Source organism: Nyctereutes procyonoides, unplaced genomic scaffold (assembly GCF_905146905.1).
Source record: "Nyctereutes procyonoides isolate TBG_1078 unplaced genomic scaffold, NYPRO_anot_genome, whole genome shotgun sequence".
Lineage (NCBI taxonomy): Eukaryota > Metazoa > Chordata > Mammalia > Carnivora > Canidae > Nyctereutes > Nyctereutes procyonoides.
The window spans coordinates 64,292,360-64,436,538 of record NW_026575146.1 but is presented as its reverse complement, the minus strand read 5'-3'; the positions used below and the strand labels follow the sequence as shown (position 1 = coordinate 64,436,538).

Below are 144,179 nucleotides of genomic sequence, written 5' to 3'. Positions count from 1 at the left end.
TTTCTTAGGCCTTTCCAAAGGTCTAAGATTTAAGTATTCTGAGGCAGTTGACAATTTCGCAACTTGTTAAGTGTTACTTTTACTTTTCTAGCAATATTTTAAGATATTTTAGATAATCTGTTTTAAAGTGACAGGATATTAAGGGTGAATATGACTTGGGAGCATTTTGTTGTTAGGTAACCATCATTTTTTGCTTCATGTCATTCATTATCAGGAAATTACGCCAGCTTTCTTGTCACTTGGGAGGTGTTTTTATTTGATCAATTACTTGATAGCTTAATGTATAGGAGGGAGCATTTTTCTTAGAATTCACTTATACAATGTGTAGACTATGAGTTGTCTACCTAGAATACAGGTAATTAGTAAACTGGAATGTAGATTTAAAAAGCACAAGCCTACCTTTTCTTGGCTTTTGGGGATGTGTAGATGATACAGTGATTTTTCAATCTAGGAATATCACTATAATGAAAGATAGGAAGAGAGATTTAAGGATTGAGAAATGGTGTGTATGAGGACTATTAAGCAGAACAAGTCACCCAAGTGGAACACTCTGCCTCACCTGTAATATTTGCATGCATTGTACTATTAGTAGCAGAATTTTCTTAGTTACACAGGGGTGGCATAAAATACACTTGTGGTAGCAGGGAGATTGGCCCCAAATTAACGTGCAGCATTGGAAAATTTAGAAAGGAATACCAGGAATTGGCGGTAGTTACCTTTTTAAAAAATTTCAGTTGGATAATCTTACCAAGAGCATCTCAAGGTGCCTGGGTGGCTCAGTCAGTTAAGCATATGACTCTTGAGGTCTGTTCAGGTTTTGATGTTAGGGTCGTGAGTCCGAGCCCCTTCATGCTGGCTGTGGAGCCTAGTTTTTTAAAAATTGCATCTATGTACCTGCTGTATGTTTAAGTGAATGAAAGTAAATTGTCCTTTTGGAAAATATGACCTAGTGCTTTGCTATTTAAAATTTGACATGGATCCTCAGTGCAATGTTTGGTGGGATAAAAAATTGAGATCTTATATTAAAATTAAGTCAACTTTCATTAGCAAACCTTATATCTAAAAACATTATTTTGTCAGTTTCACATGTCACCTTAGTTAGGTTGATGGAGTTGACCCATTGCTTAAAATATTGCCATATGCTCTGTCAAAGGAATGAAAATAATGTTTTACTATTCAGCCAACAAATAAAGGATTTCATTAATACTCAGCTGAATATTTGTGAATGAAGGAAATCTTCATAAAGTAGCCAGTATTCTATTTGATTATCAGCAAGTAAAACAATGATAGGACTGAAGGAAATGGTTACTTTATTTATATGGAAGTTTGGCAAAAATGAAATTTATACAGCCTTAGAATGGCATATGAATAAAGGTTTTTAAAAATAAGCTTTCTGAGGTACTTTGTTAGTAGTTGGTAAATTAATATAAAATCTAGGAAACTAGACTTCTAGAAAATCATTATTTTAGCCCAGAAGTTCAGACTCTTAATAAGTATGAAGTGTATGGAAGGTGGTAAAGTATGCCTGCTACTGGACTAAGTTGAGTATATTTTTAAGAATTTAGAGCTAGTTTGTTTAAAATACTATCTTATGGGATCCCTGGGTGGCTCAGCGGTTTAGCGCCTGCCTTTGGCCCAGGGTGTGATCCTGGAGTCCCGGGATCGAGTCCCACATCGGGCTCCCTGCATGGAGCCTGCTTCTCCCTCTGCCTGTGTCTCTGCCTCTGCCTCTGCCTCTCTCTGTGTCTCTCATGAATAAATAAATAAAATCTTTTTTTAAAAATTAAAAAATAAAATACTATCTTAGTAAAATTGTCAGATGTAAAGGTGAAAATTAGTTTTTACTTCATTAACATGTAGCCTTCAGAATGTATATTCAGATGTTTTTGAATCATGATACTTAGACTTTTTGTCATAGACTTTCTTACAAATGTGATGAAAGCTATAGATTACTGCAGAAAAAATCTTATATACAATTTCTGGGGGTACTGTAGCCCTTTGTGAAGCCTGCTATGAATGTAAGTTAGGAACCCTAAGTTTGACTATAGAAGTAGTATGTTAAATGTTATATAATGTTACACTATTACTTGCTAAAATATAAGTGGATTTTAAAATGTGTTAAGCAGTGAATGTTTTAGTTCTAGAACCTTAATATAAGTACAGATATAGACAAGCTTATTGATAATTAATAACTAGCCTCTTCACAGCACATTTTAAATTGACAGCAAGTTTTACATTGAACATAAGTATTTCTATCACAGGTATTTCTGGGAAAGGAAAATTGCTGTCTGAGGCAGTTTCTCAAGTTGATTTAATTTAGTGAGAAGAATAATTCTCATTTGTTGAGTACTTCTGGATCATTAAGATGCTTTGCACATGTTCCCAGTTCTTAAAACGACCCCATTAGGTGTGCATGTTAGTTCCCTAATCTGAGATGAGAGAACTAAATCTCAGGGAAGTTATGTAATTTGCCCAAGAACACAGCCACTGAGCACCTGCTCAGCCCCAAAGCCATTGGTCTGAGCTTCTTTCCTGTATTGCTATGTTGTGCTGAAATCAGTTTCTTAGGATACATTTTGTTCAAGTTCAGTTGTTAACTTTTAATCACTATAATTTTTAATGGGTGAGGAGTAGTTCAAGCTGCAGATTGAGGTAGTATGTGAATAAGCACTGAAAGTGGTATAAAAGTGTGTTACTTTCTAAAAAATTTACTTCAAAGATCAAATTCAGATAGTTTTAGCTAATAGCATCTTGTCTAAGAGGTGGGTTTTTTTTTTTTTTAATTTTATTTATTTGAGACAGCACTAGCAGAGGGGAAACGGGGGAAGGACAAGCAGATTCCCCACTGAGCAGGGAGCCCACAGTGGTGCTCAGGTGCCCAGGACTCTAAGATCATGACCTGAGCCAGAGGCAGACACTCAACTGACTGCGCCCCCCAGGTGCCCCTTTTCTAAGAGTGTTTTAGTTAATTTAGTTAACAGTCTAGTAATTGATGGTTGCAGCTGCCAGATATGGAGCATCCACTATGCACCCAGCATTGTACTTGGTGCTTTTTGTATTTTTCTAATCTTTCTTAACAGCCCTGTAAAATTTGTTAGATATTTTTTTTAAGATTCTATTTATTTATTCATGAGAGAGACAGAGAGAGAGAGAGAGAAGCAAAGACACAGGCAGAGGGAGAAGCAGACTCCATGTATTGGAGCCCGACGTGGGACTCGATCCCGGGTCTCCAGGATCACACCCTGGGGCAAAGGCAGGCGCTAAACACCTGAGCTACCCAGGCTGCCCCTGTCAGAGTTTTATAAGTAAAAATAACAAAGGCCCAGAGATTACCTAATGTAAATATGTATGTGGTAAATAAAAAGCCAGGATTCAAATCAGATCTCTATGAAAGGAAAAAATCTCAAGAACTAAAAATATGCTAGCAACTTAATGCTTCTCCTTTCTCTTTCCCAGTAGCCAAGTATTGTATAGTTGTGATTATGTACATGGTAGGGTTTTTACTAACCATTACCTTCTTTCAGCTGTCAAATTTTCATTTCCAAAATTTGCTCTTGTCAGTGCTTTCTAGAAAACAGGCTGAGAACCAGCAGTGGATCATAAAACCAATTTACTGTGTATAACAAAATAGAAAATGTAAGAGTAAGGGATAGTGTTGATTTGTGAATGTTAATATTTTATTGTACTAGTATTAACTATTGATAGACATGTACGAATATGGTTTAGAAGTATGAAATGTTTTTTCTACTGTGGATTGTGGAAAGGTGGAAACCACTGCTCTAATCAGTAGTCATGTTATATAATAGATATTTGTTTCCTCTGCCCCTTGTTCTTAAACATCTTAACTTTGGAGTTATATTTATGTTTCTCCTAAAATTGAGGAGCATTTTAATAGCCCTTGATCTATAAATTGCCAAATTGCTTTTTACCAGTATGGTACTTAAATTGCTGGATCAAGAAAAATAGTACAAGGCAATAAGCATGCCAACTTGCCAAGATTGAAAAATGAATACATTTTAGAGTGTACATTTATTTCATTTTAGATACTTATGTTTGGTGAGGATTCAAACATGTTTTAAGTGAGAAAATTGGCTCTCTTAAAAGAACCATGCTGGTGCTGAGGAAAGAATTTGGCTTAAAAGAGCTTGACTTTTTAGGGACAGTCATCTGCATGTTCATGAGCATCTGGCCTTGTAGAATGGGAATGAACTCCTATATAGTAGTGTAAGTTTGGAGATCTAGTACCATCTTCTGTAATTTGAGGCAAGTTCTTAAACTTCACACGAGTTCCCACCCATAGGGATAGAAAAGATGACTATTAAATAAGATGGCACACATGACAGGGCTCACGTGGGGCCCCTCTGTATATTGGATGCATGGTAAATCTTTCCCCTTATTCTTACAGATCATTCAGCCCAATGTACTGATATAACAGTGAGTGAGCAGGGCCAGGATTTGAATCTTGGTTTTTGATGAATGAGTAATCCTGCTGTGAAACATTCCTTTACAATTTGTTTGTTTAATTTTCTTGGGGGTATATCTAGGAGTTGGAATTGGTCATGTGGTAACTATGTAACTTTCTAGTGAACTGCTAAACTTTTCCAAAACACCTGGCACCATTTCACATTCCCACCAGCAGTATATAAGGGTCCTATAAGTTTAGTTTCTCTACATTCTCACCATCGCTTGCCTTTTTTATCATAACCATCTTAGTGGATCTGAAAGTGGCATCCCATTGTGGCTTTGGTTTAGATGTCCCTAATGTCTAATTAAGATGTTAAGCATCTTCTTACGTATTTGGCCATTTTTGCTTGTTAATCATTAGAGAAATGTCTGCTTAAATCCTTTGTTCTTCTTTAAAATAGGTTATTTGTTTTAATTTCTATATGGTGTGAGGTAGGGGGTCTAAATCCATTCTTCCACATGTGGATATTCAGTTGTTCCAGCACTGTTTGTTGAAAAATCTATTCTTTCCCTACTGAATTGTCTTGGCACTGTTGTTGAAAGTCAATAACTAAAGTGATCTACAAAGGTGTTAAGTATCTTGGTCTCTACCTTTGACACCCTCATTGTACCTTTCTAGCTGAAAGAAGGATCTTGGTTCCAAGTCAGATACAGTTAATTTTCTTTTAAAAAGACCACTTCATGTTTGTTGTCATGAAATTACATGCATCAGGGATCCCTGGGTGGCGCAGCAGTTTGGCGCCTGCCTTTGGCCCAGGGTGCGATCCTGGACACCCGGGATCGAATCCCACGTCGGGCTCCCGGTGCATGGAGCCTGCTTCTCCCTCTGCCTGTGTCTCTGCCTCTCTCTCTCTCTCTCTCTCTCTCTCTCTCTCTCTCTCTGTGTGTGTGTGACTATCATAAATAAATAAAAATTAAAAAAAAAAAGAAATTACATGCATCAGGTTAATTTTAAAATCAGGTTCTCAAGGTGCTTGAGTGCCTCACTTGGTTAGGTGTCCAACTCTTGATCTCAGCTCAGGTCTTGATCTCAGGATCATGAGTTTGATCCCTGTGTTGGGCTCCATGCTGTTGTGGAGCCTACTTAATAAATACTTAAATAAAAATAAGGTTCTTTTTGCATATTTTTAAAAATATCATTCTCTATTTAATCATGAATTATGCACAAGAGAAACAGCACTTCTGGGTTTTGAGGGCATTAGATTTTGTTATTGGTTCTTGTTTTCCTTTATAATGGGTTTTTTTTAGTTTCTCATGGAAAGATATGTGATTTTATGAATTTTCATTTCTATCAACTGTAAAAAAAAAGTCCGAAATTGATGATAGGTAAGATACTGGAAGAAAGTGCTTTCTGGATCTTATAAATACATAGCATTGGGAGTAGATTTAAAATAATATTAACCAAATAATAGGAAATGAAAGGACTGCATAGATCTTTATGATAGCTAGAACTTAAAATGCTGGTTTTAGAAGGTTCAGTTAAACTTATGTTCAAGTTGAGTGAATGAAATTGTTCTAATACTGTGTTTTCTGCTTTCCTCACACAGGAGACCCAGGATTACTGAGGAGAAAACATTCCTGTGGTGCCGTTCAGCATTACCCTGGACCTTCTCTTCACTGTGGGATGAGGTAGTAGGTTGTATAGTTTTAGGGTCACACCCACCACTGGGAGATAACTATACAATCTACTGTCTTTCCTAACGTGATAGAAAAATCTGCATCCCAGCGGCCTCATAGAAAGTTGATATCTAGTTTTACAATGTTTTTAAAGTAACATGTAAAAATGCTATAGTGCAGCATTTCTTTATGTTGTGAGGTTGCTTGTTTAATGATTAAAATTTTTAACAAGTAGATCAGATGGTAGTGGGGATACTTTCTGTTTCTCTTTTCTGTATATAAGAATAAGTGTATATTTTCATTTGATGCTGATAATTTTGTTGTATTTTTCTTTTGAAAAAGATTACGTTCTCCATTCCAGAAGAAAAGATTGCTCTATCAGAGTGAGGTAGTAGATTGTATAGTTGTGGGGTAGTGATTTTACCCTGTTCAGGAGATAACTATACAATCTATTGCCTTCCCTGAGGAGTAGACTTGCTGCATTTTATCTTTATCTAGATATTAAAACTCAGAAGTTAATTTTGACATTGTTTTGTACTTTGTTTATATCAGTTGCTAATTTTTTCTGTTGAAGGATAGTGTACCTACAGTAGATACGATGATCTAATATTTCTTATGTTTCACATATGGTTTCAGAAATTTAAAATTAAACAAAAACTTCTGTGTGGAGAGTAAATATTAATAGGGAACTGAGCCCCTCTGGAATGAAGAATAGGTGCATTGCTCTGCGTCCCGCTGCACGTGTCTGGGGTAGGGTCCTGGGAGGCCGCGGTAAAAACAGATGGGAGAGGCACTGTGTGAGCTGAACTGCAGTCAAGTGTGGGGTTTGGGGTTGCCTTTGACAATGTTGTAAGCTCTGTTTCACTGGTACGTTGATTTGGACAGCTTCACCTCCAGCCTGGGAAATGAGAGGTGGGTTCTGGGTCCTACCTTTGCTCCTGGTAAGTCATGAAGACCTCAGCTATGCCCCCAAAACCTGTTGGAGCCTGACCTTCACACAGGGAACTGCTCTGAAGCTGTCAGAGGGGGAAATCCATAGTCCATTGTTTTAAAGGAAAACATGAGGATCTTATTAGAAAGGGCTACTTGAGTTTTAACACTTTGGTGGCCAAACCGTATCCTACATTGGGCCTTTATAATCAAGCAGCACTAAAAGCTCCCTGTAGAAACAACTTGCTGTTTATTTTGTTTTGGGAGAAAAAGAGGCAATGTATGGAGGTGAGGAAGAGGTCACCTCTCCCAAATGTTTCCTCCACCTGTCCCGAATCTTACTAGGATAATTCCAGTGCATTGCCATTGGCAGTAGGAACTTTGCATGAGAGAAAACATCCAATTCTCACGTGATTGCTCTAGGCTGAGTTTATGTTTTTTATTTCATCCCTGGGGTATGGGTGGACACCTGCATGGTCCAGAGTTGGTCTTTGTTATAAACTGGACATAGCAGGGGGAAGACCTTTTATATTCATTGTCTTTTGCTGTGCCAAAGAAAAGTGGGAATTTTCAAGAAATTCTCTTGGACTTAATTTTTGTGAAGCTGATATGTTGGATGATTATCTTCATTGTGTGGCTAGTGGAGTCATGGGGTTTTGTGATTTTGTGACATGTGCTGCTCCCGGTGTGGACATCCTGACCACTCTGCAGTTGGAAAGACTAAGGTGTGGAGAAACGCGAATCTGTATCTTTCATTAGTTACACAAGGACCCACTCGTATCCTTACTAGCCAAGCCCAGTTAAGTGAATCAAATTGTGGAGAGCTGCTCCGTTCTGTGAAAACACTTAGGAGTGGGAGCTGGCCATAACTAGGAAACAACTGGTGTCCCAGGGGAACTTGGTCATGTGCTCCAGTGAAAGGTGGCAAGCAGCATTTACACATAGTGTCCCCTCATTTCCCAGTGTTGCAAAAGAGGCTGGAGATTTTTGTGAGGTTAGATATTTAAATTTTGGTGATACTTTGTTTTGTTTTTAAGTCTTTGGCTCCAACAATATATGGTGGGTTGGGAGGTATTAGGCTTCTAAGATTTCCATCTTCTGATAAAATTGCATTTTTGTTCCTTATTGACAATAGGTTTGATTTTAAGGAAATGCATTTGTGAATTTTACCAAGGTCATGGCCAGTAACTTTTACTGAAAAGCCTCAGTGAAGAAATTCTAATTCATTCAAATTTGAAATAAAACCCAAAGAATATGCCTGATTGAACAGGTTAATTTGAAGTGCATCTGCCAAGTAGAAGACCAGCATGGGAAAGAAATGGGTTCCTAGGAAGAGGTAGTAGGTTGCATAGTTTTAGGGCAGGGATTTTGCCCACAAGGAGGTAACTATACGACCTGCTGCCTTTCTTAGGGCCTTATTACTCCACGGTAACCTGCTCTTTTCACCTTGTTTTGGTGTAAGCATGGTTCTTTCTGCAAGTTTCCTTAGAAATGAAAACATTGCAGGAATACCAGAGGAAGCAATGCTCACATTAATGATTTACAGACAGCAGCATGGCACCAGCATTGGTTACTACAGGTCAGCTAATGAGAATTTAGGACTCGAGAATACCTAGTTGCTTATGTGTCACACTTTGAGGTCCCTGGAAAGTTTTGGAAAACAGGTTTTTCGGTTTTGGTCAAGTTCTGGTTTCTGATGTAGAACCTGCCAGCTGTTTCTCCCTTTGTAGCAGCTGTTAAACTTGAATGAAGGCATTGAACAAGGCTGAGATGCCTGTTCTTCCTTCACTGGATTTGTGAATATTTCTCTTGCAAAGGTCTGAGTCTGGACTTAAAGCTTGGGGCTGCTCTGGGAGTGCTGTTTCATATTGTGGGAGTCCATCATCACACTGAGCACCAATGTGGTTTGTAACCCTCTGATTGAATCCTAAATGTGTATAAGGGCATTAAGTATCTTTTCAATAAAATACTACTTTAAAACTTGTGGTTTTAAACTCATTCTTTCTGGGTATTTTTTTGTTTGTTTTTAAAGATTTCATTCATCCATTCATGAGAGACAAAGGCAGAGGGAGAAGTAGGCTCCATGCAGGGAGCCTGTTGTGGGACTTGATCCCAGGACCCAGGATCACAATGAGTTGGAAGGCAGATGCTTAACCGCTGAGCCACGCAAGCATCCCTCATTCTTAACTTTCATCTCCATCCTTGCCAAACTAGATGCATTTCTGTATAAGAATTTAGACTTGTTTTAAGATCTGTTAAAGTTCTTAATTTCACCGTTTTATTCACAAGAACTTGCTGATCATACTATGCACAGATGTACATTAATGAAACTAATGTGAGCCATATCTGACATTTCCATTTTTACAAGTGCTTGTATCTTCGCAGTTAATTACATGGGCTCAAGATGCCCCCACTTTCTAGGTGTAATTTTTTTGCATCTATTCAAGCAGACACCACCTTGTAAAAAATCTCTGTCCCTCCTCGATTCCCCAGTCTGGTTCAAACATCTGTTGAGCTTGGGATGTCTGCATTAGTATCCCAGCACTAGATTTAATTTATTCCAAACTACTTTGAATAATAATTAAAAGGTTCCTGGGTGGAAGGTTGAAGGGGCTCTCTGGAGTTTTTTATCCTGCCCCACTTAGAGGATGTTCAGGGGAGGAAAGGTCAGGAGGTGGATTCTAGGCCTAGTCTACACCTCTGACTGGAGCTTTAAACTTCCTGTGTAAATGGAGATAGGTGGACGTGGCTTCTAAGATACATTGTCCTTTAAAGTCCAAGATTTTAAAGATTTCAATTAAAAGGCAAAATGACAAATTTTGTGTACGCTGAAAAATGCATAGGGAAAGAGTGGAAATGATAGATGGGTGATTTTTTTTTTAATCATTTCAAGATTTTTCTGGTTTTGCTTACAAAAGTTCTAAATTACTTCTAACTGTCCTCATTGGAACATGCAGGCCATACCACATAGACCTCATTTTTTTTCTTCCATTCTACTGAACTAACTTTTCCAGGTATTCTTGCTCCCCCCATTTTGTGTTTGCTAGTTTGCCTTCCACTGTTGGGGTCTTGGCGGGAGGGGAGCCAGAGGCCCATGAGCACTGGATAGCAGTCTTTTCAGCAATGTTGGGTAATGCAATGGCCTACCCAAGGAAAGCGTCTGCTGGACGCAGGTGCTGGACTCCGACCTCTTGTTTGAGCTATTTTTCCTTGTGTGGGGGTAAAGTAATTGCTGTGAACTGCTGTTAATACCAGAAGAGCGTAGGTTAGAGAAGTAGGTGTGGCTACTACCCCCAGCCTGTAGGAAGCATCCTGGCCAGCATCCTCAGTTGGAACATCTGGGCCATCTCTGACCCATGGTCTCCGTCCTCAAGATGTCCCCTCTGTCATGAAGGCTGCTGTGAGCTGGCCACCAGCCTTTTGAAGAGCTTGGCAGTGACCCCTCTATGGGCAGGCCTATTGCCAAGCAGCAGTTGGTTTCCCCAGAAAGGAGAAGGGAGGAGGAGGCTCCCATCCGCCCCTGCTGTTAACACCTGTACAGTAGGTTCCCCAGAGGCAGGAGGTCCAGGGGGAAAGGCTGTGGGGCCCACCTCTCCAGGGAGCAGCCGAGCTGCCCAGGAGGCCTGTGGGACTACAGGGCACGTTCCCTCCGCCTGGTACAAACCTGGAGCTAATCAGGCCTTCCTCCCCTTAAATTAACATACTTTGTTTAGAACAGTTTCGGTTCACAGCAATTGGAGCAGAAAGTACAGGGTTCACATACACCCTGTGCTGGCTGCCTAAGCCTCCGCCACATGACCCTGGTGGGACATCTTTCTTTCTCTCTTAGCTGGAAGTGCTCCCAGCCCTGGAATTAGGCCCAGAAGCTTAGCTTGTTGCCCCATGGAAGCAGACACAGCAATGACCAGGGGACGAGTCCTTGGCTCTTGAGTGCCAATGTCAGCCACGAAATAAGTGGCAAAAGCAGGTACTTGAAGTGGTCTTTTGACATTTTGTATAAACGTGTGGAGAGGTAAAGCTGGAGGACAGAGGGTAGTGAGTCGCATTGTAGCCACAGAGCAGTGGGAAGGGTGATGAGCTTCTCCAACAGAAAGGAAATCTAACAGTGAGCAGTGAGGTAGGTGGGGATGGGACTGGTGGGTACTGGGGAGGAGCCCCTGCGCTTAGCTCCCTGGGACAGGCCTGGCGGGAGCCCAGGGGCAGCGGGTGGCAGGTTTGCTGCCCATCCCCAGGGCAGGGCCTGGCAAGAACACAACGGCTTCTGGGGAGCCTGGGTGCAGGGGGGCATTTCAGCCTGGTGCCCACAGAGAGGGGCCATCGCTCTTGGTCTCGGGAGGGGTTGTGCCTGGATCCCGCCAGTGAGTGTAAGGACTGTGGAGGGGATGAGGGATCCTTCAGAAGAAGGTTGTCGGAGAAACAGTACCCTGCTGCTTACCTTTGAACACGGTTGTGTGGGACTACAAGAGGGAGGGAGGCCACGCCAACCTAGAGTTCTGATGGCCCTGAGCTTTAGGGATGGAGCCAGTGCTTGCCCACCTCCACACTTGAATTCAGGTGAGGAGAATGAGCCAGGCCACAGTGAGTGGGTGTGCTCCCTCCCTGGATCCCACCTAGCTCAGGGACATTCAAGGCAAGCCCCCAGATGTGCTTCCCTGTCGGGAGGAGTGAAGGTGCTGAGGCCATCAGCGAGGAAGGATGCCCGAAGTAATCTCTGGCATCTGGAGGCTGCGGTAGGACCTGAATGTGAACACGACTCACGGCGGGGATTGACAATTACATACGAGGTGTACAGTTGGTGGGTGGGAGCATACTTCATGTAATGATGCCACATACCCACCTCCTAGACCCACCATTTGTGTGCTTGTGGAAAACTCTTAAGGTCTACTCTCAGCAAATTTCAAGTATATAAAACATTATCAACTATAGTCACCATGTACAGTGGATTTCTAGAACATACTCATTCTATAACTGAAAGTTTAAAGTTAACTGTATGGCTAGTATTTCCCCATTTCCCACAAGTCCCAGCCCCTGGCAACCATCATTCTATATTGTAGTTCTCTGAGTTCAACTTTTTAAAATTCCACATATAAGTGATATCATGCAATATTTGTTTTCCTGCATCTAGCTTATTTCATTTAGCATAGTGTCCTCCAAATTTATTACATTATCCTAAGTGGCAGGATTTCCTCCTTTCATATGCCTGTAATAGTTGGTGACACATACATACCACATTGTATCCATTCATCTGTCAGTGGGCACAGGTGGTTTCGATAACTGTGGCTACCGTGAGTATTGCTGCAGTGAGCATAGAACAGAAAGCTCTTCAAGATACTGATCTTGTTTCTTTAGGATAGATAACCCGGAAGTGGGATTGATGGATCATATGGTAGCTTTATTTTAATTTTTTGAGGAACCCTCGTACTGTTTTCATGGTGACTCCACCAGTTTATATCCCTACCAACAGTGCAAAGGGTTCTCTTTTCACCACATCCTTGCCAACAGTTTTTATCTATTGCCATTTAATGATGGCCATCCTAACAGGTGTAGGATATTTCATTGTGACTTTCATTTGCATTTCCCTGATAATTAGTGATTAATGTACGTGTTGGCCATTTGTATGCCATCTTTACGGAATATCTATTGAATTCCTTTGTCCATTTTCTTAAAATTCTAATTCCAGCATAGTTAACATACAGTGTTATATTAGTTTCAGATATGCAATATGGTGATTCAACAATTCTACACATGATAGTTCATGTTCATCATAAGTGTCCTCTTAATCCCTTTCACCTAGTTTACCCCTCCCTGCACCCACCTCCCCATCAATTCTCTATCGATAAGTGTTCTTTGATTTATCCTTTTTTTCTATTTGTCTATTTTGTTTCTTAAATTCCACATATGAGTGAAATCAGATGGTGTTTGTCTTTCTCTGACTTATTTCACTTAGCATTATACCCTCTAGATCCCTTCCTGTTGCAAATGTCAAGATTTTCATTTTTTATGGCTGAATAATATTCTATTGTATAAAAATACCACATCTTCTTTTATCCATTTCATCTATTAGTGGACACCTAGGTTGCTTCCATATCTTGGCTGCTGTAAATAATGCTGCAACAAACAGATGCATGTATCTCTTCAGACTAGAGCTTTTTTTTAAAAAAAAGATTTTATTTATTCATGAGAGACACACAGAGACAAAGAGGAAGAGGCAGAGACATAGGCAGAGAGAGAAGCAGGCTCCATGCAGGGAGCCCAGTGTAGGACTCAATACCGGAACTCCAGGAGCATGCTCTGGGCTGAAGGCAGGCGCTAAACCACTGAGCCACCCAGGGATCCCCTGAAATTAGTGCTTTTGTGTTCTTTGGATAAATACCCAGTAGTGATATTACTGTATCATATGGTAATTCTATTGTTTAACTTTTTTTTTGTTGTTTAACTTTCTGAGGAACCTCCACACTGTTCTCCAGAGTGGCGGCACCAGTTTGCATTCCCACCCACAGTGTAAGAGGGCTCCCCTTTCTCCACATCCTCACCAACATTTGTTTCTTGTGGTTTCAATTTTAGCCATCCTGACAGGTGTGAGGTGATACTGTAGTTTTGATTTGCATTTCCCTGATGATCAGTGATGTTGAGCATCTTTTCATGTGTCTGTTGGCCATCTGGATGTCTTTCTGTGGAGAGATGTTCATGTCTTCTGCCCATTTTTAAATTGGATTATTTGGTTTTTGGGTGTTGAGTTATAGAAGTTCTTTTTATATTTTGGATACTAACCATTTATCAGATATGTCATTTGCACACATCTTTCATTTTGTAAGTTGTCTTTTAGTTTTGTTTATTGTTTCCTTTGCTGTGCAGAAGCTTTTTATTTTGATGTAGTCCTAATGTTTATTTTTGGTGCAGTTGTAAATGGGATTGTTTTCTTAATTTCTCTCTCTACTTTTCATTATTAGTGTATAAAATGTAAATGATTTCTGTATATTGATTTTGTATTCTGCAACCTTGCCGAATTCAAGTAGTTTGTGTGTGTGTGTGTGTGTGTGTGTGTGTGTGTATAGTCTTTTGGGTTTTCTATATATAGTATCATGTCATCTGCAAATAGTGACAGTTTTACTTCTTCATTACCAATTTGAATACCTTTTATTTATTTTTCTTTTTGTTATCTGATTGCTAGGGCTATGACTCCTAGTAGTATACTGAATAAAAGTGGTGAGAGTGGACACATTCCTATCTTGTTCCTGACCTTAGGGGAAGAGCTCTGTTTTTTTGTTTTTTGTTTTTTGTTTTTTACCATTGAAGATGATATTAAGTGTGGGACCTTTATTTTATTTTTTTTAATAAATTAATTTTTATTGGTGTTCAATTTACCAACATATAGAATAACACCCAGTGCTCATCCCATCAAGTGTCCCCCTCAGTGCCCGTCACCCATTCACCCCCACCCCCCACCCTCCTCCCCTTCCACCACCCCTAGTTCATTTCCCAGAGTTAGGAGTCTTTATGTTCTGTCTCCCTTTCTGTTATTTCCCACACATTTCTTCTCCCTTCCCTTATATTCCCTTTCACTATTATTCATATTCCCCAAATGAATGAGAACATACACTGTTTGTCCTTCTCCGATTGACTTACTTCACTCAGCATAATACCCTCCAGTTCCATCCACGTTGAAGCAAATGGTGGGTATTTGTCGTTTCTAATGGCTGAGTAATGTTCCATTGTATACATAAACCACATCTTCTTTATCCATTCATCTTTCGATGGACACCGAGGCTCCTTCAGTGTGGGACCTTTAAACCTACTTTGTTGAGGGTTTCTATCATGAAAGGATGTTGAACTTTGTCAAATGCTTTCTCTGAATCTAAAATGAAATGATAATGTCTTTTTTAACCTTCTTCTTCTTGATGTGATGTATTGATTGATTTGCAAATATTGAACCACACTTGCATCCCAGGAATAAATCCCACTTGATTGTGGTGAATGACTTTTTTTAATGTATTGTTGGATTTAGTTTGCTAATATTTTGTTGAGGATTTTTTTGCATCGGTGTTCTTTGGAGATATTGGTGGATAGTTCTCTCTCTTTTTTGTAGTCTCTTTTATCTAGTCTTCATTTTGGTATCAGGGTAATCTTGGCCTCAGAATAAATTTGGAAACTCTTTGTCGTCATCGTCGTCGTCGTCGTCGTCCTCCTCCTCCTCCTCCTCCTCCTCCTCCTCCTCCTCTTCTTCTTCTTTCTTCTTCTTCTTCTGTAGAATGTTTGGTAGAATTTACCTGTGCATCTGCCTGATCCTGGATTTTTGTTTGTTGGGAGTCTTTTTTTTTCTTTTTTTTATTACTGATTCGATTTCATTGTTGGTAATTGGTCTGTTCAAATTTTCAATTTCTTTCTGATTCAGTCTTCAGAGGTTATATGTTTCTAGATATGTATACATTTATTCTAGGTTGTTTAATTTGTTGACTTTAATTTTTCATAATATTCTTTTATAATCCTTTGTATTTCTGTGGTGTTAGTTTTTTCTCCTCTTTCATTTATCATATTGTTTGAGTGCTCGCTCTCTCTCCCTTTTGATGAGTCTGGCTAAAGGTTTATCAGTTTTGATCTTTTCAAGGTATAGGATGCTGATTTCATTAACCTGTTCTATTGTTTTGTTTGTTTTTTAGTTTCAACATCATTTATTTCGTCTCTACTCTTTATTTTTATTTTTTTTAAGATTTTATTTATTCATGAGAGACACAGAGAGAGAGAGAGAGAGAGAGAGAGAGGCAGAGACACAGGCAGAGGGAGAAGCAGGCTCCCTACTGGGAGCCCGATGCAAGACTCGATCCGGGGTCTCCAGGATCACACCCTGGCCAAAGGTGGCACTAAATCACCCAGCCTGCTGGCTGTACTCTATTATTTCCCTTCTTCTGCTGGGTTTAAGCTTTGTTGTTGTTTTTCTAGCCCCTTGGTTATAAGGGTAAGGTTAGGTTGCTAGATGTAAGGTTAGGTTGTTTATTTGAGATTCTTCTTGCCCCTTGAAGTAGTCTTGTATTGCTATATACGTCCCTCTTGGGACCACTTTTGCCACATCCCAAAGTTTTGGACCATTGTATTTTTATTTTCACTTATTTCCATTTTTTAAAATTTCTTCTTTGATCTTCTGGTTGACCCATTCACTGTTTAGTAGCTTGTTATTTAACCTCTATGCATTTGTAGTCTTTCCAGATTTTTTTCTTGTGGTTGATTTCTAGTTTCATAGCATTGTGGTGAGAAAAGGTGCATGGTATAACTTTGAGCTTCTTAAATTTGCTGAGACTTGTGGCCTAATATGTGATCTATTCTGGAGAATGTTTCATGTGCACTTGAATGTGTGTTCTGCTATGTTAGGATAGAACATTCTGAACATGTCTGTTAGATCCATCTGGTCCAGTGTGTACTTCAAAGCCACTGTTTTCTTGTTGATTTTCTGTTTGGATGATCTGCCCATTGATGTAAGTGGAGTGTTAAGTTCTCTATTATTGTATGAGTATTGATTAATTTCTTTATATTTGTTATTAGCTTCTTTATGTATTTGGGTGCTCCCATGTTAAATGCATAAATAGTTACAATTGTTATATCTTCTTGTTTGATTTTTCCCTTTGTGATTATGTAGTGTCCTTCTTTCTCTCTTATTCCAAGTATATTTGTTTTAAAGTCTATTTTGTCCAATATAAGTATTGCTTCTCCAGCTTTCTTTTGGCATTCATTTGCATAATAAGTATTTCTCCATCCCCTCACTTTCAATCTGCAGATGTCTTTAGGTCTGAAATGAGTCTTTTGTAGGACAGCATATGGGTCTCATTTTGTTTGTTTTTTTAACCCACTCTATAAACTTGTGTCTTTTGATGGGAGTATTTAGTCCATTTACATTCAAAGTAACATTTTAAAAAAATTCCAGTATAGTTAGCATACAGTATTATATTAGTTTTAAAATGCTGAAAGGGAAAAATCTACAGAAAAGTCATTATTGATAGGTATGTATTTATTGCTATTTTATTACTTGTTATAGTTGTTTTGAAGTTCTCTGTTCCTTTCTTCTCACTCTCTTTTTTCTTTGGATATCCATTGCTAGTTTTTTTTTTATTTGTGGTTACCATTAGGTTTATATGTAACATCTTCTGCATATAGCAATCTATATTAAGTTGATCATTTAAGTGTGAACATTCTTTACTCATACCTTACATCCCTTTGTTTTGTGACTCTTTTGATTGATTTTCACAGAGATACTTATTTTCAATGCTTTTGTGTCACCTACTTTTCTTACTCCTACTTATGGTCTTTCTTTTCCACTCAGAGACCCCTTTAACATATTTCGTAGGGCTGGTTTAGTAGTCTCTAATTCCTTTAACTTTTATTTGTCTGGGAAGTCTTTATTTGTCCTTCTATTGTGAATGATAGTCTTGCTGGATAGGGTATCCTTGGCTGCATGTTTTTTCCTTCAATACTTTGAATATATCATACTACTATTTTCTGGCCTGCAAAGTCCTGCTGAAAAATCAGCTGATGGTCTAATGTCCTTTCCCTTGTATGTAACTGTTTTCTCTCTTGCTGCTTTTAAATTTTCTTTATTGCCACTTTTTTTCCCCCCATTTTAGTTCCTTGCTGTGGACTTCCTTGGGTTGATTTTGTTGGGGGCGCTCTGTGGCTCCTGAATCTGGATTTCTGTTTTCTTACCCAGATTTGGGAAGTTTTAAGTTATTATTTCTTCAAGTAAAATTTCTGCCCCCTTTTCTTTCTCTCCTCCTTCTGAGATTCCTATAATACAAATGTTTCTACTCTTGATGATGTCATTGAATCTGTTTTCATTTTTTATTATTATTTTTTCTCTCTCCTGTTCAGCATGATTGCTTTCCATTTCTCTGCCCTCCAGGTCAATGATCCTTTCTTCTGCTTCCTCTAGTCTAATATTTATTCCATTGGGTGTATTTTTAATTTCAGTTATTCAGTTCTTTATTTCTGGTTTGTTCTTTTTTTATGTTTTCTCTTTGTTTAGGGTCTCACTGAGGTCTTCTGCGCTTCTCAATCGAACATACTACTTATCACTATTTATTTTATCTCTCTTGCTATGATTTTGTTCTGTTTTTTTTTTTTCCATTTGAGATATATCCTTCTCTCTCCTTATTTTGTTTAACTCCCTGTGTCTGTTTCTCTGTGTTAGGAAATTCAGCTGTGTTTCCTGCTCTTGAAAGTTATGGTCTTATGAAGAAGAGAAGGGCCCTCTTGTAGAGCCCTGCAGTGTAGTGTCCTCTGCTCACTGAATCTGGTGCTTCAGAAGTATGTCCTATGTGTGTTGTGCATGCCCTACTGTTGTGGCTGAGCTGTGCTTGTCTTTAGACCAGTCACCTGCAGTGGCTCTCTTTGCCATTGTTGAAGGCAAGGTTTGGTCCCTTGTTAGTGGGTCAGCCTCGGGCTCCCTTGCAGTTGAATTGAGTCAGACTAGGCCTTTGCCAGAGATTCAGTAGCACAAAACTGCAGGGCCTGCAGTCAGAGCCGGTGTCTGATCCTACCTTACTGCCAGGACCTCAGTTGGACTGCTGTGTGTGGTTTTCTTCCCCTCTCTCTAGGGCAGGAGTCACTTCGGAGTGGTGCTGGCCCCTATTGGGGCTGCTTGCACACTGCTAGGTTTGTGGCATCACTTTGGATGGGCTTGGCCAAAAGGTGTATTTAAGAATGCAGGTCCACAGGAGAACATGAGGGTAGGACCCAGTGCTAGCAAGGTCCACTGGTCTGCTGTGAGAGGATACCTGGAACTGAGGCCTGGCTATGGAGGGCAGGTCCACAGGAGAATATAGGGCAGTGCATGCAGTGTTAACAAAGTTTGTGCTCGTCTGCTGTGGGAATGAGGTCAGCTGGAGGAGCTGTGTCCCCTGGGGATCACAGGGGCATACTGTTAGCAGGTTAGGGGGAGCATGTTGGTGCTTCACTGGTTCCCAGAGGTGTCTGTGTGTCAAGGCCTGGGGGGGCAGGTTTGGGAGGGAAATGGCACTTGCCAGCTCTTTTTTTCTTGGAGAAGTCTCCCAATGATCCCTGTCCCCTCAGCACATGCCCTGAGAGGAGTAAACAAATGTCCATCCTGTATACCCCAAGTGTTTCTCAAACTGCTACTTTTTTTTTACTCTATCTCCACCGGGCTGTAGGTTGTGCTATCTTTTTAAGGCCAGGGACTCAGTTTTCCATCACCCTCTAGCTCTTCCAGAGCTGAGACTATGATTTTTAAAGTCCCAGGTGCTCGGGATCCCTGGGTGGTGCAGCGGTTTGGCGCCTGCCTTTGGCCCAGGGCGCGATCCTGGGGACCCGGGATCGAGTCCCGCATCGGGCTCCCGGTGCATGGAGCCTGCTTGTGTCTCTGCCTCTCTCTCTCTCTCTCTCTCTCTCTCTCAGTGACTATCATAAATACAAAAAAAAAATTTAAAGTCCCAGGTGCTAAAATCCACAGATTGTAAAAACTCATGAAATTCAGCCCCTCTGGTTTTCAAAGCCAACTATTACGGGATTCATCTTCCTCCTGTGGGTTCCCTGTGCCTGGATACCTGGTGTCAGGTCTGTTCCTCTCCTTTCTCTGCACCCACACCATCTCTCCCTTCTAAGGACAGTCCTGTGTGTCTGCCTTTCCTACCCTGCTCCATGTGGCCTCTTTTCTACATTTAGCTGTGGAGAGTCTCTTCTACCAGGCTTCAGGTCATTTTCTGGATTATTTACACTCATTTGGGTGTAATCTAGTCATATCCATGGAATAGGGTGAGCGTAGAGTCCCACTTTGCCATCTTCCCTAAAAATCTCCTCTGCCTATTTTTTAATCAGAATATTTTGCAATTGAGTTCCTTCTGTATGTTGGATATTGACCTTTTTCAGATAGATGGTTTGTAAATATTTTCTCCCATTCTGTAGGTTTCCTTTTCATTTTGTTGATTGTTTCTTTTGCTGTGCAGAAGATTTTAATTTGGTGTGGTCCCATTTGTTGATTTTGGCTTCTGTTACTTGTGCTTTCATGTCATCCAGAAAAACACAGCCAAGACCAATGTTAGGTAATACTCAAATTTGTATGGAACCACAAAAGACTGAATAACAACCAAAGCAGTCTCGAAAAGAAGAACAAAGCTGGAGGTGTCACAATCTCAGGTTTCAAGATATACTATAAAGGCACAGTAATCAAGACAGTATGATATTGGCACATTGATAGATCAATGGAACAGAATAGAGAGCCCAGAAAGAAACCATACTTATGTGGCCAATTAATCTATGTAAGAATATACGATGGGAAAAGACAGTCTCTTCAACAGATGGTGCTGGGAAAACTAGACAGCTACATGCAAAAGAATGAAACTGAACCACTCTTACACCATGCACAAAAATAAACTCAAAATGGACTAAAGACCTAAATGTGAGACCTGAAACCATAAAACTCCTAAAATAAAACATAGGCAGTAACTTCTTTGACATCAGCCATAGCAATGTTTTTCTAGATAGTTCTCCCGAGGCAAGGGAAACAAAAACAAAAATGAACTTGGGACTACATCAAAATAAAAAGGGTTTGCTTAGTGAAGGAAATGTAGAAAAAGGCAACCTACTGAATGGGAAAAACATTTGCAAATGATACATCCTATAAGGGGTTAATACATAAAAATATAGGGGCACCTGGGTGGCAGAGTTGATTGACTCTTGGTTTTGGCTCAGGTCCTGATCTCAGTGTCCTGAGATTAAGTGCTGCATCAGTCTCTAAGCTCAGCATGGAGTCTGCTGAAGATTCTCCCTCTCCGTCTGCCCCTCCCTCTTGTGCTCTCTCTCTCTCAACTAACTAAATCTTAAAAATCTTAAATCTTAAAAATATATATATATATATATTACACAACTCAACACCAAAAAACAACAACAAATAATTCAGTTAAAATGGACAGAAGACCTGAAGACACATTTTCTCCAAAGAAAACATCCAGATGGCCAACAGACACATGAAAAGTTAGTTGCTCAACATCACTGATCATCATCAGGGAAATAAAAATCAAAACTGCAGTGAAATACCACCTCACATCTGTCAGAATGACTAAAGTCAAAGATAAGAAACAAGTGTTAGCAAGGATGTGGAGAAAAAGGAACCCTTGTGCACTGCTGGTGGGGATGTAAATTGGTGCAGCCACTGTGGGAGACAGTATGGAGGTTTCTCAAAAATTTAAAAATAGAAATACCATATGATTCAGTAATTCCACTACTGGGTATAAGGAAAACAAAAACACTAGTTTGAAAAGGTATATGCACTCCTGTGTTTATTGTCTACTGTTATATATCTCACATAATATATATATATATATCACATAATGGATATATGGAGCCATAAAAAATGATAACATTTTGCTATTTCTGACAACACAGATGGACCCAGAGGATGTCATACTAAGTGTAATAAGTCAGACTGAAAAAGATAAATACAGTATGATTTTACTTATATGTAGAATCTAAAACACAAATTAATACATACACAAAAAGCAGAAACAGATCCATAAATACAGAGCAAATTCGTGGTTGCCAGAAGGGAGGAGGATGGAGGGATGGGCAAAATGGGTGAAGGAGGTACAGGCTTCTAGTTACAGAATGAATAATTTGGGCACCTGGGTGACTCAGTGGTTGAGCATCTGCCTTCGGCTCAGGGTGTGATCTCAGGGTCCTGGGATCCAGTCCAACATTGGGCTCCCCACAGGAAGCCTACTTCTCACTCTGCCTGTGTCTGCCTCTTTCTGTGTGTGTCATGAATAAGTAAAATCAATCTTAAAAATAAAAAAAGAATATTCTCGGAGGTGAAAGGTACAGGGAATAGTCAGTGGTGTGTGATAGTGTTATATGGTGACAGATGGTAGCTATACTTGTGGTGAGTATAGCTATAACGTCTGGAGTTGTTGGATCACTATGTTGTGCCCTTGAAACATAACATTGTGTGTCAACAATAGGAAAATAAAGTGACTCTTGTCAATGATCTGTGTCCCTCTGTTTCCTCTAGGAGTTTCACAGGGTCAGGTCTGTTGTCCTTCTGTTTCAACTTGAAGGACTTTGAATGTTTCTCGTGGGCAGATCTAGTAGTAATGACCTCCCTCAGCTTGTTTGGGAATTCCTTAATTTCTTTCTTATTTTTTTTTTTAATATTTTTATGTTATTTATTTTTTTTTTAAAGTAAACTTTTTTTTTTAAAGATTTTATTTATTTATTCATGAGAATACACAGAGAGGAGAGAGAGAGAGAGAGGTAGAGACACAGGCAGAGGGAGAAGCAGGCTCCATGCAGGGAGCCCGACGTGGGACTCGATCCCGGGTCTCCAGGATCACACCTTGAGCTGCAGGCAGTGCTAAACCGCTGAGCCACCGGGGCTGCCCTTCTTTCTTATTTTTAAGGAACAGTTCTGCAAGACAAAATTCTCAGTTGAAAATTTTTTTTTCTTTTAAAATATATATAAATCGCATTATATATATATATATATATATATATATATATATATATATATATATATATATATATATCATCGCATTGCCTTCTGTCCTGAGAAGTTTCTGCTGAGAAATCCACTAATTTTCTTACTTGGGATCTCTTGTAAATGCTGAATACCTCTGCTGTTGCAGCTTTTGAGATTCTCTTTTTGTGTTTGACTCTTCACTGTGCATTTATAATGTGTCTTGGTGTTTGTCTCTGGATTTATCCTACTCAAGATTACTGAGATGCTTAGATTTGTAGAGCTTTATTTTTCCTCATATTTTAGAAATTTTCTTCAAATAATCTTTGCCCCTTTCTCTCTCATCTTCTGGGACACCTATAGTGTTTATATTGATCCTCCTGATGGTGTCCTGTAAGGCCCTCATATTCTAGTCACTTTTTCTTCATTTTTTTCTTTTTGTCCTCAGACTCAGTAATTTCAAATGACTTGCCTCAAGTTCACTGATTCTTCTGTCCAAGTCTGCTGATGAACCTGTCTAGTGAATTTTTTGGCTCATTGTATTTTCAGCACTGGAATTACTTTTTGGCTCCTTTCTATTACTATTTCTTTGTTCAGTATTATTTTGCTCATATGTTATTTTCTTGATTTCCTTTAGTCTTTGTCCAATTTTTCCTTTAATTCTGAGCACATTTAAGACACTTGTTTTAAGGAGCATCTGGGTGACTCAGTGGTTGAGCATCTGCCTTTGGCTCAGGGCATGATCCTGGGGTCCTGAGACTGAGCCCCCTATCGGGCTCCCAGCACGGAGCCCTCCTTCTCCCTCTGTCTCTGCCTCTCTCTGTGTGTCTCTCATAAATGAATGAATGAATGAATGAATGAATGAATGAATGAAATCTTTTAAAAAGCCACTTGTTTTAAAGACATCATCTAGTAAGTCCAGAACCTGTGTTTCTTCAAGGATGGCTTCTGGAGATTTTATTTTGTTGTTTTGAACATGTCCTTAGTTTCTGTGTATGCTTTGTGATCTTTTGTTGGAAATTGGGTGGAAGGGAAAACAGCCACCTCTCCTTGTCTTTGCAGACAAACCTGGAAGAATTTGGTAATTAGCAAAGCATGTCCTTAGCCTTGAGATCTGTCCGACATGAAACTAATACATTCTCGAGGTTTTTTTCTGACATGCATATTGCTTCAGCCATATGTGTGCAAATTTTCCCTCCAATTTCTCCAGAATAAATGACTGCTCTTAAATATGTTAACTTCCCAAAGGGTCTCACCAAAGCCTCTTAGGGCCTTAGACGTTCTTTTGCCCATAATTCTTGCTGCAGTGTCCATGGTTCTGCATTTTCATGTGTTATTGTGTCCTCCACTACCTTCAGTGACTTCTGCAAATTCTGAGCTATGCTGTTCCCTCTCTGCGCTCTGACTCAGGCATGACAAACCAGTCAGTCAGGTAGCCCACAGGCTAGTCCTTCTGGCTTGAGGGAGGGAATAGAGGATTGGTTTACTTCCTCTAAAACAGGCTATGCACCTGGGAGAAGATGGGGTGAGAATGAGTTTAAAATGCCACAACATTTCCTACCATTTCAGTGTGTTTTTTTCTTCACTGGGCATTTGCTTGGTTGTGGTAGTTCAGTTTCCAGAGCTCCTATAAAATTACATTAATCGGTCTCTAATTGTATTTTTAATGTTTCCTTGGGAAGATGAGGGCCTGGAGCTTCCTAGTCTGCCATCTTGTTAACACTGATTTATGTCAGCCATTCTAGTTGGTATAGTTATATTTTCTTGTAATTTTAATTTGTATTTCTATAATTAATAATGTTGAACATGTTTTCATGTGCTTATGTATCATCATCATTTCCTAGTTAATGAAATCTCTATTCATATATTTTGCCCATTTTCTAGTTGGCTTGTTTTTCTAATTTCAGAATTTTAAAATATATTGTAGATAGGAATCTTTTATTGAGTACATCATTACTAAGTATATTTTCCCATCGGTAGCTTGTCTTCTCTTCCTTTAACAGGGTCTTTCACTAAAGCAAACTTTCTTATTTTGATAAACTCTAATTTATCATTTTTTAAATTATTTTTATCAACATATTTAAGAATTATTTGCCTAGCCCTAGATCTCAAAGATTTTATCCTATATTTTGATGGATATAAAATCCAATATAAAACTATGAAATGTTACAAACATTTCATAGTTTTATATTTTACATTTTAGTCCATTATCCACTTTGAGTTAATTTTTATGGAAAGTGTGAGGTTTGGGTTGATTTTATTTTTGTATTTTGCCATTCCTTTACTTTTCTACATAGTCTATAATGAGTTTGTCTAAGTCTTCAAAACATACATCTGGGATTTTGATAGGGATTGTATAGATCATTTCGGAAAGAATTGATATCTTCACTATTTTGTGTAACCAGAACATTTAAAAAATCTTATTTATTTCTCTTAGCAGAATACTCTCTAGCTCCATCCATGTCATTGCAAATGGCAAGATTTCATTCTTTTATGGCTGAATATATTCCATTGTTTATGTATACCCCACATCTTCCTTATCCATTCATCAGTCAATGGACATTTGGGCTGTTTCCATAATTTGGCTATTGTAGATGATGCTGCTATAAATATTAGGGTTATTGTATCCCTCTGAATTAGTATTTTTCTAACCTTTCAGTAAATGCCTAGTGGCACAATTGCTGGATTGTAGGGTAGTTCTATTTTAATTTTTGAGGACGCCCTCCACACTGTTTTCCAGAGAGTCTGCACCGGTTTGCATTCCCACCAACACTGCAAGGGATTTTCCTTTTTTCCTCATCTTTGCCAACACGTTTTGTTTCTTGTGTTGTTGACTTTAGCCATTCTGACAGGTGTGAAGTGGTATCTCATTGGAATTTTTTTCCATTGGAGTTTTTTTTTTAAGATTTTATTTATTTATTCACGAGAAACACAGAGAGAGGCAGAGACACAGGTAGAGGGAGAAGCAGGCTCCATGTATGGAGCTCGACATGGGACTTGATCCTGGGTCTCCAGGATCTGAAAGCAGCGATAAACCGCTGAGCCACTGGGGCTGCCCTCTGTTGGGAGTTTTGACTTGTATTTACCTGATGATGAGTGATGTTAAGCATTTTTTTCATGTGTCTGTTGGATATCTTTTTTTTTTTTAAAGATTTTATTTTATTGATAGAGAGAGTGGGGGTGGCAAGGGACAGAGGGTGAGGGAGAGGGAGTCCCAAGCAGGCTCCACACTCCACACAGAGTCTGATGAGGTGTTCAATCTCATGACCCTGAGATCGTGACCTGGACCAAAATCAAGAGTCAGATGTTTAACCTACTGAGCCACCCAAGCACCTCCATCTGGATGTCTTCTTTGGAGAAATGTCTGTTCATGTGTTCTGCCCATTTTCTATTGGAATATTTGTTTTGTGGATGTTGAGTTTTGTAAGTTCTTTATATATTTTGGATACTAACCCTTTGTTGAATAGATCTCTTGCCAATATATATCCCCATTCAGTAGACTGCCTTTTAGTTTTGTTGATTGTTTCCTTCACTGTCCAGAAGATTTTGTTTTTATGAAGTCCTAATAGTTTATTTTTGTTTTTATTTCCCTTGCCTCAGGAGACATATGTATAAAGAAGTTGCTACAGCCAGTGTCAAAGAAGTTACTGCTTCTATTCTCCTCTAGGATTTTTATGGTTTCAAGCCTCTCATTTTGGTCTTTAATCCATTTTGAGTTTATTTTTGTGTATGGTATAAGAACGTGGTACAGTTTAATTCTTTGCTGCCCAGTTTTCTCAACATCATTTTTTTTTCTAGCATCATTTGTTGAAGGGACTGTCTTTCCCATTGGAAATTCTTTCCTGCTTTGCCAAAGATTAGTTGACCATATAGTTGTGGGTCCATTTCTGGGTTTTCTCTTCTGTTCTGCTGATCTACGTGTTTATTTTTGTGCCAGTGCCATGCTGTCTTTTTTTTTTTTTTGAAGATTTATTTATCTATTTGAGAGAGAGAGAGCGCACACACATGAGTGGGAGGAGGGACAGAGGGAGAAGGAAAGAGAGAATTCCCAAGTAGACTCTCCACTGAGCACAGAGCCTGACATGGGGCTCAATCCCATGACCTGAGATCATGATTTGAACTGAAATTACAAGTCAGACACTTTTTTTATTATTTTTTTAATAAATTAATTTTTATTGGTGTTCAGTTTACCAACATACAGAATAACACCCAGTGCTCATCCCGTCAAGTGTCCCCCTCAGTGCCCGTCACCCATTCACCCCCACCCCCCGCCCTCCTCCCCCTCCACCACCCCTAGTTCATTTCCCAAAGTTAGAAGTCTTTATGCTCTGTCTCCCTTTCTGATATTTCCCACACATTTCTTCTCCCTTCCCTTATATTCCCTTTCACTATTATCCATATTCCCCAAATGAATGAGAACATACACTGTTTGTCCTTCTCCGATTGACAAGTCAGACACTTAACAAACTGAGCCACCCAGGCAACCTAATAGCACTCTGTCTTGATTACTAAAGCTTTGTAATATAACTTGAAGTGTGGAGCCATGATTCCTCCAGATTTGCTTTTCATTTTCAATGTTGCTTTGGCTATTTGTGGTCTTTTGTGGTTCCATATAAAATTTAGGGGATGCCTGGATGGCTCAGCAGTTGGGCATCTGCCTTTGGATCTGGGATCGAGTCCTACATTGGGCTCCCTGCAAGGAGCCTGCTTCTCCCTCTGCTTATGTCTCTGCCTCTGTGCATCTCTCATAAATAAATAAACAAATCTTAAAATAAAATAAAGATGAAATAAAATTTAGGATTGTTTATTCTAGTTCTGTAAAAAATGCTGCAGGTCTTTCGGTAGAGATTGCATTAACTCTGTAGATTGTTGTGGGTAGTATAGACATTTTAACAATATTTTTCTTCCAATCCATGAGCATGGAATGGCTGTCCTTTTTTTTTTTTAAGATGCATTTATTTTAGAGAGAGAGAGAGAATGTGAGTGGGGGGGGAAGGGGGAGAAGGAGAGGGGGTAGAGAGAGAGAATCTTCAGCAGGCTCCATGCCCAGCATTGAGTCCAACATAGGGCTTGATCTCACAACCCTGAGATCATGACCTGAGCTGAAATCAAGAATCAGATGCTTACAAAATCTTAACACTATTTTTTCACTCTTTACCTTTTGTGTTTTGATTTGAATATTTTCTGTTGATTTGCATTGAGTTTTCTATTCTTTCCTCTGCTTGTATAATGCTGGTACGTCCGTTGAAAGATTTTTTTTTCTTCTCTGATGTATATTTTATTTCTAGTGTTTCTTTTTGGCTCTTTTTGAGGAAAAGAAGTTTTCAACTGTATGCTAAAATTCCCCACTGTTCCTGTTGTCCTCTCTTTCCACTAGATTCCTTAAAATAGTCGTCGTAGTTATTTTAGTTCCTGTTTGTTCTACTATTGGGGCCAAGAATCTTTCCTGTGTTGAACTTGACAGCTGTAGAGGCCACTGCCTCCCATTTCTTGTAAGACCCTGAGTGTCTCAGAGCCCCTTCAGCCCTCCCACTGTGCCCAGACTTCAGCAAACGCTGCCTGCCCCCTTGGCCAATTTTCTTGGCTCCCTGACCTAACCCCCACTCTGTGGGCCACCACTGCCCCATACCCAGTGTGATGGTCAGAGTTCCTGTGGAGTTCTTCTGGTTTGTTTGTTTGTTTGTTTTTTTAGGAGTCTGTGAGTGTCTGTGCCTCAGAGGGAGTCTCGTTTGGTTCTGTTGCTCGCCCCCAATCTTTCTCAGGAGTACTCAGTGAAAGCCTATTGAAAACAGCTGTGTGATGGCTGTAGGCTCCCTTTATATCTGGGCTGCTGAAGATTCTGAACTGTCAAACCAGCCCCATTTGGCCTTTGGAAAGTCTTCCTACCCATGCTTATGGCACCCTTCTCCTCTTCTTGCTGCTCTTCCAATAATAAAATAACTGGAATGCCTTTTCTTTGAAGAGGACTCTGTCACTTTTTGTATTTTAGCTTTAGGTTTCTTGGTGACCTCAGCTTTCTGATGAGCTAAGCCACCATTTTGTTGTTGTTATTGTTTCAATTTTTTGCTTAAATTCTGGTTACTTAACATATAGTGTAATATTGGTTTCAGGAGTAGAATTTAGTGATGCATCACTTACATACAACACCCAGTGCTCTTTACATCACATGCCCTCCTTAATGCCCATCCTCCAATTACCCCATCCCCCCATGCACCTCCCTCTGTCACTCCTTAGTTTGCTCTCTATGGTTCAGAGTCTCTTACGGTTTGCTTCCCCTCTCACTTTTTTTCCTTCCCATCATTTTTTTTAACCTATAATTTTGTAGAGTATCTGGATTTTGTTGTTATTGATCTTAAGGGTAGGAGGGATGGTTCTCCATGACTTTATGTCCTAAGCAGGAGTGGGCGCTCCTGATGTCTCCCGAGTCTAAGTCCCAGTTGATGCTGAAGTCCAGGCGCTACTGCCACCCTATCATCCTGCCATCTTTCCCTTTAGCGTAAACTGAGGAGGGTCTGGTTGACCTCACTACAACCCTATGAGCCCTAAGAACAGTGGGAAAGCACTATGGAAGGCTGTGGAGGAGTGGCACTGCACTCCACCACAAATACCTCTGCTTCTCTTCTTGCAAAGCAGGGAATTTAAATTCTGCTTACAGATCTCTTGGGAGATTCTTCTGAAATATAGATGTGAATGAGCTCTATAAAATTTACAGTCCACATATATATGTTACTGATAATGCTAGAGTGCTTTTTTTTTTCTGCTGCTGCTTCACTATCCTTGGAGTCCTGGTCTCCTCTCCACTGGTACTTCCATGTTTTGGTTCAGGGCCATCATTTCTCACTTGAAGTTTAGTATCTGATAGATGCCCTGGATGAGCACATTAGGCATCTGTGCTATTCTTATTACGGATGTGGTCTATGGATTCCCGCTACCACCTCTTACCAGCTGTGTGGTGTTAGAGAAATAGTGCAACATCCAAAAGCCCTGATTTCTTTATTTGTAAACTGGGAATAAAAAGTAGCATATAATCCCACAGAATAATTGTAAGAATTAAATACTGTGTTTGCCACACATGTCTGTCACATTGGAAGTGACCTGCCCAAGGCCATGTGGTCAGTTTGCATCAGGACTAGGCTGGAGTCCACATCTGGGAAGCCTACAGCATCATTTGGAATCACTGAGTTCTGTGGTCTCTGATCGGCTTCCCTGGGCTCTCTGCCCCACCTTTGCCTCGTGTTCCAAAAGACCATGCTTTTTAGGTCTTTCTCCTGCCCCCAAACCTTTGCTGGTTCTTCAATGCAGGAGTCTCTCTGGCTTAATTATCTTAGCTTTCAAGTCCCCTGACAGTCCTGCACAAAACTTACCTGTCCGTTAAGCATGCTTTGTTGTTAGGGTTAGTCCACGCATGCTCTGGCTGTGTCTCGAACAGTCCGCAAGCTAAGGTCAGGCAAAGACAGAGAAGCCTGTCATGGGTTGTGTGGGAGAGAGCATTTCTAGGGGAGAAATAATGGGAGCAGAGGCCAGGAGGCAGGTAAGCAAGGGGGCGTGTGTGGGAAGCAGGGAGTAGGCTGCGGGGGTGCATGAAAGATGTGTGTCATGGAAGGTGAGGCTAGAGTATCACCCTCAGCTGGACTGTTTGGACCATAAGTGCAGGTCTAGGATACCCAGCTTTTAATAGTAGGTGAAGAGGGCGTGGTCTGAAAGGAAGATACGTGGCCCTCTGTATTCTCCAGGTTTTGCACCAACCTTCTCAGAGGTCACTCAGCCAGAGTAGATTCTAGATGTCCCCCTCCTCCTTTGTTCATATCGTGGGCTCTGTGAGGCCCAGCCTCACCCACCATCAGAAAGATAATGTCTGTACACTCACATTGCTGAGACACTGTGACCTGAAGACCGAAGAATGGCACAGACTATGACCAGAAGGTCTCAGCTTCTCCTGCCTGTCCACATAGATCTCTCTATGCCTCAGTTGTAAATTGGGGCTAGCAGCACCTGCTTTGGAGGGGCCCTATGTGGATTAAATGAGATAATGTAAGAAAAACGCACAGCATAGGGTCTGGCATGGAGCCAGCTTCCAGGAAAGTCTTCTGCTCTGGGCTTCCCATGGCCAGTCTCCCCTCCAGCATGTCCCACTCACAGTGTAGCTCGAGTGCATGAACCAGCTGCTCTCCCCATGTTCAGTGTGTGGGCATTGCCTGACAGGGAAGCTACTCCATTCCTGCCTTCAAGAAATCACACGTGACCCATGCGCAGAGCAGAACTGAGATGACTGGCTCTCCAGGTTTCTAGCTCAATTGGGAGCATGTAGAGCCTTCCTTCCTCTGCGGTCTCGATAGATTTGCTAGAATGGCAGTGTGACACAAAGGAAGGCCCAGTCTGCATCTAGTGACTTCTGTGACAGCTCTGTGAGTCACTGCTGGGGAACTTGGGCAGATCTCTCCACTTCTCCTATTTCTTCACTGAAGTTGGGTTGATGTCAGGGCTCAGTGAGGGAATACAGGAAAAGTGCTGCATGTTGGCTGGCCCAGCATCCAGTGGGGCGGCCTTCTCCCAGGCAGATTCCCCGTGAGCCCGGACTGCGTCAGAGAGGGGTGGTCAGGATGGTCAGAGGCTCTGTGGTGATCTGGGGTCTTGCTGTGACCTGGACCTCTGTGATGGGGAAGGGGTTCTGTGACTTCCAGGTGCTATGTGGCTGCCCATTTGGGGCAGAGGCAGGGGAACGGGCTCCTTGGCTCTGTGTGAGGAAGGTTCTACAGGGCATCTAGCACAGCACTGTCCAGTAGAAACAAAATGTGAACCACATGTGTAAGTTCACATTTTCTAGTAATCACATTAAAAAGAGTAGTAAGAAAAAGGTGGAAATTTTAATGTATTTTATTTATACCAGTGTATCTAGAATATTGTTTTAATATGTAACCAATGTAAAAATATTATTAATGAGGTATTTTATGCTCTTTTTTTCATATTCAGTCCAAAATCCCATGAGTGTTTTCCATGTAAATCTTAATTAGGCCTAGCCACATTCCAGTGCTCAATAACCATCACGTGGCTATTGGCTACCATATTGGACAGATCCAGCCTTGAGATCTGGCCTCGGGAACAGAGCCATGCTGCCATCTGGTGGTTACACTATCAAATAGCTTTCAGTGCTCCTGGATAAATACAGAGGAGTGGAATTGCTGGGTCATGTAGTAAGTGAATGTTTAACTTTATACAAGAAACTGGTATACTGTTTTCTAAACTACTTGTATCATTTGGCATGGCCACTAGCAGTGAGAGCTCCAGTTGCACTACATCCTTTCCAACAGTTGGTACAGATGGTCTTTTTAATTTAATTTCAGCTATTCTAGTAGTATCTCATTGTGGTCTGGACTGCCCTTCAACTGATGCTGCACACTGTCCATGTGCTTCTTTGCTGTTTGTATACATTCTTAGGGGAAGTACATTTCCAAATCTTCTGTCCATTTTTTAATGGAGCTTCTTGTCTTCTTGGGTGATATCTTTGTATGTTCTTAGATACAATCCTTATATATCCTTTGCGAGCATTTTGTGTCTGTGGTCTATTCATAATCTTTTAAGATTTTGCTTATTCATGAGAGATACAGAGGCAGAGACACAGGCAGAGGGAGAAGCAGTTTCCCTGCGGGGAGCCCAGTGCGGGACTCGATCCCAGAACCCAGGATCACGACCTGAGCTGAAGGCAGATGCTCAACCACTGAGCCACCCAGGAGTCCCTGTCTATTCATAATTTTATCAGTGTCTTTTGATGAACAAATATTTTCAATTTTGATGGAGTGATTTTCTGGTTTTCCTCTCTGTTGTCCTTGGGTTGCGTCATCACTCTGGGGCAAGAAAACCTTTGTTCTGGTTCTCACTGTGTTGGGTGGAATGCTTCTGCATTGGTTCTGGGCTGCAGCTGTTGTCTGAGGCCATGGTTTCCATTAACTCCTCCTTCTCAGAGTCCTCTGTTTTCAGAGTTGTCACCTTTTTTGGTCAAGAGATAATATTCTCTTTTTTTCAGGTTTCATGTTATAATTTTTAAAATTGATAGTCATTGCCCCAAAACCATCAGGAACACACCTGAGTCAGAGTCATATTTGTTACTCTGCAAAAGTGGAGAACAGAGATCATATGGAACTGCATGGGGCATCTCAGGCTGGGGCAGGGTGTGGGCTGGGAGGGGAGGCCTGGGGGCTGGAGTTGGTCATAGATGGTATTGGCAGGGATTATTCAGAACTTATAAATTAGAGACTTGACTATAACAAATAGTGTTCTATTTTTTAGAATGCACAAGTCTCTAGGTCACTCTTGGGCTCATTCATCTGTGGTTCTATCTTAGAATACATGTGGGGTCAGAACAAACTGGTGTTACAGAGTTGCAGAGTTAGTAATGGACATCGTAGTTTGGGTTTGGTAGTTTCTTTTGTGAGTCAGAGTGTGTTTTGCAAGCTGTGCTTTCTTCATTTTTATCTATTATGGAATTCCTGTGGAGTTTTTTTAAAAGATTTTATTTATTTATTTGAGAGGGAGCGAGAGAGAGCACATGTGAGCAGAGGGAGCAGCAGAGGGAGAGGGAGAAGCAGACTCCTCACTGAGCAGGGAACCTGATGCTCCTTGGACCCTGAGATCATGACCTGAGCTGAGGACAGATGCTTCACTGACTGAGCCACCCAGGCGCCCCTCCTGTGGAGTTTTGGTTACTGAAGTGCAGGGCTCAGGAATATAAGATTAAGAAAACAAAAATAAGTGGTAAAGACCCAGAGGTTGGTAGAGGCTACTGGGGCAAGTGGATGGCTATTTGGAAAAAAATATATTCACATCTCTACTATCTGTATTCATGATTCACCCCATATATAATGGATTATAAGTAAAGTATCTAAATGAATTAGAAGAAAATATGGGAGAATATTTTTAATGTCAATGTGAGGAAGGTATGTCTAATAGTCACAAAAGCTAGGATACATTTATACAACAAAAGATTAGAAATAGTAATATATTAAAATATATAAAAATATATAAATATATGTGTGTATATATTTCTTGTTGCTAGTGCTTTTGGAATCATACTCATGAAATTGTGGCTAAAACCAATGTCATGAAACTTTCCCCAACATTTTCTTCTAAAAGTTATACCTTTTTAGTTGTTATGTTTAGATAGCTGATCTACTTGAGTTAATATTTGTATGTGGTATGAGGTAAGGATACAATTTCATTCTTTTGAATGTGGATATTTAGTTTTTCCAGCACCATTTGGAGAAAATATTATCCTTTCTTCATTGAATGGTCTTGGCACCCCTGTCAAAAATCAATTGATTATATATGTGAAGGTCTATCTCTGGACTCTACTCTGTTCCATTCCAGTAATCTCCACCTGTCCTTCTGCCAGTACCAAATGATTTAGTTACTGTAGCTTTGTAGCAAATTTTGAAGTTGAAGTTGAGAAGTATGCATCCTTCAACTTTATTCTTATTTATTTTAAAGACAATTCATGAGAGACAGAGAGAGAGAGAGGCAGAGACACAGGCAGAGAGAAAAGCAGGCTCCCCATGGGACCCTGGGATCATGCCCCAAGCCGAAGGCACATAGATGCTCAACCACTCAGGTGTCCATCCCCTTCCTTTTCAAAGGTCAGTTTTTATGGGTATAGAATTATTGGTTAACAGTTTTTTCTTTTAGCACTTTGAATTTTCGACCCACTGCCTTCTGCCTTCCAATGTTTCTGATGAAAAATTGATTTATAATCTTACCAGGAATTTCTCATATGTGATGAGTTGCTTCCCTTTGTTCTTTCATAATTATTTGTCTTTTTCTTTTGACAGTTTAATTATAATGTATCTTATGTGGGTCTTTTTGTGTTTATCCCACTTAGAGTCCATTAAGCTTTATATTTTCTCTTTTATTGATATTTTCATTTTGTTCATACCTTGTTTTCCTGTCCTTGTTCATGTTTTCCTTTAGCTCTTTGAATATCTATCTTCAAGACAATTTTTAACAAGTATTTGTCTAGTGAGTTTGATGCCTGTGTTTCTTCAGGGCCACTTTCTGTTGATTAATGTTGTTCTCTAAAATGGGCATATTTTCTTTTTCTTTATGTGTCTTGTGATTTGTTGTTGAAAATCAGACATTTGGATCTTATAATATGGTAACTCTGAAAATCATATCCTCTTTCTTCCCTAGAGTTTGCTCAAGAAAACCCTGTTCTGCTAGTCAAAGGACTGAAAAAAATATGGCTTGAGAGGATAGCAAAACAGTTTTAACAATATATACCTTACCCCAGCCAAACACCATTAAGACTCTCCTCCACCATGGAGTTAGTGGTCTGAGCAAGAAGTTGATCTTCCATTCCATGTAGCAGGAGGTGGCATTCTTATCTCACTATTTATCCTTTATTTTTGAAGGATAAATTCACAAGGTAAAGAATTATAGTTTAGTATTTTATTTCTATCAACACTTTATATATTTCTTTTTCTTTTTAAGATTTTATTTATTTATTCGTGAGAGACAGAGAGAGAGAGAGAGAGAGAGAGAGAGAGGCAGAGACACAGGCAGAGGGAGAAGCAGGCTCCATGCAGGCAGCCTGATGTGGGACTTGATCCCGGGACTCTAGGATCATACCCCAGGCCAAAGTCAGGCTCTAAACCACTGAGCCAACCAGGGATCCCCAACACTTTATATATTTCAAGTCACTTTCTTCTTGCTTACATGGTTCCTTGAAGAGAAGTCATATGTAATTCTTGTCTTTTTCCCTCTGGCCTCTTTCAGAATTTTTTTCTTCATCTTTGATTTTCTTTAATTTTAATTACAGTACCTCATGCTTCCACAGGGCAGAGGATGAAATATTAGCTCCTTACTTGGTCACCCTGACACCACCGACAAAAATTTAAAGCAGCAACATAAAAATGCTTCATTAAGAAATTACAAATTCTCTTAAGGCAAATTAAAAAAAAAAAAACAGAAAATCTCAGCAGAAAAATTCAGAATCACAAAAAAAAAAAAAACCCAAGAAATTATTGAACTGAAATACAATAACTGAAATTAACAACTCATTGATGGGCAGAACAGTCTGCATGTTAGAAGGAAGAATTAATGAAGTCAATGAAAGATAAATAGGAATTACACAGTCTGAACAACACAGAGAAAATAGAAATGAAAATATAAATAGAAAAGAATGAGCAAGGTCTCAATTCTTTGGGATAATAACAAAAAACCTTGGTGGTAAGCAATTAAGAGGAAGCGGATAGCCATATAAAAGCAAGAAGCTAATTATAGGCCAGATAGTTTACTAGAGAAAACCAGAGGGAAAACCAGCTCTGAAGAAGCTTTCAGGGGTTAGAGCAAATTGCAAATACTGGCCCCAAAAAATAACTCTTCCTGAATTTAATTATATCTGCTGTGCAGCAGTTTTTCCCGCAGGAATTTGTTGAAAACAATAGAGTGACAAATAGCAATTAGTGGAGTTTAATGGATGGGTGTAATGCCAGTCAAGGGGAACAGCATAACAAAGAGATTGGCAAAGCTTTTCCTTTTCAGCAGTTAACTTCCTAAAACTTTTGTTATCCCAGGGTAACTGTGTGAATGCCCAGGACAATACCCTCTGAGGAGTGACATCAGAGTCTTCAAAGTTCAGAAGCAATAGAATAATCTACTCATTAAATTTATCTAGCCAAATCACTAAACAAATAAACAAGTAAACAACAACAAAAGCCATAGAGAGGAGGTAGGGTAATTAACATTCACTTATTACAATATATTACCTAAAGTGTTCAGTTTTAAACAAAAAAAATTATAAAACTTGTAAAAAATATTACTATGACCCATACACAGAAAAAAATAGCAAGGAAAAAACTGAGAGAAACTAGATGTCAGATTTAGCAAAGACTTCAAAGCAGTCATTATAAATATGTTCAAAGAACTAAAGAAAAAAACTATGCTTAAAGGAAACTATGATGGCAATGTCATCAAATAGAAAATATCTATAAAGAGAAAGAAATTATTAAAAATGACCACATAGAAATTCTGGAGTTGAAAAGTCCAATAGGGAGAATGTAAAATTTATTAGAAGGACTCGACAATACATTTCAACTGGCAGAAGAATCAGCAAACTCAGAAATATATTTATAGGGGTTATGCAATCTGAGTAGCAGAGAGAGAAAAGGATGAAGAAAAGTGAACAAAGCCTTAGAGAAACATTGAACACCATTAAGTACACAAAAATATGCATAGTACAAGTACCAGAAGAGAAGTGAGACAGAAAGAAGCAGAAAACAATTAGGAGAAATGGCTGAAAACTTTCCAAGTTCGATGAAGAACATGTATTCACATAACCAAGAGGCTTAACGAACTCCTAGTAGGAGATTCTTACCAACTACAAAATAGCCAAAATCTTGAATGACAAAGACAAAAATTAGAAAGCAGCAGCCCCCTACCCCAACTCATTACGTGTAAAGGAACAGCAATAAGATCTAACTAGGGGACTTATCAGTAGTAATACTGGAGGTCAGAACAATTTAACACATTCAAAGAAAGTGTCAAAGGAAAAAAACCTGTGGCCAAGGTGAAAGAGGTTGCTGCCTGGGTTCTCCTCTAGGATTCTGATGGATTCCTGTCTCATATTTAGGTCTTTCATTGATTTTTACTTTTGTGTATGGTATAAGAAAGCAGTCCAGTTTCACTCTTCTACATGTGCCTGTTCAGTTTTCCCAACACTATTTATTGAAGAGACTGCCTTTTTTCCAGTGGATATTCTTCCCTATTTTGTTGAAGATGAGTTGACCACATCACTGAGGGGCAGTTTCTGGGTTCCCTATTCTGTTCCATTGATCTGTGTGTCTTTGTGGCAGTACCATACTGTCTTGATCACTATAACTTTGTAATATAACTTAAAATCTGGAACTGTGATACCTCCATATTTGGTTTTCTTTTTTAATATTATTTTGTCTATTTGGGGTCTTTTCTGGTCCCATACAAATTTTAGGATTGTGTGTTCCAGCTCTGTGAAAATGTTCATGGTGTTTTGATAGGGATTGCATTGAATGTGTAGATTGCTCTGGGTAGCATAGACATTATAACAATATTTATTTCCCAATCCATGAACATGGAATGGTTTTTTTTTTTTGAACATGGAATGTTTTTCCATTTCTTTGAAGGCTTTCTTTTATATGGAATGTACAGAATTGGTTAATCCATAGATTAGCTAATAGTCTAATAGCTAATAGACTATCCATAGAGATAGAAAGTAGGCTAACATAGGCCCAGCAGCAGTAAATTTTATTTGTGAATCTGAATGAGCCTCAAGGTGCCTGAATATTTTGTAAAATATTATTTTGAGTGTTTCTGCAAGGGTGTTTTTGAATGAGATTAATGTTTTCCTTGGAAGAGTAAAGAAGATTGCCGTTCATAATGTGGGTGGGCCTCATCCAGTCAGTTGGAGGCTTACACAGAAACAAAATCCTGATCTTCACCAAGTAGGAGGGAATTCTATGGCAGATTGCCTTCACATTCCATCTACATTACCAGCAATTCTGTCTACTGGACTTCAGACTGGAACTATACCACCGACTCTCCTGGGACTTGAGCCTTCTGGTACCCACTGCATAGTTTGAACTTTCCAGCCTCCATAATTATGTGAATCAATTTCTTCTGTGCAATGTGTGGGTGTGTATACATAAACGTACATATACATACATATCCTATTCTAGAGAGCTCTAATAATGATTTCTGTAATGATAATGGTTCTGGAGAAATAGAATATTTTTCTTCCTTTTTAAATTGAGTTAAAATATGCATAAAAATTTACCACCTCCACAGTTTTTAAGTGTACAGTTCAGTGTATTAAATATACTCACAGTTTTCTTTAAAGATTTTATTTATTTATTCATGAGAGACACACACAGAGAGAGAGGCAGAGACACAGGCAGAAGGAGAAGCAGGCTTCATGTAGGGAGCCTGACGTGGGACTCGATCCCGGGACTCCAGGATCACGCCCTGGGCTGAAGGCAGGTGCTAAACCGCTGAGCCATCTAGGGATCCCCACTCACATTGTTTTACAGCTGTCACCACCATCCAAACCTATGACTTTTATAAATGAGACTCTGTACGTGTAAAACAATGACCCCCCCCAAAAAAAACAATGACCCTCTTCTCCTCTCCCCCTAGCCTTTGAAAACCACCATTACGCCTTCTGTCTTTATGATTTTTGACTATTCTAAGTACCTCATATAGGTAGAATCATATAGTATTTGTCTTTCTGTGAATAGCTTATTTCACTTAGCACAATGTCCTCAAGTTTCATCCCTGTTGCAGCACATTGCAGAATTTTCTTCCTTTTTAAAGCTGAATAATGTTCCATTGTATGTATGGATCATGTTTTGCTTATCAGTTCATCAGTTGATGGAATCTTGGGTTGCTTCCGTGTTTTGGCTATTGTGAATGTTGTTGCTATAAAAATTGGTATGCAAATATCTCTCCAAGACCCTGCTTTCATTTCTTTTGGTTAGGTACTTAGAATGGAATTTCTGGGTAATGTGGTAATTCTATTTTTAGTTTTTTGAGGAACTTCCATACCGTTTTCCATAGTGGCTGCACCACATTGCAGTGGGGTGCCAGGGTTTCAATTTACCCATATGCTTGACAATACTTGTCATTTTCTGTTAGGTTTTTGTTTGTTTGTTCTGTTTTGTTTTTTTTTTTAGTAGGCATCCTAAGGATGCAGGGTGGCATTGCATTGTAGTTTTGATTAGCATTTCCCGAATGATTAGAGATATTGAGTATCTTTTCACGTGCTTATTGGTCATTTGTATATCTTCCTTCGAGAAGTGTTTATTCAAGTTCTCCACCAAGTTTTGAGTTGAGATTTGTTGTTGCTGCTGAGTTTTAGGGGTGTATATTGTGAATATTAATCTTTAGGCAGATATATGACTTGCAAATATTTCCTCCCACTAGGCAGCATTTTTACTGTGTAGATAGTGTTTCTTGAAGCACACAATTAAAAAATTTTCATGAAGCTCAGTTTGTCTATTTTTTCTTTTATTGCCTACACCAAGAAATCATTGCTAAATCTAATCTGGGTTTTTTTTTTCTTTATTATTTTAGATTCTTAGGTCCTTTTTGAGCTATTTCCCTGATCTATTTTGATTTACTCTTGTATATGGTGTTAGGTAAATGTGCATATGGATATCCAGTTTTCGCAGCACTATTTGTTGAAAAGACTGTTCTTTTCCCATTCACTGGTTTTTGCACCCATGTCAAAAATCATCTGATAATATATGAAGGAGTTTATTTTAGGCTTTTACTTTATTTTATTCCAACATAGTTAAAGACAGTGTTAGTTTCAGGTGTAAAATATAGTGATTCAACATTTCCATACAATATGTGGTGCTCATCACAAAAAGTGCATTCCTTAATCCGCATCTTCTATTTTTCCCTAGCCCCCCACCCACTTCCCTTCTGCTAACCAACACTGTGTTCTCTGTAGTTAAGAGTCTGTTTCTTGGGCAGCCCTGGGTGGCTTAGCCGTTTAGTGCCACCTTCAGCCCAGGGCCTGATCTTGGAGACCCGGGATTGAGTCCCACATCGGGCTCCCTTCATGGAGCCTGCTTCTCCCTCTGCCTGTGTCTCTGCCTCTGTGTGTGTGTGTGTGTGTGTGTGTGTGTGTCTCATGAATAAATAAATAAAATCTTTAAAAAAAAAGTCTGTTTCTTGTTTTATCTCTCTCTTTTTTCCTTGCTTATGTGTTTTGTTTATTAAATTCCACATATGAATGAGATCATATCGTATTTGTCTTTCTCTGACTGGCTAATTTCACTTAGCATAATACCCTCTAGCCGAATCCAAGAGGTTGCAAATGGCAAGATTTCATTCTTTTTATGGCTAAATAATATGCCATTATATTCTTTATTCATTCATCTATTGATGGGCACTTGGGCTGTTTCCATAATTTAGCTATTGCAAATAATGCTGCTATAAACATAGTGCATATACTCCTTTGAATTAGCGATTTTTAAAAAATTGGGGGGGGGGGTAAATACCCAGTAGCATGATTACTGGATCATAGAGTAGTTCTCATTTTAACTTTTTTGAGGAAACTCTATACTGTTTTCCAGAGTGGCTGCACCAGTTTGCATTCCCACCAACAGTGCAAGAGGGTTGGTTTCTTTTTCTCTACATCCTCACCAACACTTGATGTTTCTTGTGTTTTTGATTTTAGCCATTCTGACAGGTGCAAGGTGATATCTCCTTGCAGTCTTTATTTGCATTTCCCTGATGCTCAGTGATGTTGAGTAACTTTTCATGTGTCTATTGGTTATCTGTATGTCTTCTTTGAAAAAAAATGTCTATTCATGACTTCTGCCCATTTTATAACTGGGTTATTTGTTTTTTGAGTGTTGAGTTTCATAAGTTCTTTATATATTTTGGATACTAACCCTTTATCAGATACGTCATTTACAAATATCTTCTCCCATTCAGTACAGATTGTCTTTCAGTTTTGTTGATTGTTTCCTTCACTGTGTAGAAGCTTTTTATTTGGATGTGGTCCCATTGGTTTATTTTTGCTTTTATTTCCCTTGCTTCAGGAGACATATCTAGAAAAATGTTGCTGCAGCTCATGTCGGAGACCTTATTACCTGTGCTGTCTTCTAGGATTTTTATAGTTATGGGTCTCATATTTAGGTCTTTCATCCATTTGTGAATTTCTTTATGTGTATATAAGAGAATGGTCCAGTTTCATTCTTTTGCATGTTACTTTCTAGTTTTCCGAACACCATTTGTTAAAGGGACAGTCTTTTTCCCACTGCATATTTTTTTCTTCCTTTGTTGATGATTAACTGACCACATAATTGTGGGTTTATATCTAGGTTCTCTATTCTGTTTCATTGATTGCTTTGGCTATTTGGGGTCTCCTGTGGTTCCCTATAAGTTTTAGGGTTTTTGTTCCAGCTCTGTGAAAAATTCTGTTGGTATTGTCAATTTTGTTGATCCTTTCAAAGAATGATATATTGGTTTCATTGATTATCTCTATTGTTTTCTCTATTCTCTATTTTATTTATCTCTGCTCTAATCATTATTATTTCTTCCCTTCTACTAGCTTGGAGTTTGGTTTGTTCTTTTTCTAGTTCCTTAAGTTGTAAGGTTAGGTTGATGATTTCAGATTTTTCTTTCTTGTTTGTTTTTAATGGCATGGAAGCGCTTATAGCACTTCTAATCTCTCCTTCAATTCTGCTGTTGCTGTGTCCCATAGATTTTGGTTATGTTGTGTTTTTGTTTTTGTTTATCTCCATGTTCTAATTTCCCTTGTGATTTTTTTTGATCCATTGGTTGTTTCAAAGTTTATGGTTTAATTTCTACAGTGTCATGAATTTTTCAACTTTCTTTATGTTATTGATTTCTAATTTATCCTCTTGTGGTTAGAGAAGATACTTTATGCAATATGTATCTTTTAAAATATAATAGATTAAATTGTAGCCTAATGTATGCTCTATCCTGGAAAATGTTCCAGGGGCACTTGAGAAGAATGTGGGCGCTGTTGTTGGTTGAGTGTTCCTTACGTGTCTGTTAGATCTATTTGGTATGATATGTTAAGTCCTCCATTTTCTTATCTTCTAATTTTTGTGCCCATTATTATAATTGGGGGATTGAAGACTCCAATTGTTATTGAAGAACTGTCTATTTCTCCCTTTGATTCTGTCAGTTTTTGCTTCATATATTTTGATGGTCTGTCATTAGGTGTGTAAATGTTTATAATTGTTATATTTTCTTACTGTTTTGAGGCTTTTACTAATATATAATGTCCTTCATTGTCTCTTGTAAACTTTTTAAAAGTAATTCAGGGTAGTTAACATATGGTGTATTATTAGTTTCAGGGTAGAGTTTAGTGATTCATTAGTTGCATACAACACCCAGTGCTCATTACATCAAGTGCCCTCCTTAATGCCTATCACCTAGTTACCCTATCCCGCTCCATCTCCCATATAGCAACCCTGAGTTTGTTTCCTATTGTTAAGTGTCTCTTAAGTTAACCCTCTGTCAGGACACTTGGGTGTTTCAGTGGTTGAGCATCTGCTTTTGGCTCAGGTCATGATCCTGGGTCCTGGGATTGAGTCCCACGTTGGGCTCCCTGCAAGGAGTCTGCTTTTCCCTCTGTCTATGTCTCTGCCTCTCTCATGAATAAAATAAATAAAATCTCTTTAAAAAGTTAACCCCCTCTCTGTGTTTCTAACTTTATTTTTTCCTTTCCTTCCCTTATGTTTATTTGTCTTGTTTCTTAAATTCCATGTATGAGTAAAATCATATGGTATTTGTCTTCCTCTGACTGACTTATTTTGCTTAGCATAATATCCCCTAGTTCCATCCACATCATTGTAAATGGCAAGATTTCATTCTTTTTCATGGCTGATGAATACTATATATATATATCATACCATATACCTACCTATATATATATATATATACTCCATATATATATATATCATACCATATACCTACCATATACACATGTATATATACCACATACATATGTATATACCATATACCTACCATATACATATGTATATATCATACCATATACCTTACCTATGTGTATATATATATATATACACTCCATATATATATATATATAACCATATACCTACCATATACATACGTATATATATACCACATCTTCTTTATCCATTCATCCATCATTGGACATCTGGGATCTTTCCATATTTTGGGCTATTGCGGACATTGCTGCTATAAACTTTGGGGCGCAGGTGTCCCTTTGAGTCACTATTTGTGTGTCCTTTGGATAAATACTTGTAGTATTTATAAATACTTTATAAATATAAATTTTTATATTTATAAATTTATATAAATATAAATTTAATAAATATAAATTTATATAAATTTAATAAATATAAATTTATATAAATTTAATAAATATAAATTTATATAAATTTAATAAATATAAATTTATATAAATATAAATAGTGCAATTGTGGTGTCATAAGGTAGTTCTATTGTTAACTTTTTGAGGAACCTCAGTAAATAATCAACAAAACTAAAAGTCAACCTATGGAATGGAAGAAGATATTTGCAAATGACATTTCAGATAAAGGGCTAGTATCAAAAATATATAAAGAACTTATCAAACTCAATACCCAAAACCCCAAAATCCAATGAAGAAATAAGCAGAAGATATTTCTCCAAGACGACATACAAATAGCTAACAGACACATGAAAAGATGCTCAACATCACTCAGCATCAGGGAAATACAAATCAAAACCACAATGATATATCAACTCCACTGGTCAAAATGGCTAAAATTAATAACTCAGGAAACAACAGATGTTGGTGAGGATGCAGAGAAAATGGAACCCTCCTACATTGTTGGTGGGAATGTAAACCTTTTTTTTTTTTAATTTAAAATCTATTTTGTCTGATATCAGTATAACCACTTCTTTCTTTTGGGTATTTTTTGCATGAAATATCTTTTCCCACCCTTTCACTTTCAACCTGTTTGTGCTTTTGTTTTTTATTTTTATTTTTAATTTTTTTTTAATTTTTTTATTTAGTTATGATAGTCACAGAGAGAGAGAGAGGCAGAGACACAGGCAGAGGGAGAAGCAGGCTCCATGCACCGGAAACTCGACGTGGGATTCGATCCCGGGTCTCCAGGATCGCGCCCTGGGCCAAAGGCAGGCGCCAAACCGCTGCGCCACCCAGGGATCCCCTGTTTGTGCTTTTGGATCTCAAGTGAGTCTCTTATAGGCAGTATATGTGTTTTTATCCATTTTGCCAATCTCTGGCTTTTGATTTGAGTTCAATTCATATTTAAAACAATTACTGATAAGGAGGGATTTATTTCTGTTATTGTGTTGTTTTCTATATGCCAGATAGTTTTCTTGTTTCTCATTTCCTACATCCCTGTCTTCTTTTGTGTTTAGCTGATTTTTTTTATTGTCGTGAACTGTTTAAATTCCTTCTTAATTTCCTTTTGTGTATATTCTGTTGCTATTTTATTTGTGGTTACCATGGGGATTACATTTAATATCCTTAAGTTAAAACATTCTAATCTGAATTTATGGCAGCTTAACTTCAATAAGACAAAAAACTCTGTTCTTTTACAATTCTGTCCCCATCCTGATGTCACAAAATTACATCTTTATATAAGATGTGTGTCTGAAACCCTGAACTAATAATTCCTTTAAGTGTATTAGTCTCCTAAATTATGTAAGAAACAAGATTTGGAGTTATAAATTACGGTTATAGTAATACCAGCTTTACATTTATAATTGTTTTTTCTTTAAATGCATTAATCTCAAATCATGAAGAAAACAAAAAAATATAGTTACAAGTCATTGTTACAATAACATTAGCTTATATAACTGTATATGTGCTTACCTTTATGGAAATCCTAATTTCTCCATATGCCTTTGAGTGAGTCTAGTACCCTTTTGTTTATCTTCCAGTACTCCCTTGAGTATTTCTTGCAAGGCAGGTCTAATGTCATAAATTCCCTCAATTTTTTGTTTATCTGGGAATGTCTTGATTTCTCCCTTGTTTTCATGGACATTGGATTCTTAGTTGACAGGTATTCCTTTTAGCACTCTGAATATATTGACCCACTATCTTCTGGCCTCCAAAGCTTCTGATGAGAAATCTGCAAATGTTCTTACAGAGTATTCCTTGTATGTAATGATTCGCTTCCCTTTTACTGTTTCAAGATTCATTCTTTGTCTTTGGGGTGCCTGGGTGGTTCAGTCAAGTTAAGCGTCTGACTCTCGGTTTCAGCTCAGGTCATGATCTCAGGATTGTGGGATTGAGCTGGTGTGAGGTGGCATCTCATTGTGGTTTTGACTTGTGTTTCCATGATGATGACAGATGGTAAGATAAAGAGAACACTGATAGTCTATTATGTGATTTGACAACAGAGCTATATAAAATATTATCACTGGATACTTCTTATTTTATCTTTTAAAATTCCAGCATACATACATACAGTGTTATATTAATTTCAGGCGTACAATATAGTGATTCAATAATTCTATACATTAGTCAGTGCTCATCATGATACATGTAGTCTTAATCCCCTTCACCCAGTTCTCTTAGCCCCCTTCACTCGTCCACACACTCACTCACCGGGAGCCCGACGTGGGATTCAATCCCGGGTCTCCAGGATCGCGCCCTGGGCCAAAGGCAGGTGCTAAACCGCTGCGCCACCCAGGGATCCCCGATTGTGGTGTCTTTAGAAGTGAAATAGACTGGAAGCCTACTCCATTCTTAGTTGGTCTGTATAAGTGAGAGAAGTTCTAGATCAAGTGAACAAAACTTGAACATGAATCATAAAAACAGAGAATCACAGTCCCTGAATCCACTTCTAGACTGGAGCCAGATCCAGAACTCCTTGAATGAAGGGGGGAGGATGGGTTCCCTTGAGGAAGGACATGGATATACTGCCAGAATTTGTTAGTTGTTCTCCCAGCCTTCCCAAAGGAACCTGTAGTGTTTACCAGGGTGACTGCATTGGGGAAAAGGGAATAATAAGGTATTTTGAGGACTACTGGGCACTGGCTCTGAGCTGACACCAATTCTGGGAGACTCAATGTCACTCGTGTCCACCAGTCAAAATAGGGGGCTTATGGAGGTTATATGATAAATGGAGTTTTAGCTCACACCCTTCCTGCAGTGGGCCAGTGGGTCCTCAAAACCATCCTGTGGTTATTTCCCCAGTTCCAGAATGCATAATTGGAATAGATAAACTCAGCAACTGGGGAATTCCCACATTGATTCCCTGACCTGTGGAGTAAGGGCTACTATGGTGGGAAACAAATCAGAAGCCACTAGAACCACCTCTACTTAGAAAAATAATAAAATAAAAGTAGCATTGCATTCCTGGAGGGATTGCAGAGATTAGTGCTAGCATCAAGGACTGGGAAGATGCAGGGATGGTGATTCACACCTCATTTCTACTCAGGTGGCAATATCCTTCAGGAATGAGACAAGATTCTTCCGAAGGCTGAATATACTCTGAATCGGTATTCAATATATGGTGCTATTACTCCCATAGCCAGGATTCACAGGTCTGGGGATCAAGGGGTAGAATTGGGAGTGATACCACTCACAACTACTCCTAGTAATGTGCTAACAATAGTTTTGCTTCCTGTACCCATAGTCTTGTGCTCTGCTGGCCTAGAGGTCTTAGTTCCAAAGGCAGGAATGCTTCCACTAGGAGACACAGCAATGAGTGTATCAAACTGAGAGTTAAGACTGTCATCTGGCTATTTTGGACTCCTCATGCCTCTGAATCAACAGGCAGAGAAAGGAATTGCTATGCTGGCTGGGCTGATTGATTTTGATGACCTAGAGAAGCTGAACCACTACTCCACCGTGGAGATAAGAAAGAGTATGTCTGGAACAGAGGAGATTCCTTGGGGTGTCTTAGCATTGCTATGCTCTGTGATTAAGGTCAATGGAAAAATACAACAATGCAAGATAGGCAGGACTGCTGCTGGCTCAAGCCCTTCAGGAATGAAGGTTTGGATCACCCCACCGGGCAAAGAACCATGACCAGCTAAGATGTTCGCTGAGGGCAAAGGGAATATGGAATCAGTAGTGGACAGAGGTAGTTAGCAATACCAGCTACAACCATGTGAGCAATTACAGAAATGAGGACTATAATTACCATGAATATTTCTCCCTTATTTTGTCATGAACACGTGTGTGTTCTGTGCGTGTATATACATAATACAGCATACTTTGCTTTATCACTCTCTTACCCTTTTATCATGTAATGTAAGCTGCATTGACTTTACATTATAGCATTTAAATATTGTTTTGTTTACACTATAGTATTTAAGTTATAGGATATAGCATATATATATATATATATACACACATATATATTTAAGTTAAGGAGAAGAGTGAACATTATTTAAGGTCTTTGCATCATCTTCTTGAAAAAGTGTTAGTGTCTTCATTTGTATGCAGGATAATTGTATATTTGGGGGAAGTATGGCCATATCATTCCATACTTATGCATGCCTGAGATATAAATTTTCTAAATATTGTCATTTTGATAACGCAAAGCTGTTTTGCTACCTCTGGGCTCTTGTCCTCTCCAAGTTATACAGTGAAACCCATCGAAAATAGGAAGAAATTCAGTATTTGTTCCTCCCTCACAATCCTCACTTCCTCCATTCCTCCTGAACTATAGTTCTCTTCACCATATGGCCTGCCTATGTTCCTACTATCACCAAAATGTCCACTCTTCCTTGGACCATAGTTATAAGGCTTCTAGTTATAATAACCAAAATCATTGTAATTTCCACTGCATAATTTCTTCCTACATCATCGAAACCACATCCTGGTTCCCACAGCCTATATCTCTACCACCATATCCTCATTTTTCTCTTTCATAACCATGCTGCCTCCAAAAATGCCACCTCCAAATCCTCTTCCATACCCATTATAGCCATCCCCAAGTCCACATCTTCTTCCATGCCCATCAAAACCTCCCCCAAACTCACCTCCTGATCCACTGCTTCTGCATTAATCCTTTAAGGCAAAATACCTTCATCTGCCACTCCTAGAACTTTTGACTTCCTGCATTTCTTGTCTGCACAAAGCCTTTCTTATTTCTGACTACAGATGGTATGGTATTATCACAGTACAATTTTATCCACAGGGTCATGATCATCAAAAGTAATAAAACCAATGCCTCTCTTCTTTCCAGACTGCCTACCAGTAATGATCTCAAGTGGTATCAACCTTTCTATACACATTGCATAATCTCTAAGGTGGTGTTCCTTAATATCTTCTTTAATTCCACCACAAGTAGCTTCCTTGTAGTTACATGAGTGCCAGGTCTTCCAGATTCTCTTGCTACAGTACACTTTGACTCAACTGCTCTCCCATCAACTGAATGACATCTTGCAGCCATGACAGCACCAACCTCTGCCGTGTATGAAAGTTACAAAATGCAATACTCTAGCTCTTGCTTGCAGGATTCCTTATTGTCACAGAGTCTGTAAATTTTCCCCATGGCTTGTAGTAGTTCTTCAAACTTTCTTCTGTGGTTTCAATACTTAAGTTCCAGAATGTCCCTTCTCTTTCCCCATAACAGACTCAGTCACTTCAGCTGGACTTCAGCCCAGAGCAATGAGAGAGAACTCTGCCCATGAGCACGCTTGTCCGGGTGCTACTGTATTGTAGCCTCCTCCTTTTCTTGTCTCTACTTTGGTGTAATTCATACAAAAACCTTCCATACTACAAGGTAGTTTTCAAAATCATTTATACTCCATCATATAGTATCTTTGATTTCTCTTTTTACCTTTGTTTTGTGATCTAGCTTAACTTCCCACAAACAACTATTTTCTCAAGCATTTCAAACCGATTTGAAATCATTCTCACTTTTCTTCTCTCTTTCTACTTCTCCCTTCCTAATTGCTTTACTGACTTTCCCTTTAGTTCCGTTCAGCAGATTTGCACCATCATCACACTGATTATTATAGTTTTATACTGAAATGCTACTAATACAGGAAGTTAAGCTTTATTGTTTATCACCATTGTATTTGTAAATATAGTAATCCAGATAAATATTAGAATTACTTTGTGGGGTTGAAAAGTATGCAAATGTTATTTTAATTGGATCTTATTAAACGTACAGCTCACTTTGTGGAGACCATGAATTTAGGCTTCTTTAAAATTTTATTTTTATTTATGTGTAATTTTGCATACATAATTCATGCAAAAATGAAAGCGACTTTTAGGATCCCTGGGTGGCTCAGTTGGTTTAAGCGTCTGCCTTCAGTTCAGGTCATGATCCTGGAGTCCAGGGATCAAGCCCCATGTTGGGCTCCCTGCTCAGTGGGGAGTCTGATTCTCTCTTTCCCTCTGTCCCTCCCCTTCCTTATTCTCTCTCTCTCTCAAATAAATAAAATCTTTTAAAAAAATGAAAGCAACTTTTAAGATTTCTGAGACATATGTTTTCTCTCCCCAAATTTAATATAACAATTATCTCTATCAAGCATTCAAGCCTAATTTTGCCCCACTATTGAGGCAAAATCCTTTTGAGTACTTTCCTCCATGCCCATGTGAATTATGAAGGTTTTTCAGTCTGGGGGGAACAGGCACTATTCCTGGACTATGTGAGCTCACAGTATTTCCTCCTAATCCTGTCCAGGGGTTCTTTCCTAAGTGTTGCACAAGTGTGACTTGCTCAGCACTCAGCTGATACTTGAAGAGGGAGAGCCTCCACTTGGGTTTCCCTTCTCTGGCTTATGGCCTGAAATTTCTCTCCATCCAGGGAAGTTCAAGTGCTTATGTGATTTATTACTTATTCATTTCTCAAGGTCACTGCTCTTCATTGTCTTATATCAACCATCTTCAAACCTATCTCCTCATATATTTTGTCCTTTTAAAATTTATTATAGGCAGGAGGCTAAATCTGGTTCCTATTACTTCATTTTGATCCAAAGTTAATAGGAAGTAATTTGAAAACATTTGTCAAACTCCTAGAAAAAGAATGTGTGTTTCTTTATAAACACCTTGATATTTCTGAGCTCTCTGTTCTGTTACAACTAATCAATGATTTTTGTATAAAAATAAAGGGACGCCTGGTGGCTTAGCAGTTGAGCATCTGCCTTTGGCTCAGGGCTTGATCCCAGGGTCTGGGATCAAGTCTCACATCGGACTCCCTGCAGGGAGCCTGCTTCTCCCTCTGCCTGTGTCTCTGCCTCTCTCTCTCTCTCTCTCTCTCTCTCTGTTTCTCATGAATAAATAAATAAAATCTTTTTAAAAATAATTTTAATTATTATAGCTTTAAGTGTTTTCACATTTACTTTGTAAAAATTGAATAAAAGGAAACCTGGTTTAGAATAGAGTCAGAAGGACAGCAGGGAGCACTCTCACACCCTCCCACATTACCACTCATGGTCGTTGGCAGACCCAACAGGAAGAGATGTATCTTGTAAATGGACTCCTTTACTAATCCAGCAGGAGGAAGGAAGGTTTCTTCTTTCTCTGCCACAGCTCAGCCAATGAGAAGTCAGTACACTGCCAGCTCCCTATTTATTCCAATGGACTTTTAGTTTACAACAATCCCTCCCAAATTCTCCTTTCCTCTATAAAAGGACCTTTCTCTCCTTTGATTTCTGGATTCACTGATGGTTTGCCACAGCTTGCGTGTCCTGGGTTGCAATCCTTTGCTATTCCCAAATAAACCTATATTTTGCTGGTAAAATAACTGACAGTTTTATTTCTAAGTTTAACATTACTTTTGATCAAAGGTGAGATTCAGCAATGACCCTCAATCACTCCAAGGCTAGTGAGCAAACAGGTGCTGGTGCCCACACAGCCAACTGGGCTCACTGGGTCCTGCTGACCATTTAGTTTGAGTTTAAATTTTTTCCTGGGTTTTGAGCTCTGCTCTGTGCTCTAGCTCTCTGGGCTTTATTCAGGCTCAGTTGTAAGGTTTTGTTGTACCTATTTAGCCTCCAGTCTGATCCCTTTTTGGAACTGGGCTGTCCTTACTGGAACCATGCTGGCCTTTGGTCTGATTCCTTTTGGAGCCAGACTGTTCCTGTTGAAACTGTGTGGTTTCAGGATTTTTCTTTATACTCTAGATAAAAACCTCTAAGAAATGGGATCTCAGTACTTTGAGGGTACCCACTCACCCCCACAAACATTGGGACTCCAGCTGCTTTTATTTTTAAAAAGACTATGATCCTTCCTCATGTGCACCAACTTAACCCAAAAGTAATTTATTTTACCTTTTTTATTTGAGGATAGCTGACACACTCTGTTATATTGGTTTCAGGTGTACAACATAGTGATTTGAAAAGTTTATACAAAAAAAGAGAGAAAAGTTTATACATTATGCTATATTCACCTTAAGTGTAGCTACCATCTGTCACCATACATCACTATCACAATATTATTGACTATATTCCTTATGCTGTGTCTTTTATTCCCATGATTTATTCATTCCATAAATGGAAGTCTATATGTCCCACTCTCCTTCACCCATTTTGCCCATCACTTCACCTTCTTCCTTTCTGGCAACCAACAATTTCTTCTCTGTATTTATAGTTCTGATCCTGCTTTTTGTTTATTCATTTGTTTTTTTTTTTAAAGATTCCACATATGAATGAAATCATATGGTATTTGTCTTTCTCGGTCTAATTTATTTCACTTAGCATAATACTCTTTAGATCCATCCATGTAGTTGTGAATGGCATGATCTTATTTCTGGCTGTGTAATATTCCATTGTATGTATGTATGTACCATATCTTCCTCATCCATTTGTCTATTGATGGACTCTTAGGTTGCTTCCATAACTTGGCTATTGCTGATAATGCTGCAATAAATATAGAGGTGGATGTATCTTTTCAAGTTAGTGTTTTAATTTTCATTGGGTAAATACCCAATAGTGGAATTATTGGATCTTATAGTATTTCTATTTTTATTTTTTTTGTGGAACTTCTATACTGTTTTCCACTGTGGCTGTACCAGGTTATACTCCCACCGAGAGTGGATGAAGGCTCCTTTTTCTCCACATCCTCGCCAACGCTTGTTATTTCTTGTCATTTTGGTTTCAGCCATTCTGACAGATGTGAAGTGATATCTCATTATGGTTTTGACTGACATTTCCCTTATGATTAGTGATGTTGAGCATCTTTTTGTGTGTCTTTTGGCTACATTTATATTTCTTTGGAAAAATATCTATTCAGGACATTTATTTGTTTATTAATATTTATTAAATTGGATTGTTTGGTTTTTTGGTGTTGAATCATACAAGCATTTTTTTTACATATTTTGGATATTAACTCATTATTGGATATATCATTTGCAAATATCTTCTCCCATTCAGTAGGTTACCTTTTTGTTTTGTTAATGGCTTCCATCACTAGACAAAACCTTTTTATTTTGATATAACCCCAATAGTTTATTTTGGCTTTTGTTTTCCTTGCCTTGGGAGACATGTCTAGAAAGTACAGATTTCCCAGAATGGAAGCAGACGGCACCTGACCACATAGATTTCCCACGATGTCTGGACCAGGCCAGGATACCTTCTTCTCACTGTTGTTTCTTCTCTCTTTTGTAGGAAGACAATGCCCCTTTCTGCTTTATCCAGTCCTTGTGAAAGAGGGAAACCTCTTCTTTGTGTCTTTTTAAAACGGCCTCATTATGATCCCAGGACAAGTTAATTTTAACTTGCTTTCTTCAAAGGGTTAGAAGATTCAGAATTCACAAAAGCCTTCTTTCTTCTGAACTGTTAACTGACTTTGGATTCTTATCCAAATTCATGGTCTCTGAATTGGCAGGCTTATAAGCTGTATCATCAATAGCAGATTTGATTCCAAACAGTTCTTTTGAGATAACAACACTGTTTTAGAATGTCTTTGAGTTGTGCTGGTTTTGCAAAAAGTTCATCAGCTGTTGTTTCATATTTATATCTGCATGGTATCTTCCCAAATGTACTTGGTTAATTCTTTCCGTTTGCTCCTGCGCTATCCATGAATCAACTTTTGTGGTTGCTTCTGGCAGAAACTTCCAGGAGGTATACATGACCCCACATTTGCCTTTGTGAGAACCACTCTTCTCTAAGTTGGCATAAATGCCGATAGATATATCAGTTGGCTATTTTTAGACCTAGATTCCTGGTTTAGAACCATTATGAATTGTTATCTTACTTCTGTTGTGTATAATTAAGTTTCATATCTTGTTGCCTGTGAAACCTAAAACAAACAAACAAACAAACTTGATGTACTCAAAAAAGCAATGCAGGCTCAACCCTTCAAGGTGAGCTTCAACACTTATGATCTTGAGAAGATATGGACTTCAGGTTAGAGTACCTGAGAGTTCTCCCTCCTAAGCTTTCTTGTTACTCAAATGTGGCCTTAAGTGGTCTTCAACTGCTATGCATTTTCCCTCTGATGGAAACATTTTTCCTGGCAGAAAGGGACAAAACCACTAAACACAAAAAACCTGACTCTTGATCAGCAGTGCTTTTGAAGAAAGATCTTGATAGAAAGAGGGAAAGGTGGGGCACCTGGGTGGCTCAGGAGTTGAGAAGCTCCCTGTGGCTCAGGGCGTGATCCTGAGGTTCTGAGATCGAGTCCCGCACCTGGCTTCCAGTAGGGAGCCTGTGGCTCTCTCTGCCTATGTCTCTGCCTCTGTTTCTCATGGATCTTTAAAATCTTTAAAAGAGGGGGGAACGTGAAAATAAAAGGAAATCTCATTTAGAATAGAGAAAAAAAAAAAAAAGAATGGAGCCAAGAGGCTGGCAGGGGGAGCTCTCAGTTCTTAGCTCTCATGGACAATTGGAGATCCAATAGGAAGAGATAAACATTGAGATACTTCTTTACTACTCCAGGAGTTAGTTTTCCTCCCCTCCCTTGCCCCATGTAGCATCTCTGCCAGTAAGAGATGATCACAGCTCAGCCAATGAGAGAAGGTGACAGCCCAGCCAATGAGAAGCCGCTACACTTTCGGCACCTGATTTTCTCCAATGGACTTTTACTTTACAACAGCCCCTCCCAGCTTCCTCTCTCCCATAAAAGAACTTCCTCTACTTTGCTCCTGGACTTGATGATTTTCCCAAAACCTGCTTGTCTGGGATTGCAATTCTCTATTTCTCAGTGAACCCGTTTTTGCTGGCAAAATAGCAGTTTTATTTAGTTTTATTTATGGGCTTGAGCCCATTGTGGGACTTGAACTCACAAGCCAAGATCAAGATCTGAGCTGAAGTCAAGAGTCTTACTTAACCGAGACACCCAAATGCCTCTGGCAGTTTTATTCTTTTTTTTTTTTTAAGGAATGAATTTATTCATTTATTTTAATTAATTAATTAAATTTGAGAGAGCACGCACGGGTACGCAGGAGCCAGGGGTAGGGGCAGCGGGAGAGGGAGAGGCAGACCCCGTACGCAACTTGGGGCTCCATCCCAGGACCTCAGGATCATGACCTGAACTGAAGGCAGATGCTTAACCGCCCCTGGCAGTTTTATTTCTAAAGTTAGACTTTTTATTTCATTTTTGTTCTAATTACTATTTTTTATGATCCAGTATCTTCTTTGAAAGAGAACAATGCCAGTATCATTGGCATTTGTTAGAAGTGCTTTCATTTTTCCTGTAATTTAAATGTAAACACAGGGGTGAATCTCTGCGGGATGGACACGTACACAGTCATGTAACTATTTTATTATTCAGCAAAAAATACAAGGGCCCTATAAATCAATAAGATTTTCCAGTCACGTGAACCACCCTTCTCTTGTAGGGGAAAGTCAGGTTGACTTGACCTGCCCGATAACTTCCCCACGTCTGCAAAAGCCTAGGAGACTAAGCGAGTCCCGGAGTGGAGGGGTCCAGGCGAGTGCTGCCCGCAGCCACCGCCTGGGGTCGCCCGCGGCGCGGTGCAGTCGGGAGGCGACGGCGCAGGCGCGCTGCGCACTGAGGCACTGTGGGTAATGAAGACCCGGCCCCCGGGCGCTGCGGGTAGCGCCGCCCCCCGGCCGCCGGCGTCGCTAGTCCCGGGGAGCGCGGCGGGGCCCTGAGGGTGAGCTCGTCGGCCGCGGCCGCGGCCGCGGCCCGGGGCAGGCTGGGGAGCTCGGGGTTCTCGGCGGGGTCGGCGCGGTCCGCCTGGGAGGGGCGGTGGGCGACCTCCCCGCGGGCGGGGGTGGGGGGGCTGCCCGGGGCGGGTGACCTGCTCGGGGGCGCGGGGGAAGGTCGGCCCGGGGCAGCCTGGAGACGCTCGGGTCCGTGTGGCCTCGGGCCGGCGGGGTCCTTCGTCGCGGCCCCCGGGATCACCCGGCGCGGGGGCAGCGGAGGCTAAGGCCTCGCACCGAGGTCATTTTTGAATTTCGTTTGAAAGTGAAAGGCCGGCGTAGGCGCGTGGAGGGTGCCCGCCCGCGCGCCGTCCTGGAGCGCGGGGGAGGCGGCGGCAGGCTTGCCCAGCGCGTCCCGCGGGAGCTCCGGGCCGCACCCCGTCCGGCGGCCGCGCTGCGGCGGGCTCCGCTGTGCGTGGGCGCGGAGCCGCAGGGTAGGCCGGCTTCATTCGCGAGCTCTCCAGCGTCTCGTAGGTGCCCTCCGCCGTATTCGCAGGGCTTGGGCAGCGAGGGCAGCACCGATGCGGGATCAGTGCTCTTGTGTTGGCCGTGTTGGGATTTCCTCGGCCGTCCTGGGTCTTGGGTGGTAGAATGCATCGCGGAGAGCGGTGGTAAATGGTGCGGTAAGGACTGCATGGGCTCTACCTTGGGGCTAGCGGTTCACCTCCAGAGTTGATAAAAAGAATTTAAAAGATTATCTATTTTAAAAGATTATCTATGCTCTATTTTAAAAGATTATCTCATACATTGAATGCTGATTTAAACATTGATTTTCTCCTGATCCTTGGTCGCCTCCCCTAATGTTACTAACACGAACCAGGCCGTCCAGTGTTTGCAGTCTGCATATCCCGCCCTTTATTTATTCATTTTTTTAAGAAGATGCTCCCTTATCTTTTTTTTTTTTTTTGAAGATTTAATTTATTTATTCATGAGCGACACAGAGAAAGGCAGAGGGAGAAGCAGGCTCCATGCAGGGAGCCCGACGTGGGACTCCATCCCCCGTCCCCAGGATCAGGCCCCGGGCTGCTTTTGGGGGATGTGGAGGGAGATGGGGTTATTACATTTAAAATTTATTGTGAAAATTTTACAAACACAGCCCAAAGTAGCAAGAATATTGAAAGATCGTGTCTCTACCCCTCACTCAGCTTCAGCATTTGTCAACGTTCTCTTTTTTTTCCCCTTTTGGTTTTCTCTGCTCAAGTATTTTGCAGCAAATCCCGCACATCATTTTACCTGTGAATACTTCAGTATGCATCTCTTATGAATAAGGAATTTTTAAAAATGTTTATTAAAATTTGTATTAAAGTATAATAAACATAGAATGTTATATTTGTGTACAGCATATTGACTCAGCAATTTTCTACATGACCAGATGCTTACCATGATAAGTATAGTTACTGTCACTATACAATGTTACTGCAGTATTATTGGCTATATTCCGTATGCTGTACTTTTCATCTCTGTGACTTATTTTATAACTGGAAGTTTGCACCTCTTAATCCCCTTTATCTATTTTGCCCATACCCCCACCCCCACCATTTTGTTCTCTGTATCTTTGAGTCTGTTTTATGTTTGTTCATTTGTTTTGTTTGTACATCCGTTCGTCTATCAGTGGACCCTCAGGTTGCTTCCATATCTTGGCTGCTGTAGATAATGCTGTAATAAACAGGAGTGCGTGTATCTTTTTGAATTAGCATTTTCATTTTCTTTGGGTAAATACCCAGTAGTGAAATTACTGGATCATATGGTAGTTCTATTTTTAAGTTCTCTAGGAAGTTCTTTTATTTTTATTTTTTTTATTTATTTATGATAGTCACAGAGAGAGAGAGAGGGAGGCAGAGACATAGGCAGGGGGAGAAGCAGGCTCCATGTAGGGAGCCCGAAGTTGGACTCCATCTCGGGTCTCCAGGATCATGCCCTGGACCAAAGGCAGGTGCCAAACCGCTGCGCCACCCAGGGATCCCCACTAGGAAGTTCTTTTTTTCACGTAGACAAGTCTTTTTAATACTAGCCATTCTGACAGGTGTGAGGTGGTATCTCATTGTAGCTTTGATTTGCATTTCCTTGAGTGATGTTGAGCATCTTTTCAAGTGTCTGTTGGCCCTCTGGATGCTGTTTTTGGAAAAACATCTATTCAGATCCTCTGCCAATTGGAAATTTTTTTTTTTTTTTTTGGTGTTGAGTTGTGTAAGTTCTTATGTATTTTGGATTATTAACCACTTATTAGATATATCATTTGCAAATATCATCTCCCATTTAATAGAGGTTGTCTTTGTTTTGCTGATCGTTTTTTACTATACAAAAGCTTTTTTATGTTGATGTGGTCAGAATAGTTTACCATTACTTTTGTTTTTCTTGCCTGAAGAGGCATATTTAGTAAAATGTTGCAACAGCTGATGTCAGAGAAATTACTGCCTCTGTTTTCTTGTAGGAATTGTATAATTTCAGGTTTCACATTTAGGTATTTATTTATTTTTAAAGATTTTATGTATTTATTCATGAAAGAAACAGAAAGAGGCAGAGACAGAGGGAGAAGCAGGCTCTTCACAGTGAGCCTGATGACATTTAGGTGTTTAATCCATTTTGAGGGTTTTTCTCTTTTTAAAATTCCAAGACAGTTAACATCAGTGTTACATTAGTTTCAGATGTACAATATAGTGATTCAGTAATTCTATACATTACTTAGAGCTCATCAGGATAAGTGTATAATGAATCATTTTCACCTATTTCACCCATCTTCCCCTCCCCTTCTTCTCTAGTAATCATCACTTTGTCCTCTATGGTTGAGTCTGTTTTTTTGTCTTTTTCCTCCCTTTGTTCACTTGTTTCTTAAATTCCTAAATTCCACATATGAGTGAAATCATCTTGTATTTGTTTTTTTCTTACTGGCTTATTTCACTTAGCATTATACCCTCTAGATCCATTCATGTTGTTATGAGATTTCATTCTTTTTTTTTTTAATATCTGATAATTCCATTTTTTCTGTGTGTGTGTATCAAATCTTCTTTATCCATTCTTGTATCATTGGATGATTAGTTTGCTTCCATATTTCTGCTATTGTAAATAATGCTGCAGTAAACAGGGGTACATGTATCAGTTCAAATTAATGTTTTCATATTCTTTGGGTAAATACCTAGTAGTGAAATTACTGCATCATGTGGTAGTTCTATTTTTTTTTTTTTTTGAGGGACCTCCACACTGTTCCACCATTTGCATTCCCACCAACAGTGGAACCCTGCTTGAGGGTTCATTTTTCACCACATCCTTTTCAACACTTGTTTCCTGTATTTTTTATTTTAGCCATTCTGACAGGTGTAAGGTGGTATTTTGTTGTGGTTTTGATTTACATTTCCCTGATGATTAATGATGTTGAACATCTTTTCATGCATCTCTTGGCCATCTGTCTTCTTTGGAGAAATGTGTTCTGCCTATTTGTAATTGGTTTATTTGGGGGCTTTCTGGTGTTGAATTGTACAAGTTCTTCATATATTTTGGATATTAACCCTTTATTGCCTGTATCACTTGCCAATATACCCATCCAGGATGTGTTTTAGGTTTGTTGATTGTTTCCTTTGCTGTGCAGAAGCTTTTTATTTTGATGTAGTCCTAATAGTTTATTTTTGCTTTTGTTTCTCTTGCCTTAAGAGATATATCTAGAAAAACGTTGCTGTGGCTGATATCAGAGAAATTACTACATGTGCTCTTACCGGATTTTTCGGTTTCAAGTCCCACAGTTAGATTCTTAATCAATTTTGAGTTTATTTTTGTGTATGATGTAAGAAAGAGATCCTGTTACATTCTTCCACATGGAGCTGCCCACTTTTCCCAACACCATTTGTTAAAGAGACTTTTTCCCATTGCATATTCTTTCCTGCTTTGTTGAAGATTAATTGACCTTCTAATCATGGGTTTATTTCTGGGTGTTCTTTTCTGTTCTACTGACCTATGTATGTGTCTACTTTTTGTGCCAGTACAATGCTGTTTTGATTACTACAGCTTTGTAATATATCTTGAAATCTAGAATTGTGATACCTCCATTTTTGTTCTTTCCTAAGATTGCTTTAGCTATTTGTAGCTTTTTTGTGGTTCCATACAAATTTTAGGATTTCTTGTTCTAGATCTGTGAAAAAGGCTAATGATGTTTTCATAGGGATTGTATTTAATGTGTAGATTGCTTTGGTAGTATGGAGATTTTAACAATAATTATTCTGATCCATGAGCATGGGATATCTTTCCATTTATGTCATTTTCAATTTCTTTCATCAGTGTTTTATAGTTTTCAGAGTATAGGTTTTTTACCTCCTTGGTTTAGTTTTTTCCTGATTTTATTATTTTTCAGGCAATCATAAATAGGATTGTTTTCTTACTTTCTCTTTCTGCTACTTTGTTATTAGTGTGTAGAAATGCAACAGATTTCTGTATATTTACTTTATTTCCTGTGACCATACTGGACTCATTTATCAGTACTAGTAGTTTGTGTATGTGTGTGTGTAGTTTGGCTTTTGTTTTGTGGTTTTTGTGTGTGTGTGTGTGTGTGTGTGTGTGTGTGTGGAGTCTTTAGGGTTTTCTGTATATAAGTTTCATGTCATCTGCAAGCAGTGCAAGTTTTACATCTTTTTTACCAGTTAGGATGCCTGTTATTTCTTGTCTAATTGGATTGCTATGGCTAGGACTTCCAGTATCATATTGAATAAAAGTGGTGAGAATGGATATCCTTGTCTTGTTTTTGATCTTAGGGGAAAAGCTTTTAGATTTTCACCATAAGTATGATGTTGGCTGTGGCCTTATTATGCTGATGTATGTTCCTTCTAAACCTGCATTGGTGAAGGTTTTTATCATGAATGGATGTCGTTCTTTGTCAAATGTTTTTTTCCTTTTTGCATCTGCTGAAATGATTATATGGTTTTTGTGCTTTCTCTCATTGATGTGATATATTACATTGGTTGGTTTGTGAATACTGAACCACCCTTGCAGCCCAGGAATAAATCCCACTTAATTGTTGTAAATGATTTTTGTAATGTATTGTTGGGTTTGGTTTACTAATATTTTTTGAGAATTTTTGCATCTGTGTTCATTAGAGATGCTGGTCTGTATTTCTTTTTTCTTTTTTTTCCTTTTTTTTTTTCTTCTTTCTTTTTGTGGTGTCTTTATCTGTTTTTGGTATCAGGGTAGTGTTGGCCTCGTAAATGAATTTAGAAGCTTCCTTCTTCTATTTTTTGGAATAGTTTGAGAAGAGTATTTACTCTCTTTTAAATGTTTGGTAGAATTCACTTGTAAAGCTGTCTGGTCCTGGACTTTGGTTGGTTGGGAGATTTACCAGTGATTCAGTTTCACTGCTGGTTAAAGGAATAAGATGGTTTCATTGATCTGTTCTATTGGATTTTGTAACTTCTATTCCATTTACTTCTGCTCTAATCTTTATTATTTCTTTCCTTCTACTGGCTTTGTTTTTTTTTTTTTTTTTTTTTTTTTTAGCTTCTTTAGGTGTAAGGTTAGGTTGTTTGAGATTTTTCCTGCTTCTTAGAGGTAGGCCTGTATTGCTATATACTTCTCTTTTGGAAGAGCTTTTGGTGCATCTCAGAGATGTTGGACTGTTATGTTTTCATTTTTATTTGTCGCCATGTACTTTATTTTTTTCTTAAATTTTTTTAAAGCCTATTTTTAAAAAAAGATTTTATTTATTTATTCATGAGAGACTCAGAGAGAGAGGCAGATACACAGGCAGAGAGAGAAGCAGCCTCCATGCAGGAAGCCCGGTGCAATATTTGATCCCAGGACTCCGGGATCATGTCCTAAGCCAAAAGCAGACACTCAACTGCTGAGCCACCCAGGTGTCCCATCGCCATGTACTTTTTGATTTCTTCTTTGATTTCTTAGTTCACCCATTCATTAGTAGCATGTTATTTAACTTCCATGTATTTGTGCTCTTTCCAGATTTTTTTCTTGTGATTGATTTCTGTTTTCTTAGTGTGTGGTCAGAAAAGATGCATGGTATGATTTTGATCTTATTGAATTTGAGACTTGTTTTGTTTCCTAACATGTGATCTCTTCTGGAGACTGTTCCATATGCACTTGAAAAGAATGCATATTTTGTTTTAGGATGGAATGTTGTGGATAATTCTGTTAGATCCATCTGGCCCAATATGTCAGTCAAAGCTAATGATTCCTTGTTGACTTTCTGTTTGGACAATCTATTAATGTAAGTGGGGTGTTAAGTTCCCTTACTATTATTTTATTACTATTAATTTTCTCCTTTATGTTTATTAGTAGCTGTTTTTTTGTATTTGGGTCTTCCCATGTTGGGTCACAAATATTTACAATTGTTACATCTTTTGTTGGATTGTTCCCTTTATGATTATGTAGTGTCCTTCTTTCTATCTTGATTTTGTCTGTTTTATAGTCTGTTTTGTCCTATATATATATTGCCACCTTGGCTCTCTTATCACTTCCATTTGTGTGATAAGTGCTTCTCCATCCCCCCTTTTTTTTTTTAAGATTTTATTTATTTGACAGAGAAAAGGAGAGGGAAGCAGGGAGGGAGGCAGGCATAAGCAGGGGGAACAGCAGGCAAAGGGAGATGAAGAAGCAGGCTTTCTGCTGAATAGGGAGCCCAAGGCAGGGCTCCATCCTAGGACCCTGAGATCATCATCTGAGTCAAAGGCCAACACTTAACCAACTGAGCCACCCAGGCGCCCCTCCATCCCTTAACTTTCAATCTGTGTGTGTGTCATTAGGTCTGAAATGAAGCTCTTGTGGACAACATGTAGATGGGTCTTGCTTTTTTATCCATAATGCCATCGTGTGTCTTTTGATTGCTGTATTAGTCGATTTACATTCAAGGTGATCATTGTCAGGTATGTATTTATTGCCATTTTGTTACTTCTTTCATGGTTGTTTTTGTGGTTCTTGTCTGTTCCTTTTTTCTTTTTGTCTCTTAGTTTGCTGGCTTTCTTTAGCAACATACTTCACTTTCTCTTTGTTTTTTGCTTATCTGTTACTGGCTTTTGATTTGTTATTATTAGATTTATAGATCTCATGTATATAGCAGTTTATGTTAAGTTGATGGTCGCTTAAGTTTGAACCTGTTCTTTATTCCTCTCCCTACCATGTTTTAGGAATATGTATAATACTTTACACTCCTTTATTTTGTGAATCCTTTGACCAATGTTTTTTAAAGATTATATTTTTATTTATTTGAAAGTGAGAGTATGCAAGTTGGGAGAGAAGTAGAGGGAGAGGGGCAGACAAACTCTGTACTATGTGCAGAGTCTCACATGGGGCCTGATGTCTTGACCCTGAGATCAGGACCTGAGCTGAAATCAACAGTTGGACACTCAACTGACTGAGCCACCCAGGAGCTCCTCCCTTGACTGATTTTTATAAATATACCTAGTTTTACTGCTTTTGTGCCTCCTACTTTTTTTACTCCTTCTTATGGTCTTTTGTTTCCACTGATAAAGTCCCGTTTAATGTTTCTTGGAGGGCTGTTTAGTGGTCATGAATTCTCTGTAACTTATTTGTCTGTTAAACTCTTTATTGGTCTTTCTATTCTGAATGATAGCCTTCCCAGACAGAGTATTCTCTGTTGCAGATTTTTTCCTTTTAGCACTTTGAATATTTTATGCCACATTCTCTGGCCTGCAGAGTTTCTGCTGAAAAATCAGCTGATGGCCTTATGGGGTTTCCTTATTTGTAACTGTTTTCTTTTCTCTTGATGCTTTTAAATTTCTCTCACTGCCTTTTGCCATTTTAATTACTATAGGTCTTGGTGTGGACCTCCTTGGGTTTATTTTGTGGGAGACTATGCCTCCTGCATCTGGATTTCTCTTTCCTCCCCTAGATACAGTAAGTTCTCAGCCACTTTTTTCTTCAAATAAATTTTCTGCCTCCTATTCTCTCTCTCCTTCTGGGATCCCTATAATACAAATGTTACTACTCTTGATAGTGTCTCTTTGTTTCCTAAGTCTGTTTTCATTTTTTGTTATTGTTTTTTCTCTTTCTTGTTCAGCTTGATTACTTTCCATTTCTGTCCTCCAGGTCACTGATCCATTCTTTTGCTTCCTCTAGTCTACTGTTTATTCCCTCTGATGTATTTTTTATTTCAGTTATTAAGTTTTTCATCTATGATTAGTTCTCTTTTATGTTTTTTATCTCTTTGTCAGGGGGTCTCATTGAGGTCCTCTACTCTTTTCTCAAGTCCAGTGAGTATCCTTATGACCATTGTTTTAAATTCTCTACCAGGCATATTATCGCCATTTCATTTAGCTCTTTTGCTGTGATTTTGTTCTGCTCTTTCATGTGGGACATATTTCTCTCATTTTGTCTAACTGTCTATTTTTGTGTGTTAGGAAAGTCAGCTATGTCTCCTACTCTTGAAAGTCATGGCCTTTTTTAAAAAAAAAATTTTTATTAGAGAGCACAGGATGGTGGGGAAGGGCCAGGAGGAGGAGAACCAGACTGCCCACTGAGCAAGGAGCCTGCTTTGGGACTCGATTCCAGGACCCCAAGATCATGACCTGAGCTGAAGGCAGACGCTTAATGGACTGAGCCACCCAGAGGCCCCTGAAAGTCATGGCCTTATGGAGAATAGGTTTAGTGGTGTCCTGCTGTGTCTCCTGTTTACCAGAACCTGGCACTTCAGGGCTCTCCTGTGTGTTGCATGCACCCTGCTACCGTGGCAGAGCCGCTCTTACCTTTAGATTAGTCATCTGCGGTGGCTCTCTTTGCCTGTTGAAGGCAGGGTTTGGTCCCTGTGTTGTTGGTCAGCCAGTCTGGGCTGCCTTGGGCTTAGTTGAGTCAGACCAGGTGTGTGCCAGAGCTGTGGTAGCACCAAACTGCAGGGTGCCTCTCTGTGTTGTCCCCTGAGAAGCTTTTGTTGGTGGATGGGCCCTGCAATGTGACCAGTTGTCTTACTCCAGCCCTCTGTTGGGGCCACAGTGGGACTTGTGTGTGTGGTTATCTTTCTTTCTCTCTGGGGCAGGAGTCACTGTGGAGGGGAAGCTTGCCCAGTGCCGGGCTTGTGGCACCAGTTTGGATGGGCTCTGCCAAGAGTGTATTGGAGGGGACAAATTCGCAGGGGAATGTGGATATAGGCCCTAAGGTCTCAGCAAGGATTGTGCAGGTCCATTGAGGGAAGGGACCTGGAGCTGCTTTAGAAGACTGCTGCCTCACTGCGGGGAGCATGGTGCACAGGGCCAGCAGGAGGGACCAGCATCCCCTGGGCCTGAGGTCAATTGGGTTGGAGGGGATGGATCCTCAGAAGAGTACAGGGTCAGGCATGGACTGTTAGCAGGGGTTGTGTGGGGCGGTTCTGGGAGAGCTGCAGCAAGGCACGGCCTGGGGGCAGGGGTGGACAGGTCTGCAGGAGAACACGGTGGGATGGTGCTTTTAGCACATTAGGTGGCTCGTGTTCATGCTGTGCTGGTTCCTGCAGATGCTCATGTGCCTAGGCTGGGGGGTGAGGAAAGAAATGGTTCTAGCAAGCTCCTTTTTCCTGGAGAAGCCCCCAGAGATCCCTGCCCCTCCAGCACCTGCATGAGATTAGTAAACAGATGTCCCTCCCTTATCTCAGGCATTTCTCATAAAGGTGTTTCCATGCTGTATCTCCAAAGGGCCATTTGTTGTGCTATCTCTTTAAGGACAGGGACTCAGTTTCCTATCACCCTCGGCTCTTCCAGAGCTGAGCCCACAGTTTTTAAAGTTCCAGGTATTAAGCTCCACAGGTTGATTGTAAGAACTTGAGAAATTAGGCTCCTCTGGCTTTCAAAGCCCAATGTTACTGGGACTGGTTTTCCCCAGAGGGTCCCCCGTGCTTGGGGTGCAGAGTGTGGGGCTCTGTTTTCCTCTCCTGTGTATATGTGTCCCTCCCTCCCACAGACCGTCCCGCCGGTCTATTTAGTGCCTGACTGTGCCTCCAGCCTTCCTACGCTGTTGGATGTGGCCCGTTCTCTACATGTATTTGTTCTGCCGGTCCTTGGATCCTTTTCTGGGTTATTTGCACTGATGTAGGTGTTATCTAGTTGTGTCTGTGGTACGAATGGAGCTTAGGACCCTCCTATTCCTCCATCTTCCCCAGAACTCTTGACTATTACATTTCCCTTTTGCCAACACTGTGCTCTTTTTCATCACTGCAGCTTTATAGTTAGTTGTGGAATCTGGTCACGTTAGGCTCCGGACTTTGTTCTTCAGTATTGTGTTGGCTCTTTGGGGTCTTCGGCTTCTCATATAAACTTTAGAACGGGTTTGTTGATACCTCAAGATAATTTGCTAGGATTCTGATGGAGATTGCACTGGATATATGGAGCAAGTTGGCCTGTCAACAACATCCTATCTCCCTATCCATAACATGGACCATCTCTCCATTTATTTAGGTATTCTTTGATTTCTTTCAGAAATTTTGTGGTTTTCCTCATAGAGATTTTATACAAATTTGTTTTAGATCTAAGTATTTTATTTTCTGGGTGCTAATATAAATGTTATAGTGTTTTGAATTTAAAATCCCGTTTTTTCTTGGCTGGAATGTAGGAAAGCAATCAATTTTTGTATAATAACCTTGTATCCTGAAGCCTTGCTACACTCACTTGTTAGTAGTGCCAGAAATTTCTTGTTAATTCTTTGGTATTTTCTAAATAGTCAATCAAATCATCTGCAGACAAAGATATTATTGTGTTTCTTCTTTCCCATCTGTGAATCTTTTCTTATTTTATATTGACTCGTACTTGCAGTGTGATGCTCATAGGAGAGGCGAGAGGGAACATCCTTGCTTTGTTCTTGACCTTCAGGGACAGCAGCTACTTTCTCAGCACTCAGCAGGGTATGAGTGGTGGCTTTTCCACACTTTCTTTAAACACAACCACAGTTATCTGCAGAGGCTGTCAGCACAGCCTGTTCTTAACTTGAGCCTGACAAAATTAGTATCACTTCTTTACTGTTCTCTAACATCTAGCCAGTGTTCATATTTCCTGGATTGCTCAAAACTGCTAACATGGTCTCTACATGTTGCATTTGGTTGCTGGGTCTCTAAAGTCCCCTTTTATTCCATCAGAGTTCTCTCTTTTCATGTTATTAACTTGTTGAAAGCTTCACATTTTAAAAAGATTACACGTATGTCAATTCGCCCCTCAGTATTTCAGCACCATTTCTTAGTAACAGCTTGTTTTTCCCATGTGCAGAGTATCATGATCACAGCTCCCAGTGTTCACAGTGGTTCTCTAATACCCGGTTCATCCTGAACTATCCTATGTAACCCCCCAAATGCTTTCTAGTTCATTTGTGCAAACTAGGACCTGGCCAAAGCAAATAATCATAACCGAAGAATGGTTATCTAATCTCTGCATTCAGGAAAGTCTCTCCTCTTAATAATTTCTTCATGACACTGGCTTGTTGAAGCCCTGGGCCATGTGCTGACTTCTTAAATTTCTTAAATTTCAAATCACATTTAAAATCCTGGGAACTCAATCTTGGATATATAAATGGGGGTGGAGGGGCAGCCAGATGCTGGCACCAACCCTTCTTCATGTCCCTGTCCTGGCCGCCGCCCCCCTTCCCCCCAATCTGCATTCTTTGGAGACCTGTAGCACTCTTTCTGGTTGGGTTTCCTGCGACTTGCCCTTTGGCTTTAGGGCAGATGTGGGTGGAGAATTTCTTTTTTCCCTCTGATGGGTGACTGTCTCTCACCATGAGTGCTCTCCTGTGCCTACTCTGAGGCCCTGTCCTTAATAGAGTCCCCACAGTGAGAAAAGTCTCATCTACCTGCAGGGGTCTGGGCTTTAATTCCTAACTTGAGATTGGGACTGAGTTTACTGCTGATCTGACTCTGGGGGCCCTTTTTAAAAATAGGACACTGGTTACAAATGGGCAGCTCTGATGCCCCCTGCAACCTGCCTGCCTTATCTGTGCTCCACCACTGAGCTGGGAGGCTAGTGGAAGGGTACTTCTCCAGAGCGCCCCTTCACCTCTGTTCTTTTCCTCAGCTCTGCCATCTAGGAACAGCGCTCAGCTGACCAGGAATATGGCCCCAGGGCTCCTGACAACCAGGGATGAGGTGAGTCCTGAAATTTTTTCTTAGTTCTTGCAGGATGGACTGATTGCCTTTCTCGGTCCTGGGGCTGTCCTGATGGTGTTAGGTCCTATCTAGCCGTGATTTTGGGGGTGTGGCCCATCTTGCCTGGAACCTTTTCTTAGACTCCTCTGCCCTATTCATGACTCAGGCATTCACCGAGTAGCAAACCGTAATCACAGTTAAGATACAGATACTTACTGGGCACGTAAGCATGGTCATACATGCTTACATGCCCAGTGATTCCCAAGGCCTAAAAAAGTGAAGGAAGACTGTTAGGAGACAGCTCTCTTCCGAGCTGTCTAAGCTGCCCCTGATGGACTTGGGAGGTTGAAGAACTTCCAGTGGGAGTATGACAGGAAGTCTACTGTGTCTCAGAAACCGGGTGACTGGCAGGCCGTCCCTCTTCATTTAGAAAGCTTTGAGCAGCCAGTGGCCTTTAGTCACATTAGTTTTCTGTGAGGTGGTGAGGGTGCTGACCTGTTGTCTGTCTGCTTGTGACTCAGGATACATTTAGTTTGGCCAGTCTTGCGTTTTATTTATATATATATATATATATATATATATATATATATATATATATATATATATATATACATATACATATACATAAATTGTGTGTGTGTGTGTGTGTGTATTTTTTTAAGATTTTATTTTACTCGAGAGAGAGAGAGAGAACAAGAGAGAACACAGAGGGAAAGGAAGAAGCAAACTCCCCCTTGAGCAGGGAGCCCAATGCGGGGCTCAATCCCAGGACCTGAGATCTTGATCTAAGCCAAAGGTGGACACTTAAGTGACTGAGCAACCGAGGCGCCCCCTGTAATTTATATTAAATGAGTTTTCCACACTTAAAAATTGGAAGATTATGTCTGAAAGTGTAGATTGCCAACTTCTCTGAGAATAGGTCGTTCATTCACCACTCTCCAGAGTCCACTCTCTTGGCAGATGACAAATAGCTGAAGCCAGTGTCTCCACAGTGTGGTTGTACTCACTTTCAGTCCCAGACCCCAAGGCTAAGGAGACTGCTTCACTCATTCCTTCCCTGTCCCTTGAACGCTTTGCCTTCACCTGCTCTGAGCCTGGACAGCCAAATCGCCAGAATCTGGAAAGCTAGGCTGAGGATTGTGGGCCTGAACTTGGAGCAAGCTGGATTTTGAAGGATTTTGAGGATTTTGCCATGTCAAAATCAAGGATTAGGAAATAAATAGTATAGTTGATCCTTGAACAATACGGGTTTGAACTGTGTGGGTCCATTTATATGTGGATTTTTTTCAGTACATACAGGACAGCACTTTAAGTGTATTTTCTCTTATGAATTTCTTAATAATACTTTTTTCTCTAGTTTATTGTAAAAATACAGTATATAATACACATAACATAAAATATATGTTTATTCATTGTATCAGTGAGGCTTCTGGTTAATCATAGGCTATTGGTTAAGTTTTTGGGGAGTCAAAAATTATAGGCAGATTTGTGACTGTATGGTGGATCAGCACCCCTGTAGCCCCGTGTTACAGATCATCTGTAACTGAGTGAATATATGTCCTAAAGGAAAGATTTTTCTAACCTGTAAGATTAGGCAACAGGTGAACTTGACATAATTGGATAAAATTAACATTTACTAATCACCTAAATAGAGAGCAGGTGGGCTATCTTGTGTTGATTATATCAGTTACACAGAAATAGTGTCAGTTGGATTCAGTTTTTCATTGCCTGTCATATCAAATACAGAATTTTTTTGCAAGAAGATTTGAACTTGATCTTAGTCATGGGTTCGTATGGTGGATATTTGTATGTTACTGTACAAATTAAAATTGGTTATCAGAATCATTGAGAGCTGTGTGTCCCTCAGTTGTCAAATATTTTATACCTTTGAGGGAAAATATTTATGTAGTGTATTTAATTCAGCGTGTTACTTAAAGTAAGAGAAAACTTTTGTATGTTTTACTTTACCATTTATGATGTTAATAGAGAAGCATTCTTGGCCAAAATGGAATGAATGTGTCACTGGCTCAATTTTTCTGTCCCTACTGTGCCACTTCCTGTGGGATCCTTAGCACACCCTGAATCTTATCATCCTGTTATCCAAGTGGGGAGGGGTTGAGGAGTGGGCAAATAGGTGAAGGGGATTAAGAGGTACAAATTTCTAGTTATAAAATAAGTCATGGGGATGCATTGTATAGCAGGGGAAATATAGTCATAATACTATAGTATCTTTGGTGACAGATGGTAACTAGATATTGTGGGGATATATTTGTAATGTATAAAAATATTAAATCACTATGAAGTACAATTGAAACTAAGAGGATATTGTGTGTCAATTATATTTCAATTTAAAAGGAAAAGTTACAAAAGATTAAGAAGGGGGGGCAGCTGGGTGGCTCAGTGGTTGAGTGTCTGCCTTTGGCTTTGAGTGATCTCAGCATCCTGGGATCAAGTCCTGCATCAGTCTCCCCACAGGGAGCCTGCTTCTTCTCTGCCTATGTCTCTGCTTCTCTGTGTGTGTCTCTCATGAATAAATAAATAAAATCTTCTTTTAAAAAAACAACAACAAAAAAAATAAAAAAAAATAAAACAACAACAACAAAAAAAACCCACGAAAGACTAAGAAGAATATCATATGTTGATAAAAAGTTCATGGAGAGAAGATATAACAATTATAAATACGTACATACCTAGCAGTATAGTCTCAACATATATGGAGTAAAAATGGGCAGAATTAAAGGGAAAAAATGGTTCTACAATAATGGGTGTAGACTTCAATACCCGCCTTTCTATAATGAATAGAACAGCCAGATGGGAGAGCAAAGGAAATACACAATTTGAACTACACTATATATCAGTTGCAACTAAGACGCAAACCACACACACCAGCACCACCCAATAACAGCAAAGTAAATATTTCACTCAAGTGCACCTAAAACATTTTCCAGGATAGACATCTATTGGGCCACAAGGTAGGTGAATTTGAATTTGAAATGATTGAAATCACACAAAGTAACTTCTGATCGCAGTAGGATGAAACTAGAAATGATCAGCAGAAAGAACTCTGGAGGGCACCCCCGGTGGCGCAGCAGTTTAGCGCCGCCTGCGGCCCCGGGTCTGATCCTGGAGAACCAGGATCGAGTCCCGCTTCTCCCTCTGCCTGTGTCTCTGCCTCTCAGTCTCTCTCTCTGAATAAATAAATTAAAAAAAAAAAAACTTATTAAAAAAAAAAAGAAAGAACTCTGGAAAATTCACAAATATGTGGAAATTAAGTAGCACACTCAAGCAACCATTCTACCCAAGAAGAAAAATCAAGAGAGGGTAGAAAATACACTGAGACAAATAGACATGAAAACTCAACATTCTAAAACTTATGGGATACAGCAAAAATGATGCTTAGAGGGAATTTTATAGCTATAGATGCATAATGTAAAAAGAAGAAAGATCTAAAATCAGCAACCTAATTTTACAATTTAAGAGCAAACTAAACCCAAGCTAGAAGCAGGAAGGAAATAATAAAGATTAAAGATGAGATAAAATAGAAAACAGAAACATGATAGAGAAATCAACAAAATTTAAAGCTGGTTCCTTAAAAAGATCAACAAAATTGACAAACCTTTATCTAGATTGACTAACAACAAAATAAGTAAAATAAAAAATGAACTTGGAGACATTACTGTCAATTTTTTTTAAGTAAGAAGGGTTATAAGGGAATACTTACATAAGAGAACAGCTGTATGGCAACAACTTGGCTACCCAAGGTGAAATGGATAAATTTTTAGAAATGCACAATCTATCCAAACTGACTCAGGAAAGAATAGAAATTCTGAATAGACCTAGAAATAGTGAAGATATTAACTCAATAATAAAAACCCTCCCAACAGAGAAAACCTCACAACCTGGTGGCTTTGTTAATTCTACCAAACATATAAAAAAAAAAGTTAACAGAATCTTTCTCCAACTATTCCAAAAGATTTAAGAAGACACTTCCTAATTCATTCTATGAGGACAGCATTACTTTGATACCAGGTCTCAAACAGAGACACTACAAGAAGACTATAGGCTAATATCCCTTATGAACACAGATGGAAAAATCTTCACCAAAATATGTCCAAAGCTAATTCAGCAGCATATTAAGAGTTGTACTTCTTGAGCAAATGAGGTTTACTCTCAATGCAAGAATGTTTCAACATGTTAAAATTAATTCTATAATATACCACATTAGGAGACAGCAGGGTAAAAATCACTCATCATCTCTTAGTTGAAAAATCATATGACAGGGACACCTGGGTGGCTCAGCTGTTGAACATCTGCCTTCGGCTCAGGGCGTGATCCTGGGGTCCTGGGGATTGAGTCCCACATCAGGCTCCCTGCGAGGAGCCTGCTTCTCCCTCTATTTCTCTGCCTCAGTCTATCATGAATGAATGAATTTTTTTTTTTAAATCATGTGACACAACTAAACACCTTTCATGAAAAAACATTCAGCAAACTAGGAATAGAAGGGAACTTTCTCAATGTGATCAAGGCCATATATGAAAAATCCACACTAACACTGTTAGTGGTGAAACACTGAATGCTTTTTTCTGAAGAACACAAACGAAATAAGGATGCCAGCTTTTGCCACTTCTGTTCAACACAGTATGGCAGTTCTAGCCAGAATAATTGGTGAGAAAAAGAAAACAGGGCAGCCCGGGTGGCACAGTGGTTTAGCGCCACCTGCAGCCCAGGGCGTGATCCTGGAGACCCTGGATCGAGTCCCACGTCGGGCTCTCTGCATGGGGCCTGCTTCTCCCTCTGCCTGTGTCTCTGCCTCTCATTCTCTCTCTGTGTTTCTATGAATAAATAAATAAAATCTTTAAAAAAAAAAGAAAAAGAAAACATCCACATCAGAAAAGAAGTAAAGTGATCTCTTCACTGAAGACATTCTCATATTCATAAAGCCTTAAAATCCACACAGGTTAAAAAAAAAGTCAGAGCTAATAAATAGATTTAGCAAAGTGGTGGGATGCAAAATCAACATCGAAAAAGCCAGTTTTATTTCTGTATGTTTTCAACAAACTATCCAAATAGAAAATACATATATTTTTAAGTTCCAATAAAATAAATTCCAAAGAGTAGATTGCAGTAAAGTTTCAAATTACAATAGCATCTAAAAGAATCAAATACTCAACAATAAATTTAACCAAGGTGGCAAAAGACTTGTTTACTGACAACTACAAAATAGCGTGGAAATTAAAGAAGACCTAGGTATATGGAAACACTTCCCTGCTTATGGACTGGAAGACTTAGTATTGCTAAAATGACAGTACTACCCAAAGTAATCCATAGATTCAGAACAGTACCCATCAAAATTCTATTCATGATTTAAAAAAAAAACATAAATAGAAGAAGCTATCCTAAAATTCATTTGGAATATCACAGGATCTTGATTCTTGCAGAAACAAGTCTGGAGGAGTCAACTGCCTGATTTCAGTACTTAGTACCAAGAATACAAACAGTGGCAAAATAGGTTCTCACTGACTTAAGGATAAATATATAGAACAATGGAATACAACTGAGAGCCTGAGCGGGGGAAAAAAAACAACCTTCACATATATGGTCAATTGATTTTTGACAAGAGTGCCAAGATCATTCAATTGGAAAGGGATGGTCCATACAAATAGTGCTTAGACAACCGGGGATCCACACTAAAACACACGTGATTAATGAAAAATTAGCCTCTGAAGAAATAGAGATACAATGAATAAACATGGAGATTTCAGAACGAAAAATACATACTTGAAAGATAAAGCTCAATAGATTGGCTTACCAGATTAGAGGTTACAGAGAAATCCGTGAACTAGAAGATAGAACAATGGAAATTACCCAATCTGCACAACAGGGAGAAAATATGCTGGGAAAAAATAATGAACAGAGCCTCAAAAACTGGGAACATAACAATATCTAATATTTGTGTCATTGTAGTTCTAGAAAAAGGAATGAAAGTAGGCTGGGCTGAAAAGGCATTAGAAGAATTAGTGGCTGAAAACTTCCCAAATTTGGCAACCTGTAAACCTACAGATTCAGAAAGTTTGAACATATGCCAAACATGACAAACTCACTGAAATCCATGCCAAGATACTTTATAATGAATCTTCTAAAGCCTAAAAATGAAGAAAACATCTTGAAAGCAGCCAAGGAGAAACAACACATTTCTCATAAAGGAAAAGCTATTGGAATAGTAGTAGATGTCTCATTAGAAACCAAAGAAGTTGGGTGGAAGAGGTGTGATGTTCTTTAGGTGCTGAAAGAAAAGAATTACCAACCCCAAATCCTGTGCCAAATGAAAATACCTTTCAGGAATGAAGGGGAAATCGGATATTCTTAAAAAAAAAAACAAAAAACAAAAAACAAAAACCTGAGAATTTGTCTCCAGGAGTGTGGATAGAGGCGATTTTATAGACAAAAAGGAAACCATAAAAGAGGGAATCTTGGAACATCTGTGTGTGGGAAAGTGTTAACATAACAGGCTATTAGGAAATCCTGCTTGCAAGATTATCCGTTGGCTGGCATTGGGATCTTGCATTTCTGGAGGGTTAGCATCGTTCCCAGAACTGATAAGGATGTCTCACCATGCCTAAAACTATGCAAACTGTAGGGTTTATGCTGAAAGTGCCTGTGTGACCAGACCCCACTAAAAAAGTTGGACACTGAGCCTCTAATGAGCATCCTTGTTAGACAATATTTAACACGTCACAAGTCCTTGGTGGAGGAGTTAAGTGGGTCATGTGTTATTCTACTGGGAGGGGATTCTTGGAAGTTTGTTCCTGGTTGCCTTTGGACTTTGTCTCTTGTGCAATTTCTCTTTGCTGATTTTGCTTTGTATCCCTTTGTTGTAGCCATGGGTAAAACTGTGGATGAATCTTGCATATCCTAGTAAATATCAAACCAGGGATTGGTCTTGGGGACCCCGACACAATCAGAAAGAAAGAAAACATGGAGAAAATATGGGTATATATAGGAAACACTCCTTTACACATGAATTTTCTTTTTTTAAGATTTTATTTATTTATTCATGGGAGACAGAGAGAGAAAGAGAGAGAGAGAGGGAGAGGAGAGGAGAGGAGAGGAGAGGAGAGGAGAGGAGAGGGGAGAGGAGAGAGGAGAGGAGAGACACAGGCAGAGGGAGAAGCAGGCTCCATGCAGGGAGCCCGACGTGAGACTCAATCCTGGGACCCCTGGATCATGTCCCAAGCGAAAGGCAGACACTCAACCACTGAGCCACCCAGGCATCCCTATACATGAATTTTCTAAACTAATTTTGATGGTTGAAGCAAAAATTATTACAGTCTGATGTGATTCTAAATAAATAAAGAGGAAATACTTAGAATTATTGGAAGGGCAGAGGATGTAATGGGAGGTAAAGTTTCTATATACTTCATTCAAACTGGAAAATGAAGATACCAGTAGACTGATTAGTTATGTGTACATAAGGTAGCTACTAGAGTAACCACTAAAAAAACCTATACAAACAAATATACAGAAAGCACTGGATAAATAAAAACAATTCTAAAGGAAAAGTCCAAGTAACCCAAAAGAAGTCAATAAAAAGAAAACAAACCAAAAAGAACAAAATTATCTAATATACCAACCAAAAGAGATGGGTAGAATAAGAAAAAAAAGCCACAACAAACCATACATGCTATCTAATGAAACTTCAAATATAGCATAGGCCAGTTAAAAGGATAAAAAGAAACATCATGCAAATATTAAACGAAAGCAGGAGTAGCTATATTAAATCAGGAGTAGCTATATTAAATCAAGTAAGGTAGACTTCAGCACAAGGAGAGTCATCAGACACAGAAGGTGATAAATGGTCAATTTCCAGGAAGATAGTGACCTAATATGTATGCATCACATAACAATTTCACCGTATGTGAAGAGGAAAATGCAAAGAAGAAATAGACAAATCAACAATTGGAGACTTCGACACCCTTCTCTCAATGATGGAAAAACTAGACTCCAAATCAGTAAGAGTTTGTTAGCATCATCAACCAATGAAATCTAATCTTTATAGAATAAGAGCAGGATACATATTCTTTTTAGATACCCATGAAACATACACCAAGATAGACGTATCCTGGGCCATAAAACAACACATAAAACATAAGAATTTGTCTTAACAAATGTAAAGAATTGATACCATACAAGGTGTTTCACACAATGGAAATGAATGAAACAATTCATGGTTGAAACCACAATGGAATGAAACCTGAAGTCAATTGAGAGAGAGTTGACAGAAATGTCTATAAACACTTAGAAAATAAACTACATGCTTCTAAGTAATCCATGCATCAAAAATGAAGTTTCAAAGGAAATAAAAACATACATGAAAGAATGGAGAAGAAAATACAATATATCAAAGGATGTGGAATACAGCTAAAGCAGTCCTCAGAGGAAAGCCTGTAGCACTGAATATGTATGAAAAAAAAGTCTCAAGTCAATAAGCTTGACTCAGGAACCTAGAAAAATAAGACCAAAATAAACTCAGAGGAAACAAATAGAAGGAAATAATAGTGATAAAGGCAGAAATCAGTGAAATTGAAAATAAAACTAGAGAAAATCAGTTAAAGAGCTGCTCTTCTGAAAATAACATTGAAACAACCTCTAGTAAGACTAAGAAAAAGAGTAGACACAAGTGACCATATCAAGAATGAAACAATATCTCTACACACTCTGAAGCCATCAAAAGAATATCCACCCATAACTCTCACAGCTTAGATGAAATGACTGCTTCCTTAAAAAGCCCAAACTACCAAAACCTACCCAATATGGAGTAATTTGAACAGCTCTGTAATTCTCCAGTCCAATTTACAATCTAAAAATTCCTACAGAAGAAATCTGTCAGCCCAGATGTTTCTACTGTGGAATTCTCCCAAATCTTTAAAGAAGATGTGACACCAGTGCTATGTGGTTTCTTGCAGAAAATAGACAAGGAGGAAACACTTCCCAGCTCACTCTGGAGCAGGTGTTAGGTTGATAGGAAATAATCATATGTGGGCAGCCCGGGTGGCTCAGCAGTTTGGCGCCGCCTTTCACCCAGGGCATGATCCTGGAGACCCGGGATTGAGTCCCACGTCGCGCTCCCTGCGTGGAGCCTGCTTCTGCCTCTGCCTGTGTCTCTGCCTCCCTCTTTCTGTGTCTTTCATGAATAAATAAATAAAATATTTAAGATACTTCATCTTAAAAAAAGAGAAAGAAAATAATCCTATGCTATTACCAAGTACAGTTTACTTTAGAAACGCAATTAGTTCCATACTTGAAATTTAGTGTAATCCACCATATTAACAGACTAAAACACCACATGATTGTATCAGCTGATGCAGTAAAAGCATTTATTTGACAGAAATCAAGAACCACAGTGGGAACAAAAGGCCTGAGAACAAAAGGTAGGTAGGGGAACTCCTCTACTTGCATACGGATGTCTACAAAGATATCTATATCTTTTTTTTTCCCCTCAGCAAGGCCTTTCCTGATTACTTACCTAACATTTCTTTTTCTTTTTTTTTTTGCTGACATATACATAACATAAAATTTACTGTTTTTAACTATAAGTGTACAGTACAGTTCAATAAGTACATTAGTTCATTAAGTACACTCGCACTGTTGTGAAACCGACCCCCTTCTCCATCTCCAGCACTGTTTCATCTTCCCCGACAGAAACTCTGTCCGTTAAACACTGACTCATCATTCCCCACTCCTCTCAGCTCTTGGTAGCCTCTATTTTACTTTGTCTCTAAGGTTTGCCCATTCTGCATACCTGCTGTACACTTTTTGGCCTGTTATTGGCATATTTCAGTTAGCGTGTTTTCAAGGCTAATCCTTGATGTCAAATGTATCAGTTTCCTTGCTTTTTTAAGGCTAAATATATGCCAGTGTATGCATATACCACATATTCTTTATTTATCTATTGATAGGTATTCGAGCTGTTGTTGGATAATGCCATTAGCAACTTTGGCGTACAAGTATAGAGAGGTAGATAGATAGGAATGGAATTGCTGGGTCATAGGGTCATTTGTACGTTTAATGTTAAAGGACTCTTCCACAGAAACCACACCAGTTTACATTTCCCACCAGAAATGCACAGAGGTTCCAGTGTTTTCTCACTCTGCCAGAATCTCTTCTTTCCCTTTTCTTTGGTAATAGCTATCCCAGTGGGTATGGCATGGCATCTCACCATGGAGTAGTATTCTTAATGCTGTGAGACATAACGCTTTCCTCCTTATGTGAAAAATAAAGCAAAGATGTCTGCTTTTACCACTCATTCTTTATTATGCTAGAAGTTCTGTAATAAAGCAAGAAGAATAGAATGCATACAGATTGTAAGGGAAGAAGTAAATCTGTCCCTATATGCAGATGCCATGCTTGTCAATGTAGAAAATCTCAAGAAATCTAGGAGGAGGAAAAAAAAGTCATAGAACTGAGTTCAGCCAGGCTGCAGGATTTAAAATAAACACAGAAACAGTTGTATTTCTGTATCGTAGCAATGAACATAGTGTCACTGAAATTAAAAATATAATACCATTAAATTCACTTAAAGAAGTTCTTAGGCAGTCACCTGGGTGGCTCAGTGGTTGAGCATCTGTCTTTGGCCCAGGTTGTGATCTTGGGGTCCTGGGATTGAGTCCTGCATCGGGCTCTTTGCAGGGCATCTGCTTCTTCCTCTGCCTGTGTCTCTGCCTCTCTGTCTCTGTGTCTCTCATGAATATATAAATAAAATCTTAAAAAAAAAGTTCTTAGGCATCAGTCTAATAAAACATGGATTTGTCTGCTATAAACCACAAAATGCTGATGAAAGAAATGAACGTCTCAATAAATGGAGAGGCACATCGTGTTCATGGATTTGAAGAGTCAAAAGTAAAAATGTTAGGTCTCCACAAATATAAAGGTTTAAATACATTGTCAAAATTCCAACAAGGTTTTTTGGTAGATACAGATTAAGATTATAAAATTTATATGGAAAGGACATGTCTTAGACTAGCTAAAATAACCTTTAAGATTAAGAATAAGCAGGAGAAATCAGTCTCCCTGATTTCAAGACTTAGCGATATAGCTAATCAAAACTGCGTTTCTGACAGCATCACAGACATCCAAGAGAAGAGAGGAGGGGACCCTTAACTAGACCCATGAGCAATGTGAGAAGGGGATTAACAGTCTTGAACACATGGCACTAGAGTTTGAGTTAAAAGCAGGATCTGTGAATCTCCCCCGGGGTTCCCCACACAGGCATTCTTCCTGCCTTGGCCCTGGGTAGTGGTTTGGGTTTGGCTGACTAGTGCATGTGGCTGGCTTCTGGGTGAGCAGGAATGTGTTTATGTTACAGGCAGTAATGGCCTTCAGGGATGTGGCTGTGGCCTTCACCCAGAAGGAGTGGAAGCTACTGAGTTCTGCTCAGAGGACCCTGTATCGGGATGTAATGCTGGAGAACTACAGCCACTTGGTGTCGCTGGGTAAGGATGGCTTGTCTCAGATCTCAGACTCCCTGTGAGCACCTTAGGGTTTTATGTAGCAGCTGCCATGCTTTTGGCTCAGAAAGAAAAGCAGTATTTTCCCTATACCCCCAGAGAACGTCTGGATTCTGTAGAGTTGAAACAGTAAAGGTGTTTGGGGAGGTGTGGTCTGACCCTGGATTGCTATGCCTCTTCCAAGGCTGGGCCTCTGTCCAAAGTGATCTTTCCTCAAATTTGGGAATACTGGTATTCACTTACCCACAGAGGAGAGTTAGTGTACTGCCTTTAGATCGGGATCCCCACCCCCCTTAGTCATCCTTTCTCGGCACTCTGGCAAGCCTTTGCACATCGTCCTGCTGCCCGGCCCCCTTCTGGGTTTTTGCCTTCGCCTGCTGACCGAGTTCTGCCATTGCCTCTTAAGCCACTAACCCAGGGTCACCTTGGTTTCTTTCCCTGTGAGCAGGAATTGCCTTTTCCAAACCCAAACTCATCACACAACTGGAGCAAGGTGATGAGCCCTGGAGAGAGGAGAACGAATGTTTTCTGGACCTTTGTCCAGGTGAGTGGGAAGCAGTGGGCCAGAGTAGGAGACCGGGCAGTGAGGCACTTAGCAGATGAGGAAGGAGAGCCCATGAGCTCCTGGGGAGGGCTCTTCTGCTGGCCTCCCTTCCATGCCTTCTCCACTCACACAGAGAGTGCATCCCTGGCAGCCTCCCCTCTCCCCGCAGCCTCATCCCACTCATGTGGTATCTCTTTTCCAGCACCTTTTCTAGTTCTCTCATCTCCCCATTCTTGGGCTTTTATTGGTTGGCCTGATACTCTGCATAGCGTTTGCCCTCTGAGACCGAGTCTGCTGCCCCTGGGAGACACTGTCCAATTTCTCTTCTTAACCTGGTAGCATCTTAGTGCATCAGTTCTACCCCACACATCCCCATAACCTTGTTTCTTTTATGTTGGATTATTTAAGATTACAACAGGGTGTGTAGAATTATACGATGCCTGTGTGCCTTCCCTGCGGCCTAGAAACAGACATGAAAGACCAGAAAACAGTACCTGCACCTTCTTTCCAGGTGTGTCCTGCTCCTCTGCACTAGCATTCTCATGTGCCTTTCTTTCCCCACTTGATGAGTCTTTCAGCCACATAGTGTCATTTTGCATGTTTATAAACTTCTCTGCACATAGTAATGTAATATATACATCCTTCTGGAACACGCTTTTTTTTAAATTTTTTTTACCACCTTAATGTGAGAATCATGTGAAAATGAGTAGATTTATACTTTTAAAAACTGTTATATTGATTTCATTGTGAATATTTCAATTCAGTGCAGTTGAATTATCAGTTCCCTTCTTTTGGATATTTCCAATTTTTGGCTTTTAAATAATGCTGCTATATATTCTTGTTATTTCCGTGGATATAAGGGTAAGAGTTTGTCCAGGATGCAGCACAAAATTTGGTAAGTTTTGACATATGAAGCACAGCTGTGAAACCATTGCCACAATCCAAATACCAAGCATATCTATCACCCCAAAGTTTTCTTGTGTGTTATTATAATCCCTGTCTCCTGTCCCTCCCTGTCTTACTCCTTCTCCTCCCTCTCCCCAATACCCAGGTAACCACTGATCTACTTTGTATCATTACAGACCAGTTCACATTTTCCAGAATTAATATCAAATAATACAGAATATATACCAGATTCTTTCACTCAACATAATTATTTTTAATTCCATCCATAATGTGTGTATTATAGTTCACTTCTTTTTACTACTGAACAGTATTCCATTATATATACTGCAACTTATTTAACCATTCACCTATTGAAAGACATTTAAATAGGCTTCAGTTTTTTTGTTTTTTTATTTTTTAATTTATTTATTCATGAGAGACACACAGAGAGAGAGGGGCAGAGACACAGGCAAGAGAGAAGCAGGCTCCACGCAGGGAACCCAACACGGGACTCGATCCTGGGACTCCAGGATCACGCCCTGGGCCGAAGGCGCTTAGGCGCTAGGGTGTTAAACCGCTGAGCCACCCAGGGATCCCTCCAGTTTTTTTTTTTTTTTAATTTTTTAAAAATTAAAAAAAATTTTTTTTTAATATTTTTAATTGGAGTTCATTTTGCCAACATTTAGCATAACACCCAGTGCTCATCCCGCCAAGTGCCCCCCTCAGTGAAATAGGCTCCAGTTTTGATGAATACAAGTAAAATAAGTGTGAACCTTCATGACAAGTTTTTTATTTCTTTTGGATAAATATCTGGGACTGGAAAGGCTAGGTTATAAGAGGCTTTTCATGGAACTCAAAAACTGTTTTCCAAAGAAGCTATACCTACCATTCACATTCTCACCAGCAGAGTGTGAGGGTTCAGATGCTCCACATCTTTGTCAAAATTTGGTATTGTTATTTTAATTTTAGGCATTCACATAGCTGTAGAGTGGCATCTGTGTTTTGTTTGACATTTACCTAGTGACTGATGTTGAGAATCTTTTCATGTGCTTATTTGCCATCTGTATGTCTTTACATCTGTATGTATGTTTTTGGTGAAATGTCTTCTCAAATCTTTTGCCCACTTAACTGGTTTCTTATATTTTTGCTATTGAGTTCTGAAAATTCTTCATATGTTCTGTATAGTAGGTCATTATCAGACGTTTGATTTACAGATATTTTCCCTATGGCTTTCTTTTCATTCTTTTAATAGTGTCTTTCAAAGAAATTCTCAATTTTGGTGAAGTCTAATATTTAGTTTTTTATCTCATGAATTTCACTTTTGGTAGTGTATTTAAGAAAACTTTGCCTGATCTAAGGTGAACAAATTTTCATATATTTTTTCTTCTAAAAGTGTTATAATTTTTATTTTATATTTAGCTCCATATTTTGAGTAAATTTTTATACTTAGTACCAGCTCTGGATTTAAGTACATTTGTTTGTTTTGCATACAAATACCCAGATTTTCCAGCACCATTTACTGTAAAGGCAAGCTGTTCTTTTTTTTTTTTATTTTTTTTAAAGATTTTATTTATTTATTGAGACAGAGAGAGGCAGAGGGAGAAGCAGGCTCCATGCAGGGAGCCCCATGTGGGACTCGATCCCAGGTCCCCAGGATCACACCCCAGGCTGCAGGCGGCACCAAACCGCTGCGCCACCAGGGCTGCCCAAGCTGTTCTTTATTGATTTGCTTATTTACCCTTGTGGTAAACTAGTTGACCAAATGTATAAGGGGTCTATATTTGGACTCTTTTTTTTTTTTTAAGTTGGCTCCATGCCCAGTGTGGAGCCCAGCACAGGGCTTGAATTCATGACCCTGAGATCAAGACCTGAGCCGATATAAAAAATCAGATGCTTAATCGAATCTGTTAAGACTGAGCCTCCTAGGTGGCTCTGCACTTTTTTTTTTCCACTCCTTTTTCTTCCTTTTTTTTTTTTTTTTTTTTTTTTTAGATTTATTTGAGAGACAGAATGGGGTGAGGAGCAGAAGGAGAAGTAGACTCCCCGCTGAACAGGGAGGCCAGTAAGGGGCTCAATCACATAACTCCAGGATCATGATCTGAGCTGAAAGCAGACACTTAACCCCCTGAGTCACCAGGCGCCCCTCTTTGTCTTGATGTCTGTACCACATGGTCTTGATTAATGTAGCTTTTTAAGTCTGGAACTCAGTATAAATCTCCAACATTTTTTCCTTTTTAGTTTAATTATTCCAGATACTTCGTATTTCCATATGGATTTTAGAATCAGCAACTTTACAAAGCCTGCTGGGATTTTGATTTGGATTGAGTTAAATCTACCTCATTTTAAATATCATTAACATTGTATCACCCAATATGTGAACACTGTTTATCTCTCCATTTTACTTTCTGTCAGCCTTGTTTTATAATTTTTTATTATACAAATCTTTACATCTCTGGTCAAATTTATCCCTCTATATTTCATATTTTTGATACTACTTAAATTAAGCTATTTTCAAGTTTAGTTTGTAACTGTTGAAAGTTTAGAGAAATACATTTAACTTATGGTTAAGGATCTTGTATCTGATAAACTTCCAAAACTTACTTTTTAGTCCTGATAGCTTTTTTCAAAAATTCTATAGCATTTTCTACATAGATGATCGTGTCATTTGTGAATAAGTTTTACTTCTTTACATTCAGTATATTTTTCTTTTTCTTGCCTCATTGCACAGGCGAGAACATCCAGTGCAATGATGAATTTAAATGGTGAGAGTGGACATCCTTTCCTTGTTCCTAATCTTTTGGGGAATGCTTTCTCCTAAGTGTAAGTTTTATAGCTGCCCTTTATCAGCACAACAAATTTCTCTTCTTTATTTTCTGAGAGTTTTTATTGGAAATGGATGTTGGATTTTTGCCAGATGTTTTTTGGGCATCTTTTAAGATGATCATATCTGGGGTTTTTTTAGTCTTTGATTTTTTTTTTAAGTTTTAGTTTTAATTTTATTTAACATACAGTGTTATGGCATACAGTTTCAAGTGTACAGGGTAGTGATTAAACAATTCCATACATCACCCTGTGCTCACCTCAACAAGTGCAGTCACATTTTTTTTTAATGTTTCAAGTTTAAAATCTAGCTAGTTACCATATAGTGTTAACATATAGTGTAGTATTGTTTTCATCACTTACATATAACATCCAGTGTTCATCACAAGTGCCCTCCTTAATACCCATCACTCATCTAGCCCATCTCCTGCCCACCTCCCCTCCAGCAGCCCTGTTTGTTCTCTGTAGTCAAGCGTGTCTTATGGTTTGCTTCTCTTTTTTTCCCCCCTTCCTCCCCTATGTTCATCTATTTTCATTCTTAAATTCCATATATGAGGTAAATGACATTTCTTTTGTTAAACCAGCCCTGTATTTTTGTTAACACAATGCAGTGATCTTACTCAGATTTCACCAGTTTTCCCTTCGCTCTTTTGTGCGTGTGATGGGCTATGTGTTTATCTAGTTCTATGAAATTTTATCCCATCTAAATTCCTGTAACTGCCACTATATTCAAAGATACAGAACAACAGCTGCATCACAGGGATGCCTTGTGCTGCTATTTTATAGTGACAGCCAACTCCCTCAACCACCCACCCCTTCCCCGCCTCTCCTGCCTTCTTCTGGCAACCACTAATCTGTTCTCTGTCTTTATGATTTCTGTCATTTCAGGAATGTTATATAAAAGAAGTCATATAGTATGTTACATTTAGGATTGCCTTTTCAGTGTAGTTCTCTTGAGATCCATCCAAACCTAGCACGTACCAATACTTCATTCCTTATATTGCTGAGTCATATTCGTATTAATGTACTACAGTTTGTTAAACTATTAACCCACTGAGGACATTTGGATTGTTTGCAGTTTTTGGCTATTATAGATGAAGGTGCCTTACACATTTCTATATAGGTTTTTGTGTGAACATAGGTCTTATTTCTGGGATAAATGCTCAAGAATGCAGTTGCTGAGTCATATGGTAAATAAATGTTTAGTTTTATAAAAAAGTGGAATACTCACGTCTAGAATGGTTATACCATTTAAGTTCCCACTAGCAGTGTTGTTTTTTTAAAATATTTATTTATTTATTTATTCATTCATTCATTTATTTATTTATTTATTTATTTATTTATTTATTTATTTATGATAGTCACACACAGAGAGAGAGAGAGGCAGAGACACAGGCAGAGGGAGAAGCAGGCCCCATGCACCGGGAGCCTGACGTGGAATTCGATCCCGGGTCTCCAGGATTGCGCCCTGGGCCAAAGGCAGGTGCTAAACCGCTGCACCACCCAGGGATCCCCCCACTAGCAGTGTTTGAATAATCATTTCTCAATCTTCTTGCCTGCATCTGGTATCAGATTTTGACATTCTGGCCATTCTGACAGTTTTTTAGCAAGATCTCCTTGGTTAGTAAGAGTGATAAGTTTAGTGTAAGCAGTTCCTCTTAGGGAGAGCTGGATAGCTGAGCATATCTGAGTAAGAGCTCTGTGTCAAGACTTTATTCTTCCTGGAAAAGAGACTAGTGTTCTCTCTGTGGGTAGGTAAAGAGCTTATTATGTCCTGGTTATGGGTGGCTATTGCTGTCATTTTGTGAGGTCATTTGGGATGTCCTTGTTCATTTCTCCTTAGATGCTCTCTATCCCTCAAGAGTAATTGACAGATGTAAGTGTGTCTAAAGATCTGATCTGACCACTGAATGGATCTGGCAAAGACAGTCTAACAAGTGAGAGGAAAGAGAGTCTGCTCCTGAGTTGGCTCATATGGGTGGATGGCAAGCAGGGACTCATGGACTCAGGTCTAGTGTGTCCACTTAAGCATCTTCATACACCACATTTTAAGAGGGCAGTCCCTGGTAGTTCATCTCAGCAAGGGAGCGCCATGAAAGGTGGTGGGTAGATGTGTATAATTACCTAGAGTAGTGTACTTGTTCTTTTTGGGTGGAATTTACTTAGAGAAAATACAAAGTCTTATGTTTGCTGGTGTATGAATCCAAATGATGTATACATTTCTAAAACCCAAACTCTATCAAAAACAGATCACTACCATCCCAGATAGCTCCCTTCTGACCCATTCCAGTAAACCCCCATCCTATTCCTCAGAGGTGCCACTGGTCTTGATTTTATTTCATTGTAGATTAACTTTTCCCACTCTACAATTTTGTGTGAATATAATCATATGTACTCTTTTGTGTAGATTTCTTTTGTTCAGTACAGAGTTTTTGAGCTTCAGTCATGTTGTTGCATCCATCAGTAGTCAGTACCTTTTTAATGCTGAGTGGCATCCTATCATATAAATATACAACTATTTATCCTTTCTCCTTGGTAGACACCTTGATGGCTTCTAGTCCATAGTTATTGTGAAAAAGCTGTTATTAGTATTCTTATGCTGTGTTTTTGTTTTGTTTTCGTAAACCTATGTTTTCATTTCCTTTGGATAAATACCTAGAGTAAGTTTGGGTGTTTTAGTTTCTTAGCATTCCTATAACAAATTGCCACAAACTGAGAGGCTTAAACAAAAGAAATCTATTCTCTCACAGTTCAGAAGCTGGAATTCCTTCTGGGTTGACCAGGGTTGGTTGGTAGGGTTGGTTCCTTCTGGACATTCTGGGGGAGATCTGTTCCTTACCTCTCTCCTGGCTTCTGGGGGTTGCTGGCAATCCTTAGCATTCCTTGGCTTGTTGCTGTGTCATTCCAATCCATGTCTTTGTGATCACATAGCCTTCTTCCTTCTATGTATCTCTGTATCCAAGTCTTTTTCTCCTTGTGAGGATGCCAGTTGTTGAATTAAGGCTCACTGTAGGGCAGCCCTGGTGGTGCAGCGGTTTGGCATCGCCTGCAGCCCAGGGTGTGATCCTGGGGACCTGGGATCGAGTCCCGCGTCCGGCTCCCAACATGGAGCCTGCTTCTCCCTCTGCCTGTGTCTCTGCCTCTCTCTCTGTGTGTGTCTCTATGAATAAGTAAATAAAATCTTTAAAAAAAAAAAAGGCTCACCCTAATTTAGTGCGACCTCTTCTTGTGTGACCTCTTCTTAACTTGATCACATCTGCAAAGACTTGATTTCAAAGTAAGTCTACATTCACATGTTCTAGGTAGACATGAATTTTGGTGGATACCATTCAATCTAATACACTGGGTTCTAGGGTTACAATCTATGCAGATTTATGAGAAGCGACCATTGAGAGTTCTTGTGCCTCACATCCTGACAGTTTTCATCGTATCTGTAATGGGTATGTAGTGGTATCTCATAGGGGCTTTAATTTCCATTTCCTTGATGGGTCAGTGTTGAGCACTTTCTATGTACTTTTTAATCATTCATATGTATATATCATATACTTTGTGAAGTATACATTCAAATCTTTCTCCAGTTTCCAGTTTATTGCATATTTAAAATTGTTGAATTTTGGGAGTTCTTTATTAATTCTGGACAGTAGCTCTTGGGCATATGCACATTTTGCAAAAATTTTCTTAGTCTGAAGCTTTTCTGTTCATTTTTTTAAGTTACCTTTGATGAGCAGATGTTTAATTTTGATGAGGAAGTCTAATTTTTATTTAAAATTTTTATTGTCATGAAAATACATTTTCTAAATGCTGTAAAGTTTTAGCTTTTACATCTAAGTCTGTGACCCATCTTGAAGTAATTTTTTGTGTACGGTGTGAGGCAGGAATCAAGATTTTTCTCATTCATATGGATACCCAGTGGCTCTAGCATTTTTTGTTGAAATGACCTGATTTCCCTTCCTTAAATTGCTTTGTTGAAAATCCAATGACTGGCTGGCTAAGCGTGGACCTGTTTTACATTTTCAGTTCTGTTTCTTTCATTAATAGGCCTGTCCTTAAACCACAGTCTATTATGACTGTAGGACCATTGTCTTGAAGTCAGATAGTGTAAGTCTCTCCCTCTCTGTCAGGTTTTTGGTTTTGTTTTTTTTAAAGATTGCTTTGGGTAGTGTACATCCTTTGCATTTCCACTTATATTTTAGTGTCAGCTTCTCATTAAAAAAAAAAAAAAGGAAAGCAAGGGGAAAGGAGGCAGGGAGGGAGGGATGGAGGAAAGACAAAGAAAACCTAGATAGTGTTTACTATTGATATTTTGGTGTATCTACAGATAACTCACCTTACCAATATCAAGTCTTATAACCCACTCTCTAGGTCTTTTAAAATTCTTTTTTTTTTTTTTTTTTAAATTTTTGTTTTTATTTATTTACGATAGTCACACACAGAGAGAGAGAGGCAGAGACACAGGCAGAGGGAGAAGCAGGCTCCATGCACTGGGAGCCCGACGTGGGATTCGATCCCGGGTCTCCAGGATCGCGCCCCGGGCCAAAGGCAGGCGCCAAACCGCTGCGCCACCCAGGGATCCCCTTTTAAAATTCTTTTAAGCAATGCCCCTGTGTGTTTACAAGGACATTGATAGCCTAAAGTGGTTATGTTAGAAGAGAAGGAAGGTTTGTGATCAGTGATTTAAACTTTTTACCTTAAGAAGTCATGCTGAGCGAAATAAGAGACAGTTTTCATATGATGTCACTCATGTGGAATTTAAGAAACAAAACAGAGGATCATACGGGAAGACAGGAAAAATAAAACAAGACCAAATCAGAGAGACTCTTAACTCTAGGAAACAAACTGAGGGTCTCTGGAGGGGAGGGAGGTGGGTGATGGGGTAACTGGGTGATGGACATTAAGGAGGGCAGGTGATGTGATGAGCACTGGGTGTTTTATAAGGCTGATACATCATTGACCTCTACCTCTGAAACTAGTAATACATTACATGTTAATTACATAAAAAATAAAACCAAAATAATAAGTCATAGAGATGGTATGTTATGAAAGTTGTCTGATTTCCAGGGATTAATTCTGATTAATGTTGAAAACCTATCCCTTTTACCTGTGGACCAAGGCTCAGAATTCTGAAACTTGTTTAAAAGCAGTGAATGCATGGCATGCCTTCTCTCAGGGGCCAATGTCTAAGACCATTCACTTAACACACAACTACACTTTTCATTCCTCAAATGCAGCTGCAGAAGGAGAATTTTCTTTAAGGAACCATTAGGCATTGATCTTTTCTCTTTGCTTTGTAAAGTTTTGAGTTCATGTACAGTTACTGAAGTATTTACTGGTCTAAAAAATCAATTAGCACAAGAGCAGTTGGAGATTTTAACAGTTTATATGCTGCTTTTCTTTTTCATCCTGAAAAATTTTATGATTAACTATATTTTGTTGGTAAAAGTTGTTTTTATTTTTTAAAGAGGGAGGTTGGTGGGAAGAACAGAAGGAGAAGGAGAACCGTAAGCAGGCCAGCTATCATTTCCATAAAGGTGACACTTTAACTATATTTTAAATCAGCCATCATATGTAATTGGGAAGACACACAAAAGTGCTTCCTCCACTGGAAGGCTTTATGACCCATTAGGGGTATAAGCAAACCAAGGCAGACGGAACACTCTGGTTAGTTATTTGATCCCTTTCTTGTAGGAAAAAAAAAATCACTAAAGAAATTTGTAATAAGTCACAGTTACTTAAATTTTATTTAAATTCCATTTAGTTAATGTACAATATTATATATATTTTACAGTATTATATTAATTTCAGGCTTACAATGAAATGATGCAGCAATTCCATGTGTTACCCTGTGCTCATTACAAGTGCACTCCTTAATCCCCATCACCCATTTAATGCCATTCCCCTACTCCCCTCCCTTCTGGTAACCATCAGTTCTCTATAGTTAAGAGTATGTTTCTTGGTTTGTCTTTTTTTTTGAGCATTTGTTAAATTCCACATAGGCGAAATCACATTAGTATTTGTCTTTTTCTCACTGATTTCACTTAGCATTATACTCTAGCTCCATCCATGTCATTGCAAATGGCAAGTTTTAATTTTTTTTGCTGAATAATATCCCAATTTTGTGTGTGTGTGTGAAAACACAACATCTTTATCCTTTTATTTGTCAATGAACAGGCTGTTTCCATAATTCTGCTGTTGTAAATAATGCTGCAATAAACATTGAGGCACATGTATCCCTTGAATCAGTATTTTTGTATTCTTTGGGTAAATACCTAGTGGTGCAGTTGCTGGATCAGATGGTAGTTCTAGTTTTCAATTTTGAGGAACCTCCATACTGTTTTCTACGTGGCAGCACCAGTTTGCATTCCCATCAAACAGTGCAAGAGGGGTGGGTGGTTCCTTTTTCTGCACACCCTTGCCAACACCTGTTGTTTCTTGGGTTTTTGATTTTAGCCATTTTGACAGGTGTAAGGTGATATCTCATCATAGTTTTGATTTGCATTTCCCTGATGATTAATGATGTTGAGCATCTTTTTTTATCTGTCTTTAGGCCATCTTCTTTGGAGAAATGTCTGTTCATGTCTTCTGCCCATTTTTAATTGGATTATTCATTTTTTGGGTGCTGAGTTTTGTAAGTTCTTTATATATTTTGGATACTCTCCCTTTATTGCATAGGTCACTTGCCAATATATATCCCCATTCAGTAGACTGCCTTTTAGTTTGATTGTTTCTTTTACTCTGTAGAAGCTTTTTATTTTGATGTTGTCCTAATAGTTTACCATTGCTTTTATTTTGCCTCAGGAAACATATCTATAAAAATGTTGCTTTGGCTGATGTCAGACATTACTGCCTATCTGTCTTCTAGGATTTTTTATGGCTTCAGATCTCACATTTTGGTCTTTAATCCATTTTATTTTTGTATATGTTCTAAGAAAGTGGTCTAGTTTCATTCTTTTGCATATAGCTGATCAGTTTTCCCAACACCATTTGTTGAAGAGAACATCCCACTGGATATTCTTTAATCCTTTATCAAAGATTAACTGAGCATTTAATTGTGGGGTTATCTCTAGGTCCTGGATTCTTTTCTGTTGATCTATGTCTGTTTCTGTGCCAGTGCCATACTGTATTGATTACTACAACTTTTGTAACATAACTTGAAGTCTGGAATTATGATACCTCCAACTTTTCTTTTTCTTTTTTTAAAGATTTATTTATTTATGATAGAGAGAGAGGCAGAGACACAGGAGGAGGGAGAAGCAGGCTCCATGCCGGGAGCCCGACGCGGGACTCGATCCCGGGACTCCAGGATAGCGCCCTGGGCCAAAGGCAGGCGCCAAACTGCTGAGCCACCCAGGGATCCCCTGCTTTTCTTTTTCAAAACTGCTTTGTCAGTTTAAAGTCTTTTGTGATCCCATATAGATTTTAAGATTGTTTGCTCTAGTTCTGTGAAAAATGCTGTTGGTATTTGGTAGGGAGTGCATTAAATGTGTAGATTGCTTTGGGTAAGTATTGACATTTTAATATTTGTTCTTCCAGTCTGTAAGCATGCAAGGTCTTTCATATGTCCTTATGTTGTCTTCAGTATCTTTCATTGGTGTTTTATAGTTTTCACACCACAAGTTTTTCACCTCTTTGATTAGGCTTATTCCTAGGTATCTTATTTGGGGGGCAGATGTAAATTAGGATTTTCTTAATTTCTTTTGCTTTATTATCAGTGTATAGAAATACAAAAGATTTCTTCACATTGATATTGTATCCTACAACTTTACTGAATTTATCTATCAGTTGTTTTTGTTTGTTTTTGTTTTATCAGTTCTTGTAGCTTTCTGGTAGAGTCCTTACGATTTTCTAAATATAGTCTCATGTTACCTGCAAATAGTGAAATTTTTACTTCCTCCTTACCAGTTTGGGTTCCTTTTGTTTCTATATATTATCTAATTGTTGTGTCTAGTACATCCAGTACTATGGTGAATAAAAGTGAGAGTGGGGTGGGGGTGCCTGGATGGTTCAGTCAGTGTCTGCCTTCAGCTCAGGTCATGATCCCAGGATCCTGGAATCAAACCCCATGTTGGGTTCCCTGCTCAGCAAGGAGTCTGCTTCTCCCTCTCCCTTTGCCCTTCCTCATGCTCTCTCTTGCCCTTGCTCTCTTCTTCTCAGATAAATAAATCTTAAAAAAAAAAAATGGTAAGAGCAGACATCCTTGTCTTGTTCCTGATCTTAGGGGGAAAGCAGTCAGGTTTCTCCCCATTGAGGATGAAGTTAGCTGTGGGTTTTTCATGTATGGCCTTTATTATGTTGAAGTATATTCCCTCTAAACCTACTTTGCTGAGGGTTGTTACTATGAATGGATGCTGTACAAATGCTTTTACTGAGTCTACGGAAATGATCATACAGTTTTTCTTTCTCTTATTGATGTGATGTTTCATGTTGATTTCCAATTATCGAATCACCTTTGCATCCCCAGAAATAAATCCCACTTGATCCTGGTGAATGATTTTTTTTTAAAAAAATGTATTGTTGGAATCTCTTTGCTAGTATTTTGCGAAGGATTTTTGCATCTATGTTCATCAGAGATATCGACCTGTACTGTAGTTCTTTGTGGTGGTGTCTTTATCTGGTTTTGGTATCAGGATAATAGTGGTCTCATAGAAGGAATTTAAGAAGAATATTAACTACTCTTTAAATCTTTGGTAGAGGGATGCCTGGGTGGCTGAGCTGGTTAAGCATCTGCCTTCATCTCAGGTCATGATCTCGGGGTCCTGGGATCAAGCCCTGTATCAGTGGAAGTCTGCTTCTCCCTCTATGTGCTCTCGCATACTCTCTAAAATAGTCTTTAAAAAAAAAAAATCTTTGGTAGAATTTGCCAGGGAAGCTGTCTGATCCTGGACTTTTGTTTGCTGGAAGTTTTTTTTTTTTTTTTTTTAAGATTTTATTTATTTATCCATGAAACACAGATTAAGAGAGAGGGGCAGAGACATAGGCAGAGGGCGATGTGGGACTTGATCCCAGGACTCCAGGATTACACCCTGAGCCCAAGGCAGACCCTCAACTGCTGAGCCACCTAGGCATCCCTGTTGGAAGTTTTTTGATTACTGATTCAATCTCCTTGCTGCTAATTGGTTTCTTCAAATTTTATATTTCTTCTTGCTTCAGTTTTGGTAGGTTATATGTTCCTAGGAATTTATCCATTTCTTCTAGGTTGTATAATTGGTTAGTATATAGTTTTTTGTAATTTCTTAACTGTATTTCTGTGATGTTGGTTGTTATTTCTCTTTCATTTCTGAGTTGGTTTATTTGAACCTGAATAAGGGTTTGTTAATTTTATGTTTTCAAAGAACCAGATCCTGGTTTCATTGTTTGGGGGATTTGGGGGTTTTTAGGGGGGAGGGGTCTCTATATCATTTATTTCTGCTCTAAGCTTTATTATTTCCTTTCCTCTGCTGGTTTTGGGTGTCCCTTTTTTTTTTTTTTTTTAAGCTCCTTTAGTATATAGGTTAGGTATAAGGTTTAAGGTTAGGTTGTTTGAGAGTTTTCCTGCTTCTTGAGATAGGCCTGTATTGCATATACTTCTCTCTTAAAACGGCTTTTGCTGCATTCCCAAAGGTTTTGGACCATTGTTTTCTCTTGTTTCCGTGTACTTTTTAATGTATTCTTTGGTTTCTCAACTGACCAACTCCTTTAGTGGCATGTTATTTAACCTCATATATCTGTAGTCTTTCCAGATTTTTTCTTGTGGTTGATTTCTAGTTTCAAGGTGTTTTGGTCTGAGATGCACAGTATGACTTCAGTCTTTAATTTGTTGAGGCTTGTTTTGTGGCCTAATATGTGATCTGTTCTGGAAAATGTTTCCTGAGCTCTTAAAAAGAATGTGTGTATTGTGCTGTTTTAGGATGGAATGTTCTGACTATATCTGTTCCCCTGTGCCATTCAAAGCCATTGGTGTCCTTGTCTTTGTTTGATCTGTCCATTAATGTGTTGAAGCCCTCTATTATTTTTTTATTTCTACCAAACAGTTCCTTCGTGTTTGTTCTTAACTGTTTTAAATATTTGGGTGCTGCCATGTTGGGTACACAACTATTGACAATTGTTATATCTTCTCGATTCTATAGTATCCTTCTTTGACTCTTTTTACGGACTTTTATAGTCTGCTTTGTCTGATAGAAGTACTGCTACTCCAGCTTCTTTTGACGTCTATTTGTACGATGTTCTCCATCCCCTCACTTTCAATCTTCATGTGTCTTTAGGTCTGAGAGGAGTCTCTGCAAGGCAGCATATAGATGGGTCTGGGTTTATTTACTGTGTCATGCTATGTCTTTTGAGTGGAGCATGTAGTCCATTTTACATTGAAAGTAATTACTGATACATACGTATTGCCATTTTCTTGTTTTGTGGTTGTATTTATAGCTTTTTTTCTGATTCTTCTCTTTCACAGCTTGTTGTTTTTCTTTAGTGACATACCTGGGTTCTTTACTCTTTATGTATTGCTTATCTGTTTCTTGATTTGTGGTTACCACTTGATTATATAGAACATCTTCTGCATATGGTATTCTGTTTTAAGCTAATGGTCACTCAGTGTTGAACTCATTCCTTACTCCTCCCCTCCCTTCCATGTTTTAGGTGTATGGTATCTTAATTTACATCCTTTATTTTTTTTGTACTTTTTCATACTCTCCCTTATCTTTCCATTGAAAAGTGTTCCCTTTCATCTTTCTTCTACAGTTAGTTTGGTGGTCACAAACTCCTGTAGATTTGATCTGGGAAACTCTTCCTCCTATCCTGAATGATGGTTTTGCTGGATATAAAGTATTCTTGGCTGCAGGTTTCCCTTTCAGCACTTTGAATATATGATGCCACTCCCATCTGGCCTACAAAATCTAATAGCCTTAATGGGGTTTCTCGGTGTATGCACATTTTCTTGCAGCCTTTAAATTCTTTAGCACTATTTGTCAGTTTGATTCCTATGTGTCTTGGAGTTAATCTCCGTGTGTTGATCTTATTGGGGGTTCTCTGTGCCTCCTGAATCTGAATGTTTCCCTTCCTAGATTTGGGAAACTTCCTAGATTTGGGAAACTTTCCCTTCCTAGATTCCCCTGCCTCTTCTGAGATCCCTATGTAGATGCAAATAGTTACTATGTTTGAGGGAGTCATGGAGGTCCCTAAGTCTGTTCTCTATGTAGTGTTTTTCTCTCATCTGCTCATCTTGACTGCTTTATATTCCTCTATCCTCCAGATCACTAATACATTCCTCTCTTTCCTGTAGCCTATTTATTCCATCCATTGTATTCTTAGTTTCATTTGAGTTCTCATCTCTGATATGTCATCTCTGTGTTAAGGGTCTCACTAATAACCAGTTTTTTTCCATCCAATGAGTGTCCTTATGGTCATTACTTTAAATTCTCTATCAGGCTACTCTCCTGCTGTGGTTTTATTATGGTCTTTCACTTGGGACATACTCCTCAGTCTCCTCATTTTGTTTCTGTTTCTACGTGTTAGGAAACTCAGCTGCATCTCCTCTTGAAAGTAGTGTTTCTATGAAGAAAAGGTCCTGCAGTGTTCCCTGTTTACCAGGACCTGGCGCTTCAGAGGTGTCTGTGTGTGTTACCTGCACCCTGCTATTAGCGTCTGAATAGCTTTTCCTTTCAGTCCAGACTTCTGCCCTGACTCTGCCTGCTGTAGGATGTGCTTGCTATCTGTGGTGTTAGGGAGACCCAGGCAGGCTGGCCTTGAAAGGGAGTGACCATAGGAGGGCTCAGGGGTGGGATGGTGGCAACCTAATTTGCATGGAGTCACTAGTCCTAGGGCAGATTTCCCCACAGTGTGGTAGTGGCCAGGGGTGTGGCATACATTAGCCGCAGTGGCCTGGGGGAAGCTCAAGCAGCTGAGGTACCAACAGAGGGCACCTGGGGACCTGTGGTGGCTGGACATGGGAGGCACAAGGTCAGCACAACTTGCACTGGGCCACTGGTTGTAGGTTGATTCCCCCAAAGCAAGGCGACAGCCAGGGGTCCAGTGCCTGGGGTGTGCAGCAACTGGGAAAGGCCTATGCAGGAGCTGCCAGTACTAAACCAGACCCCCTGAAGAAGTGCAGTGGCCACAGAAGTTCTGCTCAGCCCAAGCCTGGGGCTAGTGAGCTTGGTGTGGCAGGAAAAGCAGCAAATGTCTGTGCTCCCCCCATCCCCAAAAGGTGGCTGTGTTTCTGCCACCGGGGCCGGAGCAGGAGCAGTGCACCTGCCCACTCCCTTGTTCCTAGAGAGTCCCCCAACATGCTCCAGGATCAGTAGAAGCAGATCTCCCTCCCCTCGTGCAGGCTGTCGCTTCTATGCTGCTTCTCAGGCTGCTGTCACGTTAGGGCAGGCCCTGGCTTACTCACCACCCAGCGCTGAGTGGCTGACATTTAGAGCTCTAAATCCCACTGGTTACACGAACTCAGCCCCTCTGGTTTTCAAGGCCCAACATGCTGGGGATTTGTTTGCTCTGTGTGGGCTCCTTGGTGCTTTCTCTGCTGTGACCACAGCTCCCCGCTTTGAGCACCTTTCAACTGTGGTTTCCACCCTCCATAACCTCTCTGATGCAGCTTCTCTGCATTCAGTGGAGTCTGTTCTGCCAGTCTTTAGCTCACTTCCTGGGTTACAGACTAAGACGTGAGCAGTACCTAGTTGTAGACCTAGGCCTGGGTGTGATTCAGGTCCTCTTACTCCACTGTCTTGCTCTGCCTCCCCCATGAGTCACGTAGTTTTTCAGCAGAAGCACCTAGCTGTGGATAACACTTGCATCCACTTTGCTGACTCTGGCTTGCACAGCTGTACTAGATGTGTGTAACCAACAGCAGTGATTCATAGGGCCAGGCTGCTCGTGATGCTTTCTTGCTGGGCTGGTGTTTGTTTGGAACTGGCTCATCACATGTGTCTTCTGTGATAAGATACGCATGAGTGTCAGCGAGGGAGGAAAGGTGGGACTGTAAAGGAAGTCTGGGTTGTGGGAACAGCTAAGGAATGACCACTGGGCAGGTGGAACCAACCATTCTGACCAACATCTTCTTTCTAGCAGAACCAGGGCCAGAATTCCAGCCACGTGGCCACTCCTGCCCAGTGACCTTTCCTGGTCCACGGTTCCTCCAACAGTATGTGCTGTGTGGTCACCTTCCTCGGATCTTCCCAAGCTCCTACACAGAAAGCCCCATCCCAAGCTGCTCAAGTGAACAAGCAGATGATGAAGAGAGGGAAGGGAGACTCCAGCTGAGTGGGGTTTCCAGGGTGCTCTTCAGACCTGCTCAGAGTCGGCCAGTAGACTGGGTGGAAATTGAGAGAGCTAGGTGTCCTGAGGAGGCATCTGAAGCAGCCATGTGTGGAAAATACCGACTGGCACTTGGTCCCAAATCTAGTCTCTTGAACCTCCAGAAGCATCACGTGTGCCCTGAGTGTGGCAAAGGCTTCTGTCAGAAGTCAGACCTCACCAAGCACCAGAGGACACACTCAGGGGAGAAGCCTTACAGCTGTAGGGAATGTGGGCGAGGCTTTGGCCGAAAGTCCTCCCTCGCCATCCACCAGAGGAAACACTCAGGGGAGAAGCCTTACATGTGCGGGGAGTGTGGGCGCCACTTCAGGTACACGTCCTCACTCACCAACCACAAGAGGATACATTCCGGGGAGAGGCCCTTTGAATGTCAGGAATGTGGGCGAGGCTTTCGCCAAAAGATCGCCCTCATCCTGCACCAGAGGACACACTTGCAGGAGAAGCCCTTTGTGTGTCCTGAGTGCGGAAGAGGCTTTTGCCAGAAGGCATCACTCCTTCAACACCGCAGCTCACATTCGGGGGAAAAGCCCTTCTTGTGCCTTGAGTGTGGACGTGGCTTCAGGCAGCAGGCGCTGCTCCTCAGTCATCAAGTCACACACTCCGGGGAGAAGCCTTACATCTGTGCTGAGTGTGGGCACGGCTTTCGCCAGAAGGTCACCCTCGTCAGACACCAGAGGACACACACGGGGGAGAAGCCTTACCTCTGTCCTGAGTGTGGGCGTGGCTTTAGCCAGAAGGTCTCCCTCATGGGACACCAGAGAACACACACAGGGGAGAGGCCTTACCTGTGCCCGGAGTGTGGGCGTGGCTTTGGTCAGAAGGTTACCCTCATCAGACACCAGAGGACACACACAGGGGAGAGGCCTTACCTGTGTCCAGAGTGTGGGCGCACCTTTGGCTTCAAGTCCCTCCTCACCAGACACCAGAGGACACACTTAGAGGAAGGGGCTGATGTGTACGGAGTGTGTGAGCAAGGACTCAGCCAGAAGTCTCACATCACCTCTGACCAGAGATCACACTCAGGGGGCAAGCCATGTGTATGCGGCGAGTGCGGGCGAGGCTTTGGCTTCAGGTCGGCCCTTATCAGACACCAGCGCACCCACTCAGGAGAGAAGCCGTATGTGTGCAGGGAGTGCGGCCGGGGCTTTAGCCAGAAGTCTCACCTTCACAGACACAGGAGGACCAAGTCCAGCCATCACTTCCCACCTCAAAGCTGTTCTCCTAATCTTTCCTTTCCTCGTGAGTGTGAAGGTGGCAGGAAGCACTAGGAAATGTTTCACTTTCCTCAAATGCAGTAGAGGGAAAAAATGTATTTTCAGTGCTTGAAAGACAGTCGATTTATGGTTTGTGTTCTGTGCTAGCAATGTGTCTTTAATTTGCCAGGGCTGCCATAATGAAACACCACAAATTTGATGGCTGAAGAACAATTTCTCACAGTTCTTGGGACTAGAAGTCCAAGTGGAAGTCCAAGTCAATGTATGCATGTTGGTTTCTATTGAAGCCTCTGTCCTCGGCTGACAGATGCCTGCACCCATACTGTGTCCTCACATGGCCTTCGTATATGCACTTTCCAGGTGTCTCCCCCTCCTCCTCCAAGGACACCAGCCTTTCTGGATTAGGACACCACTCTGTGTCACCAAATGAGGTCATATGTGGGTTCTGACTTCAACATATGAATTTGGAAAACTCAACCTCTGGGGCCCCCAAATTCATTCTTCTTCAGGGTATGTTCTTAACAGCTCCCAAAGTGTTGACCTATCCCAGCACTGACTCTGTCCAAAATGTTATGTAAATCAAGTGTGGGTGAGGCTAGGAATAGGTTTCATCCTGAGACAGAGTTCTCTCTAGCTGTGAACTAGACAAGTTACCACAGATATAGAATTTGCATTCCCTTTCCACAAGGGGGAAGAAGAAAAGATGGGTCCCCTGAACATGTCTATGGCCTAGAAGGCAAATTCTATTAGATTTTAAGGCTTGAGAATAATGTCTCGTTGGATGCTTTGCCCTGTGGTCCCACTGGGCAGCAGCAGTGTGCAGCCCCCTGAGACCATGGACGCATTCACCCCCCGGGCCCACCATGGGAATGGCAGACCTACTGCTCTATTTCCTGTTGGACTCACAACTCTTCTGTGGTGCTACCCACTAAGAGGTCTCACAGCCAGCCTATGCTGTGTCCCATCTGTACCATCCTTAGTTCAGGCTTGTAGTTTCCACTGAGCATCAACTGGTTCCAAACTAATCTATCAAACGAGTGTCCAGCAACACCACTGGTGTTCTCTCCAGACCATACCTTCTCATTGTCGCAATAGGAATGAGCTAAGAATTCCCTAAATCTTCAAGCTCTGGCTCCTTTTTGCTCAACAGTTCCTTCGATTTACCTCCCTCCTCACATATTTCTATGAGAAACAATAAGACACAGGTATACCTTTCAACCCCTTGCTTAGACATCTCAGCTAAGAAGTGGTCACTTGTCACCTCAGACTTCTACCCTCTACTAAACAATGGAGCACAACCGGCCACGTTTTCACTGCCTCATAATCAGGATAGCCTTTCCTTCAATTTCCAGTACCTTCCACATTTCTGTCTGAGGTCACAGCAGAATTTCTAATCCTCCTGTTCCTACCATGGCCTCTTTGAGGCAACCTTGGCTTTCTCCAGCAAGTACCTCAAGACTCTTCCACCCTCTACCCATCACCCAGGTCTAAAACCACCTCCACAGTTTGTCATACTTAGTATGTGTTCTTTTGCCAGGGCTGCCATAACAAAACCTGGGACTGCAAGCCCACGATCACCCTGATCTACTGACCCCTGCCTGGCAGGTGGCACCTTCTCCTTGCGTAGCTGTTCCCTTGCACGTGTGCTAGAGAGCAAGTGAACTCTGGTGTCCTTACTCTTGTAAGATCAGGGCTCCACTTTTCCAACATCCTTTACCTTTCAGTACTTCCTTAGGTCCTGTACCCAAATACTGTCACATCAGGAAAGGGCTTCATTATCAACTTTTGGTAGAAAATTTAGTTCATAACACTCGGCCCTATGGACCAGCCCCTCCCCCCCAAATTCCTACTTGCCCTGAACCCCCACCATAAAAGGTCATGACCTTTACGTGAAGCCAGCAGGAAGCAGTGGGCAGTGCTATGCTTCTTGAAGCAGAAAGCAAGAAGAACACTGTTCCTCTTGGCGGCCGGGGGGGGGGGGGGGGTGGTTGTCAGGGAGAGTTGGACACACCTGATTTCCAAGCCTTCCTCCACAACCAGGTCTGTTTAATAAACTGCTCCCTCATTTATTCAGCTGTCAAGAATCCTGTGGTCCTAACCCTCAGGATACACAGAGGGTCATGGTCTATTTGTTCTGGACTCTGGCCCTGTGTGGGGGAGGGCCTTCATCATCACCCTTTCTTAGGTCCTCCAGTAATGCTAGTGAGGGCATCTTTCTGAACCGCCAACCCTGCATCCTATTAGCCACACACCAGTGATTCCACCTGAGGACTCAGGGCCTTTCTTCCACAACCCTCCCTAGTCCTCCAGACAGGGGCTAAGGAGCTAGAGCACCTGTCTTTCCACCCAGCCCAAGGTACTGTCCCTTTAGCTTGCTTTGTGCCCAGCCCAGGGCTGGCCTTGTCCCTTTGCCTTGGGCACAGAATGGTCCCCACAGTCATTTTCCCCGGGCCCTGAGGCAATAAAAAATTAATGCCCCCCAAATAAGAAAATAACCAAAATTTTACATGGCAAAAATATATATATATCAAAAAACAAATGTCAATGTATTTCACAAATAAAAGGTCATTTAACAGACGTTCAAAAAATCAAAAGACCAGAAATGCCAAAGAAAGTGGACAAAAGACCTGATCAGTTTACCAAAAGAGGTATATTGAAAAGCTGCTGAGCTTCACTCATGATAAGATAAATGCAAACTACAACTATACTCAAATTATTTCACTCAGCTTGATGAAAACTCAAAAGCTGGACAGTACTCTGGTAGGGCTGCAGGAAAATGCATTTTCATACACTGTTGGCAGGAATGCAAAATGGCATTAGCCTTATATAGGTGAACCTGGCAATACTTAGGGTAACAAGACTATATGTACACCTGCCCATTGCCACAACAAGCACATTTCTGAAAATGTGTCCTGGAGAGTCACTGGCAAGTGTATGAATGAATACACACATGCATAGTTATTTTTATATAGCATGCTTTCTAGTTCCAAATTCTGAAAACTGCTTGACTAAGCACAGGAAATTGAATAAACAGGTACATACGATGGAGTAAAATGCGAGAAAAAAAATGATACCAACAAAATGTCATGGAATGATTTTTAAGAAATGTTTTAAGTAAAAAGAGCAAAGTGCCAAACCATATATAGTTTGTTGCCTTTCGTGTAAGAAGGGGAATAATGCACAGAGGATTTGGGCAGAGTTTACTATCCTAGTTGTCTTAGGATGACAAAAAACAAACATTCACCCTTCAGTGTATTTTCTGTAGCATCATGGTGAAGCAGTTCTGGAGCAATCTCCTGCATCAGAGGAATGAGCACAGGCATACATGGGGCTATGTTGTAGTGAGACAGGGTTCTCACCAAGGAAGCAAAGTCATACAAATATACATTGGGCAAAGCAAGAAAATAATCCTGTGAGCCACTGTGATGAAGTACATATGTGAACATGAGATTCCTAAGTGCATATGTGCTCACATGTGTGTGCGTGGACCTGTATGGGCAGATGTATTTGCGTGTATTTTCTAACCTCTGCTACAAGACCAAGAAGCAAGGGCGGCCCCATGGGCATCCACACATCCAGTGTGCAGATCTGAGTCTAGCATGGTTTTCTTTTGTGGAAATCCTGGCTTCCTGGGTTAATGGCAGCTTCAAGGTTAGGGCAGGGTAGGTATGAGGGGATCCTGAATGTCTGGTAATACCAGAAAGTGAGGAAGTGTTGAGAAACATGATGAAACATGACACTGGGGCCACAGGAGCCGGTCTGAAGGGTTTCCTACCCACTGTCCAAGTCTGGGGCAGTTTGAGCACCAAACTAATTTCATACACTCATGACTTAGAAACTGGGGGAAAATACTGTGTCCAGGACAGTAGTAAGTATACGGGTTAGTAGTCTGCTGCTTACAGGAGAATGTCAAGGGCCGACTGGGAACTACATTTTTTCTCATAATATTAATCTTATCATAGTGTTATCAGAGCTAAGACATTAACTTTAGGACACTATTAGGAACTGTTCAGAATTTCCATAATTGTCCTTTTTGTGATCTAGGATCCAGGTTAGGATCCTATATTGCATTTGTCCTCATGTGTCTTTAGTCTCCTCCTATCTGTGACAGTTCCTCTGTCAGTCTTTGTCATCTATAACCTTGACAGAGAGCTCATCAAATATTTTATAGAACCTCATAATTTGGGATTATCTATTTTCTCATTATTAGATTTGCATTACCAACTTTGTAGAATACCACATAAGAGAAGTATCCTTACTATATTGTCAAATGGTACATACTAACCAGATTTATTCATGGTAATGTAACCTTGATCACTTGGTAAAACTGGTATCTGCCAGGACTTTCCACTGTAAACTTCCCATTTTCACTCTTTCCATACCCTATTCGTTAGAAGTAATCACTGGGTCCAGTTCATACTCCAGGAGAAGGGAATTAGCTGTATCTCCTGGAGAATGTTCTATGGGGTTGGGGGGGAGGTGTAAGAATCACAAGGTACAAAGTGGCCCAGTGTTTTCTGGCTCCCAAACTAGCAAAAGACAGCCCAGGTAGGTCCATTCCTCCCTGGATGGAACAAAAGTCCTGCTGACAACACTATGTGAGTCCAGCAGCACCAGCAGGTGGGAATGATTAAGGGAAGTGCTTTTTAGTCTCACAGGGCTGAGACTCCCCACCCTCACCAGACCCAACACAGCCTGGGAGGGTCCTGCCACAGACACACCTGTTCTAGGAACTGTTCTTTCTCCCCAGAGACTGGAGACTTTCTTTTTTTTTTTTTTTGAACTTTTATTTTTTTTTAATTTTTTTTTTTTTATTTATGATAGTCACAGAGAGAGAGAGAGAGGCAGAGAGAGAGGCAGAGGGAAAAGCAGGCTCCATGCACCGGGAGCCTGACGTGGGATTCGATCCCGGGTCTCCAGGATCGCGCCCTGAGCCAAAGGCAGGCGCCAAACCGCTGCGCCACCCAGGGATCCCAAGAGACCGGAGACTTTCTATCTAGATGCAAAACACTTAGCAGTTGGGTCACACCAGGAAGGCCATCCCTGCTACACTGCCCAGCCCAAGGAGAGACCCATCTCCCTTCTCGCAGACAACAGGTTGCCAGGAGGCACTGGAATATTAGCAGCTCCACCTGTGAAATCTTTGCTCCCCCTTTTGAGCCAGAGCATCCTTTCCCCTATCTAGAGACACCAAGCAGCCTGTTTTAGGGAAACCCCTTCCACACTCCCAACCCCAGCATGAAAAGGTGGAAAGAACAATGGTACCAAATAAGCCAAGTAAACCTAAATAGCACTGCAAGAGCTCTGAAAGCTACACTGTCATTGGGTTAAGAACCACCTGTGAAACGTAGGCTGCAATCTGGGAACTAACCTAAAAACAGGGTGACTGCCTGCTAAAGTCAGTTTTAAGTATGATCCAGAGTCTTAACAGCTAAAGGTGCAGAATGCAATAGAAAATTACTAATCATACCAAGAACCAGGAAATCAAAACTTAAATGAGAAAAGACAATACCAACAGTGAGATGAGGATATTGGAACTGACAGGGATATTAAAGCAGCCATCAAAGAAATGCCTCAAGCAATCACAAGTTCTCTTGAAACAAATGAAAAAAGTTACAAGATCTCAAGAATTAAAAAAAAAAAAAGTTACACCAAAGTTCAAGGGGAAGTTACAGAACTAAAAAAAATAGATTCAAGAAGCCAAATGAACACCAAATAAAATAAATCCTAAGAAATCCACATTAAAACATCATTAAAATTCTGAAATCTAAAGAAAAAAATCTTAAAAGCAACCCCAGAGAAATGACTCATTACCCCTAGGGAGTGACCAATTCAAATAACAGATTTCTCATGAAATTATGGAGTTCATCACAAGGAGGTGGCACAACATTTTTCTTCCAATTTGTAAAAGAAGACTTAACTGGAAACTGAGTATCTGCCAAAACTATCCTTCAAAAATGAAGGCAGAATTAACACATTACCAGATGAAAGAAAAATTTTAAGACTTTGTTGCTTGCTGACCTGACCTTAAAAAATGGCTAAACTTAGAAAGTTATTCAGACAGAGAAAATAATAAAAGAAATACTGAGCATCAGGAAGGGAAAAAAAAAAAAAACATGAAAAGAGCACAAATATGACATAAAGCAGGCCATCCTTCTACCTATCAGTTTTTAAAATTACATAAGCAAAAGTTATATCATCTTATACTCTAGACAATGATGTTTATTTTTTTAAGGGTTTTCTTTTTTTAAATTTTTTATTTATTTATGATAGAGAGAGAGAGAGAGAGGCAGAGAGGCAGAGACACGGGCAGAGGGAGAAGCAGGCTCCATGCACCGGGAGCCCGACGTGGGATTCGATCCCGGGTCTCCAGGATCGCGCCCTGGGCCAAAGGCAGGCGCCAAACCGCTGCGCCACCCAGGGATCCCCGACAATGATGTTTAAAAGTGGGAAAAGTAATGGGACCTAAACAAAAACAGCATTTTCACACTTCATTCCAAATGGTAATATACTGACAAACTGTGATAAAGACATATGTGTATTATAATACCCAGAGCAACCACTAAGAAAACTATACAAAGAGGAGGAGGCAAGATGGCAGAAGGGTAGGGGTCCTTGATTCATCTGGTCCCCCAAACTTACCTAGATAATTTCCAAAACATCCTGAACACCTATGAATCCAACCTGATATGTAAAGAGAACAGCTGGAATGCTACAGAGGGAAAAATGATCACTTCTGACAAGGAAGAATGGTGGCAAAGAGGAAAGGTGAGGGAGGGGAGGGGCGGGAAGCCAGGGCAGGAAGGCAGCAGAGCTGATAATCAGGAACTTTAGAATCCCTGACTGAAGAGTGCTCAGTGGGGAAACAGGGCAGAATCGCAGGAAGGGCAGCAAAGTCTCAACATTCCCAGTGACACAATAAGAATAGAGGTGCCAGGGAAAAAGCTCACTGCAAACTACGGTCGGATAACAGTAAAGGGCTGGAACACAGCAACCCTCCTAGAGCATCCGGGAGAAGCCTGCCAGTTACTCATGCCAGCACCTGAGCTCTCTTTACCCTACAGCCTGGCGATGGACAGAGGTGAGATGTCCTCTGCTCCCTTTGGGAGAGGCAGACCCCAGGAGTGCGGGTCCAGGGGCACAAGGCCCTCCCTCTAAGGGTCCATCCCTCCAGGACAGGCAGAACTGGGGAGGGCACATGATGGCAAGAACTCTCCTGCTGCTGGGCACCCTTCAATTGGTGCAGATCAGTGCCCCGGTGCCTGCCTCCAGGAGGATCTAGGCCAGTGGGCACAGAGAGACTGTAATTCGGTACATGCGGGGAGCTTTTGGCTCCCAGGCTGGAGATCTGACTGCCACCATTTTTTAGTTTTTTCTTTTAGTTTTTGAGCTGGTAGAGGGTTAGCCTCTAGGGAACAAAGGAATCACAGGACAGACAGCTTTGCACTTAGCCGACCACCTGGCCAGGAGTAGGGCATCTCTGCCCAGGCACAGACCCTTGAGAATCAGTGCAGCCGGTTCTCCTCCAGAAGAGCTGCTGGAAGAACAAAGGAAGACCAAGTTTATTGACCAAGCAGCACTGGAAAGCTCCAGGGATAAGGGAAAATAGTATATAGATCTCGAAGGTTTTTCCTTATCATTTATCTCTCAGGTTAAAATTTTCCAGTATTTTTTTCTCTTTTCTTGCCTTAACTACAATATTTTACCAACTCTTTGTTTTTAAGCTTTTTCCTTTTTGACTTTAATATTTCTACAGTTACATGTCTTAGATATATTCTTCATTTTTTGGATTCCTTTCAACTGTTCGATTTAATTTTGGTAGATACAAGAGTTATAGATTTTTGGTTCTTATTTTTTGTCTTGTTTTATAATGGTGGATGTTAGTACCTTCTAACTCATGGACCAAGATACACCTAGAACACCAGGTTGGTTCATTATGTGAGACTATATTCTCTATTCCTTCCCATTCTAACCCCCTTTTAAAATTTTTTATTTATTTATTCATGAGAGGCAGAGACATAGGCAGAGGGAGAAGCAGGCTCCATGCAGAGAGCGCAATGCGGGACTCGATCCCAGGACTCCAGGATCATGCCCTGAGCCAAAGGCAGATGCTCAACCACTGAGCCACCCAGGTGTCCCTTCTGCCCCCCTCTTTTATCTTGTTTCTGTTTTTGTGATCGATGTTGGGTCTCTATATAAAGTTTTGCTGGTTATATAAATTTGGAATTCAGCATCTTCTAACATACAGAACAAAATACACCTAGTACCAAGAGGATCACCCTCTAGGTCCACTCTGTGAGTCTGTATTCTCTCTCCACCACCACTTTCTCCCACTGTTTTCTTTCTTTTTTTTAATTCTCACTATTTTTTAAAATTTTCACTTTCATGGTCCTTTTGTTTTATTGTGCCCTATTTTTTATTTTCTAGTCTCTGACCTCTCTGGAATTGTCTAGGGTATATTAGGTTGTGGCTGATATTTTTGACTCTGCTTGCTCATACAGCCATTCTGCACTGGACAAAATGACTTGAAGGAAGAAGTCATCACAAAAGAAGGAACCATAGTAATACTATCACAAACCTACTTGATATGGATTTAAGTGGGATGTGAGAGATAACAATTCAGAAGTACAATTATAAAATTACCGTGGCTGTGGAAAAAAAGCATAAAGGACAACAGATCTCAATTCTGTAGTAAGAGAATCTCTAATCAGGCTGAAATTAAAAATACTTTAACTGAAATGCAGTCCAAATTGGATGCTCTAACTGCTAGGGTGAATGAGGTGGAAGAGAGAGTGACATAGAAGACAAGTTGATGGAAAGGAAGGAAGCTGAGGAACAAAGCGAAAATGAGGAAAGCCTTCGGGAAATAAATGATAGCATAAGAAGGAATAGTATTTGTCTTATTGGGATGCCAGAAGAGGGAGAGAGAGAGAGAGAGAGAGAGAGAGAGAGAGAGAGAGAGAGAACGACAAAGTGTATTTGAACAAATCATAGCTGAGAACTTCCCTAAACTTGGAATCTAGTTCCCTAAATAGGCATTCAGATCCAAGAGACAGAGGGTATCCCCCCAACAAAAAATATCAAATCCCGATCAAACACCTTGACGTGTAATAGTGAAGCTTGAAAATGTCAAGATAAAGTTTATATGGAGAGAAATGCCAAATTAACAGCATACCTATCAACAGAGACCTGGCATGCCAGAAAGGGTTGGCATAATATATTCTTCTAAATGAGAAGAACATGCAGCCAAAAATACTTTATCTAGCAAGGCTGTCATTCAGAATGGAAGGAGAGATAAAGAGCTTCCAGGATACACAGAAACAAAGAATATGTAACCATCAAACCATCTCTGCAAAAAAATATGAAGGGGGACCCTGTAAGAGAAAAAGGGAGCCCAAAGAAACAATCCACAGAAACAGGGGCTATATAGGTAATATGATAACACTAAATTCATATCTTTCAGTAGTTACTCTGAACCTGAATGGGCTAAATGATCTCATCAAGATGCAGGGTATCAAACTGGATAAAAAAACAAGACTCCTCCATATGCTATCTACAAGAGACTCATTTTAGACCTAAGGAACACCTCCAAACTGAAAGTGAGGGGGTAGAGAACCATGTACCATTCAAATGGTCCTCAAAAGAAAGCTGGGGTGGCAATCTTCAGATCAGATAAATTAGATTTTATACCAAAGACTGTAGTAGGAGATGAAGAGGGACTCCATATCATACTTAAAGGGTCTATCCCACAAGAAGACCCAACAATCATGACATTTATACCCCTAATGTGGGAGCAGCCAATTACATCAAACAATTAATAACCAAAGTATATAAATACATAGATAAAAATACATTAATAGTGGGAGACTTCAGCATGGCACTCTTGGCAAAAGACAGATCTTCCAATCAGAAACATTACCAGAGAGACAAGGGCCTTGAATGGCACACTGGACCAAATGGATTTCACAGATACATACAGAACTTTCCATCCGAACGCAACTGAATACACATTCTTTTCAACTGCACATGGAACCAGAACCACACAATGGGTCACAAATCAGGTCTCAACCGATACCAAAAGACTGGGATTTTCCCCTGCGTATTTTCAGACCACAATGCTTTGAAACTAGAACTCAATCACAAGAAGAAATTTGGAAGGAACTCAAACACTTGGAGGTTAAAGAGTATCCTACTAAAGAATGAATGGGTCAACCCGGAAATTAGAGAAGAATTAAACAGATTCATGCAAACTAATGAAAATGAATGCACAACTGTTCAAAACCTTTGGGAGACAGCAAGGAACTAAGAGGGAAATACACTGCAATGCAAGTCTGTCTCAAAAAATTGGAAAAACAAGCTCACCTTACACCTAAAGGAGCTAAAGAAAGAACAGCAAATAAGGCCTAAACCAAACAGAAGAGAGTTAATAAAGATTAGAGCAGAACTCAATGAAATAGAGACCAGAAGAACAGAACAGACTGGCAAAACTAGGAGCTGGTTCTTTGAAAGAATAAGATCAATAAACTCCTAGCCATACCTATTAAAAAGAAAAAAGACAAATTAATAAAATCAGTAATGAAAGGGGAGCTCACAACCAACATCAAGGAAATACAAACGATTTTAAGAATATATTATTAGCAACTATATGCCAACAAACTAGGCAATCTGGAAGAAATGGATGTATTTCTGGAAACTTACAAACTACCAACACTGAAACAGGAAGAAATAGAAAACCTGAACAGACCCATAACCAGCAAGGAAATTGAAGTAGTCATCAAAAACCTCCCAAGAAACAAGAATCCAGGACCAGATGGCTTCCCAGACGAATTCTACCAAACATTTAAATAAGAAATAATGCCTATTCTACTGAAGCTGTTCCAAAAGATAGAAATGGAAGGAAAGCTTCCAAACTCATATGAGGCCAGCATTCCCTGGATCCTAAAACCAAAGATCCCATCAGAAAGAATTATAGACCAATGTCCCTGATGAACAGGGATGCAAAAATTCTCACCAAGATACTAGTCAGTAGGATCCAACAGTACATTAAAAGGATTATTCACTAGGACCAAGTGGGATTTATTTCTGGGATACCAGGGTGATTCAATATTTGAAAAATCAGTGTGATAGATCACATTAATAAAAGACAAGACTAGAACCATATGATCCTCTCAATTGATGTAGAAAAACCATTTGACAAAATACAGCATCCTTTCTTGATTAAAGCTCCTCAAAGTGTAGGGATAGAGGGAACATATTTCAATATCATAATAGCCCACAGCAGATATCATTCTCAGTGGGGAAAACCTGAGAGTTTTTCCCCTAAGGTCAGGAACATGACAGGGATGCCCATTCTCACCACTGTTGTTCACTATAGTACTAAAAGTCCTAGCCTCAGCAATCAGATGACACAAAGAAATAAAAGGCATTGAAACTGGTAAAGAAGTCAAACTCTCACTCTTCACAGATTACATGATACTACATATGGAGAACCTAACAGACTTCACCCCAAAATTGCTAGAACTCACAGCAAATCAGCTATATGGCAGGACACAAAAATCAATGCACAGTAATCAGTTGCATTTCTAATAATGAGACTGAAGAAACTGAAATTAAGGAATTGATCCCATTTACAATTGCACCAAAACCTATAAAATACCTAGGAATAAACCTAACCAAGTAATAAATAATAAATAATCCTAAGATTTGTATGGAACTAGAAAAGACCCTGAATAGCCAGAGGAATGTTGAAAAAGAAAACCAATGCTGGGGGCATCACAATACTGGACTTCAAGTTGTACTACAAAGCTGTGATCATCAAGATAGCAAGGTACTGGCACAAAAACAGACATGTAGATCAATGGAACAGCATAGAGAACCCAGGAATGGACCCTCAACTCTATGGTCAACTCATCTTTGACAAAGCAGGAAAGAATATCCAATGGAAAAAAAAATCTCTTCCACAAAATGGTGTTGGGAAATTTGGAAAGCCACATGCAAAAGAATGACCATTCTCTTACACCACATACAAAGATAAACTCAAAATGGATGAAATATCTAAACGTGAGACAGAAATTCGTCAAAATCCTAGAGAACACAGGCAGCAACCCTTTTGAACCTCGGCCACAGCACTTCTTGCAAGACACATCTCTAACAGCAGGAAACAAAAGAAATGAATTATTGGGACTTCATCAAGATAAAAAGCTTCTGCACAGCAAAAGAAACAAAACTAAAAGGCAACCTACAGAATGGGAGAAGATATCTGCAAATGACATATCAGAGAAAGGGCTAGTATCCAAGATCTATAAAGAACATGTTATGGGCAGCTTGACTCAGCAGTTTAGCACCACCTTCAGCCTAGGGCGTGATCCTGGAGACCCGGGATCAAGTCCCACATCGGGCTCCCTGCAAGGAGCCTGCTTCTCCCTCTGCCTGTGTCTCTGCCTCTCTGTCTCTGAGTCTCTCATGAAGAAATAAATAAAATCTTAAAAAAAAAGAATGTATCAATCTCCACACCCCCAAAAAACAAGCAATCCAGTCATGAAATGGGCAGAAGACATGAACAGAAATTTCTCCAAAGACGACCTACACATGGCCGGTAGGCATACGAAAAAATACTCCACGTCACTTGCCATCAGGGAACTACAAAACCACCATGAGATACCACTTTATACCACTTTAGTGAGAATGACTAAAATTAATAAGACAGAAAACAACAAATGTTGGCAAAGATGTGGAGAAAGGGGAACCCTCTTGCACTGCTGGTGGGAATACAAACTGGTGCAGCCACTGTGGAAAACAGGTTCCTAAGAAAGTTGAAAATAGAGCTACCCTACAACTCAACAATTGCACTACTGGGTATTTATCCCAAAGATACAGATGTAGTGAAACAATAGGACACCTGCTCCTCAATGGTCATAGCAGCAGTGTCCAAATAGCCAAACTGTGGAAAGAGCTGTATATCCTCTGACAGAATAATGGATAAAGAAGATGTGGTGTATATATAGAATGGAATATTACTCAGCCATCAGACAGGATGAATACCCACCATTTATATTGACGTGGATGGAACTGGAGGGTATTATGCTGAGTGAAATAAGTCAATCAGAGAAGGACAATCATATGGTTTTACTCATATGCAGAATATAAGAAATAGTGAAAGTGACCATAAGGGAAGGAGGAAACTGTGTGGGAAAAAAATCATAGAGGAAGACAAACCATGAGAGACTCCTAGCTCTGGGAAACAAACAGGGTTGCTGGAGGGAAGTGATGGGAGGATGGGGTAACTGGGTGACGGGCACCAAGGAGGGTACATGATGTGATGAGCACTGGGTGTTATACTATATGTTGGCAAAATAAATTTAAGTAGGGAGGAAGGGAGAAGGAAGGAAGGAAGAGACTTATAGAACAACAAAGATAGGATATATACATTCCCAATGCAGTATTATTCAGCTGTTAAAAAAAGCTTGAAATCCTGCCATTTGCAATGAAATGGATAGAGCTATAGAGTATTATGCTAAGGAAAACAAGTCGGTCAGAGAAAGACAAATACCACATAATCTCACTTTTCTGTAGAATTTATGAAACTAAAGCAACAAGCGAAGGAAAAAAAAAGAGAGAAAGACAAAAAAAAAGAGAGAGAGAGAGAGAGAGAGAGAGAGACTCTTAACTACAGAGAACACACTGCTGGTTCCCAGAGAGGATGTGGGTTGTGGGAATGGGTAAGATGGGTGATGGAGATTAAAGAATACACTTAACATGATTAAAAAGAAAAATGATGGCTGAAAACTACCCTTACCTGGGAAAAGAAACAAATCCAAATGAAGGAAGCCCAAAAAACAACACAATGAGTCTAAAGAGAGCCATAAAGAGACATTATGATGAAACTGTCAAAAGTTAAAAAAAAATGCAAAGAATCTTAAAAGTAGCAAGAGAAAGTGGCTTGTTCCAAACATGGGACTCTCCATAGAGCTATCAGTAGATTTTTCAGCAGAAATGCTGCAGGCCAGTAGGGAGTGGGATAATACACATTCAAAGTGGTAGAAGAATAAACTTGCCCTGAGCATACTCTATCCAGCAAAATTCTTCAAAACTTGGAGACAGAGTTTCAAAGAGAAAAGCTGAAGACCCGGTGGCTCAGCGGTTTAGCACTGCCTTCAGCCCAGGGCCTGATCCTGGAGACCCGGGATCAAGTCCCACGTCAGGCTCCTTATGTGGAGCCTGCTTCTCCCTCTGCCTGTGTTTTCATGTGCCTCTCTCTCTCTCTCTTTCTCTCTCTCTCTCTGTCTCTCATGAATAAATAAATAAAATCTTAAAAAAAAGCTGAAGAACTTTATACAAGAGTTGTTAAAGGGAGACGGGAATTTGCCATTCTAAAATAAAACAACCATGAAAGTATTAAACTAATTGATAAATGTGTAATTCAGAATAATATTGTAAAGGTGATGGGTAAATCCATTATCACTTTAGTACAAAGACTAAAAAACAGAGGGGGGAGGGGCAAGATGGCGGAAGAGCAGGGTCCCCAAATCGCCTGTCCCCACCAAATTACCTAGATAACCTTCAAACCATCCTGAAAATTTACGAATTCGGCCTGAGATGTAAAGAGAGACCAGCTGGAATGCTACAGTGAGAAGAGTCCGCGCTTCTATCAAGGTAGGAAGACGGGGAAAAAGAAATAAGGGAACAAAAGGCCTCCGAGGGGGAGGGGCCCGCGAGGAGCCGGGCTGAGGCCGGGGCGAGTGTCCCCAGGACAGGAGAGCCCCGTCCCGGAGGAGCAGGAGCTGCACCAACCTTCCCGGCGGGCGGAAAGGGGCTCGCAGGGAGTTGGAGCAGGACCCAGGAAAGCGGGGATGCCCTCGGGCTCCCTGGGACACTAACAGACACCTGGGAGCGCAGGGGAGTGCTCCGAGCTCCCTAAGGGCTGCAGCGCGCACGGCGGGACCCGGAGCAGCTCGGAGGGGCTCGGGCGGTGGCTCCGCGGAGGGGGCTGCAGGGCGGGAGCGCGAATCCACCAGCGCAGGCCCCGGAGCACAGGGCGCCGGGACACAGCCCAGGATCCGGCCTCCCCCGGGACAGGCAGAGGCCGGGAGGGCCCAGGACAGCAAGGACGCTCCTGCCCCGAGCTGAGCAGATCAGCGGCCCCGCCCCGGAGCCTCCAGGCCCAGCGGACGGAGAACCGAGAGCCCCGAGCCCCGTAGTTCCTGCGGAGGCTGAATCCAGGCTTCCAGAGTTGCCATAGCAACTGCGGTTGTTCCTCCTGGGGCCCCACGGGGTAAACAACCCCCGCTGAGCCCTGCAGCAGGCAGGGGCAGAGCAGCTCCCCCAAGTGCTAACACCTGAAAATCAGCACAACAGGCCCCTCCCCCAGAAGACCAGCTGGACGGACCAGTGATACTCCCCCGTGTTCCAATACAACTTGTTTTTGGCCACTCTGCACTGAGCAAAATGACTAGAAGGAAAACCTCACCTCAAAAGAAAGAATCAGAAACAGCCCTCTCTCCCACAGAGTTACAAAATCTGGATTACACTTCAATGTCAGAAAGCCAATTCAGAAGCACTATTCTACAGCTACTGGTGGCTCTAGAAAAAAGCATTAAGGACTCACGAGACTTCATGACTGCAGAATTTAGATCCAATCAGGCAGAAATTAAAAATCAATTGAATGAGATGCAATCCAAACTAGAAGTCCTAACGACGAGGGTTAACGAGGTGGAAGAACGAGTGAGTGACATAGAAGACAAGTTAATGGCAAAGAGGGAAACTGAGGAAAAAAGAGACAATCAATTAAGGGACCATGAAGACAGATTAAGGCAAATAAATGACAGTCTAAGGAAGAAAAACCTACGTTTAATTGGGGTTCCCGAGGGCGCCGAAAGGGCCAGAGGGCCAGAATATGTATTTGAACAAATCCTAGCTGAAAACTTTCCCAATCTGGGAAGGGAAACAGGCATTCAGATCCAGGAAATAGAGAGATCCCCCCCTAAAATCAATAAAAACCGTTCAACACCTCGACATCTAATAGTGAAGCTTGCAAATTCCAAAGATAAAGAGAAGATCCTTAAAGCAACAAGAGACAAGAAGTTCCTGACTTTCATGGGGAGGAATATTAGGGTAACAGCAGACCTCTCCACAGAGACCTGGCAGGCCAGAAAGGGCTGGCAGGATATATTCAGGGTCCTAAATGAGAAGAACATGCAACCAAGAATACTTTATCCAGCAAGGCTCTCATTCAAACTGGAAGGAGAGATAAAGAGCTTCCAAGACAGGCAGGAACTGAAAGAATATGTGACCTCCAAACCAGCTCTGCAAGAAATTTTAAGGGGGACTCTTAAAACTCCCCTTTAAGAAGAAGTTCAGTGGAACAATCCACAAAAACAAGGACTAAATAGATATCATGATGACACTAAACTCATATCTGTCAATAGTAACTCTGAACGTGAATGGGCTTAATGACCCCATCAAAAGGCGCAGGGTTTCAGACTGGATAAAAAAGCAGGACCCATCTATTTGCTGTCTACAAGAGACTCATTTTAGACAGAAGGACACCTACAACCTGAAAATAAAAGGTTGGAGAACCATTTACCATTCAAATGGTTCTCAAAATATACCCTAAAAACTACAGAACACTTCTGAAAGAAATTGAGGAAGACACAAAGAGATGGAAAAATATTCCATGCTCATGGATTGGCAGAATTAATATTGTGAAAATGTCAATGTTACCCAGGGCAATTTACACGTATAATGCAATCCCTATCAAAATACCATGGACTTTCTTCAGAGACTTAGAACAAATTATTTTAAGATCTGTGTGGAATCAGAAAAGACCCCAAACAGCCAGGGGAATTTTAAAAAAGAAAACCATATCTGGGGGCATCACAATGCCAGATTTCAGGTTGTACTACAAAGCTGTGTTCATCAAGACAGTGTGGTACTGGCACAAAAACAGACATATAGATCAATGGAACAGAACAGAGAACCCAGAAGTGGACCCTGAACTTTATGGTCAACTAATATACGATAAAGGAGGAAAGACGATCCACTGGAAGAAAGACACTCTCTTCAATAAATGGTGCTGGGAAAATTGGACATCCACATGCAGAAGAATGAAACTGGACCACTCTCTTGCACCATACACAAAGATAAACTCAAAATAGATGAAAGATCTAAATGTGAGACAAGATTCCATCAAAATCCCAGAGGAGAACTCAGGCAACACCCTTTTTGAACTTGGCCACAGTAACCGGAGAAGGACAAACAGTGTATGTTCTCATTCATTTGGGGAATATGAATAATAGTGAAAGGGAATATAAGGGAAGGGAGAAGAAATGTGTGAGAAATATCAGAAAGGGAGACAGAACATAAAGACTTCTAACTCTGGGAAATGAACTAGGGGTGGTGGAGGGGGAGGAGGGCGGGGGGTGGGGGTGAATGGGTGATGGGCACTGAGGGGTACACTTGACGGGATGAGCACTGGGTGTTATTCTGTATGTTGGTAAATTGAACACCAATAAACATTAATTTATAAAATTAAAAAAAAAAGACTAAAAAACAACAACTACAATACCTTTTTAAGGGATATACAATACTAAAAGATGCAAACAAAATGAAAAGAGTGGGATCCCTGCGTGGCGCAGCGGTTTGGCGCCTGCCTTTGGCCCAGGGCGCTATCCTAGAGACTCGGGATCGAGTCCCACGTCAGGCTCCCAGCACATGGAGCCTGCTTCTCCCTCTGCCTATGTCTCTGCCTCTCTCTCTCTCTCTCTCTCTCTCTCTCTCTCTCTGTGACTATCATAAATAAATAAAAATTAAAAAAAAACAATGAAAAGAGTATTAAAATGTAGAGCTTTGTATTTGAAATTATCTCAAAATCATCAGTTTTAAGATGTTTTATCTAAATCTCATGGTACTTTCAAAACAAAACTCTATAGTAGATACACAAATGAGAGAGAAGAGAATCAAAGAATACCACTATGGAAAATCATGAACTCACAAAGGAAAACAGGAAGAGATGAACAAGGGATTTCCTAAACAACCAGAAAACAATTAATACAATGCCAATCTGAGTCTTACCTATTAATAATTATTCTATGTGTAAGTAGATTAAAAACTACAATCAAAAGACAGAGTAGCTAAATGGATTAAGAGAGAGAGAGAGAGACCCAACTATATGCTACCAAAAAGACTCACGAGCTTCAATGACACATACATACTAAAGTTGGATAGAAGATATTCCATGCAAATGGAAACCAAAAGAAAGCAAGGATAGCTGTATTTGTATCAGACAAAACAGACTAATTATGTTGAATTAATGTGGCTACAGTGGGCCTATAGAAACAAAGAAGGTGATTATATAATGATGAAGAGGTAAATTCATCACGAGGACATAACAAATATAAATATGCACCCAACACAGGAGCACCTAAATATATAAAGCAAATATTAACAGATTAGAAGGGAGAAACAGCAATACAATAACAGTAGGGAACTTTAATTCTCCACTTTCAACAATGGATACATACCTCAGAAAGAAAATCAGTAAGAAAACATTCGACTTAAACTATATAGCAGACCAGATGGACCTAACATATATACAGAACATTCCATCCAACAGCAGAATACACATTCTTCTCAAACATACATGGAACATCTCCAGAATAGATCATATATTAGGCCACAAGTCTTAACAAATTTTTAAAAACTTAAATTATTCCAAGTATCTTTTCCAATCATAATGATAGGACACTAGAAATCAACAGAAGGAAAACCACAAAATGCACAAATATGTGGAGATTAAACATGCTCCTGAACAACAAATGGGTCAAAAGAAGAAATCAAAGGGAAAATTTAAAAATATCTTGAAACAAATTAAAATGAAAATACAACATACAAAAATTTGTGAAACGTGGCAAAAACAGTTCCAAGAGGGAAGTTTACAGCAATAAATGCCTACATTAAAATATCTCAAATGAACAACCTAACTTTACACCTAAAAGAACATGAAAAAGAAGAACTAAGCCCTAAATCAATGATCCTAGTATAGGCCCACTGTAGCTACATTAATTCAACATAATTCTGGAAGTCCTAGCAAAAGAAATTAAGAAAAAGAATTAAAAGGGAACTAAATTGAAAAGGAAGATTAAACTGTGCTTGCAGGGATCCCTGGGTGGCGCAGCGGTTTGGCGCCTGCCTTTGGCCCAGGGCGCGATCCTGGAGACCCGGGATGGAATCCCACGTCGGGCTCCCAGTGCATGGAGCCTGCTTCTCCCTCTGCCTGTGTCTCTGCCTCTCTCTCTCTCTCTCTCTCTCTGTGACTATCATGAATAAATAAATAAATAAATTTAAAAAAAAACTGTGCTTGCAGATGACATGAGGTCATATAGATTCCACAAAAAAATTTAAATTAATAAATTCAATAGATTTACAGAATGCAAAGTCTATACAAAAAATCAGCTGCATTCCATACACCAACAGCATAGTTATGGAAAGAGAACTTAAAATATTATCTCCAATAGCATGAAAAAAATAAAATACTTAGGAATAAATTTATCCAAGGATGTGAAAGATCTGTATACTCAAACTACAAAACTGATGAAAGAAACTGAGGACACAAATAAATGGAAAGATATTCTGTGTTCATGGGTTGGAAGAGTATTGCGAAAATGTCTATACTATTCAAAATGATCTCCAGATTCAATGCAATCCCCATTAAAATTCCAATAGCACTTTTCCACAGAAATAAGAGTCCTGAAACTTGGATGGAACCACAAAGTCCCTGAATAGCCAAAGCAACCCTGAGAAAGAACAAAAGTGGAAGCATCACACTTCTTGATTTCAAACCATATTACAAAGCTATAGTAATCAAAGCGGTAGGATATTCGTATAAAAACAGATATATAAATTAAAGCAACAGAGAGCCCAGAAATAAATCCACGCATATATATTCAGTTAACTTTCAAAAAGGAATCAAAAAGGCACAATGAGACAAAGATACTTTCTTCAACAAATGGTGTTAAGAAAACTGGATAAACATATGCAAAAGAAGGATACTTGGACCCCTATCTTACACCATAGGCAAAAATCAACTAAAAATAGATTAAAGAGTTGAACATAGGGGGAAAAAAAAAAGAGTTGAACATAGGCCCTGAATACTTAAAACCCCCAGCAGAAAATGTAGAGGGTAAGCTCCTTCACAATGTTTTCAAAAATGTTCTTTTTGATGTGACAACAAAACAAAGGCAAGAAAAGCAAAACTAATAGGGAGGAGTCCTGTATCAAACGAAAAAGCTGCTGCATAGTAAAGGTAACTACACACAAAATGAAGAAGCAACCTATGGAATAGGAGAATACAACTGCAAGCCACATATCAGATAAAGGTTAATATGCAAAATACAAAAACTCATACGATTCAATAGAAAAAAAAATAACCCAATTAAAACTTAAATATGTAAAATAACTAAGACATTTTCCCCCAGAAAAGACAAATTGTCAACAGATAAATAAAGGTGCTCAACATGATTAATCACCTGGGAAATGCAAATCAAAACCCCAATAAGATATCACCTGTTTGGATGTCTACTATCAAAAATATAAGAAATAACAAATGCTGGTGAGGATACAGAGAAAAGGAAATCTTTGTGCACTGCTGGTGGCATGTAAATTGGTATAGCTAATACTGAAAACAGTATGGAGATACCCAAGAAATTAAAAATAAGACTATGATACAATCTAGCAGTTCCACTTCTAGGTATATATATTCAAAGGAAATAAAATCATTACCTCTTGATTATCTCATGTTCATCACGCATTATTCACAATAGTCCAGATATGGAAAGAACCTAACTATCCCATCACAGATGAAAGGATAAAGAAAATTTTGTATATCTCTCTCTCTCAAACACACAGATATTATTCAATCTTAAAAAGAAGTAATTCCTGCCATTTACAATAACATGGATGAACCTGGAGGGCATTATGCTAAATGAAATAAGCCAAATGAAGAAAGGCAAACACTACATGGCATCACTTATATGTGGAATCTATTTAAAAAAAAAAAAGGTAGAATAATGGTTCCCTGAGATGGGATGGTGGTGGAAATTGGAAGAGGTTTCTAAAAGGGTAAAACTTAAAGCTATAAGATGAATAAAGTCTAAAGATTTAAGTTATAACATGGTAACTATAGTTGATAATACTGTATGTGTCATTAAAATTTGCTAAGAGAGGGATCCCTGGGTGGCGCAGCGGTTTGGCGCCTGCCTTTGGCCCAGGGCGCGATCCTGGAGACCCGGGATCGAATCCCACGTCGGGCTCCCGGTGCATGGAGCCTGCTTCTCCTTCTGCCTGTGTCTCTGCCTCTCTCTCTCTCATTCTATGTGACTATCATAAATAAATAAAAAATTAAAAAAAAAAATTTGCTAAGAGAGGGCAGCCCCGGTGGTGCAGCGGTTTAGCGCCGCCTGCAGCCCAGAGCATGATCCTGGAGACCCTGGATCGAGTCCCACGTCAGGCTCTCTGCATGGAGCCTGCTTCTCCCTCTGCCTGTGTCTCTGCCTCTCTCTCTCTCTCTCTCTCTCTCTCTCTCTCTCTGAATAAATAAATAAAATCTTTAAAAAAAATTTGCTAAGAGAGTAGAATTTAAGTGTTCCTATACAAAAAGCTATATGAGGTGATGGGTGTGTTATTTAACTTGATTGTAGGAATCCTTTCGCAATATATACATGTATCAAAGCAACATATTATATACTTTAAATCTATTACAATGAGAACTCAATAAGCCAGAAAAGCCTACAAGACCAACAACAGGAGGAAACTTTAGCTAGATCAACTGTTGTCTTAAAAAAAAATTTTTAGGGATCCCTGGGTGGCGCAGCGGTTTGGTGCCTGCCTTTGGCCCAGGGCACGATCCTGGAGACCTGGGATCGAATCCCACGTCAGGCTCCCGGTGCATGGAGCCTGCTTCTCCCTCTGTCTGTGTCTCTGCCTCTCTCTCTCTCTGTGTGACTATCATAAATAAATAAAAAAAATTAAAAAAAATTTTTAAGTAAAATTGGAGTGCATCTATCCCTTTGAATTAGTATTTTTGTATTCCAGAAGTGCTGAATCACTATATTGTATACCTGAAACAAATATCTAAATGAAATTTGAATAAAAAGTAAAATTGGAAATGACAAATGGAACATTACTACCAATTTTATGGAGATAAAAGGCTTAAAACAGTATTGTTCACAATTGTACATCAATAAATTTGATAACCTAAAAGAAAGGCACAAACTCTAGAAATTGCATTCTGCCAAATCTTTGAAGAAAGATGTGAAAGTCATAATATTGAATTTATTATCAAAAAAGCCTTGCAACAACTAAATTCTCTGGATTAGATTCCCTCATGTTGAATTCTAATAATCATTCACAGAATTAAGGTCATTCTTCACCAATCCTTCCAAACAACTGAAGAGTAGTGGATGCTTCCTCACTTATTCTAGAGGGTCCCTATTATACTAGTTCCAAAGCCAGACAAAGACACTACAAGAAAAGAACACTATGAACTAAATGTCCCTTATGAATACTGATACAAAAATCATCTACAAGATAGTAAACAACTCAACAGCACATTAAAAGGATTATATATCATGGCCAATTAGGGCAATGATTATAAGGTTGATTCAACATGAAAACTTGTCAATGCAATATATATACTACAAAGACCAAATGAAGGAAAAATGAACCACATGATCACCTTAATGGATGCCAAAAAAAAAAAGCACTTGACAAAAGTCAGTGCTCTTTCTTGATTAAAAAAAAAAAGAAAGAAGAAGCCTCAAAAAAAAAATCAGGAATAGAAGTTATTGACTTTAGCATAATAAAGGCTGTATGTGAAAAACCTACAGCTATTATATTTAATGGTGAAAGACCTAAAGCTTTCCTTGTAGATCAAGGACAAGGGAAAGATACCTGCTTTCACTACTTCTATTTAGCATAGTACTGAAAAATCTTACCTAAAGAAGAAATACAAAAGCATAAAGTTGAAAAGAAAAATAACATTCACAAGTTACACAATCTCATATGTAGAAAACCTCAAGATTTCACAAAAACTACTACAATTAATATATTTAACAAAGTTGCAGGATACAAAAACACTCAAAAAATACTGTGTTTTTATACAGTAAAGAATGAAAAGTTTATTTTTAAAATTTTTTTTTAATTTTTATTTATTTATGATAGTCACAGAGAGAGAAAGAGAGAGAGGCAGAGACATAGGCAGAGGGAGAAGCAGGCTCCATGCACCGGGAGCCCAATGTGGGATTTGATCCCGGGTCTCCAGGATCGCGCCCTGGGCCAAAGGCAGGCGCCAAACCGCTGCGCCACCCAGGGATCCCAAGAATGAAAAGTTTAAACTGGAAATTAAGAAAACAATATCATTACAGAATTGTGAAAGAGTAAAAATCTAGGAAAAATTTAATCAGGGTGGAGAGGCATAAGACATCAACACCAAAAACTAGAAAATGTTGGTAAAAAATTAATAAAGATATTAATAAATGTAAAGGAATATTGTGTTCATAAATTGATGTTCTTAATGTCAGTACTACATATAAATGCAATCTCTTTCAACACTACAGATTAAATGCAGTCTCTTTCAAAATTTCAATTTTTTTCAGAAAAAGAAAAATCCATCTGAAATTTCATATGCTACAACATGGAGTAACCTTTTGGCATTATGCTAAGTAAAGTGAGCCAGTTGCAAAAGGACATATACTATATGATTCCACTTTATGAATTTAATTACTCTATGTACTTGATATAGAGACAAAAATATAGAATTGTGGATGCTAGGGCTTGAGGGTGGGGGAAATGTCAAATTATTATTTAATAATTATAGACTTTCAGTTTTGCAGAAAACTGGGTGGTGTGATGGTGATAATAGTTGCACAGTGAAATGAATGTACTTAAGGCCACAGACTTGTGCTTTTTAAAATGGCTAAAATGGTAAATTTTATGTTATGTGTATTTTAGCAGAATTTTTTAAGTGAAGGGAAACATTCACATAAAGAAAAACTAAAGAAGTTCATCACTAATAGATCTGCTCAATAAGAAATGTTACAAAAAATCAAGAGAGTTGGCAATCCTTCAGCTAGATGGACCAAGAAAAAGAGACAAGACTCAAATTAATAAATTCAGAAATCAATGTGGAGACATTACCACTGACCTTCCAGAAAGAAAAAGGATTGTAGGAGAATACAATGAACAGTTTTATGCCAACAAATTGTATAACCTAGATGAAATCAACAACTTCCTAGAAACAGAGTACCAAAATGTACTCAACGAAATAGAAAATCTCAACAGATCTATATCAAGGGATGCAATCTGTAATCAAAAACCCCCAACAAAGAAAAGCTCAGAACTAAAGGGCTTTACTAGTGATTTCTACAAAACATTTAAAGACTTATCACCAATCTTCGAACTCTTCCAAAAAATAAGAGGGAACATTCATGTCAATATTACCCTGGCATCAAAGCCAGATAAAGATATCACAGAAAACATAGACATAATTTCCCTATCCTCCACCCACAGATGTAAAAATCCTCAAAAAGATCCCTGCTAGCCAAATCTAGGAGCATATTAAGAGGATTATCCATCATGATAAATTGAGACTTATCACATGAATAGAAAGATATTTCAAGATATGAAAATTAATCAATACAACAAATGACATTAATAGGATGAAGGAAAAAATAAACAAGGCTCTTCCCTTTTACTGCCATTGCTGAATTGCCAGTAGCCAAAATGAAATTCAATCCTTTTGTGACTTCCCACCAGAGCAAGAACTGTAACAGGCATTTTAATCCAGCTTCCCACATTTGCAGAAAGACTGTGTCTTCCTCTCTTTCCAAAGAGCTGAGACAGAAGTACAACATTTGATCCATGCCCATATGAAAGGATGATGTACAGGTTGTGTGAGGACACTAAAAAGGTCAGCAAATTGGCAAAATAGTCCAGGTTTACAGGAAGAAATACATCATGTACGGTGAACAAGTATGTGAGAGAAGGCTGATGGCATAACCGTTCATGTGGGCATTCATCTTTGCAAGGTGGTTACTACTAGACTAAAACCAGACAAAGACCACAAAAAGATCCTTGAAGGTAAAAGCCAAATCTCACCACGTAGGAAAAGAAAAGGGCAAATATAAGGAAGAAACAATTGAGAGGATGCAGGAATAAAGTAATAATATATATGACTTTAGATAAAAACTCTTAAAGTAAAAAAGACATGATTATCTCAGTTAATGCAACAAATTTAATGAAATCACTATTTTTAATTCAGTTTGCCAACATACAGTATAATACCCAATACTCATCACATGCCCTCTTAAATGCCACTATTTTATGTAAATAAAACATATATATACACATATACACACACGTACAGGAAAAATATAATGTAACTGAGTACGGAAGGTAATGTCCAAAGAATACCTACAGAAAACCCACAGCTAACATTATACTCAATGGTGAAAGGATGGATGCCAGCTTTTGACTCTTCTATTGAACACTGTACTGGGAGTTCCAGCCAGAATAATTAGGCAAGAAAGAAACATAAAACACATCCAAATTGGAAATGAAGAAGTATAATTATTTGTTTGCAGGTGACATGATCCTATATATAGAAAAGCCTAAAGAACTCATGAGACAAGACTATCTGAGCTAATTAACAAATTCAGCAAAGTTGCAAGATATTAGATCAGCACAAAAATCAGTTGTTTTCTATACCCTGGCAGTGAACAAAAAAGTTTAGAAAAATATCCACTTACAATAGCATCTAAAAGAATAAGATACTTACGGATAAATTTAACCAAGGAGATGCCAGACTTGTATACACTGTTAACTATAAGCCACCACTGGCTGAATGGATAAGCAAAATGTTGAATATTTATCCAATCATATGTCATATGTCTTTCAACCATAAAAGAACTAAACAAGGAGTGACAGCAAGACGGCAGACTAGGCAGTCACAACCTCATCCTTACACAAAACAATACTGTAACAACTACCCAAAATGAAAACAGATCTGGGAGAATGCCAGATAAAATCAAGAAGCTGCAGTCAGTGGAGCACAAACTCCATGGATATATGCACAGGAAAGCCAAGGAAACTTCTACCTGCATCATCACCTGGTCTCCTAGCCCAGGAGCTGGTGCTCAGTGTGATCCACGTGGCAGCAACCTCCCTCTACAGGCCAATGGATAGTAGGAGGACCCGAGCAGCCCTCGCCATTCACCACCAGGGACCAGTGCAGACCTCACTGATGCTAGCTGACACAACTGCCCAGAGTTCATGCCACTGCACTCCTTTGGAGCAGAAGCCAAGCTGTGAAGCCAATGCCCACCTCCCTCCTCCCCCTGGCCCTAAAATTACCATGTGTTCCCGTGCCTCTGTCTAATGTGTGTCCATGCCTTGGATCCTGGTGCCAAGAGAGATTCATTAAACTGCGACCTCCTTAGGCAGAGGAAGGGGAGAGCAGGGGAACCCCAGCCACCCTCACTACTCCCAAGAAACCTTTGGGCTTTGATGATGCTGACTAAGAAAGCTGAATATGGATTCAATACCACTGTGCCCTCTTAGAGCCAGAGCCACTGCTGGGCCACCTTGGAGCTGGGGCTGCCACACACAACTCAGCCAGTGCCCTCATACCCACCAATGTGTGAAAGTCTTTCCCACCAAAGGCAGTACACAAAGCCTAGAAGAGGTGACTGTTCCTTCAAGTGTGCAGACAGCAACACAAGACTACAGCAAACATTAAAAAAAAAATCAAGGGAATATGATACCATCAAAAGAACACAAATTTGCAGTAAATAACCTGAAAGAAGTTAAGTATCTATGAATTGCCTGCAAATACTTTAATTTTTTAAAAGAATCTCAGCAAGGGAGGGGCCAAGATAGTGATGTAGGAAGACCCTAAACTCACCTCCTCCACAGACACACCAAATCTACAGCTATTTACAGAGTAATTCCTTTGGAAAAACTGAGGACTAAAAGGTTCTTCATAGCAAAAGACAGGAAAACCATAGAGAACGGTAGCCATAAAAGTGCAAACTGCAGTGGGAAAGGATGGTGCTGAGGGACCATGAGCTGATTTGTCTTCCTTGAAGCAAAGGGAAAAAAAAAAAAAAACAATTTAAAAGAGCAACTAGAATATAAAAGACCCAGCCCTAGAACTCCACTAAGTGGTATGAGAGCCACTGGAGCCCTCTCCAGGTTGGAGGAGCTGCCAAGCACCATGCCTTACATTCTCCTTTCTACCTTGATATATGCACAGGAGCAGGGTCTGTGTACCCTAGCTGACCTACTGCCTCAGTGGGCCCTGGGCCCTTAACCCACACAAGCCCCAGCCATCCCAAAAAGGGGGCCCCAGCAGAGCACACAATGGAACATTCCTGGTCAGTGCTCACTACAGCTCCAGCCATCCTGCCAAGGTGACATAGAGAGGAGGCATCCTGGAACATTCCAGGCCCAGACACTTTGGCTTCATCTCTCTTGCAAGGGCACCCCCTGTGCAGAGCTCTCCAGGGCCCCCAAACCCATGCCAGCCACTGTTCCAGCCAGCCAGCTACACACAGTCTACACACAGGAATACTATACAGTACATTCCTACAATTTCAGGAGAAGTAGATATTCTAATTTATAGAAACAAAGAAAGCCAAGCAAAATGAGTAGATAGAGGAATATGCTACAAATGAAAGAAAAGACAAAACCTCAGAAAAAGAGTTAAATGAAATGATGGGGATAAGTAATCTACCCGATAAAAGTTCAAAGTAAAGTTCATGAAGATGCTCACCAGAGTAGAGCAAATGGTGGATGAATTCAGGGAGAACTTCAAAGGGAGACAGAAAACATAATTGCGTGTTATATGCAACTGATGAATTACTGAACTCTACATCTGAAACTAATGTACTATATGTCGCTAATTAAATTTAAATAAATAAATAATCACAGTTGAACACAATAACTGAAATATGACAGAGGGAATCAACAGTAGATTACAGGACACAGAAGAACAGGTCAGCTATCTGGAAGACAGGGAAAGGGAAGCCCCAGCATAACATCAAAAAGAAAAAAAGAATTTTTAAAAATGAGGATTACTTAAGAGATCTTTTGGACAACATTAAGTGAAAAGACATTAACACTATAGGGATCCCAGAATGAAAAGAGAAAGTAGAAAATTATTTGAAAAAAGGATAGCTGCAAACTTCCATAATGTAGGGAAGGAAACAGAGTTTCCTTAGGTTTAGGATGCAGAGTTCAGTTCCAAACAAGATGAAGGACATTCCAAGGATGTCCAAAGCACAACACATAATAATTAACATTAAATTAAAGATAAAGAGAGAATTTTAAAAAGAGCAAAAGAAAAGCAACTAGCTATGTGTAAGGGAAACCCCATAAAGCTATATCAGCTGAGTATTCAGCGGGAACATAAGACAATGCCATGATATACTCAAAATGCTGAGAGGGAAAAACCTATAACCAAGAATACTTGGCAAGGTTATCATTCATAATTAAAGAGATCAAAAGTCTCAAAGACAAAAGTTAAAGAAGCTCTTTGCCACTAAACTGGCCTTAGAAGAAATTTTAAAGGAACTTCTTTAAGTGGAAAAGAAAATGCCATAATTAGAAGAAAATCATGAAAAGAAAATTTCAGTAAAGTAAAAATACAGTAAAGGCAGTAGACTATCACTTATAAAGCTATACAAAAATAGCAAAATCAGTTACATCTTAAAAATTAGTCAGAAGGATTCACCAAGTAAAAAGATGTAAAATATGACATCATATGCATAAAATGGGGAGGAGAAAGTAAAAACAGTTATTTTGGTATAGGTGCCAATTTAAATGACCATCAACCTAATATAGATTGCTATATACTTAAGTTGTTATATATGAATCCCAAAGTAACCACAAACCCAAAGCCTATACTATATACACACAAAAAACTTTAAAAAGCCAAGCATAACACTAAAGAAAGTCATCGATCACAAAGAAAGAGAGTAAGAATGGAGAAGAACTGCAAAACCAGAAAACAGTTAATAGCAATAAGCACATACCTATGAATGATTACTTTGAACTGAAATGATCTAAATGTTCAATTCAAAGACAAGCGCATGTGAAATGATTTAAAAATAGGAAAGAAGAAAAAAATTAAAATAGGAAAGAAAGGAAAAGAAGATATATGCTGCCTAGAAGAGACTCACCCAGACCTAAAGACACATACACACTGAAAGTTAAGGAACAAAATACATTAACAGGAAAGGAGGGAGAGGGGAGAGGGGAGAGGGGAAGGGGGAGGGGGGAAGAAAGAAAGAAAAGAAAAGAAAAGAAAAGAAAAGAAAAGAAAAGAAAAGAAAAGAAAAGAAAAGAAAAGAAAGAAGAAAAGAAAAGGAAGAAAGGAAGAAAAAGAAAAAAGAGAAAAAGCAAGCGGGATAGCAGTACTTACATTAAACAAAACAGACTATTATTTTTTTTTAATTTTTTATTTATGATAGTCACACAGAGAGAGATAGAGGGAGAGTGAGAGAGAGGCAGAGACATAGGCAGACTCCATGCACCGGGAGCCCGACGTGGGATTCAATCCCGGGTCTCCAGGATTGCACCCTGGGCCAAAGGCAGGCGCCAAACCCCTGCGCCACCCAGGGATCCCCAAAACAGACTTTAAAACAAAGACTGTGAGCAGACTGAGTGGCTCAGCAGTTTAGTGCTGCCTTCGGCCCAGGGCATGATCCTGGAGACCTGGGATCAAGTCCCACATCAGGCTCCTTGCGTGAAGCCTGCTTCTCCCTCTGCCTGTCTCTCATGAATAAATAAGAAATCTTTTTAAAAAATAAAAAATAAAACAAAGACTGTAACAAGAGACAAGGGTATTACATAATGATAAAGGGATGACTCCATGCTTTTTAAGAGGATAAAGCAACTGTAAATATCTATGCACCCAACACCACAACACTTAAATACATAAAGCAAATGTTAACAGGCATAAAGAGAGAAACTGATGGTGATACAATAATCCTAGGTGAATTTAACACTCCACTTAACACTAATGGATATATGATCCATGCTGAAAATCATCAAGAAAACAGTTTCTTTCAGTGACACAATGACTGGATTGGATATAAAACATGGACAGAAAACATTCTATCCAAAAACAACAGAATACACATTCTTTTCAAGTGCACAAGGAACATTCTCCAGAAAAGATCACTTCTTAGGCTACAAACAAGCCCAATAAATTTAAGAAGACTGAAATCATATCATGCATCTTTTCCAACCACAACAGTATAAAACTAGAAACCAATTACAAGAAAAAAAAAACTAGGAAAAAGCATGTGGAGGCTAGACAACCTGATATTACATAGTCATTACGTCAGTGAAGCAATCAAGTAAATTTTAAAAATTCATTGAGGGGTTAGAAGATGGCAGAGGAGTAGGAGGACCCTAAGCCTGCCTCTTCCACAAACACAACTAGGTAATTATCGAATCATCCTACAGAACCCAGAAATAGACCTGAAGAGTAGCAGAACAAACTGCACAGCTAAAGGGAGGAAAGAAGCCACATCAAAGAAGGTAGAAGTGTGAAGAGGCATTTTGGGAGACAGACTGTGGCCACTGGTGGGGAGGAAGCCACTGTCATGGAGAAGGGCAAGAGACAGACTAACACACAGAAGCTCCAGGCAAAACCGAATCCCCATAGCAATTGGCTTGGAAAGCAAAATGGGCCAACTTCATGACTTCTGGCAACCAGTGGGGTTTAAAGCCTGGAGTTTTAAAGGTCAGTGGGCTTGGCTGGGAATAGAGCCTGTAGGATGCAGCCCTGCTTTTGGAGAGAAGGCAGGCAATCAACTGCAGATGTACAGTGTGGAAACAGGGATCTGAAGAGCACCGGGAACACACAGTGGGGAGCTTATGTGCTCATCTTAGAGCACATTCCAGAGTGGCAGCATTCATGGACAGACCCGTCTAGGAACAAACTGTCTGGGCCATTTTCCTCCCCCTGCCCCTTAGCATAAACACAGGGAAAACTATAGGAACCAGTGCAGCATCAGTACTTGCTACCTAATAACTTGCTTACACCAAGCCCTTCCCCCACACACTCTGGCAGAACCACCCTTCCCAGTCACCAGCCTCAGTCCCAGCTTGACAGGCCCACTCTTCTGGAGGTTTGCAGACTCTTGGTTCCTATGTCAGGGGTGACAGACAGGTCTTATTCCACAAGCAGATCAGAGCACATCTAGCTAAAATGAGCCACATTCAGGCCAGGGACCAAATATTGCCCATACCACACAGAGACAGCCTCTCCAAATGACTGGCCTAAAGGATAAAGTGGCCAGTACTCAACAGCAGAGCACATGCAGCACACACTAGAGACACTCCTGAAAGTGCCAGGCCCTGAGGAATATGGACACTATACTGCAGGGCATCACAGGATCTCTTCTTCATAAGGCCATTACTCAAGAGCAGGACACATAGCTGACTTTCCTAACACAGAGAGAAAAAGGCACAGAGATGTAGACAAAATGAGAAGACTGAGAAGTTTATCCCAACCCAAAGAACAGGACAAGACCATGGCTGGAGACCTAAGTAAAACAAAGAAGTAACATGCCTAAGGGAGTAACTAAAGCAATGATCATAAGGATACTCACTAGACTTGAGAAAAGAGTGGAAGATGTAAGACCTTTAACACAGAAATAATGAATAACATAGTAGAGATAAAGGGCTCAATAAACAAAAGGAGAAACACACTTGATGGAATGAACAGCAAGCTGGAAGAATGACCTAGAGTAATAAAAAGTAATCAAGCTGAACAAGAGAGAAGACTTATACAAAATGAGAAGAGACTTAGGGAACTCGGTGATTCCATCAAGCATAGTAAGAACTGCATTATAGGGATCACAGAAAGAAAAGAGACAGAAAAGGGGAAAGGGGGCAGAAAATACATTTGAAGAAATAATAGCAAAAAACGTCCCTAATCTGGGGAAGGAAACAGGTAGGAATCACAGAGAACCCCTACTAAAATCAATAAAAGTAGATCTATACCAAGATATAATTAACTTGGCAAAATACAGTGAGTAAAAAAAAATTCAAAGCAATAAGACAAAAGACAGTAACAAGCAAGGGAACCTCCATAAGGTTATCTGGGAAATGTTTCAGCAGAAACTTTGCAGACCAGAAGGAGTGGCATGATATACTGAAAGTGCTGAGTGGAAAAAAATTGCAGCCAAGAATACTCTATCCAGCAAGGCTATAGTAGAGATATAAAGTTTCCCAGACAAACAAAACCTAAAGGAGTTCGTGACCACTGAACCAATCCTCCAAGAGATATTAAAAGGGGAATCTTTGGGTAGAAAGGGGACCAAAAGTGGCAATATAAAGGTGGGAAACACAAAATATGAGTATTTCTGTAAAAAAAAAATCAGTCAAGACATTTTAACAATAGTTTTCTTCCAATCCATGAGCATAGAATGTCTTTTCATAGTTTTGTGTCATCTTCAATTTCTTTCATTAGTGTTTTTCATCAGGTTTTTCATCCTTTTTGGTTAGTTTATTCCTAGGTATATTATTTTTTGGCTGCAATTGTAAATGGGATTGTTTTCTTAATTTCTCTTTCTGCTGCTTCATTATTGGTTTATAGAAATGCAACAGTTTTCTGCAGACTGATTTTTGTACCCTGCAAATTTATACTGAATTCATGTATCAGTTGAAGCAGTTTTTTGGTTGAGCCTTTTGTGTTTCCTGTGTATAGCATTATGTCATTTGCAAATATTGTTAAAATATTGTTAAACAATATTGTTAATATTGTTAAAATGTTTATACTATCCAAAGCAATCTATACATTTAATGTAATTCCTACCAAAATACCACCAGTATTGGGGCACCTGTGTGGCTCAGTTGGTTAAGTGTCTGCCTTCAGCTTGGGTCATGATCTCAGGGTCCTGGGACTGAGCCCCACACCAGGCTCCCTGTTCAGCAGGGAATCTGCATCTACCTCTCTCACTACTCCTCTACCCCTCCACCCTACTTGTTCTCTCTCTCTCTCTCTCAAATAAAATCTTAAAAAAAAAATACCACCAGCATTTTTCACAGGACTAGAACAATTCTAAAATTTGTATCAAACCACAAAATAAGGGATCCCTGGGTGGCTCAATGGTTTAGCGCCTGCCTTCGGCCCAGGGCATGATTCTGGAGTCCCGGGATCGAGTCCCGGATCTGACTCCCTACATGGAGCCTGCTTCTCCCTCTGCCTGTGTCTCTGCCTCTCTCTCTGTGTCTCTCATGAATAAATAAAACCTTTTAAAAAAACCCACAAAATACCCTAAATAGGCAACCCAATCTTGAAAAACAAAAGCAAAGCGGGAGGCATCACAATTCCGGACTTCCAAGGTAATATCAAAAAGTTACGGCATTCAAAAAAAAAAAAGTTACGGTATTCAAAACAGTATGGTATTGGCACAAAAATAGACACATCAAAAGAACAGAAAACTCAGAAATAAACCCACAACTATACAGTCAATTAATCTTTGACAATGCAGGAAAGAATATCCAATGGGAAAAAGTCTCTTCAACAAATAGTGTTGGGAAAACTGGGTTCAACTTGCAAAAGAATGAAACTGGACTGCTTTCTTACACCATACACAGAATAAATTAAAAATGGATGAAAGACCTAAATGTGGGATCTGAAATTGTAAAAATACTAGAAGAGAACACAGGCATTATCTTCTTTGACATAGGCTGTAGCAACTTCTTTCTAGATAGGTCTCCTGAGGCAAGGGTAACAAAAGCAAAGTAAAGCAAAACAAAACAAAAAACTACTGAACTACATCAAAATAAAAAGTTTTAGCACAGCAAAGGAAACAACCAACAAGACTAAAAGGCAACCTACAGAAATGGAGAAGACATTTACCAATGACATATCCAATAAAGTATTAGTATCCAAAATATATAAAGAACTTATAAAACTCAACACCCAGAAAACAAATAATCCAATTAAAAATGGGTAGAAGACACAAAGAGATATTCCTCCAAAGAAGATATCCAGATTGCCAACAGACATATGAAAGATGATCATTACTTATTATCAGGGAAATAAAAATCAAAACTACAATGAAATACCATCTCACACCTGTCAAAATGGCTAAAATCAACAATCAAGAAACAGGTGTTCAAGGATGCAGTTCAAGGATTAAATATATATACTCTTAACAAGATACTCATTTAGATTCATACCCATATAGGCTCAAAGTTAAGGGATGGAAAATAGATATGCCATTCAAATGATAAGCAAAACAAAGCACAAGTGGCTATACTTAGATAAAATAGACTTAAATCAAAAACTCCCTACAAAGAAGGTCTGTATTATATAAAGGGTTCATTCAACAGGAAGATATAATAACCATATATGCACTCAATATCAGAACACCTGAATATATAAATCAAATATTGATCTATCTAAAGGCAGAAACTGATTGCAATATAATGTTAGAGGACTTCAATAACTCACAATAACACATAGAACATCCAGACAGAAAATTAGTAAAGAAACAGTTGACTTGAACAACACTATACATAAATGGATCTTATAAACAGAACACAGAACTCACATTCCATCCAACTGCAGCAAATACACATTCATTTCCAGTATTCATGTAACATTCTCCAGGATAAATCATGTTAGGTCACAAACAAATCTTAAATTTAAGAGAATCAAAATTATTCAAAGGATCTTTTTTGACCACGATGGAATGAAAACAGAAATCAGTAACAGCAAAAACAAATGAACTGGAAAATTCAATAGTATGTGGAAACTAAACAAACAACCATTCTCTTTGTTGTTTCTGGCTAATCAGGAAAAGAGGAAATCAAAAAAGGAAATGAAAACATATATCAAGACAAACTAAAATGAAACACAATACACCAAAACTTATAGGATGCAGCAAAAGCAGCACTAAGATGGAATTTTAGAGTCAGAAATGCCTACATTAAAAAAAATCTCAAACAACCTACCTTTATACCTCAAGGACCTAAGGAAAAAAAGAAAAAAACTAACCCTCAAGTTAACGAAAGAAAAATAATACAAAAAAATTTACAAAGTGATTTTTGAAGTAAATTCAACACACCCTTAGCTATATTAATTAAGAAGAATACTCAAAATCAGAAGGGAAAAAATACTTGAAAAGTGATGCTGCAAAAATAAAAGGATCGTAAGAAACAACTGTGAAGTATTATGCACCAACAAATTGAATAACCTAGAAGAAATAAATTCCTAGAAACATCCAACCTACCAAAACAGGATCAAGATGAAATGTAAAGTGTGAACACACCAATGACAAGGAGATTGAGTTGATTTTTAAAAACCTTCCCAGAGGGATCCCTGGGTGGTGCAGCGGTTTGGCGCCTGCCTTTGGCCCAGGGCGCGATCCTGGAGACCCGGGATCGAATCCCACGTCGGGCTCCCGGTGCGTGGAGCCTGCTTGTGTCTCTGCCTGCCTCTCTCTCTCTCTCTCTCTCTCATAAATAAATAAAAAAATAAAAAAAAGAAAAATATTACAGACCACTATCCCTGGTGAACACAGATGCAAAAATCTTATGATGATTTCAACAGATGCAGAAATAAAATTTAACAAAATTCAGATTCTTCTATGATAAATACTCAAAACAAATTGGGTATAGAAAGAACATTAAAAAAAAAGAAATAACATGCCTCAACACAATAAAGGCATATATGAAAAGCACAAAACAGTTTTTCAAAAGTGAAAAACTTCCTCTAATCTTAGGAAGAAGGAAAAGATGCCTACTCTCACCACCTCTATTCAACTTAGCACTGAAAGTCCTAATCAGAGGAATTAGGCAAGGAAAACAAGTAAAAGGCTTCCAAATCAGAAAAGTAGTAGTAAAATTATGTTTGCAGATGACATGATCATATATGTAAAAAATTATAGAGTCAACAATCAACATACAACATACAAAAATCAATCACATGTCTAAACAAATATAAGGAACTACCTAAAAATGAAATTAAGAAAATCCCTTGTTCGATTTCAATACAAAGAATAAAATACTTAGAAATATTCTTTCTGACTACTGGATTCATCATTCTAATGACTTCCTATGTTACAGCCTACAGTATAATTTTAAAGTTTATGCAGGAGAGCAGTGGTTACCACTACCTGCTCATGGCAGGAGACCTAAGTCCTCTACTATCTGCCACTGGCCCTACCTTCCAGGGCTGTTAACCTGTCCCTTAGCACCCAGTCCTTTAACTGTGTTAAAACAGACTTACCTCTCTGCCTTTGAATTCAATAAATAAACTTGTGCATGAAAAAAAGAATGCTTAGGAATAAACAAACTTAAGAGGTAAAAGACCTGTAAACTGTAAAGTATAGGTAGCTAATGAGGGCACACTGATAATATTGAAAGACATCCCATATTCATGGATTGGAGGACTTAATATTGTTAAAATGCCCATACTACCTAAAGTGAACTATATACTCCATAAAACACCTATTTTTTTTTTATTAGGGAGAGAGAGGAGGGCAAAAGGAGAGAGAGAGAGAGAGCATCTTAAGCAGGCTCCATGCCCAGCAGAGCCTGACATGGTGCTCAATCCCACGACCCTAAGATCATGACCTGAGCCGAATTCAAGAGTCAGACATTCAACCAACTGAACCACCCAGGTGCCCCCAATACAATCCCTATTAAAATACCAATGGAATTCTTTTTTTTTTAAGGTTTTATTTATTTAGTCATGGGTGGGGCAGGGACATACGCGGAGGGAGAAGCAGGCTCCAGCTCCATGCAAGGAGCCCAATGTGGGACTCAATCCTGAATCCCGGGATCATGACCTGAGCCAACAGCAGATGCTCAACTGCTGAGCCACCCAGGCGTCCCAAAATCCCAATGGAATTTTTCACAGAAATAGAACAATCCAAAAAATCATATGAAACCACAAGAGATCCTGAATAGCCAAAATAATTTTGAACAAGAACAAAGCTAGAGGCACCATACTTCCTGATTTCAAAATATATTACAAAGCTGCAATATATTGCACTGGCATACAGATCTACAGATCAATAGAACCAAGAGCTCAGAAATAAATCCATCTATAGTGTGATCTTCAAGAAGGACTCCAAGAACTCAAAATGGGGAAAGGAGAGCCTCTAATAAATGGTGATGGGAAAAAGGATCACCATATGCTCAAGAGTGAAACTGATCCTTTATCTAACTTCATCTACATAATTCATTTCAAAATGAATAAAAAAGACTTAAGACCAGAAACTATAAGATAAAAATATAGGAGCCAAACGTCATTGCCCAGAAATAAAATATAGGAGCCAAACGATATTTTTTTAATCTTCTAAAAAAAACCTTCTTTTTTTTTTAATTTTTATTTATTTATGATAGTCACACACAGAGAGAGAGAGAGAGAGAGGCAGAGACACAGGCAGAGGGAGAAGCAGGCTCCACGCACCGGGAGCCTGATGTGGGATTCGATCCCGGGTCTCCAGGATCGCGCCCTGGGCCAAAGGCAGGCGCCAAACTGCTGCGCCACCCAGGGATCCCCTAAAAAAACCTTCTTAACGTTAGTTTGGGCAATGACGTTTGGATCTGACACCTAAAGTAATGGCAATAAAAAAGTATAAACAGATGAGTGGATACGCAAACTAACCAGCTTCTGCACAGCAAAGGAAACCAACAAATGAAAGGCAACCTATGTAATGAGAGACAAGATTTGCAAGCTACATATCTGAAAAGGGGTTAATGTCCAAAATAGGAGGATCTCCTTCAACTCAACAAGAACTCAAAAAAAAAAAAAAAAAAAAAGGACAAAGGACTTGAATAGACCTTTCTCCAAAGACCTACAAATGGCCAACAAATATAGGAAAAGTTGTTCAACATTACTAATTGTCAGGGAAATGTAAATTAAAATCACAATGAGATATTGTCTCACACCTGTTAAAATGGTGGGAGTGTTTCGCACTGCTCATCTACTACAGGTATGTATTTTGCATCTTCACCACATCGCATCCAGATGCATTGATAAGGGTTATGTTTAGTTTATTGGGATGCGTTAACCAGTATGGCTGATATTCTGGCACATGCAAAGTGCTTGGTCATGACCACTCACCTCTAACACCTGAGAAGTGGAACGATAATGTACCCACCTAGTGGGTTTTTTTATGGATTCGGCAAGCATGAATATAAAAGTATTCCTCATAGTACCTGGTACCTACTAGAAACTATTTTTTTTTTAAGATTTATTTATTCAGAGACAGAGAGAGAGAGAGAGAGAGGCAGAGACACAGGCAGAGGGAGAAGCAGGCTCCATGCAGGGAGCCCGACATGGGACTCAATCCCGGGTCTCCAGGATCACACCCCGGGCTGCAGGCAGCACTAAACCGCTGCGCCACAGGGGCTGCCCACCTGCTAGAAACTAAGTGATACAAATTTACATTCTCTGTGGAGCCTGATGAACACAGCTGGGCACTCACGCTGGGTCTACTCTTCCCTCAACCGTTTTGGCTGTCAATATCTGGGTCACGGGAAACATGCTGCATTCTAAAGATCACCAGGCACTCGTAATTTTACACTCAGTCTATTTTAACTTATATTTCATGCCTGTTTCATTGCACTTGAACTATGAGCCATAGGAGTTTACTTTTTCCCTGAACAACATTTGTGTTTGGAACTTTGCAGGGTGCCCTGTGTCCTGTGTTACCTGGCTTAATTTATTCTGCCTGATAGTGATAGGAGCAGACAGTGGTCAGGCCTTGGATGTGTCCTGGAAGGAGGTAATGAAGACTCAGTGGTCCCATCCTTAAAGAACATGTGTGCCAAGAGGCACCAGGCTCACAGGTCCTGTTGACAGAGTGGACAGTGAAGCTCATCCTCTCATGGATGGCTTGAGTCTTTCATGAGCCAATGGTTACCAGTTGCCAGGGATACAATACTCACGTTAGTCTTGAGAGAGCACAATACTGCAGGATACTGAAGCAGGATGAGGGCCAAGGGAGTAACAGGGCAGAGCTCGGTCAGGAAGGCACTCCTTAAAGAGCTCCGGAAGCATTCTAGCAGGAGGAAACAGAGAATGCTAAGGCCCCAAGGTGCACTGCAAGAACAGAAAGAAGGCTGCTGCACTGGGGGGTCATGACCAAGGGCAGAGGGGCAGGCAGTGAGAGGGTGTTGGACCACATGGTGCCTGGGAAGGACACTGAGGAGTCTGGAGTTTGTTCTGAGAGCAGTGGGTGCTAAGGAGGGGAAACGAGAGGCAGGAAGGTGGTGTGAGATCATGGGGAAGAGGGATCCCCCCCCACTGGAGGAGGTGACTCACACACAGTGTCAGGGGAGAGAGTGGGATGGGCAGCAGGGCAGAGTGGGGAAGGACAGTGAGAACTGACATGCAGGGGGCCTCGTGCTGGTGTGACCCAAGGACACAGTGCAGTAGGACATATGGGCAGGCAGGACAGTCAGCAGGGCCAGACCTGAGAAGGGCCCTGTAGTGGGAGCCACTCAAGGAAGAAACCAGATTTCTCTCTCGGGAACTGTCCTCAGGTCTACTACTCTCCTGGCAGAGTCTATCCAATGGGTCAGCTCCGTTCACACATTCTGGAGAGGACTGATCAAATGTGACGCCCTGGAGGAGAAACCCTGACCTCCTAGCCACCCCACTGAGGACAGGATACCCACTCCTGTGGGGTGTCAGCCCCACCCTGCATCCAGCCACCAGCAGATGTGATATTCCCAGACCTGTCCAGGTAAGCGTAAGAGGACCACAGACCATCCTAGGGGAACGGCTGCCCTAAAGAAGAGACAACATGAGAGTGAACAGATCATAACAAACAAGGGCCAGGCTCTCACAGTCATCAATATGCCCCAGGTCCCTCCCAGGCCAAAACCCTTTCCACCAAGTCACGGTGAGCCACTATCACACAGCCCCATGGAGCTCCACACATCCTCAAACACACAAACTCTCTACCTATCAGATGCCTGGTTGTGTACCCAGAACCCTCATGCCCCAAGCAGACATACACCCCCAATCCCAATAAAATTACAGCTATGGTCTTGATACAAAAATGCACTCCCAATCATACCCCACTAATCAAACACTTAAACACACACATCCTCATAGCCCACAAAAATCCATTCCCCCACCGTCATTCCCCCATCAATCACACAAATCTCCAACAATAATGGACTACATTAAAACCAAACTCACATACCTAATATTAAACACGATCCCCTACTCCCAAATATACCAGAGTGTGAATGTCCACATATGTACAATGCCTCCAAAGCTCAAACACATAAATACCATCAAACAGACACACATGGGATTTCCTGCCTTCTCCTACATACTCCCCAAAACAAACAATAACCTCACCACCCTGATACAAACACATACCGGTCTCCCTCTTGAGAACCTATAAATAGCATCTGTCTACACCCCCCCAATTATAGACACACAGCTCACAACACCCCAATTATAGACACAACAACAACACAACGGTTATATGCACTGACAACCCAAATCTCCCAAGTCTCTCCACTCCATAAATTCTTACCCTGACAAGATAGGTGAGTACACATATAGTGCTGAAGCCTCATACACACAAATCTAACACACAAAGCATTAAAACACATGACCTTGCGTCTTCTCAAATGCATATACACATATTCACAAGAGTCTCAAAATGCAGATCCAGCCACACACACACACACCATGCCACACCAACTGTATACTCACAGCTCTCATTGCCCCCAAATCACACATACGCAATCCCTACACATTCTTATTATGCCAAACCACCCCATACCCCAAACACAGACCCATAGGATCCCCCCATACCCGTTTATCCTGATTCATGTTTTCTCCCCAACCTCCTTCCAAACATAAAATACACACACACACAACAATCCTTCCAACCCCTGTCCCCAACCAAAGTCTCCAGAAAAAAAAGTACTCATCAGATCATCTTAAAGCTGAATGAATACACACACACACACACACACACATATACACTTGCCTATATATATCCATTTGCCTATATATGTATCTCCCAACACCTCAAGCCCCTCAAAATACACAAGAACACTTTAAAATTCATCAAATTCCTAGATACCTTACATAAATACACACACCTGCAACCTTTCATGCCCCAAACACATATACCTAAGCAACCCCCAATCCTCAAACATATAATGACTCATTAAACACTCTGAACTCACACCACAACTCAACCTATGCGATATACACTCCACACACCCACATCAACGTCCCACAAGACCATAAATATTCACAGGAACTCACACAAGCGCAGTGCGTACACACCCTGCACCTCACTGGCACACACATGTACACAGAGCTCCAACCTCATGACGAGAGGTGCTGTCTACACGGCCTACAGCATGACAACCTGCTCATACCAGTGTGGATGTTTCCACAAAGACCTGAGCTCAGAATTCTGACCCCAAGTTCCCACTTTGCTTTACAAGTAACCACTCAAAAGCTGAGCCCACAAAAAGGTAGTGACCTCCGCTCCAAGCACCTATAAGTACTCAGTGCTAACTGTCCTGCTCCCGATATCCTGCTTTCTGTGACCTGAGATGTATGATTAGTACACAGTCCTGTCATTTTATTGGGGACAGGTTATGAAGGAGACAGAGTCACTAGGAATCCACTTGTACGAGGAGAGGTGGTTCAAGGAGGTGATGATGGCACCTTTCCCTGAGGAAAGAGATTCACCATGAGGGAGAAAAGGCCAGTAGGAGACTCACCATAACGAAGGTCCAGAAATGCTGGGTGGGTTGTCCAAGGGAGGTGGGAGGCAGGAGGCAGCTATGTGGTCAGCTGGTGACCATATGAATCACATGGCTCCCTCTGGTGGGTTTGCAGCTCCACATGGACAGAGAGGGTCATCCCCTCAGAGAAACATGAAACTTGATGAGCTTCCCAGTCCTAGGAGCATCTTGAACCTTCAGAAGAGAAAGGAGAGCATTTCTAATGGGTCGGGAACATCAACGCCATACCTACCCAGACCAGAACATCCCAGCCTGTGGTCTCAGCCCCCAGCCCTTACTCATGGACAAAGCCTCTCCACCCCCGGCCTTGTCAGCTCACTGACCCCTAGAGGTCCTGCCCAGCCCTGAAGACTCAGGTTTCCACTGAGGCAGGCTGGTGGAGAACTAGTGATCTCCAATACTCCCCACCACCCTGGGCACGTGGTTCTGCAGACTCTTACCTCCTGGACCCTGTGTGGAGGGTGTCCTTGCCTACCAATCATGTTTCAGAAAAGAGAGCTATACCTATAGCTGCCAAGGTGACTTGCAAGGGGTTGCCTGGGAGAGCATGCCCTCTGGCCTTCTGTCTAGGAATCCCTACAATGTTCTGAATACTGTCTGTCACACAACAAGTGTCACCCAACATACTTGCAAAAGTTCTGCTCTGCACAGCCAGAGTCCACCAGGCCTATCCATCTTGGGACCCAAATGCCAAGACCATAAATGCTGGAGGAGTGTCCACTTGCCTAACATACAGATGCCTCTGAACCTATCTGCATGAAGAACTGGAAATCATCAAATTTATGGGGGTTCTTTGGCCTTAAAGAAGAGGCCAGCCTGATTAGGAGTAACGCAATGGTTCAAAATGACCAGAGTCCATGCACACACACAAGGACCCAAAGCTCTGGATGCCCCATTCACAATTCAGAGACACCCATATACACACCCAGTGGTGCCTGCTTCAGACAGACACAAACACACCAGTGGTGTGCTGGTAAATGCTTAATAAAGGCTCTCAGAAGAAGGTGGGAAAAACTTTCATTTGAGGTTTTTACCTGGTATGAATATTCCCAGCATGACTAATTTCAAGCTACCTAACATCACTAAACAGAATTAGAATAGATATGCGCCACTGACCTTCCCAAGTTAGTATGAGCCAGTTCCAACACACCCCATCCCCTTCCATGCAAATATGTGCACACAGTCCACCTGTACCCTGAGTAGAAACTCAACTCACACCCCAGATACACACACACAAAAAAACCCACATGTCTATACATACACTCATATATACACACATATCATTCTCCTGAACATACATGAACATTTTTATCCTCATTCTGACCTATCAGACACATATAGAAACACACTAGCATTATCCAAAGAAATACGCTTTAAATACTCCTAACAACTTCATGCCCTATGAATAAACTTTGATAATTCATGCAAATGAATTTTTTAAATTTTATTTATTTATTTATTTTTTATTTATTTATTTTATGATAGTCACACACACACAGAGAGAGAGAGAGAGAGGCAGAGACATAGGCAGAGGGAGAAGCAGGCTCCATGCACCGGGAGCCCGATGTGGGATTCGATCCCGGGTCTCCAGGATCGCGCCCTGGGCCAAAGGCAGGCGTCAAACCGCTGCGCCACCCAGGGATCCCCCTGAATTTTTTTTTTTTAACTAAACATCAGGCATTATTTTTATTTATGGAGAGAAAAAAAGTCAAAAGTTAGAATAATGAGAATTATGCATAGGTTTTACACAAATTGTTAAGGAAATACTGTCAACATCATTTTATCTGAGAATCATTTGCATACTGCTGTAACTTGTGCTAGAAATCAAAGGAACACTTTTGTGACAAAAAGGATGAAGATAATCATTCACTAGGAAATAATCTATTTTGGGATTATTTGGGGAGAAAAAGTCCATCAACAGAATATATCCTCTGTTGGATGGATATATATACACAAACCAGCCTATATACACAAGACACATAGGAACATCTCCAGCAATCCATTCATGAAGCAACTTCCAAATGCCAAACTGTCCCTGATGAGTAGCAGCCAGCTCTCACGTCTGCAAATATTAATAACCATATCATATACCTCTAATACACAGAAATATAATTCTCCGACTCCCGTATAAACAGAGCCCTATCTCCCCATCAGATACATACCTACTCCCTTCCCAAAATACATAAGCCTAATGGCTCCCTACTAAAAGTACAAACACATGGCTCCAGCAAATACTCCTTCAAATGACCATGCCCCCCGAATAAAGACACACACCCCTCCACAAGCCCCAATTATACCTACAATAATCCGGCACACAACTATGCTAACACATCACCCACACCCTGTTTCACAAACACCTATAACACCACATGACCTGCACCTACATGACCTCACACTCCTGAATTCTTACACAGAATCAACTCTTCCATCTTGGACGATACAGATTTCATAGAAAAACCACCTCACACTGGCATATGAAGCATCTGCCAGTGCCATAAAATAGTCACTGGCTTTCCCTCTGCACACCAAAATACAAACAGGGCTCCTGACAATCAGAAAATGGAATACACAGAACTATACAACATGCTCTTAATACACAAATGATCCCCCTACATCGCCCAAATATACAAAACCAGTATACCTAAACAAATACAGGCAGGCCCTCTCCAAACACGCCCCTCCTCACATGCACATAATCTTCCCGAATTTGCCGTTACTCACACAGGTCCCCAAGTCATGGGGGGAAATCCACACGCATCATACTCCCCCCAAACAGCGAACCACCAACTCCTTGAGTCCGTATGCACTCTGACCTCTTAACTCCCTCCAAAACAATCCTCAATTGGCTTTCACATGCACAGGCTCCACACCCGCCCTCTCATCACAGAATGCACCTACCAATTCCCACCTGACAGTGCCTTCGAGCCCAACCTGTGCTCCACTCCCCTTGCAGCCCTACGGTCACAGCGGAACCCCCACGGCTCGCCCCACCGCCCCCCAGATTCCCCCCACGCACCACACCAGGTCCCGTGGCTCATGACACTGAGACACAGAGGGGGACCTGTGGGCTGCGGGAGAACCCAGAACCTTCGGTGCAAACCCAAGATTCCCAAGGGCTGAATCCAGGCCCGAGGACCCCCCAGACCCCCAAACACAGACCGCAGACCGGGGTGCCTGAGACCCCAAAGCCAGGTGCAGATTCCATTCCCACAAGCACCCACATGCCGAAACGCACCAGAGGTGCAGGCTCCCCAGGCCCCTAAGAGCAGACCCCCACCCGACGTCCTACGGCCCTCGAGACCCACGAAGGTAGACCCCAATCACGGGGCGCTGACAAGAGACCCTGAGTGCAACCCAGGACCCCCAACCCGAGGACGTCCAGACCACAGACCCAAAGGCCCCCTAAGGCCCAAAATCCCCAAGCACAGACCTCAGAAACGCGAGCTCCTCAGGTCCCGAGGGTGGACCCATACATGCAAGACCCACAGAACCCAGGCCTCTAAAGGGAGACCCCAACCCCTGAGCGGTGACCACAGACACACGGCCCCCCTGACCACACACCACTGAGCCAGGACCCGAAACCCCTGAGTGGTAAACCCAGACCTGCGGGCTGCCCCGGGCCCTTGAACGCTGACCAGCAACCCTTGAGCAAGTACCCCAGACTCCTGAGTGGTGACCCCCACTGCGGGCTGCGCCAGACCCCTAAACGATGACCACCAACCCCTGAGCAAGGACCCCAGACTCGGGAGCGGTGACCTCAGATACCCGGGCTGCCCCGACCCCTAAACACTGAACACCAACCCCTGAGCAAGGACCCCAAATCCCTGAGCGGAGACCCCGGACCCGCGGGCCACCCAGACCCCTGAACACCGACCACCAACCCCTGAGTGGAGACCCCAGACCCGCGGGCCGCCCGGACCCCTGAACGCTAACCAAAAACCCCTGAGCAAGGACCCCAACCGCTGAGCCAAGACCCCAGACCCGCGGGCCACCCGGGCCCCTGAACACTGACCACGAACCCCTGAGCAAGGAGCCGAGACTCCAGAGCGGTGACTGCAGACCTGTGGGCTACCCCGGGCCCCTGAAGGCTGTTCACCAAGCCCTGAGCAAGGACCCCAACCCCCTGAGCGGTGACCCCAGACCCGCGGGCGCCCAGACCTCTGAACACCGACCACCAACCCCTGAGCAAGGACCCCAACCCCTGAGCGGTGACCCCAGACCCGCGGGCCGCCCGGACCTTTGAACACCAACCCCTGAGCAAGGACCCCAAACCCCTGAGCGGTGACCCCAGACCCGCGGGCAGCCCGGACCTCTGAACACCGACCACCAACCCCTGAGCAAGGAGCCGCAGACCCCTGAGCTGTGACCCCCGACCCGCGGGCCGCCCGGACCCCTGAACACCGACCACCAACCCCTGAGCAAGGACCCCAAACCCCTGAGCGGTGACCCCAGACCCGCGGGCCGCCCGGACCTCTGAACACCGACCACCAACCCTGAGCAAGGACCCCAACCCCTGAGCGGTGACCCCAGACCCGCGGGCCGCCCGGACCCCTGAACACCGACCACCAACCCCTGAGCAAGGAGCCCAGACCCCTGAGCGGTGACCCCAGACCCGCGGGCCGCCCGGACCCCTGAACACCGACCACCAACCCCTGAGCAAGGAGCCGAGACCCCTGAGCGGTGACCCCAGACCCGCGGGCCGCCCGGACCCCTGAACACCGACCACCAACCCCTGAGCAAGGAGCCGAGACCCCTGAGCGGTGACCCCAGACCCGCGGGCCGCCCGGACCCCTGAACACCGACCACCAACCCCTGAGCAAGGACCCCAACCCCCTGAGCGGTGACACCAGACCCGCGGGCCGCCCGGACCCCTGAACACCGACCACCAACCCCTGAGCAAGGAACCCAAAACCCTGACCGGTGACCCCAGACCCACGGGCCGCCCGGACCCCTGAACACCGACCACCAACCCCTGAGCAAGGACTCCAGACCCTTGAGCCGAGACCCCAGACCCGCG

The 144,179-nt window shown here is 40.5% G+C and overlaps 1 protein-coding gene and 1 pseudogene across 8 annotated transcripts; both read left to right on the top strand.

Annotated features, from left to right (window-relative positions):
- Nucleotides 1-54,918: 54,918 nt before the first annotated feature.
- ZNF169 (zinc finger protein 169) lies at nucleotides 54,919-100,480 on the top strand. 8 transcript variants are annotated; one of them, XM_055310992.1, is made up of 7 exons: nucleotides 60,909-61,241; nucleotides 61,777-61,896; nucleotides 62,805-62,887; nucleotides 67,015-67,085; nucleotides 78,448-78,574; nucleotides 79,038-79,133; nucleotides 95,877-100,480. In XM_055310992.1, the coding sequence occupies exons 4-7, from the start codon at nucleotides 67,053-67,055 to the stop codon at nucleotides 97,391-97,393; spliced, it is 1,773 nt and encodes a 590-aa protein (XP_055166967.1). In that variant the 5' UTR covers nucleotides 60,909-61,241; nucleotides 61,777-61,896; nucleotides 62,805-62,887; nucleotides 67,015-67,052; the 3' UTR covers nucleotides 97,394-100,480. The 8 variants fall into 8 exon arrangements, with proteins under 8 accessions (XP_055166969.1, XP_055166966.1, XP_055166971.1 ...); XM_055310993.1 differs by lacking the exons at nucleotides 60,909-61,241; nucleotides 62,805-62,887 and adding an exon at nucleotides 54,947-54,993; XM_055310994.1 differs by lacking the exons at nucleotides 60,909-61,241; nucleotides 61,777-61,896; nucleotides 62,805-62,887 and adding an exon at nucleotides 54,919-54,993 and having other exon boundaries at nucleotides 95,880-100,480.
- Nucleotides 100,481-122,113: 21,633 nt separating this feature from the next.
- Nucleotides 122,114-122,548, top strand: LOC129500618 (60S ribosomal protein L26-like; annotated as a pseudogene).
- Nucleotides 122,549-144,179: the final 21,631 nt, after the last annotated feature.

Coding starts and splice junctions, on each gene's coding strand:
- ZNF169 (XM_055310991.1), top strand. CDS start 67,053: ATGGCCCCAGGGCTCCTGACAACCAGGGATGAG. Junction 67,086..78,447: donor TCCTGACAACCAGGGATGAG/GTGAGTCCTGAA, acceptor TTTATGTTACAG/GCAGTAATGGCCTTCAGGGA. Junction 78,575..79,037: donor CAGCCACTTGGTGTCGCTGG/GTAAGGATGGCT, acceptor CCCTGTGAGCAG/GAATTGCCTTTTCCAAACCC.